We start from the raw sequence: 144,179 nt of genomic DNA, 5'->3' as shown, positions 1-144,179 counted from the left end.
CTTGTGCTGGTGGTCCTCTCTGTCCCAGCTTGGCTTGTGCTGGCGGTCCTCTCTGTCCCAGCGGGGCTTGTGCTGGCGGTCCTCTCTGTCCCAGTGGGGATGATGGTGGTGGCATCCTGGGCAGCGGGGATGATGGCGGTGGCCTCCTGGGCAGCGGGCATGATGGCGGAGGCCTCCTGGGCAGCGGGCATGATGGCGGTGGCCTCCTGGGCAGCGGGGATGATGGCGGTGGCCTCCTGGGCAGCGGGGATGATGGCGGTCTCCTCCCCCGTACTGCTCTTCCCAGACTTTCCTGGTTTCTTGTGGCCCTTCCCCACCTTGGAAGGTGTCGCAGCTGACTCCACACTCCCACCGGGACCCCTGGGAGCGGCTTTGGTGGCTGGAGTCTTCCCCCTCTTCCGCCGGGCACTGGCCAACTTTTGATGCTTGACAGATGGAGGACTGTCCGTGCTGTGGCTCTGTGTCACTCTGGCTGCCCTGGTGGCCGGTGCACTCCAGATTCCGGTGACTACAGGCACCACTGGTACCGGAGATGTTGTGGCTGAGGTGCTAGTTCGGGACCTAGGAGAAGGACGGGGTGGGGGAGGTGTGGGAAAGAGTTCAAGGTTGGACAGGAATAGTTTTTTGGAGACACTGGGACGGGTAGCTGGAGGGGGTTTGGGAGTGAAGGAAGAGTTTGTGGTTGTAGGAGGTGTTCGTTTGCTGACTTTGGGTGAAGGTGCATGGACTGGAGGCTGTTGTGAGGTGGATGGCTGTTGGGTGGGTGTGTGCCTGCGTTTGTGTATCTTGGGAGGTGGCATCACAGACACACTGGGAGAGGACACAGGGGACGTGTGAATGGTAGTGGGGTGGTGATTGCACGTGAGCGGGGTGTGGAGGTGGGTGTGCTGGTGATGGCAGTAGTGGCTGTAGATGTAGTGCGTGCAGGTGTGAGTGGAGACGAGACTGGGAGGGAGGAGGGAGACGAGGAGGAGGGGGACACAGTGGAGGCAGTGGATGTTGGTGTGTCTGCATGTTTGTGATGCTTGTGTGAGTGCCTGTGGAATGTGTGGTGCTTATGTTTGCCGGAGCTTCCCTTGTGTGTTGACGTGTGTGCATGCTGATCTGAAGGTGTGCTTGGGATAGGCTGAGGTAGAGGGGATTGGGTCTGGGTAGAGGAAGTTGGAGGGGGGAGGCTAGAGACAGGGACAATGGCTGCCATCAGTGCTGAGGCCAGAGTCTGAAAAGCTAGCTGAATGGCCACCTGACCAGAATGAATGCACATAAGGAATGCATTTGTTAATTGCAACTGCCTTTAAACACCCTGGATGGCGTTCAAAATGGTATACTGCCCAACAGTGAGGGACCTGAGGAGGTCAAGGGCCTTCTCACTGAGGGCAGCAGGGGTGACTGGGGCAGGGCCTGAGGTGCCTGGGGCGAAGGTGATGCCAACCCTCCCGGGTGAGCGGGCACGGGGCAAAGGCTGAGGGGCTGCTGGGAGGGCGGTGCTGGTAGGTGGGGTGGTGGCTTTACCTGTAGATGGGGGGCACAGATGTTGCCGCCACCACAAGGGTGCTCCTATCAGAGGACGAGTCCGTGTCGCTGGTGTCAGCTCCTGTCCCCGCTGTGGAGCTCCCCTCGCCCTCCGTCCCACTGGTGAAGTCTGAGTCCATAGTGTGGCCCTCCATGGCCATGTGGGATGCAGCCCCCTCGTGCTCCGGTGCCACTGCTCCTCCACCTGATGATGCTAATGCACACAAGTACAAGGAGACCACAAAAAGGGGGCGACGACAGAAGAAAGACATGTTGAGTGCATGCATTACCGCTACCGTTGGCGGACAAGACAGACACAGAAGCCCCCTGCACTACGCCGCGCTCTTGGACTCCAGTGTTCAATCCCTGGGAAATGGCCTACTAGGCTATGCACGACATCTGCACACATGGATGACACAGGGGCATGACTAGGTGTATTTGGCACTCTACAGAGGTGGGGTGCCACATGGCCTGCCTTACGGAGGAACCTTGCCTACTAAACTCGCCCTGGCCTAGGGAAACCCACAGCCCACCTCCCTCACGCAGACCCCTCCACTGCGCATAAAATCAGCAGGATGAAAGTGTACTCACCCCCTTGTGGCTGCTGTGATGCCCTCAAGCACCCATCCAACTCCGGGTACACCACCGCCAGGATCCTGAACATCAGGGGGGTCATGGTGCGACGGGCACCCCTCCCACGTTGGGAGGCCATCCCCAGCTGAGCCTCTGCCGTCTTCTTGCTCCAGCGGTGAATGTCCTCCCATCTTTTCCAGCAGTGGGTGCTCCATCTGTGGTAGACCCCCAGGGTCCGGACGTCCTTGGCAATGGCACGCCAAATATCTTTTTTCTGGTGGGCGCTGACCTACATGAATTGTACAGGGGGAAGAGAAACTTATTACCAACTGCACCATCACAGTCATTGGCCCCCATCCCTACCCTTGCCATGTGGCACATGCACTCACCGTTGTTTCATGCACGCCTCAATCTCCCCCCCTTCTTACATCCACCCCACTGCACACAGGCATAGCCCATACAGCATGCTCCCAGTGTACTTACCTGTTTGTCTTGAGGACCGTAGAGTAGCGTGTACTGGGGACGACCCCGTCCATGAGTTTCTCCACCTCCTCCGATGGGAAGGCAGGGGCCCTTTCCCCAGACACTCGAGCCATTGTCTCTCCAGACCGAGGTCACAGCAGCACTTGCAGTGTAGGTCCTCTTCTGTCGAAGATTAGGTATCGAGTGATTGAAGTGATCGAAAATGGCGGTCACGTCCGTGGCGGTGCGTACCGTCACCGCCGGCGTACATCGTCATTGGCTCCTGGGACCCATAGGGTCCAATGTTAACCAATGCAGCATTGCGCCGCGGTCTTCGACCACTTACCGCGACGGTGTACGCCAGTGCAGTTACCTCACATCCCATTGTCCCACTTTAGAGGTCAGGCAGCCGCCATTTCAGGGGCCCACATGGCTTCATTTTTAACTGCGTCACACATACCTAGGCCTAGATTCAACACACATACAGGCCACTTTTTGGAATATGATTCGTGTTCTGTGTAAGCTGTGGGTACGCACCTCTGAGTTGGTTGACTCTGTGCTCGCTGTTGTCCTTCACAGGCACCATCCGCTGGGACATGTGAGGAGATGGCGGCATCCTCCGGTGTACCAACCGCTGGTGGACCTGTTGACAATGGAGGAGAGACATGTGATCATCACACACAGGCTTGACCGTGCCACAATCCAGGAACTGTGTACCCAGCAGGAGCCAGACCTGATGTCAGCTATCCGCCATCCCACAGGAATCCCCCCTCAAGTGAAGGTGCTGTCAGTACTCCATTTACTTGCAAGAGGGTCATTTCAAACAACTGTGGCCATTGCATCAGGGATGTCCCAGCCTATTTTTTCCAACGTGTTGTCCAGAGTGTTGTCTGCCAGCTGAAACACATGCGGAGCTACATCGTTTTCCCTCAGGTTGAGGATTTGCCTACAGTGAAAGGTGATTTCTATGCCCTGGGACATATCCCCAACATCATAGGTGCCATTGATGGGACCCATGTGGCTTTGGTCCCCACCCGCTGGAGTAAACAGGTGTACAGAAACCGGAAGAGTTATCATTCAATGAATGTACAGATGGTATGTTTGGCAGACCAGGACATCTCCCATGTTAATGCCAAGTTCCTTGGCTCAGTGCATGACGCTTACATCCTGCGGAATACCAGCATCCCTTATGTGATGGGTCAACTCCAGAGGCACTGTGTGTGGCTATTAGGTGAGCACTTGGTAGCAAGACAGTGGGAATGGTTATCTGGATCTGGGGAAATCCCTACAGGTTAGTGTGTGTCAAACAGTTGTCCCTCGCCATTTGCAGGTGACTCTGGTTACCCCAACCTGTCATGGCTACTGACCCCAGTGAGGAATCCCAGGACAAGGGCAGAGGAACGCTACAATGAGGCCCATGGGCGAACATGGCAGATAATCGAGCGGACCTTCGGCCTCCTGAAGGCCAGGTTCAGGTGCCTCCATATGACAGGTGGATCCCTATTCTACTCACCAAAGAAGGTGTGCCAGATCATCGTGGCCTGCTGTATGCTTCACAACTTAGCTTTGCGACGACAGGTGCCTTTTCTGCAGGACCCCAGTGAGGAATCCCAGGACAAGGGCAGAGGAACGCTACAATGAGGCCCATGGGCGAACATGGCAGATAATCGAGCGGACCTTCGGCCTCCTGAAGGCCAGGTTCAGGTGCCTCCATATGACAGGTGGATCCCTATTCTACTCACCGAAGAAGGTGTGCCAGATCATCGTGACCTGCTGTATGCTTCACAACTTAGCTTTGCGACGACAGGTGCCTTTTCTGCAGGAGGATGGTCCAGATGGCGGTGTTGTTGCAGCTGTGGAGCCTGTGGACAGTGAAGACGAGGAAGCAGAAGAAGAAGACATAGACAACAGGGACTCAGTGATCCTGCAATATTTCCAGTGAGACACAGGTAAGAATACAAAACCTGCCTACTACATGTACTTTAACACTGCTAACTCTCCACTGTCTGTTGTTTTCACCCAGTGTATGGTCACTGAGTTGTCACTTTCCCTTACGATTTCACAGATGTGGGTCCCACTGTGTGACATCTGCTTTGATTCCTCATTGAATAGAGCTGTGTGACAAAGGTATGTTGCCATTACAATTGAAAGAGCTTTTTGCCACAGTACTTGATAATACACTATTCCGAAATCACAGACTGACTCCAGATTGTTTTGTGCTTCAAGGGTGTTTATTTTAGTGCTCAATATTGGAGGGGGTTGCAAAATGGTGAGGGTTGATGGTGGAGGAATGTCCATGGTAGAGTCCAGTCTATTAGTCTCACAGGTGCATTGCCCAAATGGGCATAGGAAGTGGAACTGGGGCAGTTTAAGGATGTACAGGGTGACAAAGTTTGACAGAAGGATGACATTCAGGGTGGTCTCATTTCTTGGCGGGGGTCTTGGCATCGTTCTCTGTCTTTGTCCTGGATCTCAGGAATCGTTTGCGGGGTGGTTCTCCCTCTGCAGGGGGCGTGGTGCTGGTTGTTGGTCCTGTGGCGGTGCCTCCTGTCCACTAGCACCGGCGGAGGTGGTGGGCAGTTCACCGTCCAGGCTAGTGTCAGGGGCCCCTTGGAGTGCCACAGTGTCCCTCTTGGTGTTGAGTACTTCCTTCAGCACCCCTACAATGGTGCCCAGGTGGAATTGATGGCTCTGAGTTCCTCCCTGTAGCCCTAATACTGTTCCTCCTGCAGGCGCTGGGTCTCCTGAAACTTGGCCAGTACCGTTGCCATCATCTCCTGGGAGTGGTGGTAGGCTCCCATGATGTTGGAGAGGGCCTCGTGGAGAGTGGGTTCCCTTGGCCTGTCCTCCCCTGTCGCACAGCAGCCCTCCCAGTTCCCCTGTGTTCCTGGGCCTCCGTCCCCTGGACCGTGTGCCCACTACCACTGCCCCCAGTTCCCTGTTGTTGTTGGGGTGGTGGGTTAGCCTGGGTTCCCTGTAGTGGTGGACACACTGCTGCTTGACGTGTCCTGGGAACAGAGGTATGGGCCCTCTGGGTGGGTGCTGTGCTGGTGTTTCCAGCGGGGGGTAGCTCTGTAGTGGCCTGTGACTGTGTGATGGGAACTGACTGTCCCGAGGTCACCGATGGGTCGGGCTGGTCATCTAGATCCAGTGGGACAGAGTTGCTGTCATCACTGTGGGCCTCTTCTGTTGGTGGTGTGGACATGTGTGGACCCTCCTGTCCGGTGATGTTGGGTTGGGGTGTTGCAGGGGTATAAAAGGATGTTTATTACATCTGTGTGTGCCACGGTGTGCAATGGGTTGGTGACCGTGTACCCCAGTGCTTGCATTCCTGTGTGGGACCTTGTGTGATGATGGTTTAGGGGGGTGTATGGGTTTGTGCAATGGGCATGATTTGGTGATGGGTGTCCATGCTTTGGTGTTGCATGCAGGGCTTGTTGTTGGAATGTGTGGTTTGTGATGTTGGGACATTTGTGAGGAGTAGGAGTGATGGGGTGAGGGTGAGGGTGGGGGTATGTGATAGCATGCAGGTAGGGTGGGGGATGTACTAGTTAAGATTTGACTTACCAGAGTCCATTCCTCCTGCTACTCCTGCGAGGCCCTCAGGATGCAGAATCGCCAAGACCTGCTCCTCCCATGTTGTTAGTTGTGGGGGAAGAGGTGGGGGTCTGCCACCAGTCCGCTGAACCGCAAGGTGGTATCTTGAGACCACGGAACGCACCTTCCACCGTAGGTCGTTCCACCTCTTCCTGATGTCATCCCGATTTCTTGGGTGCTGTCGCCCTGCATTGACCCTGTCCACTATTCTTCGCCATAGCTCCAACTTCCTTGCAATGGAGGTGTGCTGCACCTATGATGCGAATAGCTGTGGCTCTACCCGGACGATTTCCTCCACCATGACCCTGAGCTCATCCTCCGAGAACCTGCGGTGTCTTTGCCGTGCCATGGGCTGGTGTGGGTGATGTGTGGGGTGGTGTGTGTGGTGATAAGTGTGCTGATATGTAGTGGGGTGTTGTGTGATGTGCACGGAAATTATGTGGGTGATGGTGTTGTGTGCCTGTGGACGCTATTATTGTTGATGGTGATGTCTCTCTAAGTGCTTCTTTCTCAATTGTGGTCGTAGGGTTTTGTGGGTGATGTGGGTGTGTGTTTTATATTGTATTGGGTGAGTGGGTGTGGTGTGGTGTGTGTATATGTGTATCAGGTGTGTGTATTTTGAATTGTCCAATGTGGTAGGGTTTTGTAAATGTGTGTGTATTTTGAGCGCGGCGGTGTGTACCGCCAATGGAATACCGCAGTTGAAAGACCGCCACGTGGATTCGTGTGTCGTGATAGAGTGGGCGTATTTCTGTTGGCGTGATGGTGGAGGTTTTGTTTTCGCCAGTTTATTACTGACCTTTGGTGTGGCGGACTTGTGTGGGCGTCTGAATATTGGCGGATTCCGTGCTGTGGGTCATAATGGCTGTGGTGGATTTCTGCGGGCGCGGCGGTGTGTTGGCGGTCTTCTGCACGGCGGTAAGCGGCTTTTACCACCAATGTTGTAATGACCCCCTAAGTGTGAAGGTCAACTTTTAACCGAGGCCTCCCGTGGCCTGTAGCTGAGCAGGGCTCCATCGTGGTCGGCCTTAAACTTTGACTTTGCACCGGTCAAGGTGCAACCAGAGGACCCGATTGCAGCTTTTTTTTTCTAGGCGCTAAAAAAACAATAATTCTTTAAAAATTCATATCTCCGGTTCCCCTTATCCGATTTTATTTGCTTTTGTGTCATTTTAAAGATAAAAATATAATCTATTATTATAAATTGGTTTTGGATTTTTAAACTGTTTCCTGTGTTTTATTTAATTACTGTTTTGTGATATTTGAATGCTTTTCACTCTGTCTCCTAAGTTAAGCCTTGTCGCTCGTTGCCCAAGCTACCAAGGGTTGAGATGGGTTTAATTTACTGAGACCTAACTGGACCTAAGTGGAGGTTAGTGGCCTATTGCTAAGTGTAGGTGCCTACCTGACCTTACCAATGACCCATTTTCCAACAACGATGCATTCCTAGGCAAAAGGACAACAAGATAGAGAGAAATAAAACAGCACCGCAAATGAAGCTATTGCTAGAAAAATAAAGCAATGTGGTGTAAAATGCAATAGAGTGAAAGTGCACAGCAGCACGCTTAGTTAACTAAAACAAAGGGGCATATTTATACTCCGTTTGCGCTGAATTTTCGTTGTTATTTTCGATGCAAATTCGACGCAAAACGAACTCCATATTTATACTTTGGCGTTAGACGCGTCTAGCGCCAAAGTTCATGGAGTTAGCGTCATTTTTTTGCGTGAACACCTTCCTTGCGTTAATGATATGCAAGGTAGGCGTTCCCGTCTTAAAAAATGACTGCGATGCATATGCGTCGTATTTATACTCCCGGGCAAAAATGACGCCCGGGAGTGGGCGGGACTAAAAAACCCGCATTTGCGCCGGATTTTAGCGCCTGGGTCAGAGGTGCCCTCCCAAGCCCCCAGGGACACCCCCTGCCACTCTTGTCCACCCCAGGAGGACACCCAAGGATGGAGGGACCCACCCCAGGGACATTAAGGTAAGTCCAGGTAAGTATTTTTTATTTTTTTGGTTGTGGCATAGGGGGGGCCTGACTTGTGCCCCCCTACATGCCACTATGCCCAATGACCATGCCCAGGGGACAGAAGTCCCCTGGACATGGCCATTGGGCAAGGGGGCATGACTTCTGTCTTTGCTAAGACAGGAGTCATTTCAATGGGGGATTGGCGTCGTAAAAAAATGGCGCAAATCGGGTTGTGGCGAATTTTTTGCCTCAGCCTGACTTGCACCATTTGTGGACGCCCATACGCCATTTTCCCCCTACGCCGGCGCTGCCTGGTGTATGTCGTTTTTTTTAACGCACACCAGACAGCGCCGGCGGCTAACGCCGGCTAACGTCATTCAATAAATACGGCGCCCGCATGGCGCTTCAGAATGGCGTTAGCCGGCGCTAATTTTTTTGACGCAAAACTGCGTTGGTGCAGTTTTGCGTCAAAAAGTATAAATATGGGCCAAAGGGGCATATTTATACTCTGTTTGCGCTGAATTTGCGTCGTTTTTTTCGACGCAAATTCGATGCAAAACTAACTCCATATTTATACTTTGGCGTTAGACGCGTCTAGCGCCAAAGTTCATGGAGTTAGCGTCATTTTTTTGCGTGAACACCTTCCTTGCGTTAATGATATGCAAGGTAGGCGTTCCCGTCTTAAAAAATGACTGCGATGCATATGCGTCGTATTTATACTCCCGGGCAAAAATGACGCCCGGGAGTGGGCGGGACTAAAAAACCCGCATTTGCGCCGGATTTTAGCGCCTGGGTCAGAGGTGCCCTCCCAAGCCCCCAGGGACACCCCCTGCCACTCTTGTCCACCCCAGGAGGACACCCAAGGATGGAGGGACCCACCCCAGGGACATTAAGGTAAGTCCAGGTAAGTATTTTTTATTTTTTTGGTTGTGGCATAGGGGGGGCCTGACTTGTGCCCCCCTACATGCCACTATGCCCAATGACCATGCCCAGGGGACAGAAGTCCCCTGGACATGGCCATTGGGCAAGGGGGCATGACTTCTGTCTTTGCTAAGACAGGAGTCATTTCAATGGGGGATTGGCGTCGTAAAAAAATGGCGCAAATCGGGTTGTGGCGAATTTTTTGCCTCAGCCTGACTTGCACCATTTGTGGACGCCCATACGCCATTTTCCCCCTACGCCGGCGCTGCCTGGTGTATGTCGTTTTTTTTAACGCACACCAGACAGCGCCGGCGGCTAACGCCGGCTAACGTCATTCAATAAATACGGCGCCCGCATGGCGCTTCAGAATGGCGTTAGCCGGCGCTAATTTTTTTGACGCAAAACTGCGTTGGTGCAGTTTTGCGTCAAAAAGTATAAATATGGGCCAAAGGGGCATATTTATACTCTGTTTGCGCTGAATTTGCGTCGTTTTTTTCGACGCAAATTCGATGCAAAACTAACTCCATATTTATACTTTGGCGTTAGACGCGTCTAGCGCCAAAGTTCATGGAGTTAGCGTCATTTTTTTGCGTGAACACCTTCCTTGCGTTAATGATATGCAAGGTAGGCGTTCCCGTCTTAAAAAATGACTGCGATGCATATGCGTCGTATTTATACTCCCGGGCAAAAATGACGACCGGGAGTGGGCGGGACTAAAAAACCCGCATTGGCGCCGGATTTTAGCGCCTGGGTCAGGGCAGGCGTTAAGGGACCTGTGGGCTCAGAATGAGCCCAGAGGTGCCCTCCCAAGCCCCCAGGGACACCCCCTGCCACCCTTGCCCACCCCAGGAGGACACCCAAGGATGGAGGGACCCACCCCAGGGACATTAAGGTAAGTCCAGATAAGTATATATTTTTTTTTTGGTTGTGGCATAGGGGGGCCTGATTTGTGCCCCCCTACATGCCACTATGCCCAATGACCATGCCCAGGGGACAGAAGTCCCCTGGACATGGCCATTGGGCAAGGGGGCATGACTCCTGTCTTTGCTAAGACAGGAGTCATTTCAATGGGGGATGGGCGTCGTAAAAAAATGGCGCAAATCGGGTTGTGGCGAATTTTTTGCCTCAGCCTGACTTGCACCATTTGTGGATGCCCATACGCCATTTTCCCCCTACGCCGGCGCTGCCTGGTGTACGTCGTTTTTTATAACGCACACCAGACAGCGCCGGCGGCTAACGCCAGCTAACGTCATTCAATAAATACGGCGCCCGCATGGCGCTTCAGAATGGCGTTAGCCGGTGCAAATTTTTTTGACGCAAAACTGCATTGGCGCAGTTTTGCGTCAAAAAGTATAAATATGGGCCAAAGTGTCTAAAACCTAACTAAAATAGCCATACAACAGTGCCTGGAAGCTGTACATCTGAGGAGCATGACCTCATGAACTCTCCTGGGATCTTTTCTAAGGTTGGATTTCCAAAGAGAGCAATTTCCGTCCTGAGACCCAACTTCATGCCCTCTTATATGAAAGAGATGTGGGAGCAAGCTGGTGAAATATTGCACTTCTCCACGGCTTATCACCTACAAATTAATAGTCTGGTGGAGCAGTTTAACGTGATACAAAACAGCATGATAGGAATTCTGCCAGAGAACCTCAGGAGTAAGAAGGTCCTTCTCTTGTCATGTCTTTTGTTCACCTACCAAGAGATTCCGCAAAAGAGGTAGGGTTTGGTAGCTTTGAGGTTCTGTATGGACACCAAGTGCAAAGTCCAATCACCTTAGTGAGAGAAGGGTGGGAGGGAACCTCAGAGTCCCCACAGAAAGATCTGGTGGCCTGTGTGATTGGCTCAAAAGGTTGATGGTGCAGTACATGAGTCGGGCAAAGGACAAATTTCAGGACATCCAAGCGATGAAGGAGGAATGTTTTGACCAGATTATGTAGTCTGGGTATCAGGAAGGTCAGGCAGGAGGTGTTGGTGCTAAAGCCATATTTGTTCCTGGACTTTTGGTGGACAAATTGTAGGGGCCATACAAGGGATTTCAGAAGATTTCTGATGTAAACTACTTGGTGGGGACAGGTTCCACAAGGGAACCCAAGTGTGTGCTCCCTGTGAACAGACTGACGCTTTACCTCAGAAGAGATTACACAGTGAATGTCACAGCTATGGCAGAGGAAGTTAAGGAAGACAGTGAGACTATTCCTGCCTTGCTGCATAGGGAAAAGAGCGATGACACTTTGCAAGGGGTTCAGCTCACTCCTGAGTTAACCCCTGAGCAGCAGAGGGAATGTAAAGTTGTGTTGGGACAGTTTGCAACCTCTTCTAACTGACTCCAGGGTTGAAAATGTCTGTATGCATGACAGAGACATAAGATATAGGGGGCCATTCCAACTTTGACGGGCGGCGGAGGCCGCCCGCCAAAGTTCCCCCAACAGAATACCGCTACACGGTCAGAAGACCGCCGCTGTAATTCTGTGTTTCCCGCTGGGCTGGCGGGCGACCGCCAGAAGGGCGCCCGCCAGCCCAGCAGGAAACCCCTTCCCACGAGGAAGCCGGCTCCGAATGGAGCCGGCGGAGTGGGAAGGGTGCGACGGGTCAGCAGACACTGAAATTCAAAGTGGGGCCCTCTTACGGGGGCCCCTGCAGTGCCCATGCCGTTGGCATGGGCACTGCAGGGGCCCCCAGGGGCCCCATGACACCCCTCACCGCCATCCTGTTCCTGGCGGTCGAAACCGCCAGGAACAGGATGGCGGTGAGGGGGTCGGAATCCCCATGGCGGCGTAGCGAGCTGCGCCGCCATGGAGGATTCAGCAGGGCAGCGGAAAACCGGCGGGACACCGCCGGTTTTCCTGTTCTGACCGCGGCCATACCGCCGCGGTCAGAATGCCCTGCGGAGCACCGCCAGCCAGTTGGCGGTGCTCCCGCCGACCCCAGCCCCGGCGGTCCTTGACCGCCGGGGTCAGAATCACCCCCATAGTCTGCCAGTGCTTTTTGATGTACAGAATGCCAGACTGGGTTCAGGGATGCCTTCAGACAGGAGCTGACAAAATGTCAGGCCTGGGGGTCATTGAGAGATCTCATAGTCCAGAGACTAGTCTGATGGTGCTAGTATCAAAGTGAGGGTCTACTGACTATATGGACTACTTAACTCTCAATGGGGTAACCACAACTAATGTCCAGCCACTCTTATGAGCGGATGAGCTTGCGGATCAGTTAAATGCTTCAACGTATTTGAGGACCTTCTACTTGACCAGTATGTACTGACACATTGCTCTGGCACCAAGGCCAAGAAGAAGTCTACATACACTACACCTTTGGGCTATATCAGTTCAAGGTGATACCCTGTGGCTAGAAGAATGCTCTTGCCACTTTTCAGCACCTGGTAAACCATGTTCATGTGGCCTACCAAGATGACATTACGGAGTTCAGCAGTTCATGTGGAAACTAGCGGGGAAACCTAAAACAGATGTTTGACTAGGATACAGGATGCAATACTGACCATACAGTTGACCAACTGTTGGTGGGCAGGCCTTTATTGTCTACCTTGGGCATGAGGTGTGAGAAAGGGAAGATTCATCTGTTGAATGGAGTGGGGGATGTCTACTACCCAAACTGAGGTAAGGTTTTTTTTTTTTACTCACTGAGTATTACAGGAATTTTGTGATGAACCTTAGAAGTATGGTTGCCAGATTAACTGCTTTGGCCTTCAAGAAGCAGCCAAGAAATATGAAATGAACTAAGGAGTGTCAGAAACCAATTGAAGAACTGAAGAATGTACTATGTATTGCACCTCTACTGAAAGCACTTGACTTTAGTCAGCCTTTCACTATACAGACGGATGCCTCTGAAAAAGGAGTTTGAGTGATGTTAGCTTAACTGGATGCCAAAAGTAGAGAGTGTCCGGTAGCCTTTATTAGTAAGAGGTCATTACCCAGAGAACAGAGCTGAGTGGATATTGAGAAGGAGTGCTTTGCCATTGCATGGACCTTTGCTAAGTTTTAGCCTTACTTGTTGGGTACCAAGGGGCATATTTACAAGCCCTAGCGCCACAGGGGCATCACTTTTTGTGATGCTCCGGTGGCATTGTGAACTGGGCCATATTTACAAGGCAGCACTAACCCAAATTTTTTGTGGCTTAATGCTACTGTGTAAATATGGGACCGTCCAATGCAGTTTTCTGTGGTAGAGGGGCGTTCTATGAGTGTTGCTTTGGGTGTTCTTCAGCAACACTAATTGCTTTTGACACTATCCCAGATTTACGAGAATTCATAAATCTGTGGCAGTGGCAAAAATTAACTCTACCCCAGGGGTGGCATTAGCATGGGGCAATGAGGAGAAATACGCTATGAATGATTGTTTATATGCAGGAAGATGTCCTTTCCTGCACATAAACAATCATTCCCTTCAATGAAGACACCACTGCACTTTGGTGCAAAGATGCCTGCATTGCTGCTGGCAGCTACATTTAGTGCCAGAACTCGGGGAAACACAGGGGTGCACCGTATTTTGGTAAATATAACGCATCCCTCCATTTCAGAATCTGGCGCAGCAATGCACTGCCAATTTTGGTGCAGCACCACGCGGTGCCAGTTCCTTGTAAATCTGGCCCTCAGTTTGTAGTGCAAAGGAATCATAAGCCACTGAAATAGTTGATGACTGTGAAGGGATAGAATCTCCAGTTGTTGAGGAAGTTTTACTCTCTGCATGGGTTGGACTTTGTAGTGAAACACAGAGGCAGATTGAACCACAAGAGTGCAGGTTGACTTTTCCACTGGTTTTGCCTCTCTAGGCAATGAGTTGGTTTGGGGTGGTCTGATATGAGAGGGGTGTCTGTGGGGACAGAAATGTTTTTCACATGGTGATAGAGGTACACCCATGTCCTGAGTGCCCCAGTTGTAACGATGTCTGGATCCCCAATGCTGATTTTCTGCTGTTGGTGAACATCAATCTTGTGTGTGTGCCATGACATGGACCTGGCTCATGGAGTGTGGTCTTTTTTGACTAGGAGGGGCCCCCAAAGTTCTACCCTCGTACTGGTGAAAGTCGACTGCCTTTACAAGTAGTTAAGCGTTACAGTTTCAGTGGTGGCAGCATACCATGTAGTGATCAGTAGGAGTGAACAGGTCTTTTTTTATCTGTGCCACTCATTCAAAGTTCTGCTGCTGTGTGATTAATTCACCTTTGGTCTACATTGGTTTGGTGTAGAATGCTTCCCAGTGCATGTGTGGTACACATGTGTTGAGTGTATGTGTACCAGTGAGGTGCACAATGCATGGATAATGTAGTGCTGTGCTGTGCGTGTATATTGTATGCGTGTGCTGTGTGTATCAGTGTCTGTAAATGGTACAATACATAAAGGTTGTAGTGCTGTGCAGTGCATGTATGCATGTGCTGGGTGTATGTGTGCCTGTGAATGGTCTAATACATTTTTCTTTTTTTAAACTTTGTTTATTGGTAATTCTGTGATTGAAAAACAATCAGTACATGTGTTGGCCCCTCTTCACATGGTGGCCATCCGGATCTATACATTATAATAGAAGTGAATGATAACCAGTTACACAGCCATTCCGCCCCTCTTACAAACATTATACATTCCGGCAATATGTACCGCACATTAGCCAAGCCCTATCCAATTCCAGTGGTCGTTTTATAGTGAGGTGCGATGGTTTCCACATCTGTTCAAACAGTACCATATAATCCTTAACTAGGTCAATAAGAAAGAGAAAAAGAAAAAAAGGCAAATCAAACAACAAATTGTGCACTGGCTTAATAAGCAGTGGCTCAGTGGGGTAAGTTATGCATACATAACTAAGGTAGGTATCCGGGATAATGAAGCTTGGCGCCTGACCACCCCTCCTCCCAATGAAGTAGTGTAATCTTACCCAGTTGCACTAAGCCAACCATACTCCCCTGCTGCGCCATCCTCCTTCTAAGCAGCACCTCACCCATCCTCCAGGGGTACCTCACCTTCTCCAATCTCCTGCGTCCCCCTGACTCCCACCTCCAAGCCTCACAGTCTTCCAATATCTCATTCCAAAGTGGTGCCAGAGGTTGCGTCGTAATTCCCCGATCCTCTTCCCTACGCAGCGCCTGTAATTTGGCCTGGGCCCACACTGACACATCTGGCCTCCAGTCCAACAACTCTGTGCCCAATGAAGACTTCCAGGCCATGGCGATCCGTCGCCTGAACAAAACCAGAGCAAGGTCCTGGAACCTGCTGTCCACCCTCTTAGAGGATGGCCTCCCACATAAGCCCAGCAGATATAGGCAGGGGTCTAGATTAAATTGTGTGTCAAGGGTTCCCCCACATCCTCAAGCACTCCCTTCCAACCTCTTTGTATGGTAGGACACTCCCAAACCATATGATGGAAACTCGGGTCTACTGCATCACACCTAGGACAACCTCTGGGCTCTCCATTATATATTACTCTGAGCCTATGCGGAGTGAGGTACGTTCGATGTACAAAATTATATTAGATATATCGAAAACTTATATTTCTGGAAACACTCCCGGGGTGCGATAACACTTTCTGCCATTCCATGTCCGTCAGATCTTTGCCCACTGCCTCCTCCCACCTCGTCCGCAAACTCCACAAAGAAGGCAAAGTATCCGCAGTGAGAGATCCATACAGTCTGGTAATCAAGTGTGCATCCTCCCCTGCCATCAATAAAAGGTGCAGTATAGTATGTGTTTCTGTTTCTGCATTCACAGTGGGCCATAGCCTTCGCACAGCCAAAACCAGTGTCCTATATGTCAAAAATTGCCCCCTCGTAACCTCTCTCTCCTCTGCAAGCTCTGGAAAGTAGCGCAGGATTCCCTCCATGAAGAGATCCCCCATAGACTGCATTCCCGCCCTGCCTCAGGCCTTCAGCCGCCCGTGTCAAGGCGTGTCCCGCGTCTCCAATGGAACATCAGACAGTGGCATCCCCGATGATTAGGCCACCATCGTATCTGTGCACTTCAGACATCATCTCCAACAGGAGAAAGCCACCTGCAGCAAAACAATCTGTTTAGGCATGACACCCCCCGCCGAACAAGCCAGCCGAGAGGCGATCTGGGCGCATCACTCCACCGGGTGCTGTCAGGTCAAGCCACTGCCTCCCCGCCAGCCATCTAGCCACCCACTGGAGTTGACACGACAAATATTACAGCTCAAAGTCTGTTATAGCCAGTCCGCCCTCCAGTGTGGGCTGGCGGAGGGTGGAGAGGGACATCCTCTGGCGACCCCCATCCCACATGAGCTCCTGAAGGAGAATGTTCAGGTCCCTAAACCAGGTCGCCGGTATAGTCACCGAGAGGTTGGCGAAGTAATACAGCAGACGGGGTAACATAATCATTTTGGACAACGCCACGCGGACCATCATGGAAAGCTTTAGGGAGCACCAAAACACCAAACAAGATCATAGGGATCTGAGCACTGCACCAAGAGTCCCATCACAAAGGTCATGCAGGTCGTGGAAGACCTGTATGCCCAAGTATTTAAAGGTACAAGGAGCCCAAGGACTATCCACTGGACAGGGCCCTCAGTCAGTGGGAAAACGTATGTCTTCCTCCTATTCACCCGGAGACCAGACAAGCTACCAAATCGCTCATGTAGAGTGAGAGCCCGAGGGATCCCGACCCGCCAACTCATAGATAGATCAGCAGGTCATCCATGTAGAGTGATATAGGCCCTCATTACAACCATGGCGGTAAATCCCGCTTACCGCCGTGCTCATGGCCATCAAGGTACTGTGGGCGCCGCAGAAATCCGCTACAGGTATGACGACCCACATCTCGTAATCCTCCACAATACAGACACCGACACAAGTCCGCCACACCAAAGGTCACCTACACTGTCATGCCAACAGAAATGCGCCCACAGCATCATGAAAACACGAATCAACGCGGTGGTCTTTCTACCGTGGTAATCCATTGGCGGTACACACCGCTGCGCTGAAAATACACACACACTTACAAAACGCAACCACATTGGACAATTCAAAATACACACACCTGATACACATACACACACCACACCCACACACTCACACCACTATAAAACACACACTCACATTACCCACAACCCCTTACAATGAATGTATTTGAAGACGCACAGAGAGAGAGAATAGCAAACACAAACCAGCATCCACAGGCACACAATGCCATCACTCATACAACATCCATGCACCTCAAAGAACATACACTAACACAACACATCACAGAGCACAACAAACAGCACCTCACACATCACCCACACCACATCATGGCACCTCAAAGACACCCCAGGTTTTCTGAGGAGGAGCTCAGGGTCATGGTGGAGGAAATCATCCGGATCAAGCCACAGCTTTTAGGATCACAGGTGCAGCAGACTTCCATTGCTAGGAAGATGGAGCTATGGCAGAGAATTGTTGACAGGGTCAACGCAGTGGGACAGCACCCCAGAACACGGGATGACATCAGTAAGAGGTGGAATGACCTATGGGGGAAGGTGTGTTCCGTAGTATCCAGACACCAGGTAGCAGTACAGAGGACTGGCCGTGAACCCTCACCTCCTCCCCCACAACTAACAACATGGGAGGAGCAAGTCTTGGCAATACTGCATCCTGAGGGCCTCGCAGGAGTAGCAGGAGGACTGGACTCTGGTAAGGAAAATCTTTACTACTACATCCCCCACCCTACCTGCATGCCATCACAAACTCCTATCCCTACTCTCACCCCATCACTCCACCACCTCACATATGGCCCACCATCACAACCCACCCATCCCAATACCAAGCCCTGCATGCAATACCTGTGCATGGACCATCACCAAAGCATGTCCAGTACAGATACCCATCCATGCCCCAAAATCACTAATCACACAAGGGCAAACACAATAATGCAAGCACAGGAGTAGAGGGTAACTCACCCATTGTACAAGATGGCACACACAGATACAATAACTATGCATTTACACCCCAACAGGACCCATACCCAACGCCACCAGACAGGAAGTGCCAGACGTATCTAGTCCCCCCACAGAAGAGGCCCACAGTGATGACAGCAGCTCTGCACTTCTGGATCAAGATGACCAGCCTGGCCCATCAGGGACCTCGGGACAGTCAGTTCCCCTGCCACAGTCACAAACCATCACTGAACCTCCCCCCTCAGGAAATACCACCACAACACCCACCCAGCGGGCCCATCCCTCTGTACCCAGGACACGTCAATCAGCAGTGTGACCACAACTACAGGGACCCCAGGCCAACCCACAACCCCAAGACAATCAGGGACCTGGGGTAAGTGGCAGTGGGCACATGGTTCAGGATACAGAGGCACAGTATAACAGGGAAACTGGGAGAACTGCTGTGCGACAGGGGGAGGACAGGCCCAGGGAACCCACTCTCCACGAGGCACTCTCCAACATCATGGGAGCATACCATCATTCCCAGGAGACCATGGGCACGGTACTGGCCAAGTTTCAGGAGACCCAGTGGCTGCAGGAGGAACACTACCTGCGGAGCAGGGAGGACTTGAAGTCGATCAACACCACTCTGGTCACCATTGCAGGGGTGCTGGCAGACATGGCCAACACCATGAGGGACATAATGGCACAGGCACACAAACGGGCCCCTGACACTAGCCTGAACGATGAACAGCCCTCCACCTCCACCAGTGGACAGGAGGTCCCACCACAGGACTAACAGGCCACCAGCACCGCACCCCCTGCAGAAGGAGAACCAGCCAGCAAACGGTCCCTGAGATCCAGGAACAAGACAGAGAACATTGCCAAGACCCCCGCCAGGAAATAACACTCTCCTGATTGTGACCCTTTTGTCCCACTATGCCACCCTGACAACTTTGAACTGCCATTACTCCACTTCCTATGCCCCCTTGGAAAATGCACTTGTGATACCAAGAGACTGGACTCCACCATGGACATTCCTCCACCATCACCCCAGCCCATTGCACAGCCCCCTCCACTTATTAGCACAGAAATAAACACCCTTGAATCACAAATCAATGTGGAGTCAGTCTGTACTTTCACAAATGTGTAATTGCATCCTCACTGAAAAATAGCAATGTCAATGTCCATGTTCACATACCAATGTTCGACAGTTGTTGGGCATCATTAAACATAGCAGAATGCAGAAAGTGGGACTCAGATCTGTGAAATGGAAAGCCAAAGTGACATTTCAGGGTCCATACACAGAGGAAAAAAGGCAGATTCATGCAATGTCCTACAGTAGTATGATATGAGAAGAGCAGTGCCAGTTTCTTACCTGTGTCTCCCTGGAAGTACTGCATGATGAATTTGTTTCAGTCGTCTATATCTTCTTCTTCTGCCTCCTCTTCCTCACTGTCCACAGGCTCCACAGCTGCCACAAGACCAACACCAGGCCTATCCTCCTGCAGAAAAGACACCTGGCGTCGCAAAACCAGGTTGTGCAACATACAATATGCCACGATAATCTGGCATACCTTCTTTGGTGAGTAGTATAGGGAGCCACCTGTCAGATGGAGGCACCGGAATCTGGCCTTCAGGAGGCCAAAAGTCTGCTCAATTATCCTCCTAGTTCGCCCATGTGTCTCATTGTAGCATTCCTGTGCCCTTGTCCTGGGATTCCTCACTGGGGTCAGTCGCCATGAGAGGATGGGGTAACCAGTGTCACCTGCAAATATCGAGGGACAACTGTTAGACATACTCCAACCCTTAGGGACTCACCCATACCCAGACACCTATGTCAACTGTGTTGGGACCTTGAGCTCACATATTAGCCACACACGGAGCCTCTGGAGTTGCCCCATCACATAAGGGATGTTGCTATTCCTCAAAATGTAAGCGTCATGCACAGAGCCTGGATACTTGGCATTCACATGGGAGATGTACTGGTCTGCCAAACACACTATCTGCACATTCATTGAATGGTAGCTTTTCTGGTTTCTGTACACCTGTTCATTCCTGCGGGGGGTGGGACAAATGCCACATGTTTACCATCAAGGACACCAATGATGTTGGGGATATGTCCCAGGGCATAGAAGTCACCTTTCACTGTGGGCAAATCCTCCACCTGAGGGAAAATGATGTAGCTGTGCATGTGTTTCAGCAGGGCAGACAACACTCTGGACAACACGTTAGAGAACATTGGCTGTGACATCCCTGATGCCATGGCCACTGTTGTTTGAAAGGACCCACTGGCCAGGAAATGGAGTACTGACAGGACCTGCACTAGAGGGGGGATTCCTGTGGGATGGCAGATAGCTGACATCAGGTCTGGCTCCAACTGGGCACACAGTTCTTGGACTGTGGCATGATCAAGTCTGTAGGTGATAATGATGTGTCTGTCTTCCATTGTCGACAGGTGCACCAGGGGTCTGTATACCGGAGGATGACGCCATCTCATCACCTGCCCCAGCGGAAGATCCCTATGTAGGAGAAGGGTGAGCAGAGGGTCATACATCAAATTGCTGCACAAGGGTGTGTAGAACAATTGTGATGTAATTGGTGTGTTGCGCTGTCTGTCCGTATTCTAAGCCAAAAGTGCTGTGACACAGTTAGTTGCCCTGCCATGTTCCCCCCTGAAATGGCGGCTGCCTGACCTGTACGGAAGGACAAGGGGAAATGAGGTAACTGCGCTGGCGTTGTGCTGCATCGCGGTACGTGGTCGAAGACCACGGTGCATTTCAGCATTGGTTATCATTGGGCCCTATGGTTTCCAGGAGCCAATGACGATGTACGCCGGCAGTGAATGTATGCACCGCAACGGACATGACTGCCATTTTCTATCTGTTCACTCACTTGATATCTGACCTTCAACAGGAGAGGACCTACACTGCAAGTGCTGCTGTGACCTGAGTCTGGAAGCGACAATGGCTACAGTGTCTGGGGAAAGGGCCCCTGCCTTCACCGCAGAGGAGTTGGACAAGCTTGTGGCTGGGTACTTCCCCAGTACACGCTACTCTACGGTCCTCCAGACAAACAGGTGAGTACACTGTGAGCAGGATGCATGGGACATGAATGTACGGAGTGGCGTGGATGGTAGATACGGGGATGGGGCAGAGGCCAGCATGTGAGGATGGTCAGTGTATGCTTTTCTCTGCCAGGGTGGGAGGTTTGCGGCCAATGAGTAAGAAGAACTGGACGGGGGAGTAACATCCATTCTTACTTCACTTTTCCTCTAGGTCAGCGCCCACCAGAAGAAGGGTATTTGGCGTGCCATCACCAAGGAAGTGTGGACCCTGGGGGTCTACCGTAGACGGAGCACCCACTGTTGCAAAAGATGGGAGGATCTGCGCCGCTGAAGCAAGAAGACGTCTGAGGCCCAGCTGGGGATGTCCTCCCAACATGGAAGGGGTGCCCATCGCACCATGACCCCCTGATGTACCGGAACCTGGCGGTGGCATATCGTGAGTTGGATGGGCACTTGAGGGCATCACAGCAGCCACAAGGGGGTGAGTACAGTCTCATTCAGCTGACTCTGCACACTTTATGAGGTTTCTGGCTGGGGGAAGTGGGCTGTGGGTTCCCCTAGGCCAGGGCAAAGGTGCCAGGGTAGGACCCTTGTTAGGTAGGCTCAGTGGCACTCCAAACCCAAAAGTGGTAGTGGCCCTCTACACCTAGTCAGGCTCCTGTGGGTTCCAGGTGTGCATCAAATGGGTCTAGACAGAGTCCCCCATGGGCATGTGCTTTTCCCCTGAACTGTTAGTGCAAGACGTAGTGCTGAGTGCTGCTCACTGTGTGTTGTGTCTGCCAACGGTAGTGGTTTTGCGGGCATTGACCATAGGTCTCTTCTGTCTTTCCTCCCATTTTTGTTTTGTCACCCTGTTCTTGTGTGCATTAGCATCATCTGGCAGAGGAGCATTGGCACTGGAGCAGGAGGGGGCTGCAACCCACATGGCCCTGGAGGGTGAATGTACGGAGCCTGAAGGCACCAGTGGGACGGAGGGTGAGGGGAGCTCTATGACGGGGACAGGAGGAGACACCAGCGACAACGACTCCTCCTCTGATGGGATCTCCCTTGCGGTGGCAGGCACCTCTGTGCCCACTGCATCAACAGGTACAGCCGCCACCCCCCCTATCAGCACCGCCCTCCCAGCAGCCCCTCAGCGTGTTTCCCGTGCCCGCTCACCCAGGAGGGTGGGCATCTCCTTCCCCCAGGCACCTCAGGCCCCTCCCCAGTCAGCCCTGCTGCCCTCAGTGAGGAGGCTATTGACCTCCTGAGATCCCTCACTGTTGGGCAATCAACCATTTTGAATGCCATGCAGGGTGTCGAGAGGCATTTGCAGCAAACAAATGCATACCTGGAGAGCATTCATTCTCGCGTGGCAGCCCAACAGAGAGCATTTCAGGCTCTGGCCTTAGCACTGATGGCAGCCATTGTCCCTGTGTCCAACCTCCCCCCTCCAATTTCCACTACCCAGACCCAATCCCCAGTCCCTCAGCCTATCCCAAGCACACCATTAGACCAGCATGCACACTCATCAACACACAAGAGTGGACATGGCAAACATAAGCACCATACATCCCACAGGCACTCACACAAGCACCATCCCCATGCAGGCACACCAACATCAACTGCCTCCACTGTGTCCCCCTCCTCCACATCCCCCTTCTCCCTCCCAGTCTCATCTCCACTCACACCAGCATGCACTACATCCTCAGCCACTACCTCCATCACCAGCACACCCATCATCACACACCGCTCACGTGCAATCACCAACCCCACTACCATTCACACATCCCCTGTGTCCTCTCCCAGTGTGTCTGTGAGCCCTCTTCCCAAACTACACAAACGCAGGCACACACCCACTCAACAGCCATCCACCTCACAACAGACTCCATCCCATGCACCCTCACACAAACTCAGCAGACGTACGCCTCCTACAAACACTACCTCTTCCTCCACTCCCAAACCCCCTCCATCCTCCTGTCCCAGTGCGTCTAAAACGTTTTTCCTGGCTAACATTGAACTCTTCCCTACACCTCCCCTCCATCCTTCCCCTAGTGCCAGATTGTCTAGATCCCAGCCTAGCACCTCAGCCACCAAATCCTCGAGCACTGTGGTCCCTGCAAGTCCAGTAACATTCCGGGCGGCACCCATCAGGGCTGCCAGTGTGACACCGAGGGGCATATTTATACTCTGTTTGCGCCGGATTTGCATCTTTTTTTTTACGCAAATCCGACGCAAAGCTAACTGCATATTTATACTTTGGCGTTAGACCCGTCTAGCGCCAAAGATCTTGGAGTTTGCGTCATTTTTTAGCGTGGACACCTACCTTGCGTTAATGATATGCAAGGTAGGCGTTCCCTTCTAAAAAATGACTCTAAGGCATGTGCGCCTTATTTAAACTCCCGTGCAAAAATGACGCACGGGAGTGGGCGGGCCTTAAAAAATGACTTCCAGACGCTTTTGCGTCATTTTTTAACGCCTGGTTAGGGCAGGTGTTAAGGGACCTGTGGGCTCGGAAGGAGCCCAGAGGTGCCCTCCCATGCCCCCAGGGACACCCCCTGCCACCCTTGCCCACCCCAGGAGGACGCCCAAGGATGGAGGGACCCATCCCAGGGAACTTAAGGTAAGTTCAGGTAAGTATTTTTATTTTTTATTTTTTTTGTGGCATAGGGGGGCATGATTTGTGCCCCCCTACATGCCACTATGTCCAATGACCATGCCCAGGGAACATAAGTCCCCTGGGCATGGCCATTGGGCAAGGGGGCATGACTCCTGTCTGTGCTAAGACAGGAGTCATTTCAATGGGGGTTGGGAGTCAAAAAAAATGGTGCAAATCGGGTTGAGGCCAATATTTTGCCTCAGACCTGACTTGCCCCATTTTTTGACGCCCAAGCTCCATTTTCCCCTACGCCGGCACTGCCTGGTGTGAGTCATTTTTTTTGACGCACACCAGTCAGCTGCGCCGGCTAACGTCATTCAATAAATAAGGCGCCCCCATGGCGCTTTGGAATGGCGTTAGCTGGCGTTAAACTTTTTGGCGCAGTTGTGCGTCAAAAAGTATAAATATGGCCCCTAGTGAGGCCAAGGATCACCCTATTCCGCCACCTGCCAAGGTGAAGAGGGGGCCATCCGAGGCTGCACGAGACGTCCTGCTGTCTCCCTTTACAGGTGCTGACACATGCACCACCGGCTGCATCTCCGCCACAGCCACCACTGCAACCACCGCCACGTGCACGTCTGCTGCCTCTGCATCTGTCCCCAGCTTCATCCACAGTGGGCAGCCATCGGAGGCTGCAAGAGAAGTCCTGCTGTCTCCCTCCACAGGTGCTAACACATGCACCACCGGCAGCATCTCCGCCACAGACACCGCCGCAACCACCGCCACCTGCACAGCGACGTGCACAGACAGTGCCACCACAACCGACCTGTCCAACAATCCCAGTGGGCAGCCGTCCGAGGCTGCAGGAGACATCCTGGACCCTGCACAGACTACGAGGCACCACAAACAGCACTGTTAGTACCAGCAGTTGGCAGGCAAAGTCGCAGCAGGGTGGAGTGTCTCTCTGACTTCATGGAGTATAATGCTAACTGTTCCCAGAAAACCTCGTGGCACACACACCCAGGTGAGGGAATGGGAACTGCCACACACCATGTGCAGCACTCTAGGCACCATGACCCGTCCAGATCCAGTAGAGAAAAGCATCCACTAACACAGTCCTTGGCAGGATGAAACACTCTGGGCACCAAGCCCCCTCCAGAACCAGTGGAGAAAAGCATCCACAAACACAGTCTTTTGCAGGATGAAGCCCTCTCGGCACAAAGCCCCCTCTCGAATCAGTGGAGAAAAGAATCCACTAACACAGTCCTTGGCAGGATGAATCACTCTGGGCACCAAGCCCCCTCCAGAACCAGTGGAGAAAAGCATCCACTAATACAGTCCTTGGCAGGATGAAGCACTCTGTGCACCAAGCCCCCTCCAGAACCAGTGGAGAAAAGCATCCACTAACACAGTCCTTGGCAGGATGAAGCACTCTGGGCACCCAGCCCCCTCCAGAACCAGTGGAACATGTCACCCACTTGAAGGACTGTGGCTTTGTACTCCCCAGGACCAAACAGTAGGCAACCCACCCACTTGAGAGACTTGAGAGACTGTGGCTTTGCACTCCCCAGGACCTCATGGAGCAGTGGCGTCGTCCCTTCATCTGGCTGAGGTGCTCCCCTCTCCTTCCCCCGAGGTGCCTGTTTATTTTCGACCTGATGCTGCAGGAGTGTTCTCTCTGTTTTGAGGCAGGTATCATGTGTGGGCTTCGCCCATGCATTTTGGGACCAATGGTCCACGGACAATGGATGGAACACTATCCGGACTTATGTAGTTGCTGTGCATATTTGTATATTTTGATCTTTTATGGACCTGTATCCCTATCTGAAAATTTGATGATTACACTGGTTACAATCATTTCATTTTGTCCTTGCGTTCTTCCAGGGGGTTACGGGGTGTAAATGTAATGTTGATGCATGTATTTGTGTTTATGGTGTTGTGGGTGAAGGTGGGGGGGTGTTGCATGTGTGTGTCACTCTCTCCCCCTCCGTGTGCTAGGTGCAGTACTCACCATGGTTGTCGCCGCCGTCTTTTCTGCTCCTAGTAGAAGAGGAGGTAAACCAACATTGGTAACACCTGTAACTCGGGCTCCATGGCGTCCTGGTTCCTCGTTGGGTGTTGAGAGATGAGTGGTTTCCCTTCCAAAGACTGTTTCTTCAGTGTTTTTGGTGGCATTGGTACCGCCCCGGAAAAGGTGGCGGATTGTTGCCTTGTAATACATTGGGCGGTACATTGTCTTCCGTCTGTCAGTTGGCGGTTACCACCACAGTGTTTATTTCTACTGCCGTGGAGGTCGGGGTGTTAAAGTGGCTGTCTGTGTTGGCGGTTTCCGCCACGGTCGTGATTTTTTTTTACCGTGGCCTGTTGGCGGTATTACTGCCACTTTAACACCGACCACCAGGGTTGTAATGAGGGCCATAATGTGTTCTTCGCTGTTCCATGGCATCCCCGACCTCTCCCCTCCATCCGGAACTGCGCTGCCAGAGGCTCAATGGCCAGCGCAAACAATAGAGGTGAAAGAGGGCAACCTTGTCTCGTACCCCGAAGTCGATACTCACCAGCACTCTCGCCACTGGGAGACAATACAAGAGCTAAATCCATTGTTTCCAGTTCTCGCCCAACCCCATTCGGGCCATCACTGCCCTCAGAAAATCCCACCGTATTGAGTCAAATGCTTTCTCGAGGTCCACTGATAACAGTACCGCCCCGGAGGGCCACTCCCCATGTGCCAGATGCAGAAGTGTAAAGAGCCTTCTCAAGTTCAGAGAGGTATTGCGCTAGGGTATAAAACCGTTCTGGTCCTCATGAATGAGGTGAGGAACATGGGGCACGAGTCTATTAGCTAGGGCTTTACTAAGGATTTTGAAGTCGCAGTTCAACATAGATAAGGGCGTTTAAATCGGTCACTGATGCTTCTTGTGACCTGGTTTTAGGCAGGGGAACCACCAGCACCTCCCGCGGAGTCTCAGGCAAGGCACCTGCATCATAAGCCTCGGCGTTGAGATCAACTAAAACAGGAGCCAGCAGATCTACATAAGTCCTGTAGAACTCCATAGGGAGTCCATCGTAATCTGATTCCTTGCCCACGGCTAACTGTGTTATAGCGATTTTCACCTCCTCTAGATTGAGCTGTCCCCCCAGAGGATCCAAATCCTCCAAGTGCAATGTATCCAGTGAGAGGGACCCTAAATGATGGTCTAAGAATTGCAGCAGCGCTTCCTCAGGTTGGCTATAAAGAGATGTATAGAAGGTTTTAAAGGTGTCAGTTATCTCAGACGGGCCGTAAACATGCTTACCCTCAACCCCTCGTACACTCGTGATTGGGGCACTACCTCCCTCCGTGCGCACCAGCCAGGCTAACAGCCTACCCGATTTGCCCTCTTCTTCTTGTATGGACATCATCTGCTGCCAGAAATCATGACAACGTAACCGTTCCAACGTTTGATGAAACAATTCCCGTGTTCGGTAGAGTGTACACTTCGTGGTCAAGTCTGGTCCCTGTTCTACCTCCATAGCATGGAGTTCCTTTTCCAGTTGATTTACTTTGCACACCAGAGTACGTCTAGCCCCTACTGATTGTCCCAAGGAATGACCACGCATCACCACCTTCAAAGTCTCCCATTCCACACAACATGATGTGGTGGAGCCTCTATTAATACTAATATGCTCAGAGAGGTGCGATCTGAGTCCCTCCCTATACAATGGGTCCTCCAGAGCCCTCGGCTGCAGCCTCTATGATGGAGTAGGCATTCTCCCCCCACACTCTGCCAAGTAATGAGCAGTGGGCTGTGGTCAGATAGGGTATGGCCCAAGTATTCAGAGCCCACAATCTGATGGGTGATAGGACCAATGCAAAACACTCGATCTAGTCTTGTGTGGAGCTGGTGTAGTCCAGAGTTAAAGGAGTAATCCCTATCCCATGGATGTTGCACCCGCCAAACGTCCTCCAACCCCCAGTGTGTCAACCAGTCCATAAGATATTTCACATTCTTGTGCATCGTCGAACCAGGCAAGGGCGGAAGGGAACAGTCAATGTCAATGTCTAATACGCAGTTAAAGTCGCCCACAATAATAAAGCGCCCACTCAAGGAGCTGGCCAAGTGCCCGTAAAGGGTCTGCCAAAAGGGGGTCTGCTCCTGATTGGGTGCATACACACAGCACAGCACCATATGCCTACCCTGTAGCCTGCCATCCACCAGGACGTATCTGCAGTTGGGGTCTAAGTCCACAGATATATGCTCAAATGGAACCCCAGCCCTCACCCAGATCATAGCGTCCCTTGCAAACGCTGAGTACGTGGTGGTGAACAGCTGCCCCCTCCATCTGCGCCTTAACTTGTCTACTTTCCCAGTGGTGAGATGTGTCTCTTGAAGCAGTGCAATATGTACCCCTCTTCTCTTGAGGTATGCCAGTATCCTGTGTGGCTTAATAGGAGACCCCATCCCCCTGATATTCCATGTTATCAACATGAGGGCCATCGTTGGGTATAAATGAGTTTGGGAGAGGGCGGCCATCTCCCCCAGCGGCCAACCGTTCTCACCACCCCACTATGTCCCACACGAACCACTGCAAAGATTAGGTCCAAAATAATTAAGCTCCAGAGCATTCTAAGGTAAGGAAACAGTAAACCCCAACTCCCGCTTCCCAGGGCAATACAGCAACAGGCGGCTGTCCAGTAGAAACAAAGCAAACATGTCAATAACAATAAGTTTTATAGATTTTTTGCCATCCTCTGAATAGCGTCGAGAATCAAAGCTGGGGACCGTGGCCGCAGTTGGCCCATAGACAAGCATAAGCCCTGGGTGAGGCGCAGTGCTCCTCAGCACAGATCATCTGCCGTTCAGGGAGTCACCTGTGGTGCCGCATCAGAGTGATGGGAATCTGAGTCCATGGAGTGAGATCGGTGATCCGACTCACCTCCGCTAACCTCATCAGCTGAGGTCTCCCATTGCAGTGAATCCGTCGCCTCCAATGAATCCTGTCTGTCCAACTCCTTCTGTGCAGGTGTTGGCCTCGTTCTTGGGAGGGATCTGATCCGCTTCCTCCACACTCTCCTGTGATCTTGCTGAAGTGCCTAGGGCTTTGTCAGCGAGCTTCTGATGGTCCATACGTAACAGGCAGATCTCCACTGATACCTGGCATATTTCTCGCTGGAGTGTTGTTTTCAACTCTTCAGTGGTGCCCAGGATCCTGTCCAATGTATCCTATAGGGAAGGTGGAGCCGGAGGAGCCATGTCTGTCTGTGTTGGATCGCCGTCTTGGCATTTCCCCTGCGACTATCCCTTTGTGCGTTGTTTGTTAGACATACTGTCAGGATGAGCACCCCCCCAAGCAGTTGGTAGCAGCGGCTACGTAAATTGCTCACTGGACCATCCAGCCGCTCCCCCGGGCTGGCACTGCCAAAGGGAGCCCATTATTTCAGTGGGTAGGTCCCCTCCAGGATAAGCCCCTCGCAAGTCACCATCTTCTCCTCACCACCACTGGCCCCTGGGAAACGTCTTCATGAGGGTCCCCCCCACTAGGGCACAGTTGCCAAGACTGCAACAGTCTGAGGCCTCAGATAGAGCCCTCTGGGCAGATCACCTTACAGTGTACAAGTTCCACAAAACGCCTCACCGGTCACGACCTGTCCGGCTCTTCACTGAACCCAGTCGGGACAGGCACGATAGGCACGTGCCTCAATCCAGTCGCCACGGGGCAGCCTCCTCCCGTACCAGGTCGCCCGCACCCTCAGCAGCTCACTGTGGCCCACCTCCTCATCACCACCCGGGGGCCCTCTACCTGCACCATGGGGGCCCGGTGCCGCTCACTGCAACTGCACTCCAGCAGCAGATGGCTCCTCCGGTTCCTCTGGGGCCGCTGACAAGTGCAAGTCCAGGCACACCCCTGATCCGGTCCGGCCCTCGCCGCCGATCTCACTTAATTGCAGCTGCCGCTCAGGGCCGCAGTGCCGCCGCATAGTCGCTCTGGAAGCCCATCCACTGCTGCTCCGTCGCAGCTCGCAGGCTCCCAGACGCTACGGGGGTGGCCTCCTCCAGTCCCGAGGCGGCTCCCTTCTACTGTGGTCCGAGCACATCACTCTGCAGGCAAGGTGCACGCACAGCGCTGGTCCAGGCCACGCCTTGTCCTCCGGGCACCTCTGCGATTCACGGGCAGCGCTGCAGATGGCCCAGTCGTCCCCGCAGGCGCACCTCGGGCTCTCTCAGGTCTATGGGCTTTCTCCGACCTCCCCCGGGGGTCGTTCATGAAGGATAAAAAACTGGGCCCAGAAAGAGCGAGATTACTTTGCACCCGCCATACTCGCTGGTCAGGCACGCCCCTGAATGTTCTAATACATAGAAGACTCTGGGTTCCATTTTGGGAGACCAAAGCTGACTGAAGTAGATGAGGTAGGGGAATCCTCCCAAACAGATTTGTGGATTGCTGTAAGCTGGGTGGGATGCAATGGAGGAAGGTAGAGACAATCTCTTCAGTACGCATCAAAGGGTGCTCTATGATTCAGAGGGAGGTCACTGGGTAAGAGGTGGGACTCATAAGAGAATAATAAAGAGTAGGAATGAGGCCCTGTGGTAATTTTTGATGCACATATCACTGCGGCTGACATCCAGGTGTGTAGCTTTAGTTACTCCAATGGCCTGTGCTGAGGGGCTATCAGATTTCTAGTCTCTCCTGCTGTGACGGACGGCTTCTAGAGAAATGGCAGGGCAGAGAAAAAGGCACCTTAAAAAGGAAACTCTAAAATTACCATTAACCTCCCTTCATCACTACCGACCCCTGAATCCTAAAATAACCCTTACCTTCCGTTACCACTGCCAAACTGAAAACCTTAAATTTACCCTTGTCTTCCTTTATCATTGCCTTCCCCACATCCATAAAATACCATTACCTTCCTTTTATCACTACCCACCCCATAGTCATAAAATCACCCTTCCCCCTTTATCACTGCCTACCCCTAAAGCCTAATTTACCCTGACATACCATTACCATTACCCACCCCAACAGATTAAAATTGCCATCACCTCCTTTATCACTACTAACCCTAAACCCTATACCCTTACCTTCCATTACCATTGCCCACTCCTAAATTCCAACAATACCCATTATTCCCTTTATCACTACCCACCACTAAACCCTAAAATTACCCTTACCTCCCTTCACCATTGCCCACCCTAAAACCCTACATTTACCCTTACAGCCCTTTACCACTACCCACCCTTAAACCCTAAAAGAACATTTTCCAGCATTTACTACTGTCCACCACTAAACCCTAAACATGTCTTTACCTGCTGTTACCACAAGCCACCCCAAAACCCTAAAATTACCCTTACTTCCCTTTACCACCACTCATTCCAAAGCCTTAAAATTACACTTACCTCCCTCTATCACTGCCAACATCCTAAACCCTAAAACTTCCCCTACCTGCCTCTAGCACTGGCCTCCCTTAAACACTAACATTACAATTTAACTTCATTTACCACTACCCACACCAAACCCTAAAATTACCCTTTCCTTCTGTTACCACTGCCTAACTGAAAACCCTAAAATTACCCTTACCTCCCTTTATCACTGCACACCCGGCAACCATAAAATTACTCTTAGCTTTATTTTATCACTACCTACTTCTAAATCCTAAAATTATCCTTCCCCCTTTACTACTACCTACTCCTAAATTCTAATTTTACTGTGCCGTCCCTTTACCAGCACCTACCCTAATACCCTAAACTTACCTTTACATCCCTTTATCACTACTTAGACCTAAATCCTAAATATACCCCTACTACCTCTTACCATTATCAACCCCTGAATTCTAACATTACCAATACTTCCCTTTACCACTTCCGATTACCCCTACAATTTCCATTATCTTCCTTTATCCCTACCTACCACTAAGCCCTAAAATTACCCCACCTCCCTTCAACTCTACCCATCCTTAAATCCTAATTTACTCTTTCACCCCTTTATTATTTCCCTCTCAACACCCTAAAATTACCCTTACCTTTTTTCTCACTACTTAACCCTAAACCCCAAAATTACCTTTACCTCACTTTAACACTACCTTACCAAACCTTAAATATACCCTTGCCTTCTAATTACCACTACTCACCCCTAAACCCTAGTATTATCCTTGCCTCCCTTTACTACTACCCACCTCTAAACCCAAAACTCCCCCTTACCTCCCCTACCACTAGGTACACCTAAACCCTCTTTATTTTTAAATAATATAATAATTATGTTATTAAAAAATACTTGTGTGGCAAAGGCATGCTTGGTGAAAATACAAATAGGTAGCTGCATGTTCCTTACTTGCGTGGCAAAGGCATGCGGTAAAGGTACAAATACCTGCTTCGTACTTACCTGCATTGTAAAAGTTGTGTGGTAAAGGAACTGCATTGTAAAAACCATGTTTTAAAGGCAGTCTCCCCTCTTGGAGCCATAACCGGCTATGGGATCCCGCATTTGCCTTAAAGGAGGATTTCAATAAAGTGACTAGGTCTTATGATAAAACCTGCAGCAAGGCAGCAAATGGATACTAGAAGTAAAGCGAAATCAGCGCTGCAGAATCATGCTTCAGACAGAGTCTTCCAAAGGCTTCAGCCAGAGTTCAATGACAATGCATTCAACGTCAAGGGACTCTTGCTTACTTTAGCCTTCTGCCTTCCATAGCCGAAGGACTTTGAGAAACAGAAAAACGTTCACATCCCAATGGAAACAATTTGACCAGTGTAACTCACCGGTCCTGTGTGACCCATGCACCATCATTTCGGGCCTGAAATCACATCCTGACCACTGTCAGGCACACACTGTAGCTTTTAATTGCCACTTTGATTTGTTCTTGGCCTCAATCTTTACAAATCTATATTTCGGATCTACCCATCTAGTTTTTCATAATTTTTGTGTTTTGTTGCTTATTATTATTATTTTATTTTTTTAGAATTAGTTTTGGAATTTTTATTTTTTGTGTTCTTAACGTTTATATTGTTGCTACTACATGAACCTCATGTACATTTCTTGAGGGACCTGCCTGCTGCCTATCCCGAGAATCACTTAGTACAGTCTTGTGACATAACAGTCGATAAGGCTACTCTTCTCCAAAATAATAAACTATTTTAAGACAATCACATAGACCACATACCTCATGGGGGTTGTACAACTTCTTTAAGTAATCTTCTCCCAATTGCTGTAACCCTATCTTTGCTGTTAGTTTGGTTTCGGACAGATTTTCCTAATTTAATGCAGGAGAATTTGCATGTACTACTGATTTTAGTAGACTTCATCCATTTTCTTGCTAAACTTGCTTTTCAGAAGTCCAAGTAACTCATTTACTGTGGACTCGTTCTAGTTATTTTGTGGGATACAGTTGAGGCACTGCTTCATCTGTTTGTTGCTTCATCTATTAATCTAATGCCACTTATTTTCTTTCTTGCTCCTCCGGATCTTATTTTTCTTTGAGCTTCCACCCAGACATTTGAAGGGCTAATTAACGTTTTTCCTGGTTCCATGCACTCAAGGCTAATACATTAATCCAACTTGTGACTTCTTCTGCTAGTAGTGATATAATTATTTTGTCCTTGTTGGAGCTCCCAGTTCTTCTTCCCAAATTGGGTTCAGAAACCGCAAGCACTCTGAGGTGAGACACCATAACTCAGCCCACCCCTAGATGTCGACCAGATCTTTGGATTCAGTGAGGATTGTGGTAATTGGATTCATTTAACAGAAATCAATCACAAGAAACGTAAATAAATTTAAACACCAGAACCAATTTATTGCTAAAACAAAACTCCAAACTGTTTAAAGTTTCAAAGCTTTATTACAACTACAAAGCTAATATACCATAAATGGTGGGCAAAACTAATTTATAACCATAAATGAAAAACAAAGGCTGACCAAAACGTCAAAAGAGATGAAGCCTACTTAGCATCAATACTATTAAAAACTTCAAAAGAATAACACCAATTATCAAAACTATAATATGCACATTAAAGTCAGATTTCAAAGCAGATGATGGTGACATCAGTAAATCATCAAAATTCAGTTAATAATTCGTTTTCAGGGCTGGGCCATCCTTATCTTTAATATAAATGTGGACTTGCATGTGTGGGAACGGACTAACACGTTCGGGCAAAACAAAGCAAAGACAAAACTAATTTGGAAAAATCATCGAATTATTGTAACTCACTCTAAAAATACACTGGTGTAATTATCAAAACTGAAAAGGAAACAGAAACCACAATATAGATTATACCTCTCCTCATAGGAGAGCAGACAGGACAGTTTTGTCAGGAAGAGCGTTCACAGATTTGCTGGGTCAGTAAACAGCAGCATCAGGACAGTGCAGAACACAAGCTTCACACATGGCAGGTCAGCAGTTCAGAATTTATTGGGCATATTAGCACTGAACAGCATAAGGAAAAGAGGCATAAAAGATTAAAGAATAATTTGTAACTTAAAGACTAAATATGGCAGAGGACTTGCTGAGGAACAGGAGGTGACAGCATGAACACCCAGGAAGAACAAACTTCAAGTTTCAAAAGCCTTTCCCTAACTAGAAATGCCCACATGTTTCTGATTGGTCCCCCAGGTAGGCCCATCTTGCGCACAAGGACCAATATCCAATATGAACTAAAAATGCCCATCAGGTTTGCAACTATTCTGGATTTTCTCAGAGAATATGCTTAGTCATCTCAATGAATTCATACAGTAACGCTAAAATATTACATTTTGCCAATTGAAACTTTGGAATTCTTTCCCATAGCTCACAGGATGATTCAAACATTTCTCCCATAAAATCTGTCTTCTTCACCAGCTCAGACAAATGCTGTTACATTTGTTAATATGGAAACATGTACTTGGTCTTTAATACAATAGGACATTCTCCAACACATCAGCAATCTAGAAATTAATTCAGGTTAAATGGAAACAGAAAGGACCAGCAATTTTCCTATACTTCTGCATAAATGAATCTTTCAGGCCTAGTCTAGCTAAGAAAACTGAAATACATCTTAATGCAATTAACACATATATATCCTATTGTGCACCTCACAATCTGATTCACATCTGCAAAGCAAATTATTTAATTGCAAACATTATCCACAACATATTAAGGCATAATTTAAACTTGCATTTTTTTTTCTGCACATGTTAATGGATTAATTTAAATCAATAAAAGTATGATTACTTTATGTTCATTTACTACTCATAATATGCTTCATTTCTAATGTTCTCCTAAAAATAATCCTTTAATATTAATTCATGTCAGTAGCTCACTTGAATATGAAAGCAGAACATCTTTCATGGCAAAACACAATGTCAAAATCCAATTGAGGCCACATTGTCCATCATATTTCAAATGTGCATGTTACATTTTATGTTAATTTCTTTGTTAGGCTTTTAAATGAAACTTGTAAGTCACCATATGCTAACTTCTGTGCCACTAATGTATTAGCAAAATGTGATCTCTATCACCCTTTTTGGTTCAATGTTTTCCTGATTGGATCGCAGAGTGAAAATCCAACAAAAACTCTTTTTCAATTTTCTGATTTAAATTCAGATTTTTGATATACCCAGTTTTCTTTCTTATAGGCCAATTTGCAAGATGTTCTATAGACTCTCGGCTAATTGACATTGCCTCTACAAATTCCAACTGCTCCACAGTTCCTTGCTTATCAATCAGTTCCCCTAATGTCACTCATCCGGAATTAACTACTGCACTGTATATGACACAGATTTACACCTACAACTTAATTGAGGTACCGGAAAAGCTACAAAATGTGTGTTGCATGCAGCTGACACCACCCCAGGGAAGTTGAAAAAGTAATGAGATCTCAGCCACAGTTTGCAGTGAAATAGAATTTTCCGCACAGGACAGAATTCAAGCAAAAAATACCAATTCATGTTACAAACATTTGAAAATCGGAATCATTGAAAATTGTTGGCAGCATTTGTATTTTATAGCTGGATAAAAGATCTTTAGGAGGTGAGCTTGGCGGTTGGTGAACAAAATATGAAAACATGGGTCATATGGGTTACATAGTGTTGGAGAAGATATGCTAATATGAGAAATTTCTAATGATTTGTATATAAATACTTATGAGGAAACTCGATAAAAAAACTAATTTTTTAAATAACATGTATGAGCAAAATGTGCCCAGGGGGAGTGGTCACCATGTGTGTTAACAAGATGCTAAATAATGAAAATAATCATAAAAAAAGTATCAATATATCATATTTGGATGTATAACCTATGTTTTATGTTGATTCGTATTCTTAATTTAGCTATAATGGAGGCCTGGTTTTCGCTGTGCCTTGCCTGCTTTAACGTGGAGACATGACAAGGCTGCCGAGCCGGAACTGGAGAAAAGTACCTTGAACTGTACAGAGTTCAGAAGGCTCTGCTAGAAAATTCTGCAATGTACCAGTAGACAGGAGATGATGAGGACAAATTGATACAATTATGTTTAGTGTAGGCTAAACGTATTTTCCCAGGACTTCGAACAATGGAAGCACTGACTAAAAGACTGTGAGCAACAATTTAGTTACCTGAAAAGCCAGATGATGTTCTCATCGACAGAAGAGCCAATCAAACTAATGGAACTTGAATCCTGAATTGGTGTGTACATGTGGTAAACAAATACTATAGGTTAGAGTCATAACTTCTGATAAGGTTGACCAATTAGCAATTAGTGGGATGGACTGAGAGACTCTAATGAAAAGTCATGACAAGGGGAGAGATTTTAGAGCGGAGAGGCGAAAGTTGATGACGTCAGGATACGCTGTCCGAAGTGCTGACAATTGGGCTTACCCTCTGAAAGCCTGATACTTTGCTGATGACTGATGACCTGGAGACAAAGACTGACTTGTTGCTGATCCATCTTGGATAGGTAGCTATAACAATATGACTGACTAATGCGTGCTTTTTTTTTAGGTACCAACTGCACTGTTTTAATTATTATCTCTCTTAGATAGAATTTTCCAAATTAATGTTTTTGTCTAAGTTGTTTTCGCAGGAAGACCCACATGCTGATGCTAATCTGGGTTAGGTAGACTGACAAGGGTGACTTTGACGGTGACTATTGAATGACTAAATTGCATTGCTGAATCACTCCCTTAATGTTGAATATTTGCTGACTTGTGTTGTACTTGATTGCTAGAGATTCTTTTGATGAACATTGCTTTGTGATGATTAATAAAGCTTGGTTAACCATAAAGTTGAAAAAAGATTTTGATTAGAATTGTAACTAACAGTGAATAAAACGATAAACCATAAATAAGAGTGATGGTATTTCTTATTAGAAAGGGGTTTCCATGAATATTCATTATTGATTATAGTGATGTTAATGGTTCATTGGTCTACCGCTTAACTAGGATACTCCATGCGTTCCAAAAGGTTAATTGACCTATACGCGTCCCCTTGTAAGTTTACTTACTAAGGATCAGGTGTGCGAGCAATAGGAAAAGGGGGCTCCCTTAAAACAGTCTAAAACCATGGAGCAATATCCAACAAAATGAAGACGACTCACTATAAAGCCCTTCAGATGAGTCTGATTCTAGAAATAATTAAAACAAAAGTGCCTGGGAAGCAGAACCTCTTTCCCCTCGCTGCCACTTGCTTTGAGGAGCAAGCAAGTGCACCCATGGACATGTTGGGAGGCAGAAAATGAAGGAAACATTGGAGCCCTCTGAAGAGCAGGTTAAGAAGCACTAAGAATATGAGTGTACTTTACTTGAAGCCCAGCCCCCTTCAAAATTACAAGTAAAATGCAGATACAGACAGCTATCAAGGTTAGTGACCACAACCTCAGTATATGTTTCTAATTTTTGTATAAATGTTGATGGTGCAGGTAAAGAATTTATATGGAAAAGAGAATTTAATTTTTTCAAACGGTTTTATGTGCCTCAATCAATTTTTGAATAGACGCATTGCTAATGTGACAGTGCAGACAAATACAATAGAGTGAGAGCAAGGGTAATGGCAGTAAGGCGGAGCAATTAAGAGTGTGTTATGTTCACTGTGCTGCGTAGTCTTCAGTGAGGCTCTTGGGTAAGTGTCTTCCCTGTTAGAACGTCATGTAAGGCAGAGCGCGAGGTACTTTGTCAGGAGCAGAGTGTTCACTCAAATGTATTGGAAGAGTACAGAGGAGATTTGCTCAATGGGGGTTAAAGTGGTAGCCGGATTTGCCATTAATTCACATCAGCCCCATTCAATCTTTGGTCAAATGTCTGATCTCTGAGTCAGTGGTGCAGGTCTGCCAGGACTGATAATATCGAAGTTATCCAGATCAGGGCCACTTGACTTATTTTAGAAGAAGCCACAGAATGCTGTGCCTTTCCATTAGATGCCACTGAAACAAAGGGTGTAGTCATTGCCACATTTTCAGTACTGCCTCTGAGCTTTTCTGGTTACGAGATAAATGAGCATTACTAAAGCTGTCACTGCCATATCTGCATTTGTCTACATATATCTGACCACCACTATCCTTATTTTCTTTAAATGTTCTAACCCAATGAACCATCTAAAACATGTTAAATGTAATTATATAGTTAATCTCGCATGTGGCAAGATGTTTGCAAAGGCTCCAAATTATTATCAAGGGGTTATGCCCGTTTGGAACAACCCAACATTTTGAAGCCATTAGAAGTGACAGCAGGAAGTCAGCCTGTCCATCATTGTGTTCATCATTTGTGTAGCTAGTCATTCTGTTATTTTCTAATATATAAAACAAATTTAGCATCTCATGTTTTATGTTTTTAAGGTCAGCAGCTTTATGGTTACTTCAACAAAAAAGGGGCCTGTTTTCTGGATATCCGTTATTTTTTGTGATTCTTCAAAGAAACTCCCTCTTGATCATTTCATCTTTGTACAACAGTCTCATCAGTGGTTTGGAAGAAGTGATAGGCCACTTAGCTGCCAAACGGTTGTCTTAGCTACAAAGCACATTAGAAACCGACCAATTTGTCACTTCTCTCAAAACATTGCTAGAAAATATAACCGTATCAAAGTATAGGATCCTGCAATGTTGCAAGATTTTTATTTTGATGTGACTGTCAAAACTATCAAACTTGATACTGACAACAGGATGGCAATGCCCACCCTGCACTATTTTTGGCTGCTGACCAGGCACATTTATTTGCATCATGTCTCAAACTCTACTCCATCTTGGGCTATGTCTTTTTTCAAAATATCTGCATCTTTGGGATGAGTGTTTGGAGATGATGTACAGATGATAACGCTGGGTATCACTTTTTGTATGTCTTACAACTTTGTCTTTATCCCAATTAAATAGCACCTCTTCCAATTCCATGCCACTCTAAGGATGATTCCTCTCCAAGTATTCACATTTGAGGACAGGAGGTTCTTGCATAGTTTTCCTTTTGGGCAATGTAGGAAAGTACCATCTTCCTTTGCATGTTGCCCCCATTTTTTACCTATATGTCAGTATGTTTTTGCCTGTTTCACTGGGATCCTGCTGGTCAGGACCACAGTGCTCATAGTTTATGACCTAATGTGTATGCCTTTGTAGTGCCTAACTGTATCACTGAGGCTCTGCTAATCAGAACCTCATTGTTTATGCACTCTCTGCATTTAAATTTGTCACTGTAGGCCAGTGACTTCATTTACCAATTTCAATTGGCACACTGGACCCCCTTTATAAGTCCCTAGTATATGATACCTAGGTACCCACGGCATTGGGGTTCCAGGAGATCCATATGGGCTGCAGCATTTGTTTTGCCACCCATAAGGAGCTCAGACAAACCCTTACACAGGATTGCCTTTTCAGCCTGCGTGAAATAGTGCACACACTATTTTACTGCCATTTCCACTGCACTTCAGTAACTTATAAGTCACCATTATGTCAAACCTTCACTTGCTGAAGGTTAGATGCAAAGTTACTAAGTGTGAGGGCACCCTTGCACTAGCAAAGGTGCCCTCACATAGTTCAGGGCCATTTCCCCGGACTTTGTGAGTGCAGGGACGCCATTACACGTGTGCACTACATATAGGTCATTACCTATGTGTAGCTTCACAATGGTAACTCCGAATATGGCCATGTAACATGTCTAAGATCATGGAATTGGCCCCCATTCCAAATCTAGTATTGGGGAGTCAATTCCATGCATCCTGGGGGCTCCACCATGGACCCCAGTCCTGCCAAACCAGCTCTCTGAGGCTTGCACTCCAGCTACAGCTTCTGCCACCTCACAGACAGGGTTCTGCCCTCCTGGGGTCTTGGCAGCCCAGTCCCAGGAAGGCATAAAAAAGCATTTCCTCTGAGAGTAGGGTGTTACACCCTCTCCCTTTGGAAATAGATGTTTCAGGCTGGGGAGGGGTAGCCCCCCCGCCTCTGGGAATGCTTTGAAGATCACGGGTGGTACCCTCCTTGCATAAACCAGTCTACTCCGGTTCAGGGACCCCTTCTCCCCTGCTCTGGCACAAAACTGGACAAAGGAAAGGGGAGTGACCTTTCTCCTGTCCATCACCACTCACTCCAGGGGTGGTGCCCAGAGCTCCTTCATTGTGTCCGAGACTTCAGCCATCTTGCTTTGCAAGGTGTGGCGGCACCCTGGAGGGCTCTGAGTGGCCAGTGCCAACAGGTGACGTCATAGACCCCTCCTGATAGGCCCATCCCTGATAAGGTACCCAATCCCCCTCTAAGGGCTATTTAGGGTCTCTCCTGTGGGTTCTCTTCAGATTCTGCTTGCAAGTTTCCTTCAGAAATCCTCTGCTACAACTTCAGCATCCTCTGACCTTGGATCAGCCGCAGCCTGCTCCAAGAAATGCTGTAACTGCAACACAGTATCTACAAGAGATACTTTTCTCCAGCAACCCCAGCTCCAAGTCAGCAACTGCAACAGTTTCTATGGTGTGCATGTTCTGGGGACTCCCTGTCTTCATCCTGCAGCAGAAGGGCTGAAGAACTCTCCTGTGGAGTGACAAAGTCACTCCCCTGCTCCAAGCAGGCACCTTCCAAGATGACGACCAATACCCTTGGACTCCTCTCACAGTGACGAGCATGCTCCTAAGGACACAGAAGGTGGACATCATCAGCATAGACTGTCCTGAGGTCCTGCTGATGCAATTTGGAGGAGGTAAGACCTTGCCTTCCCCGAGAACGATGATACCCCTGTATAATGCATCTTCTTAACCTCCTGAGGCCTCTGTGCACTCTTTGCAAAATTCCTTCTTGCACAGCCTAGCCCAGGTCCCTAGCACTCCATCCTGCGACGTTCAACTCGCTGAGTTGTTCTCTAGCGGCGTGGGACCTTCTTTTGTTGTGCTGCGCCAACTGCATTTTGCACCTCATTTGTCCACAGATCCTGCAACTCACAGGGGTGCTGGCTGGCATCCCAAGGGCTGTCTGAAGTGCTGAGAGCCCCTTCTTCCTTCTCACATAGAGTTGAGGCCCACAGGTCCCTCCTGGGTCCATCCAGCACCATTTTGATGCAAAATGCACTTTTGTCATAGCCAAGGCTTGTTGGTAACTTCCAACATGAAATCACATCTGCAACAACCTTCACGTCGTGGGACATCCTTTGCATCATGCAGGAACCCGCTGGCATCTTCCTAGGGTGCATTCCTGCAGTCTTCGACTAACTGGAACCTCTTCTTTTGCACCCTCTTCTGAGTTGGCAGGGACTCCTCTCCTTCCTGGAACTTCTTCCGACTTCTGGACTTGGTCCCCTTCTTTTGCAAGTCTTTGGGTCCAGGACTCCTGCAAAATCCCAATCACGAGGTGTAGTGTGTCCTAAGGAAACTTGTAGTACTTTACTCCCGCTTTTCTGGGCTCTGGGGTGGGGTAATTTACTTACCTTTACTGTATTCTTACTCTCCTAGTGATTCTGCACACACTACACTTGTCTAGGAGGGAATTTGTGATTCACATTCCATTTTCTTAATGTATGGTTTGTGTTGCCCCTAAACCTATTTTCTCCCATTGCATTCTATAGCATTACCTATTGTTTACATTGTTCTGTGACTATTTACTTGTCTAATTTTGGTGTCTAGTGTATATATTATGTATAATACTTACCTCCAGAAGGAGTATTGTCTCTAAGATATTTTTGGTACTGTGTCCCCCAAATAAAAACCTTTGTTTTCGGTAACACTGAGTATTGTCTTTTCTTGTGTATAAGTACTGTGTAATTATAAGTGGTATTGCATGAGCTTTACATGTCTCCTAGTTCAGCCTAAGCTGCTCTGCTATAGCTACCTCTATCAGCTTAAGCTGCTAGAACACTACTACATTTCACTAATAAGGGATAACTGGACCTGGTGTAAGGTATAAGTACCCAAGGTACCCACTACAGACCAGGCCAGCCTCCTACAAGCAAACAATGGCCTTAGTCCATAGCTTTCACACTTCTCAAAGTCTGTGGAGGTTCATTGTGGATACGTTTGATATTACATAAATAGTATTACAGGTGCTGTTCATTAATGTCTCTCATCTTCCCACATCGCCTTTTCTGTGGGAATTGAGGTATGGGTGGAAAAGCATCTGTGTGAACTATTTATCTTTATTGATTTACATTTTTTTAATCCCTTCACTGCCTGGCCTTTTTCCCCTCCTGTGCCAACCCTTTTTTTTGGCTATTTGCGGTAGTTTGTGCGTATTCCCACATAACTTTTTGCCCACATAAGCTACCCACGCCAAATTTGTGTCCTTATTTTCCAACATCCTAGGGATTCTAGAGGTAACCAGAGTTGTGGGGTCTCCTGGAGAAGACCAAGAAATTAGCCAAAATAAAGCTAAAATTTCATTTCTTTCAAAAGAATGGGAAAAAAGTGCTGCAGAAGAAAGTATGTGTTTGTTTTCCCTAAAACTTGCATCAACAAAGGGTGTGCAGTGCTAAAATTGCCATGTTCCCAGCTTTCAGGAACAGGCAGACTTGAATCAGAAAACCACATTTTTCAACGCAATTTTGGGATTTTCCTGGGACATGCCCCATTTTTACAGTTTTTTGTGTTTTAAGCCTCCTTCCAGTTAGTGACAGAAATGGGTGTGAAACCATTGTTGGATTAAAGACAGCTAAACATTCCTGCAACATAGACAAAATTCTGAATTTAGCAATGGGTCATTTGTGTAGATCCTTCAAAGTTTTCCTACAGAAAGTAACAGCTAAAATAAGAAATATTGAAATTGAGGTGAAAAAAGAGCCATTTTGGTCCCCGTATTCTTCTATAACTTTTTTCATCTATGGCAACTTTATAAAAGTAATATACTGTTACATCTGCTGGACTCTTCTGGTTGCAGGGACGTATAGGGCTAGTAGGTTCATCAAGAACCCTAGCTACCAAGAGCCAATAAATCAGCTGCACCTTGCAATGGCTTTTCATTCTATACCTGGTATACAGCAATTCATTTGGTGAAATATACAGAGTGAAAAAAAGGAAACCTTTGTATTTCCAAAATGGGCACAAGATAAGGTGTTGAGAAACAATGCTTATTAGCATATCTCTGAATTCTGGGGCCCCCATACTTGCATGTGAATGACAGGGAATTTCTCAAATAGACTTCCTTTTGACACACTGTCTTACATTTGGAAAGAAAAAATTTAGAGAAAGACAAGGGGCAATAACATTTATTCTTCTATTCTGTGTCCCCCAAAGTCTTCCAATAAAAATGGTACCACACTTGTGTGGGTAGGCCTAGTGCTCGCAACAGGAAACACAACATGGACACATCACATGTTTACATTGAAATCTGTTGTGTTTTTTGGAAATGGCCTAGCTGTGCATTTTGGCCTCTAGCACAGCCGGCACCTAGGGAAACCTACCAAACCTGTGTATTTTTGAAAACTAAACACCTATGAGAATCCAGAATGGGGTGACTTGTGGGGCTCTCATTAGGTTCTGTTACCCAGAATCCTTTGCAAACCTTAAACTTTGGCAAAAAACACCTTTTCCTCAAATTTTGGTGCTGCAAAGTTGTGGAATCTGAGAGGAGCCACAAACTTCCTTCCACCCAGCATTCCCCCAAGTCTCTTAATAAAAATGGTACCTCACTTGTGTGGGTAGGCCTAGTGCCCACAACAGGAAATGCCCCAAAACGCAACATGGACACATCACATTTTCCCAAAGAAAACTGACATGTTTTTTGCAAAGTGCCTAGCTGTGGATTTTGGCCTCTGGTTGAACCGGCACCAAGGCAAACCTAGCAAACCTATACATTGATGAAAATGAGAAACCTAGGGAATGGGGTGACTTGTGGGGCTCTCACCAGGTCCTGTTACCCAGAACCCTTTGTAACCCCGAACCCTATGTAAATCTCAAAAATTGGCAAAACCACTTTTTCCTTACATTTTGGTGATAGAAACTTCTGGAATCTGAGAGGAGCCACTAACTTCCTTCCACCCAGCATTCCCCCAAGTCTCCCGATAGATAAAAATGGTACCTCACTTGTGTTGGTAGGCCTAGTGCCTGCAACAGGAAACACCCCAAAACGCAACATTTCGGTGCTTCAAAGTTCTGAAATCTGAAGGGAGCCACAAATTTCCTCTTACCTAGCATTCATCCACATCTCCGGATAAAAATTGTACCTCACTTGGGTGGGTACCTAGTGCCCACAGCAGGAAATGCCCAAAACACTACATGGACACATCAAAATAATCAACCGGAAGTTTCCATCACAAAAATATGGGGAAAATGTGTGATTTCAATCAAAGTTGGAGGTTTGCAGGGCATTATGGGTAAGAAAATAGTGGAGGGTGCATGTGAAGCACACCATCCTGGACTCATTCAGATGTTTAGTTTTCAGATATGTCTAGGTCTCATTGATTTTTCTAGATGGCAGCATCCCAAAGTCCATAAAAAGCAGCCCTCGCCATTGCAACTGGGACGATTTTGAGAGTTAGCCAAGCTCTCATTGCCCAAATGTAAAACCAAAACCCAAAATAATCTTATGTCCTCTTACTTGCCATTAGGATAAGATCTTTTAGTGTGTGTGGTGAAAAGCTGAAAGACTGTTACCCCCGTCAGTTGGGGTGCCGGCATAACCATGCCCCTACTGGTTGGTAACCACCACCCGCTATTTTTTATGTTTTTAGTTCCCTGGCATCTAATAGGCTTTCTGCCCCCCGGGGAGTGGATTGGGGTAATTGCCCCATCTGCCCACCGGTGGGCAGAACAACTTTGTCCCCATTTGTTACCCTATTTTTTGAAAAAAAATCTTCCCTGTTGTCTAGTGGGCTTTCTGCCTCTCTTGGGGGCAGATGGTCCTTACAAAAATAGGCCGATCTGCCCCCATGGGGGGCAGAAATGGCCAACAGTAATGAGCCCCCATGGGGAGTGACCCTTGCCCAAGGGGCTGCCCCCCAAAACAAAAAATCACACATACCAATTACTAGTGCCTAAGTGGTTTCCCCCCCCCCTTGGGGGCAGATGGGGCTAATAGAAATAGGCCGATCTGCCACCAAGGGAGGGCAGAAATGGCCTCAAATAAAATTGCCCTCCAGGTGAGCAAACCTTGCCTAAGGGGTCGCTCCCCATCTGTAAAAAAAAAAAAAAATACCTGGTCCCAATTGCTTTCTTCCCCCAAGGGGGGCAGTTCGGCCTAATTAAAATAGGCTGATCTGCCCCAAGGGAGGCAGAAAAATGGCCTAAAATAAATTTGCCCCCCAAGGAGCGACCCTTGCCTCAGGGGTCGCTCCTCTTTGTGTGAAATTGGCATTAAAAAAAATCCCTGGTATCCAGTGGTTTCTGCCTCAGGGGCTGCTCCCTTCCTATAAAAAAAATAAATAGCCCTGGTTCCTAGAAGTTTCTTACCCCCCTTGGGGGTAGATGGGCTTAATTAACATAGGCTTATCTGCCCCAACGGGGGCAGAAGTGGTCTAATAAAAAAATGCCCCCCTTGTAGAGCCGCCCTTGCCCACGGGGCTGTTCCCTTTGTTTGTTTACACAAAGTAAACAAACTCCCTGGTGTTGCTTTGGCATTCCTGCAGCAGGATCACTTTACGATCATGGTGCAGGAACGCTCAGAAAGACATCAAAGGAAAGGAAAAGCCTTTCCTTACCTTTGATGCCTCTCTGATCTCCTCCATCCCCCGATCGGAAGAGAATTTCAAGCATTTCAGCTGCACTATGGGGGCGACTTCTGATGAGGTCAGTGCGCCATTGCGTGCTGACGTCATCAGATGTCACGGGTGGGGGTTGGGGTGGAAGAGGAACCGATTCCCCTACCATACCTGCCCAGGGTAGGGGGGGTTGGAGGCCCATGGGTGCTCCCCCCTTTGGACAGGGGCTGGATGTAACGGTTACGTTCTTGGCACCCGAGCTGTTCAGCCGAGGACGTAACCCTTACGTCCTGGGCAACCAAGGGGTTTATGTTTTAATATTTCTATTCTTCTACGTGCCTCAAGTATGCTGCTTTATTAATTTTGTTTAAAAAAAAAGTCTGATCGCTGAATTACAACGTCACAACCGGTGAAGACTGACAGGCAGGGCTAACTTAAGAGATAGTTGTGCCCTGTGTGACAATCTCTGTTGCCCAACCCACACCATCCTACCCATCGAACTATGCATTTTTTCTTTGATGCTGTCTACACTTTTATAGCTGGGTACCCACATAATTTTCCATAGAATCATAATTTCAATTGGCCCATGTATGACTATCATTCTTTCTCCAGAGCCGTCAGTCATGCAGTTGACACATGCTCCATCTGATCTATCTAACAGGTAAGGGCAGTGGAGTTGGGATGAATGATGGAGTGTGGCATGAGGAGGAAACGTGCAGGAAAGAGGGGGGCCGCTGGCCTGTTGTAACTCGCTACTTGCAGAGAGGCCAAGTGATAGATAATCATGTAATTTGGATACTTATCTGATCCATTGGCAGGCATTGAACAACAACACGCTGGTTTCAGTCTCAACTCTAGAGCTTTATATAATGTCCTCTCCTCAACACCCATTCACACTTTAAACTAACCCAGACACCTTGAGGCCACTTATTCACAGTAGGTACTATACAAGACTCATGTTGCATGGAAGGAAAACTACGGACACCCATCAGAGAAAAGAAAACACTGCTATAGACTAGGGGAGCATACCATGCAACATTAACTAACATAAGTGAAATGCAAATAGGGACGGAGTAGTTGCAATGAATTACATTAAGGGTTCTTTCAGTCATTGTTGAGAACCAGATGAAAGTTTTTCATTTGTAAAGTTGAGGAATTTAATATAAGACAACATAGAACCACATCTCAGTGGCAAGCTGTAATTACTGTCAGTGCTGTTTCCCTCACACAGAACAGTCAGAAAGTGAATGCTTCTTTTAAAGAAGTATGTTTTGAATCTAGGTTGCCTCTTTTCCCTCACTCTTTCCGTACTTTAAGTGGGATGGAACAGAGTTGTAGGGGAGTCTCCAGTACGACCATAGCCACTGAAACATAACTAGGAATCCGTTCCAAAAGGTTAGGCCTGTGTAATTCATTGCGTGATTTCAAATATTTAAAGTAGAATCATGTTCTTTTGACAGAGTGACATCTGAAAAGTATTTCGTGTCTCTGAGTTTTGTTTATTTACATTCTGATAGATTGCAGAGCAAGAAACATGTACCTAAAATAATCCACCCATTGGCTTTGCCAGTGCCTATTAACAGTATGATATAAATGAATAACACCACATGAATAATTAGAATTGAAAAAGCATCCCTTGTGAAAATATGACACTATGAATTAAGCATTTCTAAGTTCTGTAGAAGGAGGAGCTTTGGAGTCAATTATTTACTCCAGTTCTTCCTTCTGTAGCATTTTCCTCTGCATTCTCTCATTCTGCTATACACCATGGCCCTTATTTATTGGGATTTGACATAGGGCAGCGCAGCAAGAATATTACAGGAAAGTGAAAGGGCAGGAATGCACTGTATTTATGTAATACAGTGCATTCCTCTCCTTTCTTCCTGTGCTGGCGCCATTTCAGCAGACTAGCACCAATGCAGACAGCCTTGCACTGTGGTGCAAAGGTGTCTGTGTTGTCAGCATTATTGTTTTTGCGCAGGAAGGGGCACCTTCCTGCAGAGAAAGAATCCATAGAGGCATTTTCCTCTTTCCATGTGTGCTGCAGAGTACAACAGCCATGGAAAGTGAAAATACAGAGGATAAATAAACATTTTTCTTCTCTTTATGCCTGCCCTTGGGAGGCATAAGGTTTTGGTTTCTACCCAGGTTTGCAAGCTCTGGTAAAGCTTGGGATGTGTCAACATCCATGGGTGTTGCATGGGAAAACCCATCCCAATGCCCATAAACTGTCTTTCTGGTGCAGAGTAAGGTAGCACAATGACTTGAGCTGTCTTGCCTTACTCCATATCAAAGTGGCGTTGTGTGGTCACATAGATATGATTTTGCAGTCTGTACCGCAAGAACGCCACATTAAGTGATGCTCTGGCAGTGCTCGGGGCTCATAAGTATGACCCTCTTATCCCTGCACCTTTCTGAAATCCTCCCACAAATCTCCTTCATCAGGCTCCTCAGTCAGACCCTTTGCATTTACTCCTTGCATCTGCTACCCTTCATCATACCCTCGCACATGTGTATACACACACACACATGCACACACACACATAAACACTGAACTTTTTTTTCATATTTACTCCGCCCAAATTTCCACAAATGTATATCTCACTCACACACCTTCACATAAATGAATAATTTCTATCAGCATGCAAGGGAACATTGCTCTGATGAGAGGCCAATGACTGGAAGAGCATGTAGTCTTCACACTTATATGCTCTAATGACACGCACTGTGAGGAACATGTACTTCCTGCAAGTTGTACACTGAAATTTCCCAGACACCTAGAAGTGACTCGATTCAGCGTATTTGCTATACAAAATTAATTTGGTACATGAAAAAAAACTTCCAAAACACACATCTATAAAATGCAAACAATGGAAGATGCAAAATAACTAAACCCTAAACAGGTCCTGCATTGCTGTCATTGATTACCTGTAGAGTTCAAATCAAATCAAATATGCTTTATTTTTGTTGTTTTGACCATAAAAGTACAATACATCATCACATAAATAGAATGACAACAATATCTTTAAGAACCTCTTAAGCAAAGCCTCACACAGTAAAATACAAAAGAGTGTACAAAAACATATAAAAGCAAGGATATGAAAAACAAGAAGCTAAAATCTACCAACACATGCTAAAGTGCATAGTCTTGGACATAAGCCACATCATGTATCACTAAGCGGCAATCACCTAGACTACGGTCAAAGAAGTCAATTAATCATGTTGCATGCAGTAACTCAGGAAGTATTACGTTTAGCAATCAACTGGCCTGCCACAGAATCGGGCCTTAAACATCTCTGTATGGAGGGATGAGGCCCACTTGAGGTATTTTGTCAAGGCAAACACTGTTGGTTCAGCTGTATCAGTTCTTAGTATACGTGAAGCTATTGCACTTCTAAACCCCCAAGTTGGACAGGGAGGGAGAATCCATCAGACTTGCAGAACCTTATATTTTTGACAAATGAGGAGGAAAATGGTCATTTGATTCATCAGTACTAAAACAACAAGAAAAGCCCACCTGCCCTGGGTCATGAGGGTCTCACTTGGTAATCAAAGATCCCAATGGCAACGTGCCTAGTAGAAGCGAATATACCTGGAACCACCCTGTCTAAATAGACTTAAAAATAAGGGCAGGGTTTAAGGGTCATGAACTTGTCTACAAGTCCCTCAGGCCTTGTTTCATGTCATATTCTTTCCAGCACATGTTCCCAATATAGACCCTTTATTCTTTTAGCTGTACTCCTGTCCATTGCATTGGGATCCTCCCACACACTAGGGAGCTTTAGATTGCTACATAGAGATTTTACAGAAAACAGACAAGGGAGAATGCAGTTCTTGTCTAAAGAGATTAACTCCTGCAGTGCTAGTTTATATGCCCTCAGCTCTATGGTTGTCCATGTCCTGACTCAAAAGGTCATCACATTAAGGTGGGCAACTTGGTCAATTCTTTTCATCTTTAAATCCCACCTTGATGGTTCTAGAGGAGTACTTAGTGGAACATTTACTAGAGACCTAATGAACTTATTCTCTGTGATGATAAGTCTAAATAAATCAGCCAAGTCCTATACTTCTGCCCCTTAGAGTGCACAACCCAGAGCCACAGCCTGGTACACCTCAAGCACGGGGGAAACAGCTCTATTAATTGACAGTCTATGCTTTCTGCCAATCATTGCGGACAAGAGGGCATTACTTTTTTGTAACTGAAGATCCCAAGTGAATTTTTCTGACAACCTGACACCCAAATAATCGAAGCTCTTTACTCGCTCTATTCATTTCCCATCAACAGTCAAGGTTATTCTAAAGGAGCAATGGGGGCTTAAAACCATCAGTTTAGATATTCCTTAACTGATTTCAAGACCTCTACATTTACTAAAATTAACAAGCCAATCAAGCAAATGTTGTAACCCTATAAGATAGGAGTGCGCAAGATCAGCAGGGTGTCATCTGCAAAAGGCAGCACTGGTATACTTCCACCTGCTATCTTAGGGGCATTGTGATGGCAGGTGGATAAATCATCCACTACTCCATATATAAGTAGCAAAAAGAGGGTGTGAGCCAACACGCAACCCTGCTGTACACCGCACCTAATGGGAATCCATGGTGTTAAGTCACCTTGATCATTCCACCTCACCTGGGCATATGTATCTGTATGAAGTCTAATTAGCAAATTCAGTAGATCATACAACATCCCCAGAGAAAATAGTGTGGTACTAGATCGAATTTGGCTCTCATGTCCATAAAGGTCACATTCAAAAGCTCTTTCTTAGTGGTGACATATTTTCAGCAAACTGTCACAAACCAGAATGTTTGGTCACTGTCCCCTTCTTTTCTCAAAAACCCACCTGACAGTGGGATAAGACAGTATTATCAGTCATCCACTTTTGGATTCAAAGTACAACTTGCCAACAAAAGGTCTTCTGGGAGCTATCAATTAAGCTAGTTGGTCTATAGTTATTAGGGATATCTTTCAGCCCTCTTTTTGTGAATAGGAACAATCATTTCCCCTCACCAAGTATCAGGAATGTATTCCCCTTGAGAGACTGCATATTCAAATGTGGGACGCAGAAGTCGGCTCTGAGTGAAATAAATCATAAGGTATACAATCCGGGCCAGAGGCTTTATCTTTTTTAGAGCAGATCTAGTTTCCTCCATAGTCAACATCACTGGGTGGCCCTGAGTAAGAATAAGCTTGCCTTTGGCCAAAGAGGAAGTCAATGTAGCCTCCTTTATTACAGAAGAAACTACACAACTGTTTTCATATTCTCCATACAAGGCCTTAAAATGTTCTACTCATCATTCAACAGGAACTAAAATATCAGAAACATAGTTACCATGTCCGTTACGCACCAGAACTATCTTTCTGAATGTTGCAAAATCATGTCTTGCCAGGGCTTTCAGCATCTGTACACATTGTGATTCCGCCCAATTTTTTTTTGCCCTGAGCAAACAAGTCTTACACATTATCCTGGTACCAGATATTTCCCCTTTAATGCTGACCTTAACAGCTTTTATCATGTTCCCCAGTCTACATGTGGGTTAAAACCGGAAATGCGATTAAGACTTTGCTTGCAGTTTCCCTGGCTGTTTTGTAAATAGAAGTTTGAAGACTTCAGATAATTGCTCATGCTTTACAATGAAGGTAGACACATTACCTGCAGAGGGCACGCTTAGCTAAAAGGAAGCAAAGTTCTTGACTAATTTGTTATAAAAAATACTGGCCTTAATACCGTCATTTTTACTAACAATGCCCCATGATATATTCCTACGCTTATTAGTACATTTTAACAGAATGTCAAATTAATCAGGAATCTCTATTGAAAGCCTACCACAAAGCCTTGAACTAAAATCAGTGACCAAAGCGTTGATTGTTGTCCCCTGCTTTGAACAACTACCATATCAGTCATGAATGCCAAAAGCCTTATATCTAGCAGAATGTAATCTATGTCATTTATGTATGATCCTCATTTAAAAGTTGGCTGAGGACAGTGGTCAGTAGTCAGACTTTGTGCGGCCATTTGCAGCTCATAAATCATAATTTCACCAAAGGTAAAACCTGAAGAGGTAGTACAGTATTGAGGAAAAGGATTGGTGTTTTAGAGAGAAGAAATAATGATGTGACTGATATGGCCCAGTATAGACACATTTCAAAGTTATTTTCCCAACCCCTTGTGTGCATTAGATGCCTTGGAGCTGTCCGACACTGCTGTGTAAATGTGCATAGGATGACTCCAAACTTTTCTCAAATTCACCCATGGGTGAAGTGCTGTCACTTCACCTGTGGACTGCCCCTCTAGACCCCCCAACCAGGGATGGCAGCTGAAACGCTTCCACTGCCATCCCAACCCCCCTCAGCAATCTGATGCTGTCACTGCATCATCAAAATGCACCGTGCCACGCTGGAAGCCACTTGCTTCCAGTGCGGTTTGGAGGAAAGTATGTTTTTTTCCTCCGGGGTGGTTTAGGACAGCCAAAGAGGCATCGGGGGAGAGGAGAGTGTTTTCCCTTCCCCCAATGTTTCTTTGCAGTACATTCCTGCTGCACAATTGCATATGGTGCCATAATTGTGCTGCAGGAAAGCCCACTAGACCACCAGAGATTTTATATTGTTTAAGCTGATGATGTTTTAGGGAGTGGCCACTTGGGCAAGGGTCACCCCACATTTGGGGATGAATGTTTTGAATGTTTCTGCCCCCCTTAGGGGCAGATCAGCCATACACTTTTAGGCACATCTGCCCTCAAGGAGGGAGTAGAAGCAACTTGACCACTAGACATTTATTCAATAAGAAATTATGTTGTTTTGGGAAGCAGCCCCTTGAGCAATGGTATCTGTCCTTTTGAAGGTGGATGTTTTGACCTTTTCCTTCCCCCTTGGGAAAGATTGGCCCTATATGTTTAGGCCCATCTGCCCCTAAGGAGAGAGGATGCCATTGGACCACCAGAGATTTATTCAATAAGCAATTTTGTTGTTTTTTGGGGAGCGACCTCTTAGGCAAGGGTCTCTCTCCTTTTGGAGATGAATATTTTGGCTATTTCTGCCCCCCCCAGAGGCAGATTGGCCAGATATTTTTAAGCCCATCTGCTCCCAAGGGAGGCAGAAGCCACTAGGCAGCCAGGGATTTATTGATAAAGCAATTTTGCTGTTTTGGGGATCAGCCCCTTGGACAAGGGTAACTCCCCTTTTGGGGGGGGTAAATGTTTTTTTTTTTTTCTGTCCACCTTATGGGCAGACCAGCCATATATGTTTAGGCCCAGAAGCCACTAGACCTCCAGGGATTTATTTGTAAAGCAATTTTGTTGTTTTGAAAAGCGGCCCGGTGGGCAAGGGTTGCTCCCCTTTTGGGGGTGAGTGCTTTGGCTGTATGTTGTGTTGTCTTGTGTGCAATTTTCTTTTGTTTTTCCTTTCTACTGGGATATTGTTGGTGCTTGCTGTGTCTATGCAGAGTAGGTGTAGGTGATCCTAAGTCTAGCTGTCTCTGGCAAGTGAGTGGTATCGTATTTGAGTACATGGGTTTTTGTGTACTTTGTTTTTTTTTTATTTTTCGTTCCAGATTACTATATGCCAGTAGTTTTACTTTATATTTGATAAAGGAAATTTGTTTATTACTTATTTTATACAGTGTTGGTTATTGTTGACTAATTTGTTGTGTTACTTTTATTAGTAAAGATTGTGGCTAGCTGCAGGATTACTGCTCAGCAGGTTGTTGGTGTGCTTTATAATTCTTCCTCTGACCATGATTATTAGACTGACTTTTCATTTGAGGCAGAGGAGGTAGTCTAAGATTCTGGCAGTGAATTTTTTGTCCAAGAGGAATTATCTGATGATGAAGCTACACTCAGTGTGGATGCAGTGTCTCTTTTAGAGGATGGCACTGATGTGCGGACAGTGCAACAAGAGGCTTCTGGATTGCAGCCTGGGACCAAAAGGCTTCCCAATGGAAGTGCCGAGCTCTAGGTTGTCACTTCACCAGTGACTGTTTGCAGTCAGGTTGCTGAAGCACGGACACTGTGTGTATTTTAGTCTACAATAAACACATGGGTGGTGTAGATAGAGTAAATCAGAGGTTGAAACCTTACACTGTTGTCCATAAGGCTTGCATTAGGTATAAGAAATTGGCTATCCATTTGTTACATTTAGCAACCTTCAGTATTTTGTTGTATTCAAGAATTGTTCTCAAGATTCAAAGACAACATTTGTTCAGTTTCAGAAGTCTGTGATAGGCAGCTTTGTTGTAGTGGAACAGGCAAGTGTTCCTAGAGTTGGAGTGGTGGAGGACGTGACTAGATTGAAAGATTGTCATTTCCCTGATTACATTCATCCCAAGCTAAAAAAAAAAAAGAAAATCCCTGTAAGATATGTAGGGCCAGATGTACAAAAATGCAACATAGAAATCATTATTTAAAAAATGCAAAATACTGTGTACAAAAATACCGATTTCAAATAGCGATTCCAAGAAAGTAGGAATTGCTATTAGGAAATCGTTATTAAGAAATCGTATTGCATTTGAGTCAATGGGCCGGTTTTGCATTTCCTAAGTAATGATTTCTTATTAAGAAATCGCTATTTAGGAAATACAAAACGAGGGATGGCAATGGGAAACATGCCTCCATTGGTGCAACCCAAAAATAGAGGTGTACCTGTAGAGCACACATGCCCAGGGGGAATGTGTGTGCTCTATTGCAATAAAAAAAAAAACACTTTGGGGTGCTTTTTTTGAATTGCACCTGGTTACCACTGACTTCAAGTCAGCGGTAATTGCATCTCCAAAATAGCCAAATCTCATTTTGGAAATGCATGGTTCTTCAGAATAGGAAATCCCTATTTGCATTTCCTATTCTGGGAATAGCAAATTGCAATTTCTACAGGGTACAAATTGCAGATTGCGATTTGTTAAATGGCTTTGTACATTAGAAAAGTCCAGTTTGCATTTCTTAATCACCCAAAATACCGATGTGGACCTTTAAGAAATGCAAACAGGCTTTGTACATCTCGTCCATGGAGTCTGTGTACGTAATCCTGGGATATGTGTGCCCGCATGTTTTAAATTGTACCACATGCAACAGAGTTATTGGGAGCAACCATGAGCCTAAAAGTGAACTAACTGGTCTGTATCATTTTATATTTTTTGTTCAGATTTTACAGTTGGCTTTAGTGTAATGTATTAAGTTAGAGCTGCTGTGTTTGTAGATATAGGCCCTCATTACAAACCTGGCAGTAAATCCCGCTTACCGCTGTTCAGAAGACCGCCAACACACCTCTGCGGCGGCAGAATTCTGCTACAGCTATTACGACCCACAGCTCGGAATCCGCCAAAATCCAGACACCCACACAAGTCTGCCACACCAAAGGTCAGTGATAAACTGGCGATAACAAAACCTCCACCATCACGCCAACACAAATACGCCCACACTATCACGACCCACGAATCCACGCAGTGGTCTTTCAACCGCGGTATTCAATTTGCGGTACACACCGCCGCGCTCAAAATACACACACATATACAAAACACAACCACATTGGACAATTCGAAATACACACACCTGATTCACATACACACACCACACCAAATACAATATAAAGCATACACCCACATCACCCACAAACCCTTAGTACCAAAATTGCGAAAGAAGACCAGAGAGAGACTCTACCAGAAACAACACCAGCATCCACAGACACACAACATCATCACTCACACAACATCCACGTACTTCAGACAACACACACAAACACATCCCCTCACACATCACAACACACACCACCCCACACATCACCCACACCAAATCATGGCACCACAACGACACCCCAGTTTCTCTGAGGAGGAGCTCAGGGTCATGGTGGAGGAAATCGTCCAGGTAGAGCCACAGCTATTCGGATCACAGGTGCAGCACACCTCTATTGTAAGGAAGATGGAGCTATGGCGCAGAATCGTCGACAGGGTCAACGCAGTGGGACAGCATCCAAGAACACGGGATGACATCAGGAAGAGGTGGAACGACCTACGGGGGAAGGTGCGTTCCGTGGTCTCAAGACACCAGATTGCAGTACAGAGGACTGGTAGTGGGCCCCCACTTCCTCCCCCACAACTAACAACAGGGGAGGAGCAAGTCTTGGCAATACTGCATTCTGAGGGCCTCGCAGGAGTAGCAGGGGGAATGGAATCTGGTAAGGCAACTCTTAACTTTTATATCCCCCACCCTACTTGCATGCCATCACATACTACCACCCTCACCCCCATCACTCCAACACCTCAATTATGTCCCACTATCACAAACCACCCATCCCAACACAAAGCCATGCATGCAACACCAATGCATGGACACCCATCACCAAAGTATGTCCACTACAGATACCCACACAGACCCAAAAACAAACATCACACAAGGACCTAGACATGAATGCAAGCACTGGAGTACAGGGTCACTCACCCATTGCAGATGATGGCACACACAGATGCAATAATCATGCCTTTAAACCCCTGCAGGACCCCTACCCAACGTCACCGGACAGGAGGTTCCAGACATGTCCACTACCCCCACAGAAGAGGCCCACAGTGATAACAGCAGCTCTGTACAACTGGATCAAGATGACCAGCCCCGGCCCATCTGGGACCTCGGGACAGTCGGTTCCCCTAACACTGGCACAAGCCACCACAGAGCCTCCCCCCTCAGGAAACACCACCACAGCACCCACCCAGCGGGCCCATCCCTCTGTCCCCAGGACACGTCAAGCAGCAGTGTGTCCACCACTACAGGGAACCCAGGCAAACCCACCACCCCCAGAAAATCAGGGACCTGGGGGCAGTGGCAGTGGGCACACGGTTCAGGGGACAGAGGAACAGGAAAACAGGGGAACTGGGAGGACTGCTGTGCGACAGGGGGAGGACAGGCCCAGGGAACCCACTCTCCACGAGGCCCTCTCCAACATCATGGGAGCGTACCATCATTCCCAGGAGACGATGGCAACGGTACTGGCCAACTTTCAGGAGACCCAGCGGCTTCAGGAGGAACACTATCTGGGGATCAGGGAGGAACTCAAGTCCATCAACACCACCCTGGTCACCATTGTAGGGATTCTGCAGGACCTTGTGAACACCAGGAGAGACACAGTAGCACAACAAGGGGCCCCTGACACTAGCCTGGATGAAGAACAGCCCACCACCTCCGCCGGCGCTAGTGGACAGGAGGCACTGTCACAGGACCACAACACCAGCACCTCATCCCCTGCAGATGGAGAGCCATCCCGCAAACTGTCCCTGAGATCCAGGAACAAGACAGAGAACATTTCCAAGACCCCCGCCAGGAAATGAGACCCCCTGAATGTCACCCTTCTGTCCCACTTTGTCACCCTGTCCATCCTTAAACTGCCCTAGCTCCACTTCCTATGCCCCTTTGGACAATGCACCTGTGAAACAAATAGACTGGACTCTGCCATGGACATTCCTCCACCATCACTCCTGACCATTTTACAACCCCCTCCACTTATTTTCACAAAAATAAACACACATCAATCACAAAACAATCTTGAGTCAGTCTATGCTTTCACAAATGTGTATTTACAATAACTATGGAATATAGCAATGCCAATGTTATTGTCAACATACCAATGTAACACAGCTCTAGTCCATGAGGAAATATAGCAGAGGTCACACAGTGGGACCCGCATGTGTGAAATGGAAAGGCAAAGTGACAAGTCAGGGTCCATACACTGGGTGAAAGTGACATACTCATGATAGTTCAAACAATAGTATGAGATGTGTGAGGCAGTGATATCTTCTTACCTGTGTCTCACTGGAAGAATTGCTGGATAACGTTGTTTCTGTTGTCGATATCCTCTTCTTCTGCCTCCTCTTCTTCACTGTCCACAGGCTCCACAGCTGCCACAAGACCTCCAGCTGGACCATCCTCCTGCAGAAGAGGCACCTGTCATCGCAAACCAGGTTGTGCAGCATACAGCAGGCCACGATGATCTGGCACACCTTCTTTGGTGAGTAGTAGAGAGAACCACCTGTCATATGTAGGCACCGGAACCTGGCCTTCAGGAGGCCAAAGGATACTTCTATAATCCTCCTAGTATGCTCATGTGCCTCATTGTAGCATTCCTCTACCCTTGTCCTGGGATTTCTCACTGGGGACAGTAGCCATGACAGGTTGGGGGTGACCAGAGTCGCCTGCAAATGTCGAGGGACAACTGTTAGACACACACTAACCCGTAGGGACAACCCCAGACCCAGACAACTATTCACAGGATATAGGGTCCTTGTCCTCACCTATTAGCCACACACGGTGCTTCTGGGGTTGGCCCATCACATAAGGGATGCTGCTATTCCTCAGAATGCAAGCATCATGCACTGAGCAAGGAAACTTGGCATTCACATGGGAGATGTACTGGTCTGCCAAACACACCATCTGCACATTCATTGAATGGTAGCTCTTCCTGTTTCTGTACACCTGTTCACTCCTGCAGGGGGGGTACCAAGGCCACGTGTGTCCCATCATTGGCACCTATGATGTTGGGGATATGTCCCAGGCCAAAGAAGTCACCTTTCACTGTAGGCAAATCCTCCACCTGAGGGAAAAAGATGTAGCTGTGCATGTGTTTAAGCAGGGCAGACAACACTGGTCAACACGTTGGAGAACATTGGCTAGGACATCCCTGATGCAATGGCCACTATTGTTTGAAAAGACCCACTGGCCAGGAAATGGTGTACTGACAGGACCTGCACTAGAGGGGGGATCCCTGTGGGATGGCGGATAGCTGACATCAGGTCTGGCTCCAACTGGGCACACAGTTCATGGATTGTTGCACGATCAATTCTGTAGGTGACTATTACGTGTCTCTCTTCCATTGTCGACAGGTCCACCAGCAGTCTCTACACCGGAGGATGCTGCCATCTCCTCACCTGCCCCAGTGGATGTGCCCTATGGACGAGAACAGCGAGCAGGGAGTCAGCCAACACTGAGGTATCACAAATTATCATTAGCACACATTTATTAATCTGCAATGTGCCTGTTACTGTGTGTATGTAAGGCCTACATAGGTGTGATGCAGTTATTATTATTTCCATGTGGCCCCCTGAAATGGCGGCTGCCTGACCTGTAATGTGGGACAAGGGGACATGAGGTAACTGCGCTGGTATTCTACACCTTCGCAGTAGGCGGTCGAAGAACACGGCAAATCCTGCATTGGTTAACATTGGGCCCTAAGGGTCTGAGGAGCCAATGCCGATGTATGCCGGCGGTGACGGTATGCACCGCCGTGGACGTGACCGCCATTTTCTCTCTGTTCACTCACTTGATACCTGACCTTCAACAGGAGAGGACCTACACTGCAAGTGATGCTATGGCCTCAGTCTGGAAGCAACAATGGCTCATGTGTCTGGGGAAAAGGCCCCTGCCTTCACTGTGGAGGAGTTGGAGAAGTTAGTGGATGGGGTCCTCCCCCAGTACACGCTACTCTACGGTCCTCCAGACGAATAGGTGAGTACAGTGTGAGCATGCTGCATGGGCAATGGCTGTTTGGAGTGGTGTGGATGGAAGATACCAGGGGGGGGGCTGAGCCCTGCATGAGCGGACGGTGAGTGTCTGGCAAAGGTGGGAACGTGGGCCAATGACTATGACGGTCTGAACGGTGAAAGATTTACCTTTTCCCCTGTACTATTCCTCTAGGTCAGTGCCCACCAGAAGAAGGGTATTTGGCGTGTCATCGCCAAGGAAGTCCAGACCTTGGGGATCCACCACAGACGAAGCACCCACTGCTGTAAAAGATGGCAGGACATTTGCCGCTGGAGCAAGAAGATGGCGGAGGCCAAGCTGGGGATGGCCTCCCAACGTGGGAGGGGTGCCCATCGCACCATGACCCCCCCCCTGATGTTCCGGATCCTGGCGGTGGCGTACCCGGAGTTTGATGGGGCTTGAGGGCATCACAGCAGCCACAAGGGGGTGAGTACAGACACATTCATCTGACTCTGCGCACAGTACGAGGTGTCTGGGTGTGGGCAGTGGGTTCCCCTAGGCCAGGGCGAAGTTAGTAGGCAAGGTCCCTTGTGAGGCAGGCTATGTGGCACCCCAACCCCACCAGTGGAAGAGCCATCTACACCTAGTCAGGCTCCTGTGACTTCCATGTGTGCAGCAATCGGGCATAGGCCTTGTACCCCATGGCCTTGTGAATAATCTAGGAACTGTTAGTGCATGGCGTAGTGCTGAGGTCTGCTGTGTCTGTAGTGTCCACCCACGGTCGTGGTATTGCATGCACTGAACATGTCTTTCTTCTGTCTCCCCCCCCTTTTTGTGGTCTGCCTGTTCTTATGTGTAATAGCATCATCTGGCGGAGGAGCATTGGCACCGGAGCAGGAGGGAGCTGCATTCCCCCTTGGCCCTGGAGTGCGAAACAACAGAGTCAGAAGCCACCAGTGGGATGGAGGGTGAGGGGAGCTCCACGGCGGGGATAGGAGGTGACAGCAGCGACAGCGACTCCTCCTCTGATGGGAGCTCCCTTGCGGTGGTGGGCCCCTCTGTGCCCCCCGCATCAACAGGTACAGCCGCCACCCCCCCTACCAGCACCGCCTTCCCAGCAGCCCCTCAGCATGTGTCCTGTGGCCACTCACCCAGGAGAGGGGGCATCTCCTTCGCCCCAGGCACCTCAGATCCTGCTCCAGTCAGCCCTGCTGCCCTCAGTGAGGAGGCTATTGACCTCCTGAGATCCCTCACTGTTGGGCAGTCTACCATTCTGAATGCCATCCAGGGTGTTGAGAGGCACTTGCAACAAACAAATGCATACCTGGAGGGAACTCATTCTGGCGTGGCAGCCCAACAGAGAGCATTTCAGGCTCTGGCCTCAGCACTGATGGCAGCCATTGTCCCTGTGTCCAGCCTCCCCCTCCAACTTCCTCCACCCAGACCCAATCCCCTGTACCTCAGCCTATCCCAAGCACACCATCAGACCAGCATGCACACACCTCAACACACAAGGGTGGCTCAGGCAAACATAAGCACCACACATCCCACAGGCACTCGCACAAGCATCATACCCTTGCAGACATACCAACATCCACTGCTTCCACTGTGCCCCCCTCCTCCACATCTCCGTCCTCCCTCCCAGTCTCATCTCCACTCACACCTGCATGCACGACATCTTCAGCCACTACCTCCATCACCAGCACACCCATCACCACACACAGCTCACGTGCACTCACCACCCCACTACCATTCACACATCCCCTGTGTCCTCTCCCAGTGTGTCTGTGAGCCCTCCTCCCAAAGTTCACAAACGCAGGCACACACCCACCCAACAGCCATCAACCTCACAACAGCCTCCAGCTCATGCACCTTCACCCAAATTCAGCAGACGTAAACCTCCTACAACCACTACCTCTTCCTCCACTCCCAAACACCCTCCATCTACCCGTCACAGTGTGTCTAAAAAACGTTTCCTAGCTAATATTGACCTCTTCCCTACACCTCCCCCTTGCCCGTCCCCTAGGGCCAGGCTTTCCATGTCCCAACCCAGCACCTTAGCCACCACATCACCTGGCACAGTGGTGCCAGCAACTGCGGGCTATTGGAGTGCGCCAACCATCAGGGCTGCCAGTGTGCCTCAGAGCGAGGGCAAGGACATTCCGCCCCCTGCAAAACTTAAAAAGTTGCCCACATCCCAGAGGGAGAAGCAAAAAACACCTGCCATCAGGGGCTCAGGGAAACCGAAAGGGGATAGTGGCAAAACAGCAGCGCCACCATCCAAGGTGGGGAAGGGCCAGAAACTGAAGGGCAGGTCAGGAAAGGGCATGGTGGCACCGACTGAGGGACCAGTGTCACACCTTCTGTCCACGTCAATGCCAACCTGTACGGCGGAGAAGACCGCCACCAGCACCGCCACCTGCACCGCCGCCACAGAGCCCGCAGCCAGCACTGCTGCCACAGAGCCCGCCGCCAGCATCGCCGCCACAGAGCCTGCCGCCAGCACCACCACCACAGAGTCCGCAGCCAGCACTGCTGCCACAGAGCCCGCAGCCAGCACCACTGCCAAAGAGCCCGCAGCCAGCACCGCTGCCACAGAGCCCACCGCCAGCACCGCCGCCGCAGAGCCCGCCGCCAGCACCGCCGCGATTGACACCGCTGCAAGCACCGCCAGCGACCCCGCGACATCCTGAGCCAGTGGCATCACCGCAGAAATGGATGCCATTCCCAGTGGTCATTCGTCCGATGAAGCACTGTGGGCAACGAGCCCCCTCCAGAACCAGTGGAGTATCACATCCACTACCTCAGTCCTTGGCAGGATGAAGCACTCTGGGCACCATGCCCCCTCCAGAACCAGTGGAGATTGACATCCACTACCTCAGTCGTTGGCAGGATGAAGTGCTCTGGGCACCAAGCCCCCTCCAGAACCAGTGGAGTATCACATCCACTACCTCAGTCCTTGGCAGGATGAAGCATCCTGGGCTCCAAGGCCCCTCCAGAACCAGTGGAGAAAGGCATCCACTTGTGATACTGTGGCTTTGCACTCCCCGGGATGCAGCAGTGGGCAGCCCACCCACTGAAAAGACTTGAGAGACTGTGGCTTTGCACTCCCCAGGATGCAGCAGTGGGCAAACCACCCACTGAAAAGACTTGAGAGACTGTGGCTTTGCACTCCCCAGGATGCAGCAGTGGGCAACCCACCCACTGAAAAGACTTGAGAGACTGTGGCTTTGCACTCCCCAGGATACATAATTGGGCATGGAGCCCCCTCGTGGAGCAGTGGTGTTGTGCGTTCTTCAGGCTGATGTGCCCCCCACCCTTCCCCCTGAGGTGCCTGTTTATTTTCCATCTGATGCCCCTCCAGTGTTCTCTCCGTTTGGAGTCAGGTATCGAGTGTGGGCCTCGCCCATGCATTCTGGGCCCAGTGGTCCACGGACAATGATTTGTGCCCTATCTGATGTTGTGTAGTTGGTGTACATAATTGTATATACTGTATTAATAGTTTTGACTACTGGATTTTTATTGATTACAATCTTTCAAATCAATTCCTTTTGTCCTTGCATTATTGAAGGGGGCATGGGGGCTGTATATGTAATGTTGAGGCATGTATTTGTGTGTATTGTGTTGTAGGTGAGGGTGGGGGTGTTGTGTGTTGCGTGTGTGTGTCACTCTCTTTTCCCTCCCCCCTCCCCTGTGTTGTAGGTGCAGTACTCACCGTGGTCGTCGCCACCATCTCTGGAGCTCCTGATAGAGGAGCAGGAAGACGATTGCTGGCAGGATGTGAAGTTCTGGCTCCATGGTGTCCTGGCTCCTCGTGGGGTGTGGAGAGGTAAGTGATTTCCCCTTCTGTGTATTGTTTCCACCGTGTTTTTGATCGCGTTGGTTCCGCCCGGGAAAAGGTGGCAGATTGGCATCTTGTGATAGGGTGGGCGGTACATTGCCTTCCGTCTGTCTGTTGGCGGTGACCGTCACGCTGTTTGTTTCTACCGCCGTGGCAGTCGGAGTGTTAAAGTGACCGTCTATGTTTGCGGTTTCTGCCGTGGTCGTGATTCCATTTTTTTTCCCCTGGCCTGTTGGCGGTCTTACCGCCGCTTTAACACCGACCGCCAGGGTTGTAATGAGGGCCATAGCTTTGTATCTACTTCTAGTTGGATAGTGCTTTCTTTTTTATTAAGAAAAAGTTCATGGTGGTGTGCGTGGACTGGAGCTAGCAGTGTGCATGGACTTGCACTTAATTGGCAGTGTATGTAGACAGGCGCTTGGCTGGAGGTGTGAATGGACTGGTGCTTGTCTGGCGGTGTGCATGGCTTGGCTGGAAGGTGTGGGTGGACTGGCGCTTGGCAGAGCTATTTCCACACAAAGTGCCATGATCAATTGTGTGTGTTTTGCTGGTAAATCTTATTTAAAAGAAACCTGCAAAGATTTCCTAAAATGACATAGAAACCAGGAAATGTTCGTTGAGAGGTAGGGGTTCTACACTGACACAACAAACCTGCTGTGGCCTTTGGGTACCCTACTTTAATATGCAACAGTGAAGCAATTAAGGGAAACACTGACCCTGATTGGGAAACACTAGTTTGATTTTCCAAACCTTGGTGTGAAAGGAAAGAGCATAGAAAGCAATGTGTACCTAATAATGTACTTCACAAGACTCAAACATAACAAAATGCTACCCAGAGTGTCAATGCACAAAAACACTATGGGGGTCATTCTGACCCCGGCGGGCGGCGGGCACCGCCCAAACACCGCACCGCGGTCAAATGACCGCGGCAGTGATTCTAACTTTCCCGCTGGGCGATCTCAAGAAGATCGCCCACCGGCCCAGCGGGAAAGCCCCTGCAAAGAGGAAGCCGGCTCCGAATGGAGCCGGCGGATTTGCAGGGGTGCGACGGGTGCAGTTGCACCAGTCGTGATTTTCAGTGTCTGCAAAGCAGACACTGAAAATCATTATGGGGCCCTGTTAGGGGGCCCCTGCACTGCCCATGCCAGTGGCATGGGCAGTGCAGGGGCCCCCAGGGGCCCCACAACACCCGTTCCCGCCAGCCTCTTCCTGGCGGTGTAAACCGCCAGGAACAGGCTGGCGGGAAGGGGGTCGGAATCCCCATGCAGCGCCGCCATGGAGGATTCCCTGGGCCAGGGGTAAACCAGCGGGAAACCGCCGGTTGCCCTTTTCTGACCGCGGCTTTACCGCTGCGGGCAGAATTGCCCATGAAGCACCGCCAGCCTGTTGGCGGTGCTTCCGCGGCCCTCTGCCCTGGCGGTTTCAAACCGCCAGGGTCAGAATGAGGGCCTATGTGTGACCTACATACAAGTCCATACTGACCACCACCATGTAATCATACCACTGTCAAAAGCACACAAAGGGGGTCATTCCAACCCTGGCGGTCGGTGTTAAAGCGGCGGCCCACCCGCCAACAGGCAGGCGGTAATAAAAATGGGATTCTGACCCTGGCGGGAACCGCCAACACAGGCCGCCACTTTAACACTCCGACCGCCACGGCGAGACAAACAAACAGCGCGGCGGTCACTGCCAACAGACAGGCGGCAGACAATGTACCGCCCACACTATCACGACCCACCAATCTGCTACCTTTTCCGGGGCGGGCGCCCCGCTGATAAAAACACGGCGGAAACAGACTACAAATGGGAAAACGCTCACCTATACACACTCCATGAGGAATCTGGACAGCATGGAACCCGAATTAAACATCCTACCAGCCATTGTCTTCCTGCTCCTCTACCAGGAGCACGAACGCCGGCGCAGAAGACAACAGTGAGTACTGCACCTACGACACAGGGGAGGGGGGAGGAGAAAAGGTTACGGGCACACACACACGTGACACACCCACCCCCACCCTCACCCCCCAATCCCTACACACCAATGCAGAGCAACAAGACAGAGTGACACCCCCCAAAACCCCCAGAATAATGCAAAGACAAAATAAAATGTTCATTAAAATTGAAGTATATTAAAGCATATTTGAACTTAAGTGAAATATGAAATTTATCAAATAAATATATTACAACATGAACAATATATACATAGTCCAAAAGTCCGGCACATACTGGCTACATTCCATTGTTCGTGGGCCAATGTGCATAAACACATGGGCAAAGCCCACACACGAGACCCGATTCCATTGGAGAGAACACTGCTGGGGCATCAGATAATAAAAACACAGGCACCTCAGGGGGAAGGGAAGGGGGGGCACCTCAGCCACATGAGTCCACGACGCCAGATCCACAAGGGGCCTCCATGCCCACTGTACCATCCTGGGGAGTGCAAAGCCACAGTCTCTCAAGTCTCTACAGTGGGTGGATTGCCCATTATACCATCCTGGGGAGTGCAAAGCCACAGTTTTCCAAGTCTCTACAGTGGGTGGATTGCCCACTGTACCATCCGGGGGAGTGCAAAGCCACAGTCCATCAGGTGGATTACAGACTCCACTGGTTATGGAGGAGGCATGGTGCCCAGAGTGCTTCGTGAAGCCCTGCCCGACACAGATCCGGCCCTGCCAATGGGCCAGCGGTGTGTGAGATGAAGGGCCCAGCGGAGCGGAGCAGAGACGGCGGTGCCCAGTGGAGCGGTGCTTGAGATGAAGGGCCCAGCGGAGCGGTGCAGAGACGGCGGTGCCCAGCGGAGCGGTGCTTGAGATGAAGGGCCCAGCGGAGCGGTGCTTGAGATGAAGGGCCCAGCGGAGCGGTGCTTGAGATGAAGGGCCCAGCGGAGCGGTGCTTGAGATGAAGGGCCAAGCGGAGCGGTGCAGAGACGGTGGTGCCCAGCGGAGCGGTGCTTGAGATGAAGGGCCCAGCGGAGCGGTGCTTGAGATGAAGGGCCCAGCGGAGCGGTGCAGAGAAGGCGGTGCCCAGCGGAGCGGTGCTTGAGATGAAGGGCCAAGCGGAGCGGTGCAGAGACGGCGGTGCCCAGCGGAGCGGTGCTTGAGATGAAGGGCCCAGCGGAGCGGTGCTTGAGATGAAGGGCCAAGCGGAGCGTTGCAGAGACGGCGGTGCCCAGCGGAGCGGTGCTTGAGATGAAGGGCCCAGCAGAGCGGTGCAGAGACGGTGGTGCCCAGCGGAGCGGTGCTTGAGATGAAGGGCCCAGCGGAGCGGTGCAGAGACGGCGGTGCCCAGCGGAGCGGTGCTTGAGATGAAGGGCCCAGCGGAGCGGTGCTTGAGATGAAGGGCCCAGCGGAGCAGTGCTTGTCACGGCGGGGCCCAGTTCAGTGGTGCCTCTCACCGCGGGGCCCTGTTCAGCGGTGCTTGTCACGGTGGGGCCCTATTCAGCGGTGCTCCTCACAGCGGGGCCCAGCGGAGAAGTTCTTGTCACGGCGGGGCCCTGTTCAGCGGTGCCTCTCACAGCGGGCCCTGTTCAGCGGGGCTTGTCACGGCGGGGCCCTGTTCAGCAGTGCCTCTCACGGCGGGCCCTGTTCAGCGGTGCCTCTCACGGCGGGGCCCTGTTCAACGGTGCTTGTCACGGGGGCCCTGTTCAGCGGTGCCTCTCACGGCTGGGTCCTGTTCAGCGGTGCTTGTCTCGGCGGAGCCCTGTTCAGCGGTACCTCTCACCGCGGGGCCCTGTTCAGGGGTGCTTGTCACGGCGGGGCCCTGTTCAGCGGTGCCTCTCACGGCTGGGTCCTGTTCAGCGGTGCTTGTCTCGGCGGAGCCCTGTTCAGCGGTACCTCTCACCGCGGGGCCCTGTTCAGGGGTGCTTGTCACGGCGGGGCCCTGTTCAGCGGTGCCTCTCACGGCGGGGCCCTGTTCAGCGGTGCTTGTCTCGGCGGGGCCCTGTTCAGCGGGAGGGCGGAGCTGGTGCGCTGGGTGGCGGCTGTACCTGTTGTTGCGGTGTGCACGGATGTTGCCGCCACCACAAGGGAGCTCCCTTCCGAGGACGTGTCGGTGTCGCTGACGTCTCCACGGGTGCCCGTTGTGGAGCTCCACTCGCCCTCCGTCTCACTGGTGTACTCGGAGTCGGTTGCATGGCCCTCCGGGGCCATGTGAGATGCAGCTCCCTCGTGCGCCGATGCCACTTCTCCTCCACCTGATGATGCTAATGCACACATGAACAGGAAAACCAAAAAAAGGGGGGGAGAAGAAAGAAAGACATGTTGAGTGCATGCATTGGCGGCACCGTTGGCGGAGAGGACAGACACAGAAGCCCCCTGCACTACGCCGCGCACTCGGGGTACACTACTCAATTATTGTGACTTGGCCTACAAGTCTATGGACGACAAATGCACACATAGGTGAGCCCAGACCATGGATAGCTGTACTTAGCACCCTACAGAGTTGGGGGGCGGGGGCACAGGGCCATGCCAAATGGAGGGGCCTAGCCTACAGAAACCGCCCTGGCCTAGAGATAGCCACAGCCCTCCTCCCCCACCCAGACACCTCCACTGTGCGCTAATATAGCAGAATGTGCTGATACTCACCCCCTTGTGTCTGCTGTGATGTCCTCACGCGCCCATCCAAATCGGGGTAGGCCACCGCCAGGATCCGGGACATCAGAGGGGTCAATTGCCGTGTGGCACCCCTCCTAGGTTGGGAGGCCATCCCCAGCAGAGCCTCGGCGGTCTTTCTGCTCCTGCGGCGGATGTCCTCCCACCTCTTGCGGCAGTGGGTGCCCCGTCTGTTGTGGACCTCCAGGGCCCGGACGTCCTTGGCGATGGCACGCCAAATGTCGATCTTCTGATGGGCGCTGACCTATGTGACATGTACAGGGTGGAAAAAGAAATATCATCACTTTTCTGCTTGGTCGATGTGAGTGGCCCCCCCCTCCCCAACCTTGCCATGTGGCACATGCTCTCATCTGTTGTGCGTTGCACTCCTCATTCGCTCCCCTCCCCACCATCTTACATCCACCCCACTCAACACAGGCATAGCCCATACTACGTGCTCCCTGTGTACTCACCTGTTGGTCTGGAGGACCGTAGAGTAGCGCATACTGGGGGAGGACCCCATCAACAAGTTTCTCCAATTCCTCAGAAGTGAAGGCAGGGGCCCTTTCCCCAGTCGCAGCAGCCATTGTATCTTCCAGACCGAGGTCACAGCAGCACTTGCAGTATAGGTCCTCTCCTGTGGATGATCAGGTCTCGAGTGATTAAGCAGTTAGAAAATGGCAGTCACGCCCGCGGCGGTGCGTACCGCGGCGGTGCGTACCGCGACCGTCGCCGCACATCGTCATTGGCTCCTGAGACCCATAGGGTTCAATGTTAACCAATGCTGCTTTGCGCCGCGGTCTTCGACCGCCTACCGCCACGGTGCGCCACGCCAGCGCATTGACCTCACATCCCATTGTCACACTTCACAGGTCAGGCAGCCGCCATTTCAAGGGCCCACATGGCTTAATTTCTACTGCGTCACACAGGCCTAGGCCTTGCATGCCACTCATACAAGCCATTCAATGCATAGCGAATCGTGTACTGTGCAAGCTGTGGTTACGTACCTGTGGGTTGCTTGACTCTCTGCTCCATGTTGTCCTTCCTAGGCACCGTCCGCTGGGACTTGCGAGGAGATGGAGGAATCCTCCCGTGTACAGACCGCTGGTGGACCTGTCGACAATGGAAGAAAGACAGACTTGACTGAGCCACTATACAGGAACTGTGTGCCCAGCTGGAGCCAGACCTGATGTCCCCCATTTGCCAACCCACAGGGATTCCCCCTCTGGTGCAGGTTCTGTCAGTACTCCATTTTTTGGCAAGTGGATAATTCCAAACAACAGTGGCCATATCATCTGGGATGTCTCAGCCTATGTTTTCTAAGGTTTTGTCCAGAGTGTTGTCTGCCCTGATGAAATACATGCGGAGCTACATTGTTTTCCCTGAGGTGGGCGATTTGGCTACAGTGAAGGGTGATTTCTATGCCCTTGGACATATCCCCAACATCATTGGTGCCATTGATGGGACCCATGTGGCTTTGGTTCCCCCCAGTGGAAGTGAGCAGGTGTACAGGAACAGAAAAAGTTATCATTCGATGAATGTCCAGGAGGTCTGTTTGGCTGACCAGTACATCTCCCATGTAAATGCCAAGTTCCCTGGGTCAGTGCATGACGCGTACATCATGCGAAATAGCAGCATCCCTTATGTGATGGAACAGCTACAGAGACACTGTGTGTGGCTAATAGGTGACTCTGGTTACCCCAACCTGTCGTGGCTACTTACCCCAGTGAGGAATCCCAGGACAAGGGCAGAGGAACGCTACAATGAGGCCCATGGGCGAACTAGGAGGATTATAGAAAGAACCTTCGGCCTCCTGAAGGCCAGGTTTAGGTGCCTGCATATGAAAGGTGGATCCCTAATGTACTCACCAAAGAAGGTGTGCCATATCATTGTGGCCTGCTGTATGCTTCACAACCTGGCTTTGCGATGCCAGGTGCCTTTCCTGCAGGAGGATGGTCCAGATGGTGGTGTTGTAGCAGCTGTGGAGCCTGTGGAGAGTGAAGAGGAGGAAGACGATGGGGACGGCACAGACAACAGGGACACAGTGATACAACAGTATTTTCAGTAGCATACAGGTACGAATCAACCACGCCATTTTACATTTATTTAAAGTCTCCTGCCTCTCTACTGTCTGAGTTCCCCCCCAGTTCCTGTTAACTGAGTTGTGACTTTCCCTTCCGTTTTCAGAGCTGTGGGCCCCACTGCGTGACCTCTGCTTTGTTTGCCCATGGACTACAGCTGTGTGACAGTGGTATGTTGTCATCACAATGTAACTGAACATTTTTGCACCGTTATGTCTAATACATTTGTTCAAAATACAAGCAGACTCCAGATTTTTTAAGTGCAATAAGTGATTTAATTAAAGTGCTACATTTAGGAACATGATTGTAAAACGGTGATGGGTGATGGTGGAGTAATGTCCATGGCAGAGTCCAGTTCTCAGTCTCACAGGTGCATTGTCCATATGCCTGTGGAAGGATGGAGCAGGGGCAGTTCAAGGTTGGACAGGGTGACAATGTGGGACAGTGGGATGATATCAGGGGGTATTGTTTGCTGGCGGGGGTCTTGGCATCCTACTCTGTCTTCTTGTGAGATCTCAGGTTCCGCTTGCGGGGTGGTTCTTCTTCTGCAGGAGGTGGGGTTGTGGTGGCCTGTCGTTGTGTGGGGGCCTCCTGTCCACTAGCGCCGGCGGAGGTGGTAGGCTGTTCCTGGTCCAGGCTAGTGACAGGGGCCCTTTGTGGTGCCACATGGTCCCGCAATGTGGTGACTATCTGGTTAAGGGCCACGACGATGGTCCCCATTGCGGAACTAATGTTCCTCAGTTCCTCTCTGAACCCCATGAACTGTTCCTCCTGCAGTACCTGGATCTCCTGGAACCTGGCCAGTACCGTAGCCATTGTCTCCTGGGAGTGGTGGTATGCTCCCATGATGGAGGAGAGGGCCTCTTGGAGAGTCGGTTCCCTGGGCCTGTCCCCCCCCTGTCGCACAGCAGCCCTCCCAGTTCCCCTGTTTCCCTGGGCCTCTGTCCCCTGGACGGTGTGCCCACTACCACTGCCCCCAGGTCCCTGTTGTTGTTGGGGTGGTGGGTCAACCTGGGTGCCCTGTAGTGGTGGACACACCGCTGATTGACGTGTCCTGGAGACAGAGGCATGGGCCCGCTGGGTGGGAGCTGTGCTGGTGTTCCCAGAGGGGGTTAGGACAGGTGTAGCCTGTGGCTGTCTGTGGGGAACCGACTGTCCCGAGGTCCCCGATGGGCCGGGCTGGTCATCTGGGTCCAGGGAGACAGAGCTGCTGTCGTCACTGGGGGCCTCTTCTGGGGGTGGGATGGACATCTCTGGACCCTCCGTGGCGGTGTGGTGGCGTTCGGGTCCTGCAGGGGTATAAGAGTATGGTTATTGCTTCTGTGTGTGGCATTTCGTGTAATGGGTGGGTGGCCGTGTACCCCAGTGCTGGCATTCCCTTGTGGGGGCTTTTGTGACGGTGGCTTGTGGGGGTGATGGGTGTGTGCAGTGGGCATGCTTTGGGGATGGGTGTCCATGCTTTGGGGACGCATGCAGGGCTAGGTATTGGGATGGGTGGGATGTGATGGTGAGGCATTTGCAAGGAGTTGGTGTGATGGGGGTGGGGGTGAGGGTGGGGGTATGATTTGGCATGCAGTTGGGGTGGGGGGAATGAAGTAGTGGAGATTTGCCTTACCAGAGTCCCTTCCTCCGCCTACTCCTGCGAGGCCCTCAGGATGCAGGATGTGCAAGACTTCCTCCTCCCATGCTGTGAATTCTGGGGGAGTAGGTGGGGGTCCGCCGCCAGTCCGCTGTACCGCAATGTTGTGCCTTGATACCATGGAACGCACCTTCCCCCGTAGGTCGTTCCACCGCTTCCTGATGTCGTCCCGATTGCGTGGATGCTGTCCCACAGCGTTGACCCTGTCCACTATTCTGCTCCATAGCTCCATCTTCCTGACAATGGTGGTGTGCTGCACCTGTGCCCCGAAGAGCTGGGGCTCTACACAAACTATTTACTCCACTATGACCCTGAGTGCTGCGTCAGAGAACCTGGGGTGTCTTTGGGGTGCCATGGGGTGGTGTGGATGAGGTGAGGGGTGGTGTATGTGTTGTAGAGTGTGGTGAGTGTTGTGGTGTATGGTGTTTTGTGCGTGGAAATTGTGTGGGTGATGTTGTGATTTGCCTCTGTGTGATGGTCTACTCTATACTGTGCTGTCTCTCTCTGTGTGTGGGAGTGGTGTGTGTGTGTGTCTCAGGTGTGTATAATTTGATTTGTCCAATGTGGTAGTGTTTTGTAAAGGAGTGTGTATTTTGAGCGCAGCGGTGTGTACAGCCAATGGAATACCGCCGTTGAAAGTCCGCTGCGGGGATTTGTGGGGGGGAATGGTATGGGCGTATTTCTGTTGGCGTGACGGTGGAGGTTTGGTCATCGCCAGTTTCTCGCTGACCTTTGGTGTGGCGGACTTTTGTTGGTGTCGGGTTTTTGGCGGTTTGCCAGTTGCGGGTCAGAATGACCGTGGCGGTTTACCGCGACCGCGGCGGTGTTATGGCGGTCTTCTGACTGGCGGTAAGCGCCTTTTACCGCCGAGGTCGGAATGACCCCCAAAGTAACTTATGGGTTGCACACAGGTAACTTTGCCCTGATATATACTCAGAACTGTAGCAGAAACTCTTTAATACCTTCTATACTTGAAAGTTAAAACTTGAGGACAATACCTTTCTACATCTTAAGCTTGCCCCCAAGTCCTTTGACATGATGTAGTACCATCAGCTAGTCTGCATTTGATTAAAATGACCTCTCATCTAAGTCTTTCTAAAGTTATGATATAATACAACCCACTAGCTCTCTGTTTTCTTTCAATCTAGTTGACAGTGATGGAAAACCCTTTGATTAATCCTGCAGTTGGAGTTTGCCTATGTGCGAGTAGAACTTTGCTTTTGATGTCTTCCCTGTTAGTGTGGTAGCCTGTTACTACTACCACCACCATAAGATAACACCTTGGGAAAACCCTGCAGTAAGAAGACTGAGGTAGTAGACCTTTCTTCATCTGTTCAGGTAAGACCACTATGGAGTGAAGTGAACTTGTTTAGTTGGTGAATAACTTCTATTCTAGATGTTGTTTGTGTGCATCTAGGTTTTTGTAGGCACATTAGGCAATGACAATCACCCCCTAGTGGTCAACATAGTTACAGAGGATAGCACAGGAAGAGATGACATACACTTTTTAAGCAGATTTTTTAAAAAAACATGCTATGCTATGCTAAAAGCAGCAGTGCAAACTAAGGGAGCAAAATAAAGATTTGAGGCATAAATTAAGTAAAATAAATGAATCCTCTCTTATTAGTTATAAATATAAAACCCACTTTTTTCACCCACAACAGGACCACCCCACTCCGCAAACCAATTGCCCTGTCCCTAACTAAAGTCCAACAAAAGTACTAAGTCCTATGAAAGTCCAAAGAAAAAGCCCAAAGTGACAAAATCTGGTCCCAACTCATTATCCCACCCTCTCCACCCACAACAAGTGTACCTCCTACCAAAACAAGATATTTAAAAAAGGGTTAAAGGAGGACATTCTCCATGCAGGTCAAGAGATCATTCAGGCTTGATTGCCGGAGGTCTAGACGGTTGAGGTGTTCTATGACACCATGTTGGAATATGTAGTCCGAGCATGAGGAGGGGGCAGCAGTGGTGAGATGTGGACAGGCTGCTGCCAGCTGGTGGCAGTGCTGACGGTGTTGTTGCCCCTGGGAGGATAGAGGTGCTGGTGGCTGGCTGGAGGAGCTCAGACCCAGTGGTGTGTGGGCCACTTCTTAGTCCTCCTCCTCCTGCAGAGCCATAAGCAGCTAGTAGTCGATGCGTATGACCTCCAGCCTCTGCCATTGTAGCCAGGCTGCTATCTGCTGGCAAGTGGGAGGATGTCCACCAGGAGCAGCCAAAGCAAGAAAGAAAAAGAAACATGACAAATTGTAAACAGTGCTCTGTGCAACCTTTTTTTTAAAAAAATAGAGTGACATAGTCGCAGTACATTGTTGGACCGCTAGGGCCATTAGAATTTGATGTGACTGATTACAAGAGACATGGCCATTTTTACCTACACATGCCTCACTGTACTTGACAAATGTTGAAAAAAGTGAAATTTGAATTGGCATGAATCTGTTATGGAAGCAGTGAAATATAAATCACTTGTGCATACAAGTGACACATGCCAAAAAGGGATTTATCAATTATTTTGAGTGGCTGGGAGAGAACTTAGGAAAGAATAAAGGCCTGAAGTACTAGGGGATGGCAGAGTGGGCACTGGGAGGGAAGGGAAACACTCCTTGTTTTAAGTTTGAAAAGCTTCGACAACTTTGTAAATGCTGCATTAACTGAAGCAGATGCACATTGCACTGGCAATACTATTGTTCGGGCCAATTGAACCACGCTGCAGTTACATCATAGCATGCGTTACTAAATGCAATGACATTGAATGAGGATAGGTGGGAGGGTACATATCTGCCTTGCTTAACAGCTACAGTGAGTAGACAGAAAATTAAAGTACCCCCTACTTGAACCAAAGGTTTGGTAACCAAGAAAAACAAGTAAAGTAGGTGAATTGTCCCTCTCCAGAAGAGTTCCCTTGTTCATTGATATAAGCAATTGTCCATTCATATTTTCATTGCTCTAGTCACCCTTTGATTCCCACATGACATTCACTCTCATCCAGGTTTTCACAGTTCCAATCCATCCATCCATATATCTACCCATCCATCCATACACTCACCTATCAACCCTTTCAACCCTCCTTACACCCATCCATCCATTTACCTATGCATTGTTATCATACATCGATTCTTTAAACCACCCACGCATCCTTATACCCATTCACCCTTCACCCACCCAGGAATCCTTTCACCCATATACTCTTTCATCCACATATGCATCACCTATCATCCAGCTATGTATCCTTTCACCCATTCTTTATTTAATTGCCCATCCTTTGTTCCCATTTCCATCAACCCATTATTTGTATCATCCATTCACTATGGGCATTTGTCTGCTGAGTTGGAGATATAAGAGGCCATTAAGAACTCAATCCATGTGCATTGTAGCTGCTAAAGCAGGGACTTCACAAGCTATGCCCTTGCAGTGAGTATACTGATAGTTGTCAATAAGCAAGCAATATGACTTACCAAAACCTGTTGCTGCTGTCTCCGATTCCCCACCTATGACCGTACAGCATCCGGCACACTGGTGCTGCCACTGGCCCTTACACTTCTGGTCAGTGTATTACACATTTTAGATGCTAGCTATGCCTCCACCTATTATTGTTGAAGAACTAATTGAACAAAATACAACTGCAGTAGATCACTATAATTCTATCATCTTCTATCATTCACTTTAGGAATTTTATCGGTCAACTATGTTAGAAAGCCAGGTAGTCAAGTCTTCCACAAACATTTTGTGATGGGAGGGGCAGAGCTAAGTCACTGAAGTGCAATGAAGATGTGAAATATTTGGCAATAGGACCACCATCATACTACTTCCCAGCCATCAAAAGTATGGTGTAATACTGTATAAATTAAAAATACATACACACAAAATGGGGAAACCATCATGACCATCATGACCATGGCCACTGGCTAATTTTACTGTTTGAGCAGGAGCAAGAAAAATAATAATTTTCACAAACATGCATAGTAATGCTGACTTGGGCAGGCAATCTTCTCGGTAGAGTACCTGTCCTAAAAATCTGCCCTCTTAGTCTTACAGTACCAGTTCACATGCTATATAAGGGGAGAAGGGAAAGCTACGCTTAGTAACAATGCAGAAGAAAGCTACATACTAGTACAGATAGGAGACATCAGGTATAGAAACATAAACAAATAAAAAATAAAGGGATAATAAGAATTTAACAAAGCTTTGATAGAATGAAAATTACTACAAACAAGTTAGAGAGGCACAGTAAAAAAAATATATATATATTCTAAATGAGGATAGGCGAAAGTAAGGGAAATGATAATAATACAATAGGAAGACTTACTGGGGCCATCAGATCCACCAGCTGCTGCACTTGTGATGACACTGGCACCCTCATATCCCGGGCCCACCTCAGATCTTGCTCTCTTCTTTGCTTTGGGTGCTGAGGTAAGAAATAAAAAATAGATCAGTGGTACAGTTAATCTCCCCAAAAATGTTTGTTTTGACGAGCAAAGGTAAATACTAGAACATTGTACTTTTTTAAATCAGATCACCTACAGTACTAGTATCAACTCAAGTTGATCTATTAATTTCCACCATCTAAGACCTACTCCAAATTTCCTAAACCTATACTACATTTGCAGCCACATACCACTACTAATGAATTCATATTGCAGCAAATGGTCTTTGTTTCTCAACCACCTTTGATGGGCCAACTTTTTTTAGTGCATAGACGAATAATACACACCACTTGAAGATTGTGATTGGGACTGCATAAGCTACATAGAGAAAGGCACAGAGAAGTTAATGCTATCACTGACCTTACTTACTACTACTACCACTATCTTATTCTTGGTGACAGGACAGAGAAGTCTCAATCTGTATGGCTTCTTAAATAAGTAGCCCAAACATGCACCGATGAGTAAAATTATGGAGGGCTGAGAGCACCTGGCAGTTCAAACTGTATCACATAATATTCATCATAACGTAAACTTAACTTACCCCTGAGAGTCAGCATTGCTATTACGGAAAAAAGCATTGTGTAACCCAAACAACAAATAAATAACTATGTACTCACTGATCCCTGACACCTCAATGTCCCGCAGGTTGAGCAGGTCATACTCATGGTCCAGTACGTCCGCCCAATGGTGCCTCAATTGCTGCTGGGTGCGCTAGATCCCAGTGTGTCAACTGCATGGGGGAAAGTAGTGCTGCATAAACAACACAAGTGATACTACCTCAGTCTCTGTAAAAATGGGTGGGGGTTGCACCAGTTGGTGGCGCCAACAGCCGCAGGGTACACGGCTATCCCAACACTGGCTCAGCCAGTTCCTCTGCTGCCCTGTTCTGCCATGGCACTGGGTAGAAAAAGAGGGAAAGAAGAGGAAGAAAGAAAGAAAGAAAGAAAGAAAGAAAGAAAGAAAGAAAGAAAGAAAGAAAGAAAGAAAGAAAGAAAGAAAGAAAGAAAGAAAGAAAGAAAGGGACAAGCAAAAGAAAAAACAATAAAGTATCAGAAGTGATGACAAACACAAAAAAGTGACAAAAACATAAATTACCAAACACAAAGACACACATTGATGCAATGAAGGAAAACAAGGGGTGGATGATTTAGATAAGGGTGGGATTGAAAAGATTATGGGTGGATTAAGTTAACCCCAGCACCATGCAGAGAGGAACAGAAGAAAATAAAATGTCTGCCCACATGGGAACCACGTGGTGCCATTCAAGCGCTGTTTTCAGTGGGAGAAGGTGCATTGCACTCCTGATTATGAAAAATGTAGTGTGAATGAGCACATCAAGCAGTTCTACCCGCTAGCAGAATTCTGCGTAGCTCATGGAGTTTTTGAATAGCTATGCAGAATTTCACGTAGTAGAACATTGCAAGTTCCGCCCTCCCCAACAGTGAAACCCTGCAGCGTTAAAATGTCCAGATTGGACGTGTTGTCTGGGAAAACGTCATATAAACAACACAGAAAAAGCCATGCTACAAGTAGCATTATTTTCAGAACAACGTTTTCTCACTTCACAGCTTACATCACTGATTTACTGCTCAAAAGATTTTTCATACAATAATCGTTTTGTGCTTTTTGTAATATAATTCTACAGTCAAGCAATTCTGAATCTTTGTGAGTCATTTCATTAAACGTCATTGCCAAAACGTCAAGAGCATGGCTCAACCTCCTTCCCCTTGTACCTGCGTCTCATAATCATTGATGCACTGAAAATACATACAATTGCAAAAACCTGTCAAGGAAAGGGGAGAGGCAAGCAAAAACAAGCAAACAAAACACAGGAACACACTTTGAACAAAATTAAAATGTAATTAAAAGACTGCTTATAAATTCAACCATCAAAAATAAACACATATTAAACTAGTCACAGTGAAGTACGTAAAAGGAAAGCAGTTCACCAGATAAATGAGTGAACATGCATCCTCAGGGAGAAATTGTGCAATGCTGAGTGGACACCAAGGGCCAGATGTAGGTAGCCTTTTGCGCCTCGCAAACGGCGAAAAACGCCGTTTGCGAGGCGCAAAAGGCCTCACGCGATGCTGAAACACATTTTGCGAGTCGGAACCGACTCGCAAAATGTGTTTCTGACTCGCAAATAGGACGGGGTGTGCCCTTCCTATTTGCGACCGCATCGCGATGTAGAGTTGATTTGTGACCGCGAAAGCGGTCGCAAATCAACTCGCAGTTACCATCCACTTGAAGTGGATGGTAACTCATTCGCAAACGGGAAGGGGTCCCCATGGGACCCCTTCCCCTTTGTGAATGCAAACAAAAATATGTTTATTGGTGGTATGGACCACTGCCTACTCTGAAAAAAACCGAAACAAAAAGGTTTCAATATTTTTTCTATTTGCAGCTCGTTTTCCTTTAAGGAAAACGGGCTGCAAAAAGAAAAAAAAAACTGCTTTATTCAAAAGCAGTCACGGACATGGTGGTCTGCTGTCTCCAGCAGGCCACCATCCCTGTGAGTGCCTAGACTCGCTATGGGGTCGCAAACTGCGACCCACCTCATAAATACTCATGAGGTGGGTCTTTGCGACCCCATAGCGAGTCGCAGAAGGTGTCTGAGTCACCTTTCTGCATAACATTTTGCGAGGTGCAAATTGCGAGTCGCTAGTACTCGCAATTTGCACCTCGCAAAATGTTTTCGTCCTACATCTGGCCCCAAGTCCTACTTTTGGTCAAAGCTGTCAGTAATGCAGCAGGTGCAGTGACCCAAGCTCAGGGCTGTACCACAATAATGACCTCCTTGTTATGACTCTGACACCACCTGTGGAAGGGAATATCTGACCACCTGTGATGTTGGGAAGAGTCTGCCTAGACAACCGCTCCTGAAGTTGGAAAAGGGGTATTTTGACAATTACTTGCAAAGTTGGAATGTGTCCACCTTGACAACCCTAGGCAGGTGGCCGGCAAGTCCTATAATAGCTTTATTTTCCATCTTTGCTCTCTTGATCTTCTGCATTATATGTTTACCTACCTATGAAGCAGAATTGTTCACATCCAATAATTAAGAAACAACGTGATATAACTGGGCTGAGAGCAGTTGCCAGTGACAGCGGTAGACCACAGTTGGGTTTACTTTGCTACTTCCTTCCCTCGGATTAGAAACCTGTACTCAAGCACAGCGAGTGGAAGATTGGATGCCCCAGCAGAAGCAGCAGAAAGTAATCATCCGCCAGTATGGTTTTCCTCTTCTCTCAGTGAAGCTAAAATTGCTTCCTTTATTTCTGGCGCCTTTCTTTTTTATTCCAGGGGTCCTAAACGGTTGCAAAGTGTTTCTTTTCAACTTACCGTGACAGACTGGAAAGGTATAATTTTATAATCTTGGTTCCTGTGCTGTGGCAGAGGCCTGATACCTAAACATTTTTACTGCACCTTGTAGACATAAAGAGGGAACGCTGGTCGACAGAATAATCACACCTTTGATGACGTGTAATGAAAGAATGATTGACGAGATTAGGGGGCATGTTTCAGAGCCCCTAGCGCCTCCTTAAGACACATTAGAGTCATTTTTATTAATGCTAAAGTGGACCAACAAGGCAAAATTGCCGGCCCAACATTTACAAAGTGGTGCAATGCATGCATTGTGCCACCTTGTGCCCCTTGCGCCACACTATGCCTGTACTAGGCATAATGTATGCAAGGGAGGCGTTCCCCGATTAAGGGGGGGGGTGTGTGAAAAAATGGCACAAAGAAATCTAAAAGATTTCTTTGCATCATTATTTCAACATTGTTAACGCCTGCTCTGGGCGTTAAAAGGGTGCATGCCATTGTTTTCAAATGGGCCTCTATGTACTCTTCAGGGTTAGCACCAATATTTTGGAGCAAACCCTGAACAATACATCAATAGCATCAGAAATTCTGATACCAATCCCCCCTACCCTGCGTCATGGTGCGCTGTATTTTAAATACTGCACACACATAGTGGCGGTAGGTGTAATGTAGCGCACATTTACTTAAATGTGGCCCTGGATATTTAAAAAAGCTGAATACATGAAAATGCAAGTTGGGTGTGTTTCTAATAGGAGCAATTTAGTAGTGACATCCTCTGATTGGACCTAATGACACGCACGTTTTTTCACTACGATTGTTCAGTGAGTAACTGAATGGCAATAAACAAATTAAAGGTATTAGCAGCAGCTAATTGACAACTTCCTGCTCTGCATCTGGTAAATACAGAAAACATAGACATTTCAATATGTTTTATTGGTTGCAACCCTAGTTACTGAATGTCAGAGGCTTTTCCGACTAGATACTACACATAGAACCCTACAGACATTGTGAGATTCACTATGCATTTCTCTAAAGCTATCCCTTTGGTTCTCTCCTTAAGTCATGACCATTTACTCCAATCTGCATGGTCTCATCGAACCAATCAGGTATCTCGCATGACATTTTGTGCCTCACGGAGAAAAGTTACATGAGATACCAGAAAACTGTACTTTGAGCAATGTGTGACATTTTGTGAAAATTATGCACACTTCACTTGAAAACAATTGGACACCCATAGTTCAGACATTGGTCTATGAAGGATGAAGGATGCCGTGTTTTTAAATTTGGTGTCATCCCAGCAAAGTCCTCATTTAGAGTAAAGAGAAAAATCTAGTGCACTATACAAACGTAGCAATGATGGAGATACCCCTTGTTTTTTAACAGATTTCAGAGACGTAGCGAAAAAAATTAGGACAATATATGGGTATTACATTTTTGCTTCCATTGCTTGCCGCCAGTTAAGATCTGACATGGAGACAAGTGATGATTACGGGGCACCAGCAAATATGACTGAGGGTAAAAATATCTATGAAAACAATTTCCACGCAAGTTTGTTTACCCAGAATTCTAAATTAGGTTTTTATTGTGCTGCTGAGCAGGAGAAGACGAGAGAGTGTTTGAAACTGAAACAAAAACAAAATCCTATTATAGCGAGAAGGGCGGGCATGTCAGTTTTGGTTAATTCCTAGTCAATTTCGAAATACCAGGTTGTAGTTTAAAGTCAAAATTTACTTTCCATTTAACAGGAAAAACGAATTGTCAACTAATGCAATTAGAATTCAATGGGAGTAGGTATTCAATCTAGATGGTCAATGTGACCAATTGTTTAAAACCTTTCTTCTTCAGAAGTAATGGAATTGTTGCTGAGATCCGATCTAACATACTACTATTTATTAATATATATAGTTTTTTAATTAGCACATAGCAGTAGTTTCACTGAAACACCACTGTGCCATTTTAAACAAAATCAGTCAATCATATTTATAATACTGATTGATAATACAAAAACACATTCTAAAGTACAATTACAACATATAGTATTTCATCATAAAACCGTGTCTTCTTAAATAATTCTTCTTTTTCTTTTCTAAAAAAGGGGAGCATAACATTCCATCATTTCACCTCTTATGAAACAATTAATGCTAGTTAAAAGTGTCATTGTGCATCCCTGAGTCGTTCTTTGAATAATCCCTGAGTTTTCGTATTTATAGTTTTCAAAATGACATAAAGAAACTTTTCAACCTATAACAAACGTCTCTGGAAGGGGGATTCATCATAAGAAGGCTTCATAAATTTCACAGATTTTATTTTCTCAATATTGGGACAATATGAGATGAAGTATGTGTGAGGCAAGATGACCACTGTGCTCTAACCATCACATCGTACCTGTCAAACGATTAAGTTTTAGGCCAATGAGGGGATGGTTCATCAAATTTTCTTGGCGGGAGAGAACATCTCAATTCATAGAGGACTCATGGCACAGTTGTAAAGTTTTTACATGAACGACAAGAAGAGAAGGCTCCTCTGCCATTTCCCCCCTTACCTCTGCCTGTGTACAGCCTGCTTTTCTGAGGGAGTGAGGAGGAGGTGGGTTTCTCCCTTGTAGCCGACCCCTCCTTTCAGCTTGTGAACCTCCCTCTTAAAGGATTTTTTTAAATAGTAGAACTGCATGGAGACTCTTTTCCCTTTAACATATTAAAGGATTTTTACATTTCTGACAGGAACGTTTGAAGCTGTCTTGTTTATAATCTTCACCTGTCATAACTAATACTGATTTTCATTTTCTTTTCTCAAACACATTACTACAATACACCTGTTTCGGACATGTGTGTGGGTAAGATTATCTCTATTAGAAAGAGATCAAAATCTATGATAATAATAAAGCCATTTCAGCTATGACTCCACTTGTACAACAGGTTCATCCCATCTAACCTATGTTACTTGATTTGGAAAATAGAAATAACCAATCCAATTTATGCTTCTACCTAAACTACTGAACCTTAAGTTCCCAGAAACGTTTGAAATTGATAAAGCCCACTGCATTCTTTCTCATCCAAAGCCTCATCAAACCAAATACAGACAGATTATCTTTAAAGTTTTAAGACATCATCATCTTCTTCTAATCAGGGTTGCATGAGAAATTGCAAATCTTATTGAAGGTAACGGTATTTATCCATCAGGATTTTATAAAAGAAGAGAGTGAAAATGTGTCCACAAGTTTTAGATTTACAAGCAAGACTGAGAGAGGCAAGATATAAATATTGCCAGTTTGATCCTTCTGTAATGTTTAAATGGAAAAATGGACCTAAAAGTCTTTCTCCTCCCCCTCAGATTTGATACAATTCTTTGACCAACATGATCCTATTGTCGTGGAATCACAATCTTCAGGTTCTGCTGGCTATTTGCATTCCCTCTCAGCATTATACATCACATTGTTAACAAAGCAGGTGGATGCAGTGCGTTCAGTCTTGCCTCATACCTCCGTCTTTACAGTTACAGTTGATATGAGCTCTTGGTCTGTGACCTCCATTTGTGTTGGTTGTGTTGTTGTCTTGTTTTATATGGGCTACTTTTGTTACACTGTCCTTTTTCATATTTCTTAGCTCTTTTTATCTTCCTATGGCTCATCCACAAAAACTGACTGTTGTTTCTCTTAATGTGAAAGGTTTTCGGCATCCAGTCTTGTGATGTCAAATTATAGAGTATTTTAAAAAGTTTAACGCTGATATTTGCTTTTTTCTGTAAACCCATATCAATGATAAGATTTTACATTCCATGTCTAAGTGATGGGTAGGAGACACTGCTTTATTTCCTGCCAAGGGATGCAAAATGGAGTGGCTATTGTCTTTTCACATAAATCCCACACATAGTTATTAACTCATCATCATGAATCTGATAGATATATTTCTATGCACAATTTAAAGTTGAAAAACACATTTTGAACCTTACTAACAAATACACTCCCACATTACATGACCCTGCTTTTTAGAAAAACATTATTACTGAAATAGTAAAATTGGATAATGTTCCCATTATCATGGGGGAGATTTTAACCTTACCTGTGACCCATTTTTAGACTGCTTCTCTACATTCAAAATTAGACCCATTAAATCTTTCTACCTTGAAAGACATTAACTAAATTGATTACTTTCTGGAGACTAGTGCATTCTACAGATAAAGCATTACTTTCCTTTCTAATGCATGTTCGGGATTGATTACCCAAGGTCCTCAAGTCACTCATGTCACATGATTATTGATCTTACCAACGAACCTACTGCAATCTTTGACCATGCTTTAATCTCTTTTTCTTTGATCCTGGCCCGCTAAACATAGCTGGATAATACATTTCGACATAGCTCTCAAACCAGTGAATTTCTGGAAATTGGTTGCTGCCATGAATGACATTTTTTTGAATAATAATCTTGAGGACATGTAAGGAACAAAGCTTTTTGCAGGTTTACCGCACAATTTTTGCCCCCATTTGGACTATTAGCCGCTGGTTTGTCGACTCTGAGAGTGCACTGAGGCCTGCTGTCCAGACCTCAATGACAGTGCTCAGTCCCTTTACAAAAGAATACGTTGAATTGGGTGTCCCTAATTGGCAAGTACTGATTTACTTTTAAGTCCCCAGTATACGGTGCCAAGGGCAATTAAGACAGAGGGCCTAATTTAGAGCTTGGCAGAGGGGTTACTCTGTCACAACGGGGACGGATATCCTGTCCACTGAAATATAAATCCTATAGGATATAATGGGATTTAAATTTAGGCAGACGGGATATCCGTCACTGTTGTGATGGAGTAACCTCTCCATCACAAGCTTTAATTCAGACCACGAGTGTTCCCTTAGGGCTGCAGAACTGGCTGTGCGACCCTGTTTGTGATAAAGTGAAAACATGACTCCTCAGCCTGCCGCTGCAGACTGGAAAGGCAGTGTCACACTACCAGTTTGACTTTGACATTGCCATTAACAGCAAAACCACCCTATCTCCTAAGAATATAGATCAGTCTCCACTTAGGAAGTTCTATAGATCTCAATGGCAAACGGCTGAATTTTGTTAAGCAAGACATATGTTTCTGATATGTTTTGACAGCAACACTTCCAAGTTGCGATTTTGCTGTGGATAAAGTTGGTAGCCCATTATCTAACAGAGGGTTACCGCTTGGCACCCCAACCCGGCTAACTCCTGAATGGGACCATGAATTGAGTCATGTATGTTGTCAAAGTAATCATGGCAATAAATGTGACTTGACACAACACTTATGTCACTTTTAAAGTTAAGCAACTTTTAGAAAATTACCACTCTGTGCCCCATCTAGTCTAGTTGCCTTACAAACACCCTGGCTCACAGACAGCCTTCTGACCACCTGGGGATACGTGTGAATGAATCACAGGCTCAGGAACAAAGGCAGTTGCCACAGAGTGAGATGTGACATCACCCGAAGGATGGCTATTGATTAAGGTCTCATTAAGGTCAGATCCAGACAAATCATGTCAATCGAAGACCTCCGCCCCAAACCTAATTAAGATTTCCATATTGAAGACTCCATAGAAACATACCTCTTTAAGTGCAACAATTCAGTGGATTAAGCTGCTTATATTGCCACTGACGGACAGTATTTTGCAACATGTACCAAAAGTAGAGCGGGCTAGCTCCACCCCCTAGAATACCCCCTACAATATTGAAAAGTTGAAAAAATTCTTAAGACCAAACCCTATTGCGAATACTTTGTTAATTTGACTCTTAACATGATTCTTCCAGGTTAGATTAGTAGAGATAGTCATCCCTAAATCATTACAAACCTTTACAGTTTCCAACGTAATACCATCATAGTATGACTGATTTCATGATTTCAAATCTGAGCCAAAATAATCATAATTTTTGTCCTTCCTCTGTTCAAGGTTAAATTATTAATGTTTGAATATCTTGCTTGCACCTCTAGCTCTTTTTGGAAGCCAATAAGAGTAAGGGACATCAAGATTAGGCCATTGTCATATATAAATAAATAAATGCTACTAATGAAGACAAAGGAAACCACAACATGTAGGGAGGAAGATGGCTTCTGTGTCTATATAATTCTATTATGCCAATAAAAAATTTAAAATGATGAATGGCAGTGAGATCAGCAACATTAGACAAATGATGGTCTGGCTCAGAAGATCAATAGCTAAACAACAGGAGGCTCGGCATTCATAAGTAAGACTTGGAGAGTGAGTAAAGCAGAATATGAGTCATGCTGAGATCATATTATGGGAACACACCAGAGCTCTTAGAGCAGAATGGCACTTCCTGCACAGTAAAAACCAGGATTGCAACCAACAGCGGACCTTGATGAGAGTGCCTTGTAAAATTCAGAGACACATAGAAAAAATGCTGCACAGGTAATGGAATTTTGAGTATATAAGAAAATTCCAGCAATCAAGATTTTCCTTTGCTGAAAAATACTAGATTAAAAAGACCAAGACTTCATGCAATGCTGCTCAGCATGTGAAGATGCTGCACTGCTTTGCGTGAACAGGAAAGAGCAGAATGATGCAATATCTTCAAATAAAGGATGCACTTATGCTCTCTACATGTGCTGCTGCGCTTGTGGCTGCCATGTACTGTAGTGCCAAGGTTGTTTGCAGAAAGGGCTATCTTCCTGCACACAAACGATCCTTTGGTGCTATTTCCTCTTTGTAAGTGTGCTGTAGAATTTGCACTAATTCTAAGGGGAAATAACTAGAAGAAATAAACATATTTCTCCTCATTATGTCAGCCACAGGTAAGTGTACCATTTTGGCACAAACCCATGTCTACAAGTTTAGTAGATATGGTTTTGCATCAACATCCATTGGTGGATACCCAGAAACACCCATGCACCAGCCATGGAATGTCTACCTGAGGCATATTGAAGAAAGGCAGTGTATTGTGTTACATTACATTACTATTTTTTCATATTTACAATGTAACACAAAAACTATTTGGATTGTTTTGTAAATACCACAAATGATTTTACATCGGATCTATGTCAAAAAGGTGACACAAACCAAAAGAAAAATCTTTTTAAAAATGTGACCAATGGTATATTATGGGAAATTTTGGTGACCTCCATTTCACTAGGAATACAGCAAACTTCACTATTCTTTTTTCGAAAGGTATAAACTATTAACTTTTAAGACATAACATAGGGATGCCTTATTAGCATTCAAAAGGAATGTTCCAGCTTGGCAAATGGCTTATTTTGTTAGATGGAAATGGCAGTTTAAAACTACACACTCAGTCTGTAGTGGCAGTCCTGGATACTTGCTTTACAAGACTATGCAGAGGGTAGACAATAAGGATTGCAGTCTGCTGGTAGCATTTAGTTTACAAGCCCTGGTTACATGTAGTCCCATATACTAGCGATGCAGAAGTAGTGCCAATCAGGTGTATACCAATTTTACCATGTTTAAAGAGGGGAACACACACAAATTACCTCTGGTTAGCCAGGGTAAGTTGCACAGAGTGCTACAACCAACAAAAGTAGGGTTCAATAAAGATGTACAAAAATCCTGGGTGACTCTGCAGGAAGGGCACATTTCCAACACAGTGACTTTATAAATAAAGCTATTGGAATCTATTAAAAGATAGTGTCAAGTGGCCGAATATTGCTGAGCTAGGTACTTTGAGATGTGAAGAGGGATAAGATTAGTCCTAAATCCCGAAGTTAAGAAGATGCTTAGAATTTATCCATTAAATGGAATTTTATGAAACATTTTCTACCTTATCCAATGGTAAATTACTGATGTTTTGAGTCTTCATAGTCAGCCAGGTCAGCCACATCTAGTGACACTGTGTGGCATTAGGCTAAAGGGCCAATCTTTGAGGCTATGATTGGTGCACCTAGTGTGTGGGGTTCATAAGCTGAATTTGAGAGATTTGATGGTTTGTGCTAACTACACAGAAAAAGAGGAATTGTGAGGTGCATTTGGGCAGAATTTCAAAATGATTTTTAAATGTAAGTTGTTACTGAAACAAAAATAGATTTTTTATTAGTGTAAAACCATGGTTTCTACTCCCAAATGTTGGTTTACACCTGTAAAAGGCTTTGCTCACACAAAGATATTATTCAAGGGAAGGAGCAAATACTTTTACTGGTTTGGAAAGAAAAGGGAACAACCCCCAAAAATGGTGTTGACGTAAAGGAAGAAAAGGTTTCTTCTGTTTGACCAAATCAAAGAGTTGTGTTTTAGTTCTGGAAAAAGGTGACACTACTGACTATCACTCAAGTAAAAGTAAATATTTTGTCTGTCCCCTGTTGGTCCTGATATGCTTAGTGTGGTATTCAGCCAATTATTTGCTTTCAATTCTCTTGTTATTGCTGACTTTCTTGTTGCTGGCATTAAGATTATTTGCACTTAACCACTGCTAACTACTGCTAAAGTGCTTGTGTTCTCTCCGTACAACATGGTAACATTAGCTTTCATATAATTTTTACATTTAATTTACTTGTAAGTCCCTAGTAAAGTGGTAGTACCTGGACCGAGGGACTGTAAATTAAAAGCTACTAGTTGGCCTGCAGCACTGATTGTGCCACCCCCGTAAGTAGCAGTTTAAATATGTCCAAAGCCTGCCAATTGAACCTGGGTCCATAGTTTAAACTGACATTGTGACCTGACTAAATAAAGATTTTGCCAGGCCTAAACCTTCCTTTTTTTATACATATATGTCATCCCCAGGGTAGACGTCAAACAGCCCATAGGGAAGGGTGCAGTGTATTTAAAAAGAGGACATATATTTTTAACTTTCCAATGCACTGGTAGTGAAAACCTCTTGAATATGTTTTTCACTACTGCATGGCCGTTGTCTACCTTAGGATAGCATTATTGAATAAGCGATATTTTCGAATGGTGTCTAAAAATTGAAATTTAAAATTCTTTTTACTGGCAAAATCAGAATTTAAGTCACAGATAATGAAAATGCTACTTTTATAAGTTAACCAAAACAAAGGGTTGCCAAGAGAATCATTAACAAATGCCTCGTAAATTATAAATAGATTTGATCAATGATGTGTACAAACATAGAAGTATTTCTTTATGCCGAACATTAAAGTGATAGAGAAGACAATTCGAAACTTGGGCACATATAGGTAAACAATTTTTTTTTTTTTACTCAAAAGGCCAAAGAATATACAAAGAAAAACTAACAGAATGAGGGGTTACACACATTCCACCATTTAATAGCCGAATGATCCAAAAGAGTAAATTCAAGACAATGAATAGGGCCAGAAGTACTCTTGATCCAGACTTTCAAGAAGACAATTCAACCAGGAACAAATTTGTTGATGGCTTGAAAAAGCAAGTAGTAGACGGACATTGACGTTCCAGTCTCATGTATAATAAATATAGGAGACCATCCTCAGGGCAAATCTTAAATGCAAAATACCCCATGTATTTCGCAAATTTGTAAAGGAAAGAAAAAATAAACTTGCCTTGAGAAAATGAAGTTCAGATAAAATCAGTGGTACACATCTGAAAAAGTACAAGTGGACAAGTGCAAAAAATGATTGTGTGGGACTCTGTGACCAACCTCAACCAGCTGAATCCAGACAAAATTTTAGTTTGGACATTACTCATTATAACCAACATGGCAAAAGTGCAAAGATGTTAAACTAACAACTTTATATTTCTTTTACAATTACAATATCAAATATGGTCTGTCTTAGCAGGCTAGTTTGTATTGCATCTTGTCTCTCAAATGTGCACAAATATGAGTATAATAATTACCACTGGATTTATATTAAATTTCATCTCACCATAATCCTAGGTATTCCAACCTAAAGAACACTGCAATGATGTGAGAAAGGCAAAAGTGAAGTAACATGATGCCAGGCTATTAAGAATACTTTAAAGACCAGGAAAGCAGCATAAAATCCCCTACTGATTGACTTTAAACCAGCTTCTGAGCAGCTAGAACACTGGATGTAATCCTGTGGTTCCTTTCTTTGATACCTATGTAAATGGATAAAGCACAGGTGACGGCAGTCATTTTGGAGTTGCGTGTGCTGCAAGCAACTAGACCCCAAATTACAGAACCAACATGGCGGCCATCATTGAATTCCATACTGCTATTTAGGTGGTTATAACCTTAGCATCGCTGCAGAGAGCGCTATAATACCAATTTTGTTTTATTTGGCAGAAGAATCAAATGTTTATTATTTGAAAAGGTTCATTATAGGCAATACTTGCATAGTCAATTTGAAAAGGAGCATTATATGAAGTGCCCTAGTAGTTAAACTCGTATCTAAAATGATAGACTAATCTGGACAAAACCATCATATGGGGAAAAATGAAACTCAGAGACAAAAAATAACAGAAGCAAAGCATTGTTTCATAAAATTCGATCTAAACAACCAGCACAATGGTGTAGACAAAAATGAATAGTAATGATTATTCGATCCATTAACTAACTTGATAGAGTATTAATAGTTGCAGATCATTATAGGAAAGAAAGGATACAATAAAGCAATTTAGAATCTAGTAACTCTCTTAAATTAGTTTCTCACTACTGCAACGCCTGCATTTCCCACAGGACATCATTGGATTACCTTATTGCATTTGATAAGTAATAACTTTCAATTAGGAGCAGGTAGAAATATCCTGTTTGGAATCTAAATTATTGTAATTTAGAACAACCTTTAATGGTGAAGTCAGATTTTCAGTCACAATTCTGAAAATGCCACTTTTAGAAATATGACTTGTTTTAGTATCAACCATTTGGTGCCTGCAACCTGTATCCTGGATCACATGACTAGGTGAAGCTGACAGTTTGTTTTGTGTATTGCTTCTAGACAGTCAGGTAAAGGGGGAATATGTGCTGGCAGGATGGGCAATCTCTAACTTGATAAAAGTGCAGAGATGTCACCCACCATACTTGCACTCTGCCTCAGCACACTTACAAAGGTTTTTAAAACTGTGGCCAGGGCAGAGAGGAAGGAAAGTCCAAAAACCTCTGGGGGTGGAACCCGCTAGAAACTTTTCTTACTTCAAAGCTGATGCCAAGGACCAATAGTGGACGCACAGACCCAATTAGTGAGTAAACATCTGGCCCTGTGGAAGACTCAGAATAAGGACTGCTGTGCTACAAAAAGGACTGCTACTTTGCTGCCCTGCTGCCTTGCTGTCTGAATGAGAAGCACTGGACCTGCATCTTGAGCCCAGAACCACCAGAGGCCAAGGGCTAGTTGGCTGGCCTCCATCTCAGAGTCTCAAGGACAGAAAAGCCTCAACCACATTGAATCCTGCAACTGGACTCTGCCTGTTGAGTCTCACCTCAGAGTGGTGCCGCACAAATACTAGGCTCTTGGAAGTGGTCCTGGTGGTGCTCTGCCAGCCAAGATGTATTTTGTGGGGCAGAACCAATGGAGCACAATGCATTTCCTTGGAACCGCCGCTGCGCAATACATCTTCAACACAGAACATCACATTGCAGTCACAGCTAGCTCAATCCACTGCTGCACTATGCATCCTCAATGTGGAAATGTGCAACACTCTGAAACCAGGATTTAAAGTACTTTGGTCAGTGGGCATGACTTGATCGCGGTTGGCCTAAACTTGTGACTTCGGTTTGGCGTTACATGGTAACTTGATAACCACAGTTGGTGCTTTGCGCTTTTAAGCTCTATTTCTGTCTAAGGGCCTTATTATGAGTTTGTTGGTTCCACCACGGGACCACCAAACTCACAGGGAGGGCACCACCGCAATAGTGGCAACATTCACCCGAGCGTATTACAATGTTCCCACCAGGTTGACTGGCAGGAACATTGTATTGCGCGTTCCAGCTGGTCTGCCTGGCAGAAACAGTAATAGGATATGGGCCTCAACTCCTTTAAGGAAGCACAGGCCAATATTTTAACACACCAGTACTATATGAATTCGCACGTCTGCAGTGCAGACATTGTGCATTCTGACAGTGCTGGGCAGGATACCCCTCTGTGGCCCCCAGCACTGGCTTTCACCAGACTTTTCATGGCGGGTCCCCACCATGAAAAGGCTGGAAGAAAGAGGGGTTGTAATCAGCCAGTTCAGCACCGCCTCGCCTGGTTGCAAGCCTGACCACGATCACCCCATCGGGATCAATGATCCTGGTAGGAATGGCGATCTTTAGGCACGTCCACCTGCCCAACTTGTAATGTGGTGGTCCAACCGCCAGCCTCGTAATCAGCCCCTAAATCTTTAAAACTGCGTATCTCCGGTTCTACTCCTTTCATTTTTGTCATTTTGGTGTCAAATAATGCAGTAATTTTACTCTACTTTTCTAAGTTAGTGTGGTGTTCTTACTTTTTAATGTTTTTGCTCTGTATAAATGCTTGCTCATTGCCTCACATAAAATATGTCTGCTTTTGTGGCAAACCACCAGCAGGTTAAGCAGAGCTTTATTTGGGGTTTGTTTGTGCTTCACCTTGACAAATAATTGTGGTTGCTGCTTAAATAGGATTTAACCCCTCTAAACTAGCAACCCAATTTCCTATACCTGTATTTCCACATTGGATACATTTTTAACTCAAACTTGGCCACTGCATCTTAAACCAAAACGATGATCAAGGAATCATTGTCAACTGTCTTGCTTCTGAGAAATTTGTCTATGCGTTAGCGCAGTTTAGCGTCAAAAAGTATAAATATGGGCCTGCTTGCCCTACCGTTGCAGGAACAACAAAAAAATCACGCAATGTTGCACAAGGGTCTTTGAAATGAGAACCAGAATGTGACTGAGCCTGTAAAGGTGTCATCATGTTAAGCCAGTCCTGACATCAATCCACTGGCTTCCCCTGGAGACAAGGATCACATGTGAATCTCTGCACATCATTCAAAAGACAAACTGGAGCAACAGACCAGAATACATTCAGGATCTGACACTGCTGTGCATTCCTTTCATTCCAATCTGCATTTCAGCCTCATCTGACTCCATTTGCCAATGTTCACCCAAATTCCACTAGTCAAAAGCATTTACACATTTGACAGATCCTGCCAACTTGATTCTACTTCTTGAGGGTGATTCTGACTCTCATCCCCTTAAAAGGTTCCTGGGAATCAAGGTGTTTACACTGACCTTTGGTTGGTCACATACCATCATACGGGAGTTACTTTGTGAAAACATATCTTTTTAGCATCTCATTTAAGGTTTTGTAAAATTGCGTATCTGGGGCATTCAAAACTTTGCAAGCATTGTTAAAGCTATGGGAAGCATACAAGGTGAGTAGGAGACAGCTGTGGGGTGGTGATGACACAGGCTAGCTATGCCCCCATGTTCTGATATTATCCTCCTGCAGTGTGCAATATTTTCCAGGGGACTTTTCAACTTTATCATAGTCAGCACCTCCTGTTGAAGACTACCCTATGGTGAGAGTTCAGAAACTGAGAGACTTTCAACAATGCTTGAGTAGTTGGCGTACAATCAGGCAACTCTGCCTAATAAACACCCTTTGGAATTTCCCAATTTTGTTCACTAATTTTTCACATCCCTAATAAAGTGGCTTTCCTGGTATTGCGTTGTCAAGCTACCTTTTATAGGTCTATTGCATTAGCACCAAGACACCTAATTTGAGTTTGGAATTTGGCCTTCAAAAGTATCCCTTTTGATAGATGGATATATTGTGTTTCTTAAGCATGTGGAAGTGAAAATGTGTGGTACTTTGTAGCTAATAAATACATAGATAAGTAAATACATTGTCAATGGTGGAAAACTACAAGAACTTTAGAATTTTCATTCATTAGTAGGTATTGTAGGAATTTAAATTGACCAATATCTCCTTATAATAACAGCATTCTTTTCAGTTAAGAGAAGAAGGATATAGTAGGCGATTTAATATTGTGTATCATCAAAAGTTGCATAGCCACAGGAAAGTGCCATTAACACATGGACTTCAATCTAATACAATATTGATATTAACCATTTTAGATCACTGCTAAATCAAATTATTAACCAAGCAGTTGATTATCAACGTTAAATCAAAAAAGTCAAAATTGCTAATCACATAGTCGTCTGCTCTCAGGTCATATTATTCACTGAATGTATAGAATAAAATGTCTTACGTAATGTGAAGGTAATTCTCTTTAAAACAACATAATTTTAACATCTATAATATTCAAACTGTACAGCAATTTTATTAAACTTAGTTGAAATAACGTGAGCACTAATTAAGTGAAACAAGCGTGGAAACGTTATTAATTAGAGAGGTGTACCTTTCTTGATAGCAATTCAATCACGCTTTAAAATGGTATATTTCCATATTTCCGTATCCGATTATCCTTATCAGGGAAACGGGCTAAAAGCATTTTTAAAAAGTAATACATCTGTATTTAGATAATTATTCGTTAATCAACAAAATGTGAAAACTAATTAATATTAAAAATGAGCCAAAAGAATAAGACAGACACTAATTATTAAAGGACTCATTTACATATGCCACAGTCTATAGAAACAGAGATGGGTTTGACAGTATAGCACAACTTTAATGCATCTGACCAGTGAAACATTTCAGAATAATCTCTGCAAATAAGAACTATTCAGGACAATATCTGGAGAGCTGCAAAGTCAAAATCGAAATTCTGATATGGTGGAAATACAAAAACACAAAAATACATTTTAATAACAGCGTTTCAACCAAGACTACAGTTGATGATAGATAACGCAGATGGAAGACTTCCAATTTATAAAGATATATTATTAAACACCCAACTGAAAATCATAAATGATTTTTTTTTTTAAATAGTGTATCATTTACATATAGAGTCACCCTATACCGGAAGGGCCATCTCTGTAGGCGGGCATAAGTCAAACAGTACACAAATAGTGACATTTTTCATCAGTAACCACAAACAATCTTAACTATATGCTGTTTGGAAAAATACCATCCTCTTGGTTGTAGAATTTCTATTAACCCCGACAGGGAGGGAGGGGGAAGTCATATTTTTGTAATTTATTTTTAGGATACAACATTTCTGTCAGATTATATTTTACTATGATATTCCAGTACTGCAGCCTGGCAAAAGAAGAGTAGGGTGCTAAAGTACAAAGACAACTGCATAATGTTTAGCAGTGTGAGGGTATCTGTTGTTTTCCTTGTCCGTATTGGTGGTAAGAATCTATGGGACATATTTACAAGGAGTTTGTGCCACCGTTGCACCATGTATTTGGCGCAATAGTGGCACTAAGTCAGCGCCATATTTACAAAGTGGAGATAGACAGTTCTAGCATCACTTTTCCTAGGCATGCTTCATTTTTCAGGAATACTACTTCACCCCGCGCCATCTACTGACAATGATATGCAGGGTAGGTGTTTCCTCCTAAAAAATGAAGCTAGCCAGCTAGCATCATATTTACAAGCCTCACAAAAAAGGTGCGTGCCTGGGAAAAATAACACTAGCTCTGACTAACATTAAAATTTTAATGCCTGGTCAGATGAGGCATTAATATGAGGCACAGGAATACAAGAAAAACACAAACGAAACAATCTGGAAACCCACAGGGCAACATGGCTCTGTTACTGCTCCAGCTAGGCAAACAGAGACAACAACAACAACGTCAAGCACCACCAGCACCACCGCATCACCATCACCAAAGCAACAACCACTAAGGCGGTGCAGAAGAGAGTGAATCATTCACCAAGGATGTCCATCCTTGGCCTCAGAGGAGAAGAGGTAATCAAATATTACCGTCCATTGTTTAACTGCTGCACTATAATGCACCCACAGTTATGGTGAGAGTTGACAGGTCGACAAATATACCACCTGTGACAAAGCTCCCGGCTGCGCTGCACATGTTGGCCTCTAGATCCTTTCAGACAACTGCAGCACTAGTGAGCGAAATATCACAGCCATCCTTGTATGCCTTCCTGAAATTTGCTGAGGATGCCATTACCCACCTCACTCTATGCCACATCCTCTTTCTCAACACTCAGCAACTGCAGCAGGAGACAAAACAAGGATTTTATGCAATTGCTGGGTTTCCACATGTGATGGGTGCCATGGATTGCTTGCATGTGCTACTCGTATCTCCGGCTGCAACAGAACATCCTTATTGGAACAGGAGGCACACACACTCCATTAATGTGCAGCCCACTGAGGACTATTGGGGGCTCCTTACCATTGTGCTGGCAAAATATCATGGCAGCGTGCATGATGCTTAAATCTTCCAGCACTCCATTATCAACCAATGCTTCCAGGATGGACAACATGACAATGGCCTACTCATAGGCAAGCTGGAAGACACTGTATAATAAATACAACAAATACGACATATGGGGCAAACAATGCACACACCACACTCTGCACACAGGATAGTGACTCATGGATGATGGCTGATCAACACATATGTAACATGCATCACTCCAAACATCCAATGCACATCACCCTTACATAGGGCCCTATGTACAAGACCCTAGCGCCACTGGTGCATCACTTTTACTGATACTCAAGTGGAGCAATGCCCGCTCTGCATTTACAAGGCGTGTTAAGTCACTTTCTGTGTCCCAGCTCTGCATTGTAAATACAACCTATTCACATGCATCACTTAGGCCCTCATAATTATCTCGGTGGGAAAACTGCAGAGATGCACGCTGGCGATCAATAGAAGACCGCCAGCGTGACTATCCCCCTGCCGGCCATATTATGTATTCCCCGCTGGGCCTGTGGGCGTAAACAGTGTTTCCGCCCGCCGGCCCATGGGGCAAAAGGGCCGTAACATTGACAGTGGCTCCAAATGAAACCGCTGCCAATGTTGGTGTGCGGCAGGTGCAGGTGCAGAAGCACTCGTCGCGCAGAACGGGCAGTGACCTGCGTAATGGGGCACTGCACTGGGGCCCCTGCACTGTCCATGCCAAGTGCAGTGCAGGGGCCCCGGAGCACCCCTTCCGCCAGCCTTTCCAGGCTGGTGGAAAAAAGGATCATTATCTGAGGTTCCCTCCACCGTCAGGCTGCCTGTCGGTGGCAGCCTGGCATTGGAGGAGGGCCTCACTGTCTCCATAATATGGCGGTTCAGACCGCTGTGCTGGTGGCGTTCTTTGCTACCGCCTCCGGCATGGTGGTCTGAACCGCCAGGGATCATAATGACCCCCTTAGTGTGGAAGGGGCATGCAATGGGTGTTGTTGTGGGTAAACCTGGGGCAGCAACAAAAAATAAGGAGGGGAAATGCTTGAATCTCTCATTGTTTTCACTTTTCCTATGTGTGATACATTCTGCAGCACACATAGAAAGAGAAAATCACTATTATTGATTGGTTATGTGCAGGAACGGACACCTTCCTGCACATAATCAACCACCACCACAACACAGGCATCTGTGCATCATGGTGCAAGGGTGCCTACTTTGGAACTCGGCTGCTGACGCAGTGCCAGCACAGGGGATGAGGACAGAAATGCACTGTATGAAGTAGATATTAAACTTTGCTGGCCTTTCCCGGTGGTGCAGGATGGCCCAGAATGACCATTCCTGCCCTGTACTGTGCAATAGGGGTTTGTAAATTAGCCACTTACATCTTGAGCTACAATACCACACTTTGCATGATGTCTACACATACACATGCATGCTAGCCAGGAAATATGCATAACAGCTCTGAGTGCAAGGGAGGTATACCATGTCCACGTGGGGGCGGGGGAGGTCACATGAAACACATAGGGCACAACACCCATCTCATGGCAACACAAAACAAACTAGGTGAAAATTCACACAACATGGCTCATAGGCAGGTCACATGTCACTGGACATATGTACAATAATCTGCAACATCACACATATCCTGCATGGGTAAACTGTCATTCCACACAAATCATAGTCAGCATGCCCTTGAGGCTGTACCCTTGGCTGGTAGGTGCACCACCACACACAACTACAATCATGCATGCAAGCAGGAAACCACACAGATGCAAGCCTGAATCCTTACTCCACAAAGAAATACTGTGCAAGGCCAGCTGGAAAGAAACACAAGGGCAAGTCTGACACTGTCGCTCCTCTTCAATTGCAGCGGACCAAGGATATGGCATCCAGCTGTGGGTGATGACATCATATGGAAACCCACAAAGCAATCGGGAGAAGGCATACAATCAGGCACATATCCAGACCCAGAATGTTGTTGAGAGGGCATTCAGCATCCTGAAGTCCTTTTTCAGATGCCTCAGTTTATCAGGGGGAAGACTCCCATATTCAACTCCCCTTGTCTGCAAAATTATCGTGGATTGTCCCATTTGCACAACATTTATGTGCAGAAAAATATCCCCTGGATGAACAGATGGAGGACCCCATGGAGGGAGGATGAGGACAATGATGCCCCACATCAGAATGGGGGAAACCTAAAACACTGCTGCTGGGGCATGCAGACATGCACATATTGTGAATGACCAGTGATTTTTTTTTCTTCACATTGCAACAATTTGTAAATACATCACTTATTCACACAATTTTCTTGGAGTATCTGTCACATTCAAATGCAACAGCAACTCATTCACATCCAGGAAAGCAAGACTAGGTCACAACAGTGGGAAAACAAGTAGGAGAACACTCAGGAAGCCCAAACAACTACACACAAAGCACTGTACAGGTGTAATGTATGCACTGCCAGATTAGCATACATTTTACATAGCAACACCATTTTATCACACAGGTCTTTCTGATTGAAATTTGTCAGCAGCCAAATTGGAACTCCGTGTGATGAATGTTGTCCATATGTCAGGCCTTGGTTGGACAAGAGTAGTCAGTACCTACAACAGTAGGACAGTGTCAGCTATGTGACATCACAATGTCTTCATGTCGCAATCACAGGTGACAACTCATAAAAATACCCCTAAGTGGCACTCACATGTATGACAAATAGTGTGTGACACACAGAGGACACATCGACAGTATGTCCAGGAGTGTCTTATTCAAATCAGTTGTCATCTTGCGGGTATGTCAAAATAATGTCATAGCATGTCTCATAAGCTTGGCAAACTTCATGTGTCAATCAGGACACAGATATATTTCCACATGCATGCTGTACCCATAACTGTCAGGAATAGTCATACAATCCATCCACACTCATTGTGCATTTGGCAAAGGATGTTGGCAGCAGCTGTGTGTGAGTGCCCATGTAAACACACACATATTGAAGTACAGCTGAGACACCCCTGTACTGAACTTGCACAGCCACTTTGTGGAGGTGACGTACAGAATACACAAGTGCTGCGGCTGGAGTTCGGAGATGTGTGAGCGTCAGTCACTCATCCTGCATACAATGGATATGCTGCAGCAAATATTGTTCGCCCTGTAGAAAATTCAGTGTTCTTTGGCAAATATCACATGGACAAAATACTATGACATGCATGAAGGACTGGAATGTGGGGATGAGGAATATGAGGAGCAAGTACAAATTGTCCAAACAGTGCCAGCAACGTGGGACTTGAGGCCTACAGTACACAATCTGGCTTCAACATGTGGGAATTGCTACACATTCTTAAAAAAACAGTTCACAAAACAACATTGTAGATATGTAAGACCACACACATATTGTGTAGGCTATTTACCATCCCAGTCACACTGTCAGTAAGTGATCCTGTGTGCTTGACCAGTGCAAGCAATTATGAGTGTTGCATGTGTAAACTGATACTATCTGTCCCTCGGGTCTGCAGACATGTCCCTGTTCCACAACCGACCAATGGAGTGCCAATGCAATAAAGGCACATATACTATCCCAATTCACAGACTCATGTAAGTCCCCAGTAGATAATAGGCCAAGACTGACATAAATCACCTGTAAGTCCCTAGTAGATAATAGAGGCAAGGTTGAAATCAACAACCTCTAAGTCCCTAGTAGATTGTAGTAGAGTGTGGTCGTACATTTGGATACCTGCACCTGAGTGAGCACTAATGTGTAGCCTGCCATCCCTGTCTGATGGCAGCCCTGCCATGCACACTGTGTGGTAAAAGGGAATTCTCTGCAAAACTTTGTGGTGAAGAATTGTACAGTCAAATGTATGTGCAAAGAGCATTGTCACAAAATGCAACCTTAATGTCCCCTCTAGGTGCCCCAGGCTCTGTGTGGCCCACAACTTTGACCATGGACAAATGCAAAGAGGTGGTGTTTGGGGAAACCACTTTTTAACATTTACATACAGTAGAGATGTATCTACAGAGGGTAACATGTTAGTCACTGATATGAGCAAAAATATTGTTCCGAAGGAGCGCTATGACCCATGAATTGATCATGAAGATTGTTGAACTAATATCCCTAAACACACCACTGTAGTCGGCAGAAGAAATCACATATAAAGAACACAAACCACCCACATGCATGGAATGGCAAACACATACATGGGACATATCTATCCAGCACATCCCAACACTTGCCTGCACGGGTAACTATAAGGGATCCATGTTGCCTGACAGTGTGATGTTTGCTCCTTGTGACACAGATTAGAATGTCATACAAATGTGCTGCCATGGAGTGGGTAAGCTGGCCACAATCCAGGAAAAGTCAACAGCATCCCTGGATATACAGTTAGCAAGGGTCTCATGTGCATGAACATGGCAAGCACATGGGTCAGCTTGTCTAACCTGTCTGGCTACCCAAACTGTGGAAATCTGCCATCTGTGTAGTTTCATCCCAATAATGCATGTCCCCTCACATAAGTACACTCACAGTAAACATATTGTACACATGCCAGCACCACACATTGCAACTTCCCCTCCCTTACGTGACAGCCTGCTGTCTGTGCTTTGGGATGCTGCACATATTGTTTGACATGTGCACAGTCCTACATGAGGGTGTACGGGACACATTCCATGGCTAGTCCATGGCATCCCTGGGGGTAAACTAAACAATGGACTAAGGTGCCAATACGAAGGGGCATATTAACAAGGAACTTGCACATCAGTTCTGATGCACTAGTTTCCTTGCACTGCCCTGCGCGCCCCTAACTACGCCATGGTAGCGCTGTATTTACAATACAGCGCATCATATCGCTCGTTAGCACAACTGTGCATAACGTTTGGGCGCAGTTGTGTTGCTTTGCTGGACTAGCATTATAAATGTTTGCACTTGTCCAGTAAAGCTCAGGTAGGCCCATAAGATATAGCACTAGCATCAGTTTAAAAACCTGCCATGAGCAGGCGTTAGAAAATGATGCTATAATGGCGCAGTTAAATCTTGTAAATTTCAAAGGGCCATTTCTTGGGCCTCACTGCAGAGGAACATCCCCTTGTATACATCATACCTCGCACGGGTGTAATGTGGTGCAAGGGTTTACAAAGTGGTGCAATGCTAGCCACTTTGTAAATATGGCACAGGGTAAGGGCCTGTTTAATGCTGCCATAGCATAAAAACAAATGATACTACAGCGGCGCTTAGGGGCATAAGGGGCTTGTAAATATGTCCCATAGTTGGCACCTGAGGCAACCCCATGAATTTGTCATGTCCATGACTCATAGGAAATTTGGCCTTTGCATTGTCTGGTCCTAGTTAGACATGTGTCATCACCCATGAAGACTTACAAGACGTACCTTGGACACATGGAAAGAGAGGAGCATTCACAGGCAGCACAACATTCCACATGACTGAAAACATGTACAAATGAATTCCATAGGACACCATACATCCTTACACATTTTATACTCATTGCGTCCAAAAAATGGACACATTGACCCTATGCATGTTTTCTGGAGCCAATGCATCTGCAAAAAATGGCGCATCCCATGCGACTTGTTGGATCTGCCTCATGTTGCGTTTTCATGTGACATAAAAAAAAGCACTGGTGCGTATCATTAAAAAAACAATGCATTGTCAAAAATGTGACACATCACCACTGGAAGTGAGGTAATGGATCTGCATGCTGCACACAAGGAACTGCAAAGTTACTTTCACTTTTTATTACAGTCACAGTCTTCTTGTCTCTGTTAAGGAGAGGTGGTGTGTTTTGTGAGCTGTGTTTGAGAGTACTGTTAGAGGTGTCTTTTGTGTTGTCTTCTGTCTCCATAGTATCCCAGATATCTGTTTTGTCCTGTATATTGGTTATTTCTATTGTGTTGTGATTGTATTGTTGGGTGTTCGTCTTTGCAGTACTTTTGTCTTTTGGGTTAGTTGGGGGTAGTTTGGGGTTATATTTGCTTTGTTAAGGGCACCGCAGGTTTCTTGTCAGGGAAGGAAAGGGCCCGTCACCTCAGTGCGGTTGAATTGGGTGGCTTCCTAAGGCTGTTCACTCATTATCAATCATTCAATCAATCAATTTTTGTAAAGTGTGGCTACTCACCCGTTAGGGTCTCAAGGCGCTGAGGTGAAGGGAAGGGGCCTCATCCAAAGAGCCACATCGTGAGTTTCTTCCTGAAGATGGTGAGCGATGGGCTTTGTCTGGGCTGCAGATGGAGGTTGTTCCAGGTCTTTGCTGTGGTGTAGGTTAAGGATCATCCTCCAGTGGTGGTTTTACAAATGTGAGGGGTGGTGGCCAGGGTCAGCTGGGTGGAGCGGAGGTGTCTGGCTGGAGTGTGAAAGGAGACGTGGTTGTTCAGGTAGGCTGGTCCTGGGGTGTGTATGGCCTTGTGCTTGTGGGTCAGTAGCTTGAAGGTGATTTGTGTCTCAACCAGAAGCCAGTGGAGGGTTCTCAGGTGTTAGGAGATATGTTCTTGGCGTGGAGGCCTGGATGAGTTGTAGTTTTTCGATGTGTCTAGTCGAGATGTCGGTGTAGAGGGCGTTGCCATTGTCGACCTTGCATCTGACTAAGGCGTGGGTGACTGTCCTGTGGCAGTCTGCCTGGATCAATCTAAAGATCTTCTGAAGTTTGCAGAGTGTGTGCCAGCAGTAGGAGGTGACTGAGTTTACCTGGCGAGTCATGGATAGGGAGGAGTTGAGGATGATGCCTAGGTTGCGGGCATGCTCAGTTGGTGCAGGGGGCGCGCTGAGGGATGTGGCCCACCAGGAGTCAACCCAAGCTGAGGTGGCGTTTCCAAAGATGATGAGCTCAATCTTGTCAGAGTTGAGCTTGAGGCAGCTTTCTCTCATTCAGCTGGCGACGGTTTCCACTCCCAAGTGGAAGTTCCTTTCGGACATGTCCGGGTCTTTGGTGTGGAAAATTATGAGTTGTGTGTCATCAGCATATGACACAATGTTTATACCATGGCTTCTGATGATGACTGTGAGAGGGTCCATGTATACGTTTGATCAGTGTGGTACTCAGTGAGGACCATTGGAGGACTCCGCAGTTGACTCCTGTGGGTCTGGATGTGTTGGGTGGGAGTCTGACCTTCTGAGTCCTTCTGGAGAGGAAGGTGTGGATCCATTCCAGGGCTCTTCCGCAGATTCTGATGTCGTGGAGTCCGGTGCACAGAGTGCTGTGGGAGACCATGTCGAAGGCTGCTGAGAGCTCAAGGAGTACAAGCGCTGTGGTGTGGCCGCGGTCTAGGAGTAATCGTATGTCATCAGTGGCTGCCAGGAGGGCTGGCTCCATGCTGTGGTTGCTGCGGAAGCTGGACTGGGAGCTGTCCAGGGAGTTGTTGGCCTCAATGAAATTCCATAGTTGTGCATTGATTGCTTTCTCCAGTACTTTGGCGAGGTAGGGTAGCAGCGAGATAGACCTGAAATTCTTTAGCTCTGATGGGTTGGCCAAAGGTTTCTTCAGGAGAGGGCATATTTTGGTGTGTTTCCAGTCTTTGGGAAAGGTGCCAGTGTTGATGGAGCGGTTCAATGTGTTTCGGAGCTTGGGCAGATGGAAGTGCTGGCTCTGATGTATTTGTGGTGTGGGGGTAGAGGTCAGTGGGAGCTCAGGAGTGGGTGCTGTTCATGATACTGATTGTTTCCTATGTGGTAAGCATGGACCAGCTGTGGTTGGTCTAGGTGGGCTCTGGGGTAGATCTGTCACAGGTTCCAGGATTTTCTAGGATTAAGCTGTTATAGATATCCTGTATCTTGCGGTGGAAAAAGGTGGCAAGTTTGTTGGAGAGGTCCTGTGACGGGGGGGATGCTGGTGGCTTCGGAGGGGGGATTTCTGAGCTTGTAGTTGACTGAGAAAAGTTCCTTAGAGTTGTGTATTTAGGAGTTGGTGCGATTCCTGAGTTTGTCCTTTCTTGAGTTCTTGATGTTTCAGCAATGGGCGGCGGTTACGGCTCTGATGGAGGCGAGGTCTTCGCTGGTTTGCCTGTTCCTCCATTTTTTCTCTAAGCATCTGTGGGTACGCTTTGATTCGTGGAGTTCGGTGGTGCACCAGCTGGCCTTCTTAGGTACCCGTTTGGCCAATGTCAGCCGTAGGGGCGCTAGTATGGTGACCATGGGGTAAGAGTGATAAAGGGGGTTCCAGATGGAGGCTTGCAAGCTGCGGTGGGGGAAGGTCTTGCCCCACATGACCCGTATATTCAAGGTAGAGTGCACTACATGCCAAATGAAACATCGCTGGACAGACATCATAAGCAGGGAACAGGACCTTCTGGACCACATTGGAATCGGGGTTGGTAATACTGTGTGTGAGTACACACTCTATGTGACTAACTCCTGTTTTGCAATTGCAAGTACATGGCTGTTGGCCATAGACCCTCTTTTACCTAGTTAAGACAAAGGGCAGGGCTGTGTGTAGTGTGTAGTGCAAAACACCATCCATGACAAGGGCAACAATGTACCATTAAGAAGACAAATGGCATAATCCTGTCCTTGTCCCTGGGTTTTGCCAATAAAGTCTGACGTGCAGGGTGACCAGAGCGGGAGCCTAAATTGGAGCCCCACAACGGTCCTCTTGATTATCCTGAATAAAATCTGCACAAACGACAGCTGCAGTGGGAAAAATGGTGACATAGGACTAGCTGCGGCCGAGTGGGCCTAAATCGGAAAGTACAGATGCAACGAGGGGCTGTCACATCGAGTGGCTGTTGGTGTGCCCCAGGGGTGAATCTATGGCCAGCAGGAGTAAAGGAGCCGCCGTGCCGCGGATAGCGGAACGTGCGGAGCAGCCCGGTGATTGTCAGCATGGCGCGGGCCCATTGTGAAGGTAAAACCGCAGGGGGAAGGCAAGGCGGAGTGGGACAGCTCTCCAGCCTGGGCCCCGGTCCACCTGAGGCACTCTGGGGTGCCCCTGTAAACTGCAGCTATGACCCCCTTTACTCGGGGCCTTGGGGATGCCCATACAAAGCTTCGGTGGGGAGGAGCGGCTGTGCTTACTGCAGATGGGAGACTGTGCGGACCTCACTTGCATCCCAGGTGTAGATTGACTTACCAGCAATGGCGCGACTGCACAGCCGAGAAGTTGATTGCACCTGTGTGCAGCGCAAGGACCTGAGGGGGAGATTCACCAGCAGCCCCTGTGGAGAACTGCCCAGGAAGTGAAACGGAAGAAGGGGGACACAGCGCATGAAGCAGGAGCACTGAAAAGTTGAGCGAGTTCCCTTGGTATCGGAGCAAATGATTCCTACTCGTCTGAGACTGTAAATTGTGAACTGCCAGGAATTCTTTTTAACAAATGCACAACGTGATTTTGAAATGACTACCTACCAAAGCACGAGTTCGCTAACACCAGTAGTGCCATGGTAGCCAAGTCTCTGGATTAACGGGACACTTGGGGCCACATGTAGCAACATTCAGATTTGCGACCCGCAAATTGCGATTCAGAGGGACTCGCAATTTGCGAGTCGCAAATCCGAATGTTGGATGGTGTCCCTGACACCATCTGCGATTCGCAAGGGGGTCGCAAATGGCTACCTCATGAATAATCATGAGGTGAGTCTCAATTTGCGACCCCCTTGCGAATGGCGGCCCTCACAGGGATGGTGGCCTGCTGGAGACAGCAGACCACCGTGTCTGTGACTGCTTTTCAATAAAGCAGTTCTTTTTTGTAATGCAGCACGTTTTCCTTAAATGAAAATGTGATGCATTACAAAAACGAAAAATGAAACATTTTCGTTTCATTTTTTCAGAGCAGGCAGTGGTCCGTTACAGTGCCATTCACAACGGGGAAGGGGTCCCACAGGGACCCCTTCCCTTTCGCGAATGGGTTACCACCCGTTTGAAAAGGGTGCAAAATGTGATTGGTTTGCGACCGCGTTCGCGGTTACAAACCAATCCTACATTGCACTGCGACTTGCAATTAGGAAGGGAACACATCTTCCCAATCGCGAGCTGCAAACCCATTTTGCGATTCGGTAACCAGGTTACCGAATCGCAAAACGGGGTTTGTGCATTGCGATTTGCTTTTTGCACGTCACAAACAAGCGGAATTTGCTGTTTGTGACATGCAAAAAGCTTGCTACATGTGGCCCTTGCTTATTAAAGCATGTGGCTGCAGTGCAATATATGACTGGAAATTTTTCAATACTAATGGTTATTTCTACAGTATATGCCCTGAGCCCGCACTAAGATCACAAACCACTGGGATTAAATGCAAGATTGAATGGGCACACACTTCTAATGCTATCTGGAGTGTTTGGGATTGATGCTCATTTCTTAGAGGGTACGACCTCGACGAGGCTGAATGCACACAATGAATTGACCACTAGCCAGTAAACTGTAACAGGTTCGGGGTTGTGGATTGCGTCTCTTAGCAGAAGTCACAGTGGTGAATGTCTCCTTCCTGCCCTAGTGCCATCACCACACTTGGAGAAGACCAGATGGGGAAACCAAAAGCACGCAGCCCACCACCCTGGCGGCGGACAGTTTAGCAGCACAATCACTACCCTTAAATTACACTACTCACGCCCTGCAGCATCTAGATGCCACCCTTCACGGCCACTCCTCACAATTTGAAAAAATTCTACAGGCCATACTAGACACTAAAACATCCCTGGAAGCCAGGATTGATGCAGTGGCGCAAGATGTAAACTTACTCCGGGTGGATCATGGCAAACTAGCCGATAGGGTGGAGGAGACGGAATCAGGGATGGCGACTCTGCGCCCTTCAGTCCAAGATCTCCAAAAACAGATGAAGCAATTAATCACGGAAGTAGCAATACTTCAATGGAGGCTGCAGGACACAGAGGGGCACTCAAGACACAATAATGTCAGTTTCATGGGGTTCCCAGCGAGAGCAGAGGACCCCAATATGGAGCTGTTTCTGGAACAATGGTTAACATCCACAATGTTTCAAGACAAAATCCCCAAAACTCTTTTTCAGCAGAACAGGCCCATAGAGCCCCAGGACGACCATCGCCACTGGGTGCCCATCCTCGACCATTGATAGCCCGCCTCGTCAACTACTGCAACAGAGATTTTATACTTCAATGCTCTCGCAATCATTGTCCATGGAAACCAGAGGATGCAAATATCACCGCATATCCAGACTTCACAGCAGAGGTCCAGAAAAAAAGGAACTCTTTCTTCGCAGCTAAATAACGGCTCTGCGAAAATAATATAAAATAATATAAAATATGCATTGCTTTACCCTGCGAGGCTGCGCGTCATTGATGAGGCAAAAACACATATTTTTGCTGGAGGTACATAATACCATGGCGCTACGTCTTGTATGATCCACAATAAACGGAAGGAAAGACAGATAACATGCGGACTGTGCAGCTGCTCACATGCTGCAACAACTACATATTCTACACTGGGCTGTCTCCTGTTCCCCCGGAGGCCCAACCGACTCTCCCCCATTACCGACTGAGTTGGTGTCATACCACATTTAAATATCTAGGAGAGTGGATATATCACCCCTTGCAAGACATGAGGGAGGGTAACCTGGAAAGGGCGGTAAGAAGTATTAGCAGATCGTTACATTTCTGGTGCTCACTCGCGCTGTCACAGATGGGAAGAGTGGCCATAGCTAATATTCTTGTTCTCCCCAGACTACTATATTACTTCACAGCAGTACCAATTGTCCTCCTGAAATCACTTTTCCGAATGTTAAATAGGTTACTTACTGAATTAGTTTGGGGAAGGATAGATGCTGAGTGGCCTTGATTACTACACAGCACCCTATCGACAAAGGTGGCCTAGGTATGCCTAATCTTGAGCTTTACTACGCAGCAGCGCAAATGGCCGTTGCGATGGATAGGTAGCTCCCAAAATCCAGATAAAGCATATGTGTCAAACTTTTTTGGTACGCCCCCAGTATACACCTGGCTGACAGACAGGACATGCCCCCTCAAGCGTGTATCCTTACTATTGAATACAGCTAGAATTTGTTGGAATAGATAGTTACACAAAACCTCTAAAGACACGCCATATTCCCTATTAATACCCAGAGCGCATTTACCAGCTGCTAGAAATACACTGAGACACTGTGACATGACCCCATGGACGCCTGCCAACCTTGTTACGGTGGGGGATTTTTTCGCATATTTTTTGTTAACGTTTGAGGAACTTAGAGAATCCAATAACCTCCACGCAGGTTTATTCCTATCATATTGCACAATTAGGTGACTTATACATAGCACATGGAACAATGGTGACTTGGAACCCATAATCTCACAGGTACTTACAATGCTATTGTCCGACCCAGGAACCATTAAAGTCATCTCTGCACTATATACGACCTTAAACACAGCACACTGCACGGGTGTCTGAAATGCCCACGACCCATGGAATGAGGTACTTCCCCATCCCCTACCCAGGGCTCATGGGAGTCTGCTTTAGCTGGGGTTAAGGGTGTATCACGCAACCCCAGGCTTGGTTTTACCCAATTTAAACACTTACATGAAACTTACCTGTCGCCCTCCGGCATTAAATGCACGTTCCCGTTGGTCGACCCTAAATGTCCAAGATGCGGCTTGAGAGAAGCCAGTTTCTATCATATGGTATGGGAAAGCACCCCACTACAATTGTCCTGGAATCAAGTAACAGAGATCATAGCTGACATAACAGATTACGCTTTGACAATTACACCCGAATCCTGCTTATTGGGGTTGTGCCGCAAAAAAAGGGGAGACAAATACCTCATAGAGTTATAGATATGGCGGTTATAAATGCCTTATCGCCATATGCTGGAAGGCGCCAGCACCCCCAGATATCGCCAGATGGCTAAAATCCCTGCTGCAACTAATGCACGCAGAGGCAGAGGTACTAAAAGCACTGTCACGAAAGGGACTGGCACTGGGCGGCAGTGACGCATGGAACACATTCCTCATTAAACTGGATGCCAAAAACAACACTCGACCCCCACGATCGAATTACATTACTACACTTTCAACAATGAGCAATGATTTCTCTGCTGCCGTCAAATGCATACCGTGGGGAAGAATCCTCCTTACAGACCAACACAATTGTATTATTTATCCGTTGATAACATAATGTGAAATACTGATGGCAGGGAGTAATCTCCCGCAACGTGAATCAATGTAGTATACAGGTCCATGGTAACGACATCCCACACACACACATCCAAACTAACCTATATTTGTTGAGCAGTGTAATTCCATGGTTAGCTTAGATAATAGCAGTGCTCTTATTCCTCACATGTGGGAAATGTTTTCATGTCTATAGGTGTACTTGGAAACTGTTATGTGCATTAATGGGGCCACAATCCCATGGCCGTTATGTCTAATTTATGGTGCTCTCCCACGCCCCCAGCCTCCTTCAAACCTCAAACAAATGGTTCACAATCGATATAAATGTAATTGTGTGATCTATGTCACTTTTCTATGTTTAAGTTGCTACCTCTTTGTATAACTCTTGTGACATTTGCCTACTGCAAGTATAAAAAGCTGTGCAAAACTAACTAAAAAGATTTTTTTTTTTTAAAGTCTGATGTACACCAATGCCGACACAACTGTGTCATGTTGGAAGGGCACATAGTTACCAGGAACACTTGTCCATGTCCACTTGTGCCTTGCAATTGTTGTATGTTGCATGTGATTTTAAAAATGACACAAGAGTAAAGAGAGTCATGTCCGATTGTGTCCTGTCAGTTTTGTATGTGCAGAGTTCCATTACAATTAGCAATGCTTGGAAATTGTTGCAGTAGGAAGTCATTTGCAAAATGTGAACAATGTAGCAGAGACATGTATGCCACAATCCAGCACTTATGTGTACATGTCAGCCTGGCCTACCAATGTATATTACCGAGACATGTATAATGTCCTATTTGCTTATTCACTAACCTAAGTCTTTTATGCCAGTTAGCAAATCATGTCTGATGTGCAATAGTTGTCCATAGTGTTCATTGTGCAACATTCACAGTATTATGAACCATGTTCCCTTTTGCAGGTGGACCCCAGCCATACAGCATTGGAGAGGTGGCAAGTTTTGCAGACCCCGATGCTACCAGTGAGTGTCAATCTGTATGTGCAATGTGTAGTGCAAGTATTGTGTGTGCATGTTGTGTGCAATGCCATGTACCAAGTGCATGTGTACTACTACAAACATTGTATGCTGTACATGGATATGGACTGTATGGTTGCAGGTGTGTATAGGATGTGCATCCTATGACAAAAATGCACTTGTGGAAACATGTACAGCAAGGGCCATGTAAATGTTGAACATGGTGCATGAGTCCAAACACAGTGATGACAGTGAGGATATGTGACAGAAGTAAGGGTATGCAGGGTGGGAAGATATTTCACTAAACATGTTACTGATCTGTGTGCCACATGTAGCACAAAGTAACTCAGGACATGGTGTGATTAATGACCATGTGGTGTGATTCCCCATAATCTGTGTAGTAGGTCGCAACATTGCAACCCATGTCATCCTCACAGATCGCAGAGGGATGACCATACAACATTTTCATATGACATGCCATCACTCACAACATCATCAGATTGTGGTGGTCCAGATAGTGTCCATGATGTGATGCAAACATCTTCACACAATGTACAGCATTAGCCAGTGCTGGTCCAAGATCCCTGTGTAGATAAGGTGTAGGGCATGCATACACCCACATATGAGATGGCAGTGCTGAGTGCTGTTGTGGAACACACTGACCAGAGTTTTGGACACATATGCAGCCAATGGGCAGCATAGTGGGAGAAATCAAGTGACCTTGGGGCTATGCATTAAGTAATGGCACAGTTTACCAGGTACTGACCTTTGTGAGTATGGGAGTATTGGCAGGCTCCTCTGTGTGAAATGGGTGACTAAACCACCCTCCATTTTCAATTTGATACCTGTCACATCCATATTCCATGTATCAATGAATCCAGACATCTGTCCTTGAGGCACAAACTGTTGTGGGACCACATTTACCTTGCAGTCCTTGCAGAGATGAGTTAAGTACATGCCAATAGTTCTGAGGTTCTTGCGCAACAGGTATTCATCGATCATTTCTCTGTGTTGTGAAGTAATGTGAGTTGCATTTTCATTATGTTGATGTCCTTGCACTCCCCCTAAATCTAGATTTTGTTACTGAGATGCTCATGGCTGCCCCTCACAGTCTTACATAAGCATCATTTATTTTTCACATCAATGTTTTAATTTTGCTACCATCCTTGCTTGACCCAGCCACTTGTATAGTGATTGGTGTCAGCTATTGCAAAACATGCATGCTTACTGTCACATACCATGCTTGTGATCCTCAGTTAAAACTTGCTAATTCACATAGCTATCCGTCACCTCAATCATGCTGCAGTCTGTGTGGGTGGCTTTGTGTATGTCACAAATCCACACATATCCCTTCAGCAGATACTCAGGGGCATATTGACAAACCCCTAGCACCACCAGAGTGCCTATTTTCGTGATACTCCAGTGGCACTGTGCCCTTTCACTTAGTTACAACGTGCCATTATGCCACTTTGTGTGCCTTAACACTGCATTGTATATATGGGACCCCAAACCAGATTTTTGCGGCAGAGGTGCTTGCAGTGGGTGTTGTTTTAGGCCTACCCATGCAACTCCCATTGCTTCCTTTGCTGCCTTAGATTTGCAATGGAATGTAAACTTTGAGGCAGTGCCAAAACAATGATGTCGCCCCAGGGTTGAGGTTGGCAAGGCACAACATGGCAAAACACTTTCATTTCTCCTTGTTTTTGCTTTTTGTATGTGTGCTGCATTGTGCAGTACATATAATATGAGCAAGGAGCCATAACTGATTGTTCATGTGCAGGAAGGAACAACTTCCTGCACATAAACAACCAGTGCCTACATTGGCACCAGGCAGCTGAATCTCTCCAGCGCTTGGGGAAACACATGGGTGCACAGTAGTCTATTACATAAGGGGCAACCCTGCTTTTTAGAAATGACGCAGCTCAGAGCAGCTACATTGCTTGTGGGACCGCGCTGCGCCATGTTGTTTTGAATAGTTACTGCCTCAGACATAGATTCAACCCAAAATATGTATTGAGTGAATTTATTTACATGTGCAATAATGATATATGTAGTACTGTACAGTACACAGGAGAATTACCCCAGGAGAGATCCCAAGACATTGGATGTCCAGACAGAGTTCAAGGGGGGGACATGTCATGAGACGTGTATAAGAGAGGAGTGAACAGAGGGGAGGTGATCAAATTAAGTAGGATTGACCACAATGGCAGTCGACATGTGTGATTGGTCAGCAGTGGAAGAGTGAAGAGGGGACGTTGATAGTTGTTTCAAAACTGGCATGAGCAAAAGAGAAACTGTCCATGTGCCACAGACTGGAGCTATTGTTTTTTTTTGTGGGTGAATGCTTCCACATTTTCATCCTCTGATGTGTGCGGTGCCCCCTGTGCCAGTGGTGGTGCTGGTGTTGAAGTGGAGGAAGTCACACACACATCAGGGGCTAGAGATGTAGATTCAAAGGTCCCAGCAGCTGTCATATGTGGAAAGATGAAAGGCATCGCTGCAGCAATGAGATACAGCTGGTTTCATAGCAAAGTCACAGTGGTAGGCAGCCAGGTTGTCACTGAGGGAGGCCAACATCTGCTCCATGGACTCCAGGATGTTGTCAATCATGTTGGTGCCACTTTGGGAGGGCATTTGTTTGTGCTTCTGCCACAGGATACCAGCGATGTCAGCCAGGTACTGCTGGAGTCCACTGCTGGAGTCCACGAAGTGGAGAGTGGGTGCCTCTGATGGCAGCAGAGTTGTCCTTATTCAGACTGAGGCACTTATGGACTCCCCTTAGGCTGCCTGCCATGGTCTCTATCACTACCTGCACCTGCTGTGCCAACTCCTGGTAGACTCCTACTGCTGTAGTTTGGAAAATGATGTCAGGACTCTAGGTGAGCTGGGTAGTGGTGTGTGTTCTCTGTTGGGTGGTTCATTTGGAAACCCCACAACTCTGTGTATCATCCCTGCAACCTGAGATGGTGTCTGGATGGTACCCAGGAGCTGTTGGAGAGTGTCAGGATTGATGCTTTGCAGCTGTCATCGCCATCATCGGAGAAGGCCTGGACAGGCAGCTGGCTGTGAGGAATGACATCATCCTCTGCAATGAGATGGAGATGTCAATGTTGATCTGTACTAGCTTCCCATATGAGTCATCAGGTTGCTAATCATGGTGTCTTATTTACATGGCGCTGAGCCATGCATCAAGTTCATTTATGGGTCCCTAGCAGCACATTGTGACACCAGGGCTTCATTTTTTGGGCACTATGCTGCCACAATATGCCAGTCCACATTTACAAGTCCAGTCAACGCCATCTTGCATAGCTTTTAATGGGGTTCTGCATATGGACCACTTTCATATTTTACACTGCATGGCAGTTGCGTGCCATGGGTGTTGCTTGGGGTGTTCCCAGGCAACACCCATGTAAGTGTACAGAATCTGTTACATTGCCATATCTATAGGTTGGGGTATGTGTCACATTCCTCTAGCAGCCCACATGTATTGTAATAGTGATGCAAGGGGGAGAGCTGTCCAAATGCATCCTCGTTGTAACCTCTTGTTATGTGTGCTGTATCTTGCACCACCCATTGTACACAACCACCTCTTGTATTTGTGTTTGTGCATGAAGGTGTCCCTTCCTGCACAACAACGCTCATTCCTGCAACACAGGCCTCCTTGCATAATGGGTGCAAGGGTGCCTGTGTTGCAGGGCTGAGTGTTGGTGTGTAGGAAGGGACACCTTTCTGTACAATCACTTACACAAGAGGTGGTATGTAATGTGTGCCTGTGTTGGTGTACGTCAGCAGTTTGTGCCCTATCACCAAGGGTAGTACAGGGATGCATTGCATGTTGGTGACAACTACACTTCCCTGCACATTCAGGATGAAGCAGCATAGCGCAGCAGGCTGGGCTGCTGCACTGCATCATTTCATCATACATGGTTAACAATGGGCCATATTTCCGAGACACTGGCAGCACTCTGCCCCACCAGAGAATAATTGTTACCTTACACTCCATTGGTGCAGTGTGCCAGGCCATATTTACCAGGGCAATGAAGGAACCTTGTGTTTCTTTTCATGGCCTCTTAATTGTGTGCCTCTTTCAGACCTCACACTGCATGTAGGTGGAATTCCATAGGTGTTTCTGGGGGTATTTCCACATGTATCCCACCCAACTTCTGATGCCTTCCCGGATTTTCATGTCTGGAATGCTTCTGCTTCATGATCTACCTCAGGGGTTGCGTAGGTGTGTCAAAAGTGTGAGTGATATCTTTGTTTGTCCCAGTAATTTCATGTTTCTATGTGTGCTGCCTCACACATAGTAAGGCGAAAACACCACTTGTGCTTGACATTATGCAGGAAGGTGTCCCTTCATGCACAACAGCAATCATCCCCACAACACAAGCACCCTTGCAGCATGGTGTAGATGTGTCTGCATAGGCACATTGCAGCAAATTGTACACCAGCGCAGATGGTAATGACAGAAATACACCATTTGTTGTGTGTATGTTGAATTGATGCCTTTTCCCATTGGTGCAGGGAGGCCTATCCCTGCCCTCGCTGTCCCACCCTGCATAGCATGCCTGGTACATGATGCCCAATGAAAGTTAAATATGGCCAGATGGTTCAGTTGATACAGTGAAGGAAGTGTGGTGAGTGTTGTGAAGTGGTGTGTGCATATAGTGGGGGGTATGTGTGCATTACATTTGTTTGATGTTTTGCCATTATTGTGCCCAGATGCAACCCTTTTTCATGCTTACAATGCCTCCTACATGCCTCCCCCATGCCATTTGTTAGTTACAACATTGTCCCCTTTGCAACTTACCCTGTGTTTGTTATTGCTCATCATATGCTGCAGTGTCCTGTCCGTGGACTCCGGTCACCAGCTACTCATGGATGACTGCTGCCACCATCTCCTCCAGCTCATCCAACTGCTCCTGGAATCCAGGACTTCCACCACCAGTCTGCAGTGCTGTCTTTCGGTTGCTGACCAGTTTCTCTTTTGTTCTGTGCTTGCAATCATGCCAGGGCTTCTTACAATCGTCACAGTCCTCTTCACCTCTGCCACATTGTTGACTTTATCAACTATGAACCACCATATAGCCTCCTTCCTACTTTAAAGGTGATAAAGAGCTGGTGTTGGTGCTCCGTCACCTCTGTGCTCAAAATGTTGTTCTCATCCTACTGAACCTACACTTCCTCTTCTTTTTCCCCTTCTCCTGGGAGTCTCTCTGGACATCCTGGCTGGTACTGGATTCATTGGGGTCTCTCTGGGGAGTCTCCTTCCCTGTCTTCTCCATTATATCACCTTACGGCTTCTGTTTGGTATTTTCAATGTTTTTTTTTAGCTTTTAAGCCAAACAGTGACGCTAGCAGGACGTGTCAAAAAAAGTGCTGCTAATAAGGCTAGTGCCACTTTCGCATCACTAGTGTAGTTTTGTTTGCGACATGTAGTAAAGTCGAACATCATTTTTTTATGCTAGCCTTTTCTTACCACCATGGTGTGCAGAACCTTGGTTTCCACCGGTCAGTCCAGCGGGAAAGCCATAATACGTCTAGCCCGGAGGTCACCACTACAGTGGCGGCCACCCCGTAGGAAGTTTAGCAGATGGGTGTTTGTGTCTTCCAAACTCATAATTAGGCCCTAATCACTCTGTATATTAATTTTAAATAATTATCTGCATCTCGTTTAGTAAATAATAATTGTTTTAATCATTTATGTGGAAAAAATAAAAAATAACAATTCCTTACTTGGGGATACATTTTTTAGTTTAAACATCAGACACATAATATGCTTTGGTTTAATGTGCTATACTTCCAGTAATTGAAGATTAATTTCAAAATTAAGTAAATGGTGCTGTATTATTTTTATATTGTTCTATGTTAAAGATAAATGTATAAAATACATTTACAATAATATTTTAACATTTATTTCTGAGTTAAATACATTATTTAATTCTCACAATAATTCACCATGGGGAGACTCCACAGCTGGGTCAGAAAATTCTGCATGTACTATTCTACATATTTTTCAACATTACATTATATTTATTTATAATTTAGACTATTTTAAAAATGTTAATTATACATTGTTTCTTAGGGGTTTTATTTTAAGATCCTACACCCGTTATTTTCAATGGAAGGTTGAAGCAGTACCAGTGGTTGGTCATGTGTGGTGCTGAAGTAAGCCTTTTATTTTAGTAGTAAATCACACTCACATTTTGTTAATAAGCAAAAGGTAGTAAACTCAATCAAAAGTATAAATCATTGAAAAGTGTAAGATGTATTTCTGAAGCATCCCCATGATCTTTATTCACACTCATAAAGGGGGTAGTATTTTTAATATAGGGTTTACATCAAGTCTCATAAAAAGAAATCAGTCCCCAAAAAGTCCAACCACTCTTCTAATATATAAATATGTTATAATCTTTTTATGCTATCATGTGAATGGGTTTCTATACAACTCTTTGGGCCTCATCTACAAGACAATGGCGAAGTGAGGTGCTGCAAGCAATCTTGCTGTGCCGAGCTGCGTCATTTCCAAAAGGCAGGGATGTGCTGTAGCTTCAAAACAGCTACCCTTGCACCATGGTGGAACGATGGCTGTGTTGTGGGGAAGATTGTTTTTGTGTACGAAGTGACACCTTCCGGAACAAAAGCAATCTTTAATGGTGGTTTGTTCCTTCTATGTGTGCTGCAGAATGCAGCACACATGGAACGCAAAAAATGAGGAGAAATAAAAGTACTTCTCCTCGTTGCGCCACTCTAATGCCACCCTAGTGTGGCATTGCTTTTGGCGGTAACTCAGATTTACCATTTCTTGTAAATCTAAGGCAGGGTTAAAAAGCAATGGTTGTTGCGGGGGTATGCCCACAGCAGCATCCATTGCATGCCTCTTAATCACAGAAAACTGCGTCAGGTGGCCCATATCTACAAAAAAAAGTGGCTTGACGCTGCCTTGCAGAAATGGTGCACTGAAAGCACCACCGGAGCTTCGCAAAAAGTGATGTTCTGGTGGCGCTAGGGCCTCATAAGTGAGGGCCTTTGTTTTTACCATGTAGATTGTCCTTCATTAAGCACCATTTTTTATATTTATATTGTCATGGCTCTAGACTTCCAACCTGTGGTCTGAGTTGTTCTCTGCAGAAGAAACATGAATACAACCTTCTTTTCGCTCTGACACAAATTTTCATCTCTGTATAATTGTGGTTGTTGACAGCTGCAGTGTTGGAAAATCGGAATGGGATGTCTTCCGAGGTCTCTCATGCAGGCATTTTGAACTGACACTTCTAGAAGGATTCAGCTTCTTGAGTGGCTTCATCTTTTTGAGACTGGAAGTGGCACAATGAAGATAAATGCAGAGGGCTAGTACATACCACAGCAGTATGAGTGGGCCGCATTTCACAATATACATCAATGATTCACTATGAAACTATATAGCTGACAGCATGGACCCAAACAAATTAATATTTATCAACAATCACCTGCTTGTATAGATCACATGTTTTTGGCTGCTGGCTGTTAAGTGTTATCTTTTAGTTTGTGAGTCACAGCACTTGCAGTCACAGCTTACTCTGGCTTGTATTTTGTTGTTATTCCTCGTAGTTATTAGAGTGTATCAGCCAAGACCTGCTATGACTGTTAGACTTTGGTGTGACACTTGGTAGTTAACTTTATTGGAATTGTAAACAGTGCACATCATTAGTCTGTTGATTGTTCAAAGGCTGTTAGTGCCAACAAGAAATGTGTGCTAAATCTGTTAGCAAGAATCAAGGTATGGCTTGTGGCTTGGGTTTGATGTACAGTTTGTGCAAAATGTTGAGAATGCTACAAGGAACTGTGTGCTATATCTGGTATCTGTAATTCACTGCTTGGTTTTGTCTTGTGCATCATTAATACAGTGAGAAGGCCTGCAGCTAGTAAATAGAAGAATGAGAGGGTGCACAATAGAAAGAACCAAACGGGTCTCGTGGGACTCCTTCCCATCACAGTAGAAAGCCAAGTGAGGGGTCTCAGCTCTGGGTATGATAGCACAAAGATGGACTTCATGCTTTCACAAGATCTCCAGGTCTTGAAGAGATCCAGTGAGTATTGATTTCACAGGTGATGCTCATGAGCGAGGGTAATAAAAGTAGCAAGTAGGAAGAACAGATCTGGAGTCTGCGAATAGACCTCACCTGTAAAAAGTCCAGTAAAGGAGACCATAACATTGGGGACCAATCCTGATTCTCAATAAGGGTTAAAATGTCTGTTGTGATTCTAGGAAGGCATGTATGGAGGAGCCAAGTGGGGTTTGACATAAAAATAAGTACTTCAGGTCATGACATCACACCCTCTCCCACAAGGATAGTTCTTCTTAATGAGGTTTGAAAGGAACACTAATAGAAGGGAATCAATGCACTTGCTCATTCCTGGGATTCAAAATAGAGGGTGTAGCCTTATCAGCTTTTCTAGATAGTACAGATTATCACAAATTCAATCTGATGTAATGATTGCCTTTACTTTGTATTCAGTAACACTTCCAGCAACGGGGATGTAGAGTATCTGGATACTTCATTGTTGGCCGTAATAGAGACACAAGAGATGATGGGTGGAATGGAATGTTTGCTGAAAGTTCCAGTTTGGAAGCAAATGGATTGATCATGCGAATCACAGTAAATAGTCAAATGAATCAAGAAGTCCATAAGTGGGTTGTAGTTTACATAGAGCTAACTTTCCATCCAGATCTTAAAAACCAAGCCCATGTCTAGGAGCAAGTTGACAATCTTCATTTTAAATTTGGCAGCAGCCCTAAAGTGTAGTAAGCTTTTCAAAATGGTCAAACACCTTTGTTAATAGGGACTAGAGACCAGTGGAATTTCCAGTAGCTTTCTCAAGTGAGTCTGCATCACTGGGCACTTGCACCTAGAGGAAGCCTTCCACACTGGCATAGTCTTACGTACATTAGTGAGGTTTTGCCTGATATCTTTCTTCACTATGGTTGGGAAATTGTTGAGCTCATGATTAGAATTTCTACCAAGGGTGTTCCGGTAATCAGCCACTAGAGGGACAATATATTTGGTGTCAAAAGATGGAGGAATTTTGTCAGGACAAGATAAGTTATTGTGTTTGGGTATGGTGTTCCAATATGAAGAATCTTGCTTTAAGTAAGTATATCCAGAAATGTTCAGTCGACCTCTGTGCAAAAGCAACACAGAAGCTACAACTACAGGCTCATACACAGGTCTGGGAGCAGAAAACTAGTTTTCCCCATGTCAAAGACAACAGTGAAATTTTCTTGCAAAAGTAACAAGACTGGTTCAGTGGCAACCCTGAGCATGGCACATACAAGTGGATGTATTCATTCAGGTGTTTCTCTATGGCATGCTTGCTATAAAGCAATGGACAGAATAAAAAGTTACTTTTCTTTTTCTCTGGGCTATTTTAGGATTGGGCAAATGAAATTATAGGATTCCCAGGATGACCCCCAAACCTGGGTGAATCAATTTGAATAAAGACCAGACTTTCCATATGCCTGTTGAACAAACAGTTGTCAAGGGCTAGGTATGTACTGTAGTTGGGCCTAATGATATCTCCTTCCTTTCAACTTCCAATACAGATTGTGGGAGCATCTTTTGGATTGCAACACAGGACTATGACTTTGTTAAGGTGATGCCTAGAAAATTGTAGGTTCAAACAGAGTGACAGGCAGAAGAGTATGTTGGCTAGGCCATGTGAAAACCCTTTGAACTTAATGCTACACTGAGGTCCTCATTACAAGTCTAGTGGTCCATACGCCACATTCTGACCATGGTGAATGCATCATGGTCGGACCACCAGCACCGCTGTTTTTTCGCCGGCCAACGGCCTGACGGTGCCGGCGTTCTCAATCTGCCAGGGCAGCACTGCAAGCAGCCCTGCCCTGGAGATTACGAGTCCCCTCTCCACTGGCTTGGGAACCGGGGACCTCATGGGGGCCCCTGCACTGCCCATGCAATTGGCATGGGCAGTGCAGGGGCCCTCAAGGCTAGCCCATCACGATTTTCACTGTCTGCTTGGCAAACATTGAAAAGTGCGAAGGGTGCTGCTACACCCGACACACCTCAACATTTCTGCTGGCTCTGTTATAAGCCGGCATTAATGTTATGGGCTGTTTCCTGCTGGGCCAGTGGGCGGAAACTCTGTTTCCCCTGCCGACCCAGTGGGAAACTCGTAATAGCCCTCGGGGTCAGGTCACAGCACCGTTGTTTTTCTTACCGCATGGCTTCAACGGACGGGCTTTTCAGTCCACCAAAGTCATAATGAGGGCCTGAGTTCTCTCTCTTCTTGGATCACCTGAGACCAATACAGCTCTAAAATAGCTCCCATATAGGATTCTGGTTTGGCCGCACAGTTCCTCCCAAAGAACCCAGCCTTATCACAATACATATATTGGTTATGACATCTCTTCTTTAAAGAAGGGACCTCTTACTAAGACTAATTTATACAGACTCTACCCCAGAGTTCACCAGAAGAGGCATTTTGATTTTTTGCTCACACTGCACAACTATGATTTTGGTGTAGATCAGCCTCTCGTCTCTGATGCTCATTCAATCTATGATCTACTTTAACAAACAAACAAACAGATGAATCACCTTTGTACAACTGTTCAAAGAATAAACTATCTGTGCAAAATATTCTTGAGTTCATCTTTGAGGATGTGCTAAATGAGGGATCCTCTTTTATCCTTGGACCGCCCTGCCTCAACTACCAGTCAGTTGAAAGAAGCAGAGAAGGTTAATAATTACAGCCTCCTGTTTTAAATTGAGTAGTTCATAATGCATCAACTGCATATATGTCTGTTTAGCAGTTTTCCCATGACATCCAACAAAGTAAAAAATGGATAGAGCATCAGGTCATTCCAATCCAGTAAAAATACTTCTCTAAATTATCGGGGCATATTTACAATGAATTTGCATAGGGCAGCTCCTTTTTGCTGTGCTGCCCAATGCCAGTTTAAAAGGGCAGGAATGCACCATATTTATGAGATAAACTGCATTCCTGTCCTTTCAGCCAGCGCTGGTGCACAATTTGGTGCCTAGCGTCAACTTAAGCACTCTTGAACCCTGGAGCAAGGGTATCTGTGTTGTTGGCAGGATTGTTTTTGTGCAGGAAGGAACACCTTTCTGGACAAAAACAATCCATGGAGACTTTTTCCTCTTTCTACACATGCTGCAGAATGCAGTGCACTTAACAAAAGAAAAAAACAAGGAGAAATAAAAATCTTTCTCCTCGTTAGACCCCTGGGGATGCATACAGTTTTGACACATTCCTAGGTTTACAGATCCTTGTAGATCTGTGAATGCATCAATATCCATGAGCGCTGCATGGGAAAACTCATTGCAGCACCCATGGAATGCACCCCTGATGCAGTGTAAGACAACAAAGAGACTTACTCTGCTTTTCCTTACACCATATCTACCAGGCCATGAAAAGCCACGCAAAGTGGCTTTGCATGGACAGGTAGATATCAGTCTGCACTCTGCACCGCTGGAGCATAAAAAAAAAGGGAGAATATTTGTAATAAATAAAGTAAATGGTATAAATGGCATAAGCAATGACTCGCACAATCCAACAGTGTAGAGAACTGTTAAGAATAGAGTACCTTACTAAATGATATTCTGGATGTATTGAACTATAACTTTTTCTGAAAGGTAAATGCATGTATAAAATAAATAACTGTGGAGGAAAAAGTTTGTTTTACAACATTAGCAAATTATGAAAAGGGATGGGCCCGTTGAGATGAGTTTAACAGTCATAAATTATAATACTGAATAGTAAGTTTGGAAGATTTACTAATATCTCATGCAGCACAGTGCAGCCGCATCAGTTGTTGCATTGCGTTGTGTGAGAGGGGGAGAGCAGGACAGCTCCATAGTTGACACTAATGCTTTCTTCCCAAATGCTGATGCCCTTTCTGGCTGCCTACCACTACACATATACACCTTTAACCCCTTCTGTGCCCAGGACGTAATGGTTACGTCCTGAGGCACAGTGCTGCTGTGCCCAGGACGTAACCATTACGTCCTGTGCACAGAGCCCAGAGGGAGCGCTCTCGCTCCCTCTGAGGGGTTCCCCCCCCACCCCCCCAAGTCAGGGATGGAAGGGGAAGCCCTTCCCCTCCCACCCCCGACCCCCCCAACCCCCCCTGTGACGTCAGCGCGTGAGTGCGCGCTGATTAGTCACAGGGTCTCCCCATCGCGCTGGAAGCAGAGCTTCCAGCGCGATTGAAAAAGAAATGCTTTTGCATTTCTTTTTCAATCCCATGGGGGAGGCCCCGAGAGGCTTCAAAGGGAAGGAAATGTATTTCCTTCCCTTTGAAGTCTCTCACAGGTTTCAAAAGCCGGATTGCTTGCAATCCGGCTTTTGAAACCCCACTAGACACCAGGGATTTTTTTTTTTCTTCTTGAAATTGGCAAAAGGGAGCGACCCCTTGGGCAAGGGTCGCTCCCAGGGGGGCATTTTTTTAGGAAGGCCTTTTCTGCCCCCCCTGGGGGCAGATTCGCCTATTATTAGGCCGATCTGCCCCCAGGGGGGGCAGAAACCTCTAGGCACCAGGGACCATTTTTTTTTTTTTTTTTTTTTTGTGATGAATTCTTTTTTTTTAGGTGGGGAGCGATCCCTTAGGCAAGGGTCGCTCCCCTACGGGGCAATATATATTTAGGCCATTTCTGCCCCCCTTGGGGGCAGATTGGCCTATTTTGATAAGGCCAATCTGCCCCCAAGGGGGGCAGAAACCATTAGACACCAGGGAGTTTTCTTTTGCGCGCGAATGTCACGCAACAAAGCGACCCCTTTGGCAAGGGTCGCTCCCAGGGGGGGCAATTTTTTGGGAAGGCCTTTTCTGCCCCCCCTGGGGGCAGATCGGCCTATTATTAGGCCGATATGCCCCCAGGGGGGGAAGAAACCTCTAGGCGCCAGGGCAATTTTTTTTTTTGTGTTTTTTTTTTTTGTTCTTTTTTTTTTTTTAGAGATGGGGAGCGACCCATCAGGCAAGGGTCGCTCCCCTGGGGGGGCAAATTGTATTTAGACCATTTCTGCCCCCCTGGGGGCAGATTGGCCAATTTTAGGTCAATCTGCCCCCAAGGGGGCAGAAACCACTAGGCACCGGGGATTTGTTTTTTGGCGCCAATGTCACGCAGGGGGAGCGACCCCGTAGGCAAGGGTCGCTCCCGGGGGGGGGTGGGGGTTGGGGGGACAAATTTATTTTAGGCCATTTCTGCCCCCCCGGGGGACAGATCGGCCTATTATTAGGCCGAACTGCCCCCGGGGGGGGGGGCAGAACACTCTAGGCGCCAGGGCAATTTTTTTTTTTTTTTGTTGTTTCTTTTTTTAGAGATGGGGAGCGACCCATCAGGCAAGGGTCGCTCCCCTGGGGGGGCAAATTGTATTTAGACCATTTCTGCCCCCCTGGGGGCAGATTGGCCAATTTTAGGTCAATCTGCCCCCAAGGGGGCAGAAACCACTAGGCACCGGGGATTTGTTTTTTGGCGCCAATGTCACGCAGGGGGAGCGACCCCGTAGGCAAGGCTCGCTCCCGGGGGGGGGGGTGGGGGTTGGGGGGGCAAATTTATTTTAGGCCATTTCTGCCCCCCCGGGGGACAGACCGGCCTATTATTAGGCCGAACTGCCCCCGGGGGGGGGGGGGGGCAGAACACTCTAGGCGCCAGGGCAATTTTTTTTTTGTGTTTTTTTTTTTGTTGTTTCTTTTTTTAGAGATGGGGAGCGACCCATCAGGCAAGGGTCGCTCCCCTGGGGGGGCAAATTGTATTTAGACCATTTCTGCCCCCCTGGGGGCAGATTGGCCAATTTTAGGTCAATCTGCCCCCAAGGGGGCAGAAACCACTAGGCACCGGGGATTTGTTTTTTGGCGCCAATGTCACGCAGGGGGAGCGACCCCGTAGGCAAGGGTCGCTCCGGGGGGGGGGTGGGGGTTGGGGGGGCAAATTTATTTTAGGCCATTTCTGCCCCCCCGGGGGACAGATTGGCCTATTATTAGGCCGAACTGCCCCCGGGGGGGGGGGGGCAGAACACTCTAGGCGCCAGGGCAATTTTTTTTTTGTGTTTTTTTTTTTTGTTGTTTCTTTTTTTAGAGATGGGGAGCGACCCATCAGGCAAGGGTCGCTCCCCTGGGGGGGCAAATTGTATTTAGACCATTTCTGCCCCCCTGGGGGCAGATTGGCCAATTTTAGGTCAATCTGCCCCCAAGGGGGCAGAAACCACTAGGCACCGGGGATTTGTTTTTTGGCGCCAATGTCACGCAGGGGGAGCAACCCCGTAGGCAAGGGTCGCTCCCGGGGGGGGGTGGGGGTTGGGGGGGCAAATTTATTTTAGGCCATTTCTGCCCCCCCGGGGGACAGATCGGCCTATTATTAGGCCGAACTGCCCCCGGGGGGAGGGGCAGAACACTCTAGGCGCCAGGGCAATTTTTTTTGTGTGTTTTTTTTTTTTGTTGTTTCTTTTTTTAGAGATGGGGAGCGACCCATCAGGCAAGGGTCGCTCCCCTGGGGGGGCAAATTGTATTTAGACCATTTCTGCCCCCCTGGGGGCAGATTGGCCAATTTTAGGTCAATCTGCCCCCAAGGGGGCAGAAACCACTAGGCACCGGGGATTTGTTTTTTGGCGCCAATGTCACGCAGGGGGAGCGACCCCGTAGGCAAGGGTCGCTCCCGGGGGGGGGGTGGGGGTTGGGGGGGCAAATTTATTTTAGGCCATTTCTGCCCCCCCGGGGGACAGATCGGCCTATTATTAGGCCGAACTGCCCCCGGGGGGGGCAGAACACTCTAGGCACCAGGGCAAATTTTTTTTTGTGTTTTTTTTTTTTTTTTTGTTTCTTTTTTTAGAGATGGGGAGCGACCCATCAGGCAAGGGTCGCTCCCCTGGGGGGGCAAATTGTATTTAGACCATTTCTGCCCCCCTGGGGGCAGATTGGCCAATTTTAGGTCAATCTGCCCCCAAGGGGGCAGAAACCACTAGGCACTGGGGATTTGTTTTTTGGCGCCAATGTCACGCAGAGGGAGCGACCCCGTAGGCAAGGGTCGCTCCCGGGGGGGGGGTGGGGGTTGGGGGGGCAAATTTATTTTAGGCCATTTCTGCCCCCCCGGGGGACAGATCGGCCTATTATTAGGCCGAACTGCCCCCGGGGGGAGGGGCAGAACACTCTAGGCGCCAGGGCAATTTTTTTTGTGTGTTTTTTTTTTTTGTTGTTTCTTTTTTTAGAGATGGGGAGCGACCCATCAGGCAAGGGTCGCTCCCCTGGGGGGGCAAATTGTATTTAGACCATTTCTGCCCCCTGGGGGCAGATTGGCCAATTTTAGGTCAATCTGCCCCCAAGGGGGCAGAAACCACTAGGCACCGGGGATTTGTTTTTTGGCGCCAATGTCACGCAGGGGGAGCGACCCCGTAGGCAAGGGTCGCTCCCGGGGGGGGTGGGTGTTGGGGGGGGCAAATTTATTTTAGGCCATTTCTGCCCCCCCAGGGGGCAGATCGGCCTATTATTAGGCCAATCTGCCCCCGGGGGGGGGCAGAAACCTCTAGGCGCCAGGGGAATTTTTCTTTTTTTTCTTTTTTTTTTTCTTTGTTTTTAGAGATGGGGAGCGACCCATCAGGCAAAAGTCGCTCCCCTGGGGGACAAATTGTATTTAGGCCATTTCTGCCCCCCTTGGGGGCAGATTGGCTGAGTTTAGGTCAACCTGCCCCCAAGGGGGCAGAAACCACTAGGCACCGGGGATTTGTTTTTTGGGGCCAATGTCACGCAGGGGGAGCGACCCCGTAGGCAAGGGTCGCTCCCGGCGGGGGAGGGTGGGGGTTGGGGGGGCAAATTTATTTTAGGGCATTTCTGCCCCCCCCCCCCTGGGGCCGGCTGAGCTACAGGCCAAACACCACAGGTAGGCACCTTGCAAAAAACACCTCTGTTTTCTGTGAAAAAATATGTTGTGTCCACGTTGTGTTTTGGGCCATTTCCTTTTGTGGGCGCAAGGCCTACCCACAGAAGTGATGTACCATTTTTATCGAGAGACTTAGGGGAACGCTGGGTGGAAGGAAATTTGTGGCTCCTCTCAGATTCCAGAACTTTCTGTCACCGAAATGAGAGGAAAAAGTGTTTTTTGGGCCAAATTTGGAGGTTTGCAAAGGATTCTGGGTAACATAACCTGGTCAGAGCCCCGCAAGTCACCCCATCTTGGATTCCCCTGGGTTTCTAGTTTTCAAAAATGCACTGGTTTGCTAGGTTTCCTCAGGTGTCGGCTGAGCTACAGGCCAAAATCCACAGGTAGGCACTGCTTTTTATAAAAAAAATTGATGTGTCCACGTTGTGTTTTGGGCCCTTTCCTTTCGTGGGCGCTAGTCCTACCCACACAAGTGAGGTATCATTTTTATCGGGAGACTTGGGGGAACGCTGGGTAGCAGGAAATTTGTGGCTCCTCTCAGATTCCAGAACTTGCTGCCACAGAAATGTGAGTAACATGTGTATTTTTAGCCAAATTTTGAGGTTTGCAAAGGATTCTGGGTAACAGAACCTGTCCGAGCCCCGCAAGTCACCCCTCCTTGGATTCCCCTAGGTCTCTAGTTTTCAGAAATGCACAGGTGTGGTAGATTTCCCTAGGTGCCGGCTGAGCTAGAGGCCAAAATCTACAGGTAGGCACTTCGCAAAAAACACCTCTGTTTTTTTCCAACATTTAGGATGTGTCCACGTTGCGCTTTGGGGTGTTTCCTGTCGCCGACGCTAGGCCTACCCACGCAAGTGAGGTATCATTTTTATCGGGAGACTTGGGGGAACGCTGGGTGGAAGGAAATTTGTAGCTCCTCTCAGATTCCAGAACTTTCTGCCACAGAAATGTGAGAAACATGTGTTTTTTTAGCCAAATTTTGAGGTTTGCAAAGGATTCTGGGTAACAGAACCTGGTCCGAGCCACACAAGTCACCCCTCCTTGGATTCCCCTAGGTCTCTAGTTTTCAGAAATGCACAGGTTTGGTAGGTTTCCCTAGGTGGCGGCTGAGCTAGAGGCCAAAATCTACAGGTAGTCACTTTGCTAAAAACAGCTCTGTTTTCTGTGATATGTCCACGTTGTGTTTTGGGGCATATCCTGTCGCGGGCGCTAGGCCTACCCACACAAGTGAGGTATCATTTTTATCGGGAGACGTGGGGGAACACTGGGTGGAAGGAAATTTGTGGCTCCTCTCAGATTCCAGAACTTTCTGCCACAGAAATGTGAGGAACATGTGTTTTTTTAGCCAAATTTTGAGGTTTGCAAAGGATTCTGGGTAACAGAACCTGGTCCGAGCCCCGCAAGTCACCCCTCCTTGGATTCCCCTAGGTCTCTAGTTTTCAGAAATGCACAGGTTTGGTAGGTTTCCCTAGGTGGCGGCTGAGCTAGAGGCCAAAATCTACAGGTAGTCACTTTGCTAAAAACAGCTCTGTTTTCTGTGATATGTCCACGTTGTGTTTTGGGGCATATCCTGTCGCGGGCGCTAGGCCTACCCACACAAGTGAGGTATCATTTTTATCGGGAGACATGGGGGAACGCTGGGTGGAAGGAAATTTGTGGCTCCTCTCAGATTCCAGAACTTTCTGCCACAGAAATGTGAGGAACAAGTGTTTTTTTAGCCAAATTTTGAGATTTGCAAAGGATTCTGGGTAACAGAACCTGGTCCGAGCCCCGCAAGTCACCCCTCCTTGGATTCCCCTAGGTCTCTAGTTTTCAGAAATGCACAGGTTTGGTAGGTTTCCCTAGGTGGCGGCTGAGCTAGAGGCCAAAATCTACAGGTAGTCACTTTGCTAAAAACAGCTCTGTTTTCTGTGATATGTCCACGTTGTGTTTTGGGGCATATCCTGTCGCGGGCGCTAGGCCTACCCACACAAGTGAGGTATCATTTTTATCGGGAGACATGGGGGAACGCTGGGTGGAAGGAAATTTGTGGCTCCTCTCAGATTCCAGAACTTTCTGCCACAGAAATGTGAGGAACAAGTGTTTTTTTAGCCAAATTTTGAGATTTGCAAAGGATTCTGGGTAACAGAACCTGGTCCGAGCCCCGCAAGTCACCCCTCCTTGGATTCCCCTAGGTCTCTAGTTTTCAGAAATGCACAGGTTTGGTAGGTTTCCCTAGGTGGCGGCTGAGCTAGAGGCCAAAATCTACAGGTAGTCACTTTGCTAAAAACAGCTCTGTTTTCTGTGATATGTCCACGTTGTGTTTTGGGGCATATCCTGTCGCCGGCGCTAGGCCTACCCACGCAAGTGAGGTATCATTGTTATCGGGAGACTTGGGGGAACGCTGGGTGGAAGGAAATTTGTAGCTCCTCTCAGATTCCAGAACTTTCTGCCACAGAAATGTGAGGGACATGTGTTTTTTTAGCCAAATTTTGAGGTTTGCAAAGGATTCTGGGTAACAGAACCTGGTCCGAGCCCCACAAGTCACCCCTCCTTGGATTCCCCTAGGTCTCTAGTTTTCAGAAATGTACAGGTTTGGTAGGTTTCCCTAGGTGGCGGCTGAGCTAGAGGCCAAAATCTCCAGGTAGTCACTTTGCTAAAAACAGCTCTGTTTTCTGTGATGTGTCCACGTTGTGTTTTGGGGCATATCCTGTCGCGGGCGCTAGGCCTACCCACACAAGTGAGGTATCATTTTGATCGGGAGACGTGGGGGAACGCTGGGTGGTAGGAAATTTGTGGCTCCTCTCAGATTCCAGAACTTTCTGCCACAGAAATGTGAGGAACATGTGTTTTTTTAGCCAAATTTTGAGGTTTGCAAAGGATTCTGGGTAACAGAACCTGGTCCGAGCCACACAAGTCACCCCTCCTTGGATTCCCCTAGGTCTCTAGTTTTCAGAAATGCACATATTTGGTAGGTTTCCCTAGGTGTCGGCTGAGCTAGAGGCCAAAATCTACAGGTAGTCACTTTGCTAAAAACAGCTCTGTTTTCTGTGATATGTCCACGTTGTGTTTTGGGGCATATCCTGTCGCGGGCGCTAGGCCTACCCACACAAGTGAGGTATCATTTTTATCGGGAGACGTGGGGGAACGCTGGGTGGAAGGAAATTTGTGGCTCCTCTCAGATTCCAGAACTTTCTGCCACAGAAATGTGAGGAACATGTGTTTTTTTAGCCAAATTTTGAGATTTGCAAAGGATTCTGGGTAACAGAACCTGGTCCGAGCCCCGCAAGTCACCCCTCCTTGGATTCCCCTAGGTCTCTAGTTTTCAGAAATGCACAGGTTTGGTAGGTTTCCCTAGGTGGCGGCTGAGCTAGAGGCCAAAATCTACAGGTAGTCACTTTGCTAAAAACAGCTCTGTTTTCTGTGATATGTCCACGTTGTGTTTTGGGGCATATCCTGTCGCGGGCGCTAGGCCTACCCACACAAGTGAGGTATCATTTTTATCGGGAGACGTGGGGGAACACTGGGTGGAAGGAAATTTGTGGCTCCTCTCAGATTCCAGAACTTTCTGCCACAGAAATGTGAGGAACATGTGTTTTTTTAGCCAAATTTTGAGGTTTGCAAAGGATTCTGGGTAACAGAACCTGGTCCGAGCCCCGCAAGTCACCCCTCCTTGGATTCCCCTAGGTCTCTAGTTTTCAGAAATGCACAGGTTTGGTAGGTTTCCCTAGGTGGCGGCTGAGCTAGAGGCCAAAATCTACAGGTAGTCACTTTGCTAAAAACAGCTCTGTTTTCTGTGATATGTCCACGTTGTGTTTTGGGGCATATCCTGTCGCGGGCGCTAGGCCTACCCACACAAGTGAGGTATCATTTTTATCGGGAGACATGGGGGAACGCTGGGTGGAAGGAAATTTGTGGCTCCTCTCAGATTCCAGAACTTTCTGCCACAGAAATGTGAGGAACAAGTGTTTTTTTAGCCAAATTTTGAGATTTGCAAAGGATTCTGGGTAACAGAACCTGGTCCGAGCCCCGCAAGTCACCCCTCCTTGGATTCCCCTAGGTCTCTAGTTTTCAGAAATGCACAGGTTTGGTAGGTTTCCCTAGGTGGCGGCTGAGCTAGAGGCCAAAATCTACAGGTAGTCACTTTGCTAAAAACAGCTCTGTTTTCTGTGATATGTCCACGTTGTGTTTTGGGGCATATCCTGTCGCGGGCGCTAGGCCTACCCACACAAGTGAGGTATCATTTTTATCGGGAGACGTGGGGGAACGCTGGGTGGAAGGAAATTTGTGGCTCCTCTCAGATTCCAGAACTTTCTGCCACAGAAATGTGAGGAACATGTGTTTTTTTAGCCAAATTTTGAGGTTTGCAAAGGATTCAGGGTAACAGAACCTGGTCCGAGCCCCGCAAGTCACCCCTCCTTGGATTCCCCTAGGTCTCTAGTTTTCAGAAATGCACAGGTTTGGTAGGTTTCCCTAGGTGGCGGCTGAGCTAGAGGCCAAAATCTACAGGTAGTCACTTTGCTAAAAACAGCTCTGTTTTCTGTGATATGTCCACGTTGTGTTTTGGGGCATATCCTGTCGCGGGCGCTAGGCCTACCCACACAAGTGAGGTATCATTTTTATCGGGAGACGTGCGGGAACGCTGGGTGGAAGGAAATTTGTGGCTCCTCTCAGATTCCAGAACTTTCTGCCACAGAAATGTGAGGAACATGTGTTTTTTTAGCCAAATTTTGAGATTTGCAAAGGATTCTGGGTAACAGAACCTGGTCCGAGCCCCGCAAGTCACCCCTCCTTGTGTTCCCCTAGGTCTCTAGTTTTCAGAAATGCACAGGTTTGGTAGGTTTCCCTAGGTGGCGGCTGAGCTAGAGGCCAAAATCTACAGGTAGTCACTTTGCTAAAAACAGCTCTGTTTTCTGTGATATGTCCACGTTGTGTTTGGGGGCATATCCTGTCGCGGGCGCTAGGCCTACCCACACAAGTGAGGTATCATTTTTATCGGGAGACGTGGGGGAACGCTGGGTGGAAGGAAATTTGTGGCTCCTCTCAGATTCCAGAACTTTCTGCCACAGAAATGTGAGGAACATGTGTTTTTTTAGCCAAATTTTGAGGTTTGCAAAGGATTCTGGGTAACAGAACCTGGTCCGAGCCCCGAAGTCACCCCTCCTTGGATTCCCCTAGGTCTCTAGTTTTCAGAAATGCACAGGTTTGGTAGGTTTCCCTAGGTGGCGGCTGAGCTAGAGGCCAAAATCTACAGGTAGTCACTTTGCTAAAAACAGCTCTGTTTTCTGTGATATGTCCACGTTGTGTTTTGGGGCATATCCTGTCGCGGGCGCTAGGCCTACCCACACAAGTGAGGTATCATTTTTATCGGGAGACGTGGGGGAACGCTGGGTGGAAGGAAATTTGTGGCTCCTCTCAGATTCCAGAACTTTCTGCCACAGAAATGTGAGGAACATGTGTTTTTTTAGCCAAATTTTGAGATTTGCAAAGGATTCTGGGTAACAGAACCTGGTCCGAGCCCCGCAAGTCACCCCTCCTTGGATTCCCCTAGGTCTCTAGTTTTCAGAAATGCACAGGTTTGGTAGGTTTCCCTAGGTGGCGGCTGAGCTAGAGGCCAAAATCTACAGGTAGTCACTTTGCTAAAAACAGCTCTGTTTTCTGTGATATGTCCACGTTGTGTTTGGGGGCATATCCTGTCGCGGGCGCTAGGCCTACCCACACAAGTGAGGTATCATTTTTATCGGGAGACGTGGGGGAACGCTGGGTGGAAGGAAATTTGTGGCTCCTCTCAGATTCCAGAACTTTCTGCCACAGAAATGTGAGGAACATGTGTTTTTTTAGCCAAATTTTGAGGTTTGCAAAGGATTCTGGGTAACAGAACCTGGTCCGAGCCCCGCAAGTCACCCCTCCTTGGATTCCCCTAGGTCTCTAGTTTTCAGAAATGCACAGGTTTGGTAGGTTTCCCTAGGTGGCGGCTGAGCTAGAGGCCAAAATCTACAGGTAGTCACTTTGCTAAAAACAGCTCTGTTTTCTGTGATATGTCCACGTTGTGTTTTGGGGCATATCCTGTCGCGGGCGCTAGGCCTACCCACACAAGTGAGGTATCATTTTGATCGGGAGACGTGGGGGAACGCTGGGTGGAAGGAAATTTGTGGCTCCTCTCAGATTCCAGAACTTTCTGCCACAGAAATGTGAGGAACATGTGTTTTTTTAGCCAAATTTTGAGATTTGCAAAGGATTCTGGGTAACAGAACCTGGTCCGAGCCCCGCAAGTCACCCCTCCTTGGATTCCCCTAGGTCTCTAGTTTTCAGAAATGCACAGGTTTGGTAGGTTTCCCTAGGTGGCGGCTGAGCTAGAGGCCAAAATCTACAGGTAGTCACTTTGCTAAAAACAGCTCTGTTTTCTGTGATATGTCCACGTTGTGTTTGGGGGCATATCCTGTCGCGGGCGCTAGGCCTACCCACACAAGTGAGGTATCATTTTTATCGGGAGACGTGGGGGAACGCTGGGTGGAAGGAAATTTGTGGCTCCTCTCAGATTCCAGAACTTTCTGCCACAGAAATGTGAGGAACATGTGTTTTTTTAGCCAAATTTTGAGGTTTGCAAAGGATTCTGGGTAACAGAACCTGGTCCGAGCCCCGCAAGTCACCCCTCCTTGGATTCCCCTAGGTCTCTAGTTTTCAGAAATGCACAGGTTTGGTAGGTTTCCCTAGGTGGCGGCTGAGCTAGAGGCCAAAATCTACAGGTAGTCACTTTGCTAAAAACAGCTCTGTTTTCTGTGATATGTCCACGTTGTGTTTTGGGGCATATCCTGTCGCGGGCGCTAGGCCTACCCACACAAGTGAGGTATCATTTTGATCGGGAGACGTGGGGGAACGCTGGGTGGAAGGAAATTTGTGGCTCCTCTCAGATTCCAGAACTTTCTGCCACAGAAATGTGAGGAACATGTGTTTTTTTAGCCAAATTTTGAGGTTTGCAAAGGATTCTGGGTAACAGAACCTGGTCCGAGCCACACAAGTCACCCCTCCTTGGATTCCCCTAGGTCTCTAGTTTTCAGAAATGCACAGGTTTGGTAGGTTTCCCTAGGTGCCGGCTGAGCTAGAGGCCAAAATCTACAGGTAGTCACTTTGCTAAAAACAGCTCTGTTTTCTGTGATATGTCCACGTTGTGTTTTGGGGCATATCCTGTCGCGGGCGCTAGGCCTACCCACACAAGTGAGGTATCATTTTTATCGGGAGACGTGGGGGAACGCTGGGTGGAAGGAAATTTGTGGCTCCTCTCAGATTCCAGAACTTTCTGCCACAGAAATGTGAGGAACATGTGTTTTTTTAGCCAAATTTTGAGATTTGCAAAGGATTCTGGGTAACAGAACCTGGTCCGAGCCCCGCAAGTCATCCCTCCTTGGATTCCCATAGGTCTCTAGTTTTCAGAAATGCACAGGTTTGGTAGGTTTCCCTAGGTGGCGGCTGAGCTAGAGGCCAAAATCTACAGGTAGTCACTTTGCTAAAAACAGCTCTGTTTTCTGTGATATGTCCACATTGTGTTTTGGGGCATATCCTGTCGCGGGCGCTAGGCCTACCCACACAAGTGAGGTATCATTTTTATCGGGAGACGTGGGGGAACGCTGGGTGGAAGGAAATTTGTGGCTTCTCTCAGATTCCAGAACTTTCTGCCACAGAAATGTGAGGAACATGTGTTTTTTTAGCCAAATTTTGAGATTTGCAAAGGATTCTGGGTAACAGAACCTGGTCCGGGCCCCGCAAGTCACCCCTCCTTGGATTCCCCTAGGTCTCTAGTTTTCAGAAATGCACAGGTTTGGTAGGTTTCCCTAGGTGGCGGCTGAGCTAGAGGCCAAAATCTACAGGTAGTCACTTTGCTAAAAACAGCTCTGTTTTCTGTGATGTGTCCACGTTGTGTTTTGGGGCATATCCTGTCGCGGGTGCTAGGCCTACCCACACAAGTGAGGTACCATTTTTATCGGGAGACTTGGGGGAACATAGATTAGCAAAACAAGTACTATTGCCCCTTGTCTTTCTCTACATTTTTTCCTTCCAAATATTGGAGTGTGTGTAAAAAAGACATCTATTTGAGAAATTCCCTGTAATTCACGTGCTACTATGGTCACCCCGGAATTCAGAGATGTGCAAATAACCACTGCTCCTCAACACCTTATCTTGTGCCCTTTTTGGAAATGCAAAGGTTTTCTTGATAGCAATTTTTTACTCCTTATATTTCAGCAAATTAATTGCTGTATACCCGGTATAGAATGAAAACGCACTGCAGGGTGCAGCTCATTTATTGGCTCTGGGTTCCTCGGGTTCTTGATGAACCTACAAACCCTATATATCCCCGCAACCAGAGGAGTCCAGCAGACGTAACGGTATATTGCTTTCGATAATCTGACATTGCAGGGAAAAGTTACAGAGTAAAACGTAGAGAAAAATTTATGGTTTTTTCACCTCAATTTCAATATTTTTCTTTTTCAGCTGTTATTTTCTGTAGGAAACCCTTGTAGGATCTACACAAATGACCCCTTGCTGAATTCAGAATTTTGTCTACTTTTCAGAAATGTTTAGGTTTCTGGGATCCAGCATTGGTTTCATGACCATTCCTGTCACTGACTGGAAGGAGGCTGAAAGCACAAAAAATTGCTCAAATGGGGTATGCCCCAGTAAAATGCCAAAATTGTGTTGAAAAATTGGGTTTTCTGATTCAAGTCTGCCTGTTCCTGAAAGCTGGGAAGCTGCTGAGTTTAGCACCGCAAACCCTTTGTTGATGCCATTTTCAGGGGAAAAACCACAAGCCTTCTTCTGCAGCCACTTTTTCCAATTTTTTTGAAAAAAACGAAATTTTCACTGTATTTTGGCCAATTTCTTGGCCTCCTTCAAGGGAACCCACAAAGTCTGGGTACCTCTAGAATCCCTAGGATGTTGGAAAAAAAGGACGCAAATTTGGCTTGGTTAGCTTATGTGGACAAAAAGTTATGAGGGCCTAAGCGCGAACTGCCCCAAATAGGCAAAAAAAGGCCCGGCACAGGAGGGGGAAAAGGCCTGGCAGCGAAGGGGTTAACCAAAGTGCTAAGATGTTTGCATGAGTCCAGCGTATGTTTTGCCTTGAAAGGTACCTTTCCAGTACAAAACACTATACTTACACTTACTTTTAAACTGCTCCCACTTTTCATGTGCTGTGCACAACAGGAAACATGCAAAGCTTAGGGAAAAGAGAGCTTTTCTTTTCACCTGTCTCAGGGAGGCAAAGTCTTGTCTACAAATGCTAGTATACGGCTTTGGGTCACAAAATATGGGCAATAGTGCAGGAACACCCATCCAGCACCCATGAGACACCCATTTGAAGCGAAGTAGCATAATGTTGCATAAATAGGGAATTACTTTGAGACAACATTTAGATTTTAGGCAACTTTCAGTCGCCAAACTTTCTGGAAAATAAATTCCAAATCAACATTTTCCACCCCTTTACTTCACATTTGGTGAAATCATACATACCCAAAATGGTAACAAAACAAGTCCTACTGGTTTATCTCTTTGTGTTCATTAATTCTTAAACGCATACATATGAAAATGTATTGAAAAGACATAAGGGACTGATTAAGAAAATGTGTACATAAGAAAAATGTAAACAGAAAAATAAGATATTTTTGAATGATAATGCACTAAGAAATAAATAGCAAATGACATAAATAAAACCTCTGTTAAGAATTATATGATAATAACAATGATAGCTCAGGGCGGGCTGCACTGGAGCGTCCTGAGGTAGAAACATTTGCGGATTTTGCCTCTGCTGCATGGATTATTTATCTGTATTGACAGCATTCTGGGTTTATAAACCAACCGGGTACACCAGGATCATAGAATATGGTTGTAGATAAAGCAAATATTGGGAGTGTGAAACTACATTTTTTAGCTGACACATGTCAGGTAAGCATGCCAGGAATTATTCATGTAATCATCAAAATTAAACAACTGTATGAACTTTCTCTTGATCTATGTAAGTTTGGTGGCACAAAGCATTGCAAATCAGCCTTCGGCACTCACACATATGCTATAATAATGTGCACTTTAAATTCAAGGCTTCAAATAAGTTATAGAAAATGAATTGAAAACAGAAATGAATGACTCACAAAGCTAATTTCTACATACATTATCAGCTCTTATTCCATAACCTACTTTGAGAGCTGCAAAGACAATGCAAACCTGTGAGAGAGTGATTTGTACAACTAAATTCAGCTTCTAACAGGTTGACAATGAAGAGATTATTAACCATTGGGCGCGGTTTCCATCTCCCCGCTTCCTGAAAAATATCAACGCCGATATTCTTTTTAAACTAAAATGTGATGCTGATGATCTTCAATTGTTCATATTAGAAAGTAATTGATATCAGAAATGCCTTCATACCTAAACATATCTACTTTGCAGATAATAATAAAAGCACAACAAAATTATACAAACGTTGCACTACTGCAAAAAATGTGGCAATTCTATTTTTCACCATTTTGTTGCTCTAATGGTGGTCGTCTAATGCAGAATTTGCCCCAATCTAAATTGCTGACATTTTCACGCGACAGCGCACAAAATGGAAGAAATGCATTGTAGACTTATTGCAAAAAGTACGCATTACACCTTTTTGCCTATACGTTTTTTAATATGACTAAAAGATATGTTAATAAGCAAATTATGTAAGTTTTACTCTATGAGAATAGAGAAAACTGAATATGTAACTTAATTCATAAAGGCCTATTGACGTGTTTCACATTTTGATAAGTGGACTCTATGGGTCTCATCTACAAGGAAATGGTGCAGCGCGGTGTTGCAAGCTATCTCGCTGCGCCGAGCTGCGTCATTTCCAAAGCGCAGGGATGGGTTGCATTCAAAAGAATACGGTGTATCCCTGTGTTTCCTCCTGCGCTAAATTAGCTGCCTAGCGGCATTGAATGCACCCACCCTTGCTCCATGCTAAAAAGATGGCTGCATTGCGGGGGAGATTGTTTTTGTGCAGGAAGGTACACCTTCCTGCATAAAAACAATGTTTAATGGCAGAATGCAGCACACATAGAAAGAGCAAAAACTGAAGAGAAATAAAAGTGTTTCTTCTCGTTGTACCACTCTAACGCCTCTCCTGCGGTGTCGTTAGTCTTTGGTGCTGCCTCAGGTTTACCATTTCTCGTAAATCTGAGACAGTGTCAAAAAGCAATAGGTATTGTGTGGGTGTGCCCACAGCAACACCCATTGCACGCCCAAGGCACAGAAAACTGCATAGGGCGGCCCATATCTACAAGGCCGCAATAAACCAGGAAAAGCAGATTTGATGCACTGCACAGCGCCTTCCAGAGCATCGCAAAAAGTGACGTTTTGGTGGTGCTAAGGCCTCGTAAAAGAGGCCCTAGATTTTTTCATTTCGTAATCTATAAACAATAGAGATCCTACAAAATCTGAATGTTCTATTTTTTTCTAATGCTAATACAAATAATTAACCCTCTCCATATCAAACAAATAATAAACATAGGGATGTTGTTTGGCATGCTTTTTTGCATCAGTGTAAACAATCTGTAGCAGAGATGGCTGGACCAACTTGAAAAATATAAAAGCACACCCTGAACAAAGAAGGAGCCAATATGGTCGCATGGTCTAAGGCACCTTCCTGCAATTCTTTTGCCTACAAAAATGTTATTCCATTACTAAAATGTGTACCTAAATGGTAGTGATTACACTGGATTCCCATGTTACCCAGCCACTGAAGTGCCAACTTTCTGCTTGCTATACAGATATGAAGGGAACTGAAATGTGGGTCTTTCCTCGGAAGATGCTTTCTTTCCACTTACCTTGTGACTGGATGAAAAGGGGTACAGAAAAAGAGGATGCATGAAGTGACAGTCATGTGAGGTGGTGGACAAAAAGTGGGGGACCATATCCTGGTACTATGTCCCAGACTGATCACCGACCCTCTGGAGATAGTTTTACAGGGGCACCAGAGGCTGTGCCCAGATGAGGGCCAGCAGGTTGAGGACCCAATTTCTGGCGAGCACTGTTTCCTAATGGAATTGTGCCTTGATTTGGAAGTGTCAATGGAATGACTGGCACACAGCTGAACCTAAGCACCAAGGGAACGTCTTGAAAACATGTAAATAAAGACATCATGGACCGACTTGAGAGACTGAAGGAGAAAGATTAGTCCATTGCTGTGATGAACCTTAATAGTATTATTATTATTATTATTATTAGGATTACTGGTGAATGATATTGTTTATGATCATTGCTTTCACCTAAAACGTTCTAGCTGCTTCAAAAGCATGAAAGACCTACACAAGCAGTGAGGCACACAGCGAGGTCTACAGCAATGGCTTCTTCCTCTGTGTATTAGGTGTACCTGCTCCCCTGACAGACCACAAAAGAACAAACCCATTGTGATACACATATGAGCATCTTGTCAGTGTAATTTGCACTTAGTAACACTGTTGTTTGAGGTGAACTCATTTAATATTCTCAATCACTGTCAGAGTGGCTTTTACTGCAGAGTATTCATCAGGGTGCACTTTTTACTAGCATCCTGCAAGAAGGCAACTAATGACACAAGACAGTGAACCCCTAGATACCGGACGACAGCTGTGCTCAAGGATAGCGGAGTGTTGCCCATTTGAAGTACTTGTGGGTGGGCATTTCTGCAAATGGAAAAGTGCATGATTTCCCCCAGTTAACTGAGACGCCAGCTACTTCCTCAAAATCCCGGACAGTAGATGATATTAAGGACATGTCTGCTGAAGCATCTTGGAAATATAATATCAAGTCATCCACATAAGGTGACACAGCATGTGTTATTCTATCTAAAGATCCTCCACTGCTGGCCCTCCAAGCGAAGGTAATGAGCCAGCAACTCCAGGGCAATTGTGAATCGGTTAGAGGAGAGTGGGCTGCACCGACGCGTGACACAACCTATTGGAAATGAAATGACAATGATGCAAGTGTAGAACTAATAAAAAACATGGTCATGATATTCTTGGTGGCGGACTAGCAGAGTAAAAAATCATATAAATGTAACAGAATTTCCTTTTAACCTGTTTTGTTGTGGGTACCAAGAAAAAACTCATGAGGAAGAATGTAAACTATAGACAAAGTACTTATTATATGCACTTCTCAGGCCATCCACTTTTAGAGTTTATGCAAATGAGAAGAGACATTTTTTCAATCATCCTGAGGAAAGGACAGTCTGTAGAAAAATTGGGCAATGACCTCTAATATTTAGATGATTACATATGTATACAAATGTCTACAGATAAAACTAATCGTGATGATGAAAGAGGTGTTCATTCTTACACTATTACTAATGTTTACTTTATTAATGCCAGCCTACAGTGCTCTTTGATGTTCCAGCACACTTTGAATCGACTCTTCACAAAGGTTAGTTCACATACTTGGCACTGGGACCTGTCCTCTGTGTCTTCCACTGTTAGAGAATGGGGAAGGGGCATAGGCTATACAGAGATAGGGTAACGTACTTTTGGAAGTTACATCAGGAAGTGTGCACTACTTGTTTACATTAGGAGGAGGGATTACAGCAGCAGCAATCTTGTTATTATCTGTGGCAATAGTTTGAGATATTAACCATATTGGGTGACTGGTGGGTATTTAATTTAGATGTTGTTTATGTCAATCATCATGGAGGAAGTGCAAGCTGCTTAATAATTGTAAATGGTGGAATTACGTAGAATTGTCATGGAATGTAGAAGGCACCTTTGGGGTAGCAAAAAGACACTGAACATTTTAGACAGCAGGGATGTTAAATTAGCATTGTGGCAAGAGAGCAGGGGCAGCACCCTTAGCAATGGCAAAGGAGTGTCGCCCCCCTGGCTGAGCCAGGAGTTGAAAAATAAAACAATATATAATTATAGTTTTATCTTTCAGCTGCTGGTTTAGCCAACAGCATCTGAAGGGAGGGGTGGGCTGGACCATGGGAGGTGGGAGAACAGCCAAACACACATGCACACTTAGGTTTCTCCAGCCTGGCTGTGTTGAACATCTGTGCTGCAGAAACTGCACAGACCCCAGGGTTGTGTCTGAGTGGAAATCCAAGCCATTCAGACCAATCCTGATGCTGCTTTCATGCTAGCATTAGCATGAAAGCAGCACCAGGATTGCTGGGGAGCCTGTGCTGGTGTCCCACTGAATGCTGCAACACTAGAAGAAGAGGTGCGACAAGCAAGGCGGCAGGAGATGAAAGCGACAGGAAGAGGTATGGTTTTTTAAAAAGAAACATTTTATTCCCCCCGCCGCCTTTGAGATTTGTAGTGGCTGCTGTTCCAAAAGAGCATTTAAGAACCTCAAACCTTGATATACTAAAACTAGCCAAATAGGAATCACTTAATTATTCTACTTTTTGCTCCTTAGCTGCCAGTATATAACTATGGGTAAACAGTAATTTTCCATTACTTGTACCAAAGATCACCAAAGACCCAAATGGAAGATGTCTTGGATGAGCGGAACACCACACAGGATGTATGTTATACTATTGAACATCTATGCTCCTAACATCGGTGAAGGAGTCTTCTTTGAGGAGCAAGCTGATACTGATACTGATACTAGACTCTCAATGGGTGATTTTAATTGCATATTAACTAGGTGACTGCTCCAGAGACTCCGTCAGGCTGTTGACTTTATCTTCCATGTCATTATGATAGGTCTGAGGAGTTGAAATCTCATTAAATTGTTGTGTATGTTTTATGAGCAACATGAATTTACCCTTTCCATCCACTTCACAAAGAATACTCAACAATCGACTTTGTGATGGTACATAAAGAGCAATTTGGAGATCTGGTGTACCTTCATTAATACTATCAGATCATGCTTCATTAAAATTGATTAACTACCCACTCTAAGGCGTTGCTCCTTTATTTTCATGTAATTTAAAGTTTAGTGCCCTGCTCGTTATAGGTGAGAGAGCCATCTAGGTATTACAGAATAGTTCACATTTAATAGGAACTCATTTGACTCTGACATTGAGCTTTAAGAGGCGTCTAAGGCAATACCTGATTAAAGGTATTTTAACCACCTTCTGGAGTTGGTGAAATTTATCAATTACTGTGATTAAGGGCCTCATCACGAGTTTGGCAGTCCTCAGACCGTCATACTTGTGGTGGCAGTCTGACTGCTGCAGTCCTGGTGGTCTGACCTCCAGATTACGATCCGGGCAGTCAGACCACCAGGACACCTCTGCTGGGATCAGGGATCCTGAAGGGTTGGCAGTAGTGAAACTTGTGGTCAGCCATGGGGTTCCCAGTTCTGCACTGCCATGTTGATCACAACTTTCCATTCTGCCAGCCTTTCCATGGCGACATCCCCGCCATGCAAAGGATGGTGGAAAGGCGGAGGTGGGGCCCCCACACTTTTTCTGCCCGGCTTACTGGTGAGAACATAGTAATACAACAGTTCTGCTGGGCAGCCCAGTGGAAAAATTGTAATATGATGTTGGTGAGGCTGCCGGCTTGATGGGTGCCTCACCACCGCAGTATTGGAGTTTGAGACATTCAACCACTGAACTCATAATCGGCCCCTAAGTTGGAAACTGGTCATAAAGAAAGATGAAGTATATGAAATATTGCTAACCAAAGAGAGACAGAACTATATGGAACAACACATACACTGAGTAAACACCCATAAATGAAGCTGGGCAACCACAGTGAAAGATGAATAACAAGAAGACATAAAGGGACCAATGGACATTGAGGATATAGAATGGGCAAGCATGATTTATAAAATGGCAACTTCCTCGAGTGAGTTGTGTTAACTATTGGATTCCTTAAAACATATAACGAATAATTTTAAATTAATTTAATTTAATTACATTTGGAAATGTGCACAAGGGCAATGACCAACCAACAATTCTGTGAAACTGGAGAGGGAAGTTGATCACCGTGCTCCGAAACTAGGGTAAAAAAAAACTTCAATGTGATTTTTATAGGACAATGCCATGATCAAGGTAGACAACAAAATATAAGTGGCAGTGTTGGTAAATCGATTATCAGTGATCAAAAATACACAAGTAAAAGAAGACCAATCAAGGTTCATGGACGGTTGCAACAGTGCCTTGAGAATTGCATAAATGGGGCCTAATTTAGAACTTGGCAGATATTTTAATCCGTCACAACAGTGATGGACATCTCATCCGCAGAAATCTATGGGGCAGATTTAACAGCCCCTTGCCCCACCTTGCACCACATTAACTCCATTTTTTTAACCTTAATGTGACCCAACGATGCCAAAATTGCCACGCCCGATTTACAAAGTGCCGCAATGCATGCATTGCGCCACTTTGTAACCCTTTGCGCTACATTATGCCTGCGCCAGGCATAATTTATGCAAAGGGGTTGTTCCACCATTGGGGTCCGAAATAATGGTGCAAAGAAATCTAAAAGATTTCTTTGTGCCATTTTTAAAGCCTGCTCAGAGCAGGCATTAAAAGGAGACACACCATTATTTGCAATGAGCCTCAATAGTCTTTGCAGGATTAGCATCAAAAATGTTGATGCTAGTTCCCTAACTACGCCATGGTGGTGTTAGGGGGGTGCTAAGGGGTGCAAGAAAAGTGGTGTTTTTTGTAAACACATGACCTATGTATTGCAATCTGAACCTACATTTAATAGGCTTGTATTGTACTGTTGCATTTATATAGTGCTTACTACCCCATGTGTGGCACTCAAGTGCTTCTCAACATGAGTACCACACTACACCATGTATGGTGTATGGTTGAAAGGGTGGTGCCTTTGTTTTGATCCAATGTGGGAAGCGTTTCCATGACATGCATGATGACTAACTAGGTGTGATTATCATGTTATGGTATGCAGTGCATAGCAGTGTGTTGGATAATGAAGTGTAAAGGACAAATGCAGAGGTTTATGGTTTTCAGCATGCTGGTATATTTGAACAGCTGTGTAGGTCCATTTATGTTATTTCATATGATACACTGTGCCTATCTGGGTGGTGCAGTAGGTTGTCCAATCTGAGATTTTGTGTACAATGGTACTGCGCTTGCATGGCTGGGGGGAGAGAGAAGCAGTGACATCTGTTGGGATGGACATTTTTTATTTTCATCCCATATCTGAGTGTCTATTTGAGAATTATAGAAGCGGTCAGAGTTTATAGATATTTGGGACCTGTAGTGGATGGACTATAATAAAGCCCTCCAAACTTTCCAGTAGTATGTGAAAGATCTGTTCAGTTATTCCTTTCCTGTTCATTTAGTTATGGTTGACTGTACAGTGCTGGTGATGGCAACTCTCATACCAGACATGTCTTTTGTGTGTTTAATAGGTGTAAGTTACAATTTGTTGCTGAGTGCTGTGTTCTATGGTTTTGGTATTAGTGTGGGATGTAACTCATGTTTGGAAGTATCTGAATATATAATGCCATGGGTGAACCATAGGTCAACCTTTTCATGCATAACTATATAATGACAGAAGCTTGCTAGTTGAGTTGTTTGCAATTCGTGGTTTGTAAGCTGAGATTTTCACTTGAGGGTGTGACTGTTTTCTTGGCTATGTTGCCGGGATGCTGTTGATGCAGTTATCTGGAAAATAGCAAACTTTTCAACTTTCTTCAGAGATGGTCCTGGATGCTTCTAATACAGGCTGGTAGTGAGTTCCAGAGCTTGGGGGCTTGTACTGAGAAAGCAGTGCTGTCTACAGATTTCTTATGGTAAGGTGTTATGAATGTAAGTGATGAAAGCCTACAGCGTAGTGTTCTGTTTGGCTTGTATTGCTTTAATTTATCCTATAGGTATAGCAATCCTTTTCCATGGGAGCCTCTGTGTAGAATGATAGCAGCTGCACTAAGGTATAGGCTGTTAGCAAAGTCAAGCTTGGCGATTACAAGAGTGAGGAGGTCATTTTACGTTATTAAGCATGGTATGGGGAGATGTGACATAATGTTTTCATTCTTGTAGGAAACTGGGTTACTAGTTGTGTGACCTGCATGAGCAATAGGTCCATAATTCTCCTTACTAGGAACCAAGCACTCCATTGTAGCACTTGACTCTCTCAGAGTAGTGAAGCAGAGCAGTTTAATGCCTACTCAAGGGAAGTGGTGTGGGCTAGTAATCAGCGTTCACTGGCATGCAATAATGACACTCAATAAATGAATAATAAATTATTACACACAAACACACACTACTAAATACTATTCAGTAATTTACAAATATGTACATAGGCAGATGGAAAATACCACAGATGACATTACATAATGACCCTTCTCCCCTTAGAGGGATCATGCAACCATAGAAGGTAAATTTATTGATTTGGTCAAAGGTTCAAGAGCAACAAACCACATGTTAAAGACATAATTGTGTATGTAAATGCAATCATTCATAATAATAATCGCCATGAATAATAATCATTATGTGTAAATGCATCTATTAAGGTTAATAAAGCATATTCACTTTGATAAATACTAGTTGTCAACATTATAATTAATAAAGCATTTAAAATTAACTAAACAGGTGTTTGTTTATTTTCTATAAACTATCCAATCAAAAAAATGCAATCATAAAACTAACTTCTGGAAAGCTTCACAGTTTGACTACATTAACATGCAAACATAGACTTAGGGGGTCATTACATGTTTGATGGTCAGAAACATACAAACGCCAAACTCCTGACGAGACCGCCACGGTGCTGGCCATCTCCCCACTGGCCCTATTACAACTTTACCACTGGGATGACAGGTGAAAACCAAGGTTCAAGCCCGTCAGTCTAGTGGGAAAGGAGCGGCTGCATTGTTCCTGCCTCATAATTGAGCTGGCGGCAATGCTGCTTAATGGAGGTTGCAGCAGCACCCTTGAAATGAGCACTGTCTGCACAGCAGACAGAGCTCATTTCAAGAGTGCTGGACAGGGGGACTCCTGCACTGCCCATGGTATGGACAGTGCAGGGCCCCCTGTGCCCCCTGTACTTGATCTATGCCAGCCTTTGCATAGCAGTCAGACTGCCATGAAAAGGCTGGTAGAGAAGAAGAGTGTAATCAGCAGGGTGGCACTGGCTTCAGTGCCGGCCTGGCTGATCACAACCAAGACTGCGATCATCCCTTCGGTATCAGAGATCCTGGCAGAGATGCCGGTTCCCTGGTGGTCAGACCACCAGGGTGGTAATGTGCCAGTCGGACCACTGCAGCCGCAGTGGTCTGACTGCCAGTGCGAGTTTGGTGGACTTGGGACCACCAGACTGGTAATCAGGCCCTTAGTCCCTAGAGAGCTCCTT

This window comes from Pleurodeles waltl, chromosome 11, assembly GCF_031143425.1.
Source record: "Pleurodeles waltl isolate 20211129_DDA chromosome 11, aPleWal1.hap1.20221129, whole genome shotgun sequence".
Lineage (NCBI taxonomy): Eukaryota > Metazoa > Chordata > Amphibia > Caudata > Salamandridae > Pleurodeles > Pleurodeles waltl.
This window is presented reverse-complemented; position numbering follows the sequence as displayed.